The sequence below is a fragment of the Leptinotarsa decemlineata genome, unplaced genomic scaffold, assembly GCF_025532065.1.
Source record: "Leptinotarsa decemlineata unplaced genomic scaffold, Ldec_3_MD MMD2_tig00026328_RagTag_RagTag, whole genome shotgun sequence".
In the NCBI taxonomy this organism is placed as follows: domain Eukaryota; kingdom Metazoa; phylum Arthropoda; class Insecta; order Coleoptera; family Chrysomelidae; genus Leptinotarsa; species Leptinotarsa decemlineata.
In genome coordinates this window covers 33,757,591-33,878,999 of record NW_027412688.1, presented here as the reverse complement: position 1 = coordinate 33,878,999, position 121,409 = coordinate 33,757,591, and the positions used below count along the sequence as shown (strand labels likewise).

The 121,409-nt window shown below is 35.5% G+C and overlaps 2 protein-coding genes across 4 annotated transcripts; both read left to right on the top strand.

Annotated features, from left to right (window-relative positions):
- The first annotated feature begins 33,751 nt into the window (after positions 1–33,751).
- LOC111506702 (tubulin polymerization-promoting protein homolog) lies at positions 33,752–36,629 on the top strand. Its single transcript, XM_023161875.2, has 2 exons — positions 33,752–33,981; positions 36,087–36,629. The coding sequence occupies exons 1-2, from the start codon at positions 33,861–33,863 to the stop codon at positions 36,452–36,454; spliced, it is 489 nt and encodes a 162-aa protein (XP_023017643.1). The 5' UTR covers positions 33,752–33,860; the 3' UTR covers positions 36,455–36,629.
- On the top strand, positions 36,310–121,204 carry LOC111506701 (glutaredoxin domain-containing cysteine-rich protein CG12206). Of its 3 annotated transcripts, XM_023161870.2 has the most exons (7): positions 39,920–39,997; positions 42,134–42,580; positions 52,876–53,441; positions 57,120–57,613; positions 84,564–84,797; positions 106,257–106,322; positions 120,419–121,204. In XM_023161870.2, the coding sequence occupies exons 3-7, from the start codon at positions 52,889–52,891 to the stop codon at positions 120,593–120,595; spliced, it is 1,524 nt and encodes a 507-aa protein (XP_023017638.2). In that variant the 5' UTR covers positions 39,920–39,997; positions 42,134–42,580; positions 52,876–52,888; the 3' UTR covers positions 120,596–121,204. The 3 variants fall into 3 exon arrangements, with proteins under 3 accessions (XP_023017640.2, XP_023017641.2, XP_023017638.2); XM_023161872.2 differs by lacking the exons at positions 39,920–39,997; positions 42,134–42,580 and adding an exon at positions 36,310–36,450; XM_023161873.2 differs by lacking the exon at positions 42,134–42,580 and having other exon boundaries at positions 39,859–39,997.
- The last annotated feature ends 205 nt before the right edge of the window (positions 121,205–121,409 follow it).

The window sequence follows — 121,409 nt, the reverse complement described above, 5'->3', positions numbered from 1 at the left end:
AAATGTTCCGAGATTTTTCAACTGGGTTGCAAAATTTTAGTTGTGATGGTGTAAAATCATTGATTTCAAAAATAGTATCACTCGTATATTTTTTTCAAGAACAGAACACAAGCACTAACGGAAAATCATTCAAATTGGATTTGAATCGCTGGAGAATAAATCCATTTGGAGAAACGTTCTAAGGAGATTAATTCCACATAAATGCAGTCCTCAAAATGGAAAAGTTTTTAAACAGTGGAGTTCGACGTGTATTGAGTTGAACCACAAAACAATGAGCAGCCACAGTCCGTCGCGTATTTCTAATATATACCGCTCTTGATGGAATCAAATGTGCCAAGTTACTTGAACACTTCTCGTGAAAGTATCTATGGAAAAGAGACAAATCTCCAACATTTCTTTTGATGTTCCAGATCATCAAGGTTGCAAGTGATGTTGACGTCTCCAATCAGGCGGATGGTTCTTTTCTGGATGAAATCCAGCAACTTTAGGGTATGCTTAGGGGCGGAGCTCCGTAGATGAGAACAATACTCCAAAGAAGGTCTGATTTGAGCTTTGTGAAGCTGCTGAGGTGTGCACAGTTTTCTGGTTCGGAACAGTGTTCCCAGATTTTCAGAAGCAGCCTTTGCAGTTTCAGCGACATGATTGTGCCAATACATATTGCGTCCATTTTAACCCCCAACAAACTTATCGAAGGAGGAAGCGGAATTGTCTGTCCTGACATTATTATATCGGGTTCGGAGACATTTAATTTCTTGGAGAAAACCCATGCCTGGGTTTTTGTAGCATTGAATTGAACCTGGATAGTTTCGAAATCCCTACTAGATCCTCATTAAGATAAGCAACCTTGATGTCCTGGAATCCAAATCGTATGACGAGACAAGTGTGCTATCATCAGCAAAGCAATATATTCGATTATTGGTTTTTCCCAATAAGTCGTTGATATACAATAAAAAAAAGGTTGTTGACAATATGGATTCCTGGGAAACACCAGCGTTGATGGTAAAAGTATTCGAGGGATATCCATCGACGGCCACTTGCAGGGAACCTTCTTACAGGAAACTGCAGCAATTTTGTGTATGACCGACAAGCCATAGCATCGGAGTCTGGACAGCAAACCCTCATGCCACACACAGTAAACGGCCTTAGAAATATCAAGCGCAATAGCTCTAGAGTCTTAATGTTTCTCGATTGCTTTATTTCAAATATGGGTGACACACGATAGAAGGTCGCATGTTGATCTTAGTTTCTGAAAGCCATATTGATGACCACTCAAGATGTTGAAGCCTTCCAAATACTCAATAATATGGTGGATTACGGCTTTCTCCATGATTTTTGATATCACTGATAGCAAAGTGACTGGTATATTATAACTGATAAGTAAAAAATGATTTCCGCCCTCATCAAATATTCAGTAATGACTTTGCCTGTCACTTCAACCCGTAATCAAACATCATTCGTAAAATGTTAGGTCAATATAAACATTTTACTGGGTCAGATATAACTGATGGATAACGTGGATGAATATTACATGACAAATTCAGTCCTGCCTCGATGTAGGTATATACCTTTTTTGGCCTGGTTTCCTTCGAACGTATTATTTTTAAAACTAGGCAGTATCGCAATGGTAATTAATATTAAAACGATTTGATAATATACGTACACAACACCGCTAAATGAATTATATGCTGTGCAAGTTGTACACATTTGTAAATTACCATTTCCTGTTCTTGTTGAACGTCTGCTCCGTGAAAATTATTGCTGTTTCGACATACAATTGGATTTTCGTTTTTATGCGTTAACATGTGTTTAATTTGAACATTTGGACAATTACATGTAAAGCGCATATTCGTGTAGAAACATGGTTTTATTGCTTTTCAAGAAAGTGTCAGATTTTTATCAAGGAGAAAGTTTTTTGAATTAAATTTTCTTGTTTCCTTTCACGATGTTGAAATGAAGTAAAGAGAAGCCGCGCAAAGTGACAATGGGTTGGTTTGTTTAACCTCAATGAATGTCGAAGATTCTCATCAGGATCTATGAGTAAGAAAGAAACTCGTCTTCAAGAGTATTTAACCAAGTTTCAAAAAAAATATCCTGATCCAAAATATGTGTTGCTTATTCAGTATTACAATTGGTATGAAATCAATTATCAGAAAATGAAACATTGAAATCATAGTTGAATATTCGATGATAAAGAAACCGACAGAAAAAGATTATATATTGTATTCATGAAAAACGATTCCCAGTATTCTTTTTGAAAAACTTCCACACAAAAATTTAAAATTGAACATTCTGCTGTGAGATTAATATTTTCTACACGGCTTTATATTCCTTAAAAACTATGTATTATGAACCAGCAAATAAAAATAAAAGTTAGTGAACCTTTTGTCTTCCACAGATATACTGGGTGTTTGTTAATTTCGAATGTTCCGACCTTTCATATTTTTTTCCCAGGGAAGGTTACCAAAGTATTTCAAGATCTCAGTGTTGAAGCCCCCACAAGAGGTAGTTATTAACATCAAGAAGAAATAGGATTTATGGTTTTTCACTTGAATTCTGGTGATACCTTCTCAATTGTTTTTTAGCTGAAGTTTCACAGAGAACTTGCTTTTTCCAACTTTCTTGTAATTTTTTTTCCATGGGTCGAAAGCTCGGCTTCGTCTACATGCAACGTGCATTGGACGACCTCGAGTGCTGGTACCTTGAATGGAAGATCCGAGTGAACCCGGAAAAGAATCAGGCGATAACCATGGGAAGACTGCTATCGACTGGCAAGCGCGGGTAAAGTACCTCGGTCTTCTAATAGATCGTAGGCTCACCTGGAACTCGCACTTTATAAGCGTGAAGGCAAAGATCGAGGGTCGGGTGGCAAGCCTGTTCTCTCCGATAAATAAACGATCAAAGCTAAGCCTTAAAAACAAAATTACGATCTACAACACGCTTGTTCAATCCTGTCATCATGCATGCTTCAGGCGTCTGGGTCCGTCCAACATCTTCATCTTGAAGACTTTACAGAACAAATTACTACGGATGATCGTGAATGCGGAATGAAGCCATCCGCAGAGATTTGCAGTCGAGGAGTCGGCGAGTTTTCGATTGTGCGGAAACTCACGATACTCCATTAGTTAGGGAAGCTATAGATTACGCTGTAGACGATCCCTCCCGATACAGAAGGCACCGACACTCTGTCGGATGAGGCCCTCATGTCCTCCGTTAGAAGATGAATAATATCTTCATCCATCTCACCCCAGCCAGGTAGGGATACACCGCGAAGGGCGGTACTGATATCTGAGGACATTCATGTCGCCATCACTAATCAGTTATGACCCATTTGTCTCTCTGACAAAAGCCAGTCTGAAAGGGTAGGGGAGCTAGGTTCCAGCCTGAATGAAATCAAGATGACGAACATGCATCACCTGTGAAAGTTATGTCAAAAAATTGCTATTTTCCATATAGTGAATAAGTCAGCCAGTAACTGCACAATCGTGATTGTAATAATAATAAGCCGGAGACATATTTTTCTACTACGAATATTCATTACACTTTCTTCGTTCACGTGAGATTCACTTGCCTCATTATTCATTCAAATTACCTCGAACAACAAATTTACCAGCTGAAAGAGCGAAACTCCGACACTTTTAAGTACTTCTACGTGCTGTCAGATCTGCTGAGTGGTTTCAGGTTAATGGTTCCGTCGTTTTTCCTTCGATATGAGTTTTTTTCACTAATGGACGTTCAAATTATTTCAGTCACTGACACACTGACTCACAAAAAAGAGGATAGACCGCGAATTGTGCGCGGCTGTGAAGTGGAACATAACAGATGCTCGTCTACACGCAGTTCTAATCTGATGATGCATTTTTCATATTTGAATTTTACTTCTGGATATGGTTTTTTAGAAAATACAGCACGTCCATATATGAATATCTTTAGATACATGTAGATATTTGAAATCAAACATCGTGATTGAAATGGAAAGAAATATAGTAATACAGGATGCTCAGGAAAAATGGTTCAGATAAACTGTTTATGATCAACAAATAACTGAGTGATTTGTGTGAAATAATAACAATAAATATCGCAAACAATATATCACATACAAGAAAACAAATGAACAGAAAGATCACAGAAGCAGTTCAATCAATTATTCAAATATGCTTCAATGTCAGAAGAAACAATTCTTATCGACAAAGTCATTGTATAGGTTAGTTGAAATGTTAAAAACAGACTGAAACAGACTGAACAGACTGAAAAAGACTCAATAATAATGAAATATGTTTAAGTAAAATGTGCTAGCCAAGTACTAGCTAGTAAAATAAATGAATAGGTACAGCCACATGAAGAAAAAATATTAAAATAAGTCCTTATGAGGATGCAACAAAAAGGTTCACTACCAAAATATTCCTCCATACTGTAGAATGGATGAGTGACTAGCAGTTCCTTAACATGTTTTTTAAACAATCCTGATGATTCACTCTCCCTTAAGCTTAGTGGTGAGCAATTATAAATTTTCAATCCATTATGAATGGGAGACTTCTTAACAAGATTGTTTTTTGGTAGAAGTAGAGTTGATCTCAATTTTTGCGATGATCGCGTGTTATGTTAGGAGGGCACTGTAATATATTTGTTACGATTGTGTATTAGGCAAGTGGTTTCTGAAATGAAGATTTAAGTAACAGTCTTTCATTTTTGAGAAGGTCCCTGTAAGAATCACTAATATTTTCACTTGACTTAGAGCCTCCATAGCTCTTTTTTGTACAAATTGCACTACCAAGAGTTGCTTGTTGCACACTCCCCAGAAGGCTATGGCCATAGTCTAAACGGGCTTCAATAAGAGCAGAATAAGCTGTTTTATCAGCTGTAAAACCCAATTCATGTGATATTATCCTGATGGTGTAGCATCCAGATGAAAATGTGTGGCACAATTTCGTGACATGGTCTTTTAACTCCAGTCTGTTATCAATGTGGAGTCCTAGAAATCTGTAGGAGGAAACATTTTCAATGTCATTTGTGCCTAAGCTCAGGTCAGAAAGCTCACAGCGGAATGTTAATAGATTAGACAGGCAAGTTAGCGTCACACTGGGTTTTGATTTTTTCAATGTATTCTTGTGATCTAACAAGTGTTCATCATTTTCATGCCAAAATATGCTGGTATCATCGGCAAATAATGTATACTTTCCAGATATATTGAATTTTGTGAGATCATTTATATAAAGTAGGAACAGTGTGGGACCAAGCACTGAACTCTGTGACACACCGCATTGAGTTGCCTCCGTTCGAGAGAGATAATTAGTTTCCACCATTTGTGAGCGATTTTCTAGGTATGACTTGAACTACTTCTGGCTGATTCCTCTAAATGCATAGTATTCGAGTTTGCCCAGCAGAATTCCGTGACTTACACAGTCAAATGTGTTGGATAAGTCACTGAACATCACTTCTTCATCATTTCAATTGTAAAATTTTGTAAGAAAGAAAAATATTGCGTCATTGGTGCTCTTTTGCGTTTGGAATTCAAACTGGTTGTCGCTCAAGATTTTATTTTTGAATGGAAATTCCAATACTCTCTTCTGAACTGATTTTCCAATTAATTTAGCCAAAGTACGTATGACAGATATCGGACGAGAATTTGATGAGTCAGCAGGTTCGTCATCTTTATGTAGTGGTATTATAATTGAAGTTTTCAAAATTTCAGGAAAGACACCCTGGTTGATGAGATCTGATAATACTTCAAGAGCAGAATCTGAGATGTTTGCAAATATAGTGATTTCGAGTTCATCCAGCCCTGCTGCCTTTTTATTTTTTATATCACTGATGATTTCTCTCAATTCATATGAATGGGTTGGATCAAAACAGAAGTTTTTTTGGACATAGAGATTTGACTAATAATGATCTAAAGTTATTTATGGGGCTCAAGTGTGCAGGTGATGTAGTGACTAAATTGCAGTAATAGGTAGTCATTAGGGGTATTTGGGTTCAAAAGGATTTCAAGCGCAGTATTCTGTTTTCCTCTGAAGTCAGACTGTGCATGATATAATATACTAACACATTCGAAAGAACATATTTGGGCTTTTCATCAAGGTCACATATAGATGCATTGTCATCAGAATCACACGTGGGTTAAAGGTTAAGCCAGGTTGAAAAGTCTGGTGCGAGTTCATTTGCGCACTTTTTAAGTACGATGACGAGCATTTCATCAGGACCAGACGCCTTGTTGATATTGAACTGTTTCAAAATGGGCTCATTCATCAAATTTTTTTTTTTATTTCATTATTTGAAAGTTTATACTTCAAATAGTACATCTGCAAAAAATCTGAATTTTCACTCTTTATCTTCCCCTTCAAATTGATAGTTGAATGTGGCGTTCACCAGCAAATGAAACAAAATCCGATGATGGCAGCGATTCATAATCTCCAACTACAGGCCTGGTTGCCACCGCTCGAAGCTAATTGCTTGGTCGGCAGTTTATCCCTAATTCTTCGATTGTGAATTATTTTGTTTTCATTTAATCTAAGTTTGTAGCTGTTGCGAGCATTAACAAACCCAGTTTGATTTTTGGCACTGGGATTTTTGCGTCACTGCCGGAATAAAAAAAAGGTTTATTGTCTAACAGGAGTAATTCCGATTTCAAGACAAATATAATCAAGTTCACAGCTATGACTAAGTAAGAGTACAATGGAATTTAACGAATAGCATATAAAATCAGCAGAGTAATAGAGTAGTATAGATATTATACAAACAGTGATACATTCATATAATAATAATGAAAAAAAACATATACTGTAGAATTCTAATAGAATTGGCAGTGTACAGAGAGATGAAACACAGTATTTCACTTATGGGTTGAAATTAGATTCTAGTTCGACTTGCATAGAAAATAGCTTGTTACGAATTATATATTTGAAGCGTCCAAATGGAACAACAAAAATATCACATTCTGAATAGAAACTATTCTAAATTTTACAGATGTTATAAACTGGAGATTTTATTAACACGTTGATCCTAGGCAAAGGCAAATAGAAAAAAATTTCGTTTCTACAACTTCGTCTCATTACGTAAAAATATAGTTGAGATAAGAAATCAGGGCAGTCAACCAGATTATGAATCAATTTATATATGAAGATACAGGCATAATATGTTCTTCTGTTTTCTAAGGATAAGAGGGCAAATTTATTCAGCAACACTCTATTATCAATTCCTTGGGATGGGTAAGCTCCATCCAGTTTGTAAGCCATGTATTTCATAAAGATTCTTTGACAAGATTCGAGTTGCTGTATATGCACATTGTATATAGGTGACCAGATTAGGGAGCCATGTTCCAGACGAGATCGGACATATGCATTAAAAAGTGTTATGAAACGTTCTTGGTTTTGAAAGTCTCTACACGTCCTGAAGATAAGGCCAAGCATTTTTTTTACAGAAGATGTGATTTCATTAATTTGTGACGTGAAGCTAAGTTTCTTATCGAATATAATGCCCAGATCTTTAGTTTCAGTGCTTTGTTCTAAAGTGATATCATTTATTGCATAGTCAAACTGTATATTTTTGTGCTTGAGGGTGTTTTTCATAAATTTACCTTTTTGAATATTCAGTGAAAGCTTGTTTAGTATGCACCATTCATGTATCGAATGAACTTCCTTTTGCAGAATAAGACAGTGCTTGGTTGATTCAGTGGGTCTGAAAATCTTCAAGTCATCAGCAAAGAGTAATATGTTACTAGATATATATATGATGGAATATGATGGGTTGAAAGACACGCCAGATGAAGCCATTGTATGGCGAAACACGTGTTGCGTTTTTGTAAAACAATTTAGTGAAAATCTCACAATAAAGTGTTTTTGGAATACGTTACTAGATATATTTCAAACAATATCATTTGTAAACAAAGAAAATAGAAGAGGAGCTAGATTACTTCCTTGAGGAGTACCACTAGTTGAAGTGAATTCTTTAGATTTGTGTCCTTTGTATTCTACAAATAGCGTACGATTCTGAAGATAAGACTGTAGTAAATTCAACAGTTGTCTATCGAAACCAACAGAAAAAAGTTTATTCAGTATAATTTAATGATTCAATTTATCAAAGGCCTTTGAGAAGTCTGTATAGATTGTATCCATCTGTAGCTGTTTATCTAACGCAGTGCTGACCGTTTGTGTAAAACACATAAGATCAGTTGTTGTTGATGAAATCATGCTGATATAAAGTTATACTATTTCTCACTTTCGGAAAAATGTTGTTATACAGACACATCTCAAAGACCTTTGCAAAGTTGGACAAAATTGTTATGGGTCGATAGTTCAGAATGTTATTTGGAGCCGCTGATTTCAGTATTGGACATATTATAGACACTTTCCATCTATCGGGAAAACACGCAGTCCTTAAGGCCATTTTAAAAATTAATTGAAGCGGCAGTCTTTTACAAGAAAGCTCGGAATTTTGTCATCTCCCGCTGTGAACTTTGGTTTCAATTTTCTGAGAATTTGCAAAATCTCTTCTTCGGAGAATGCATTTATTGATATTGTGGAAAAATTTGTTGTTTTCCTGAAGGTTTATTATTATTACTACTATCAGAAGGAACATACACACTTCCGAATAATTCAGCAAATGCATTCACTATTGAAGTAGGGTTTATCAGTTCTCTATCATTTAAGAATAAAACATACGGAATTTTTTGAGTGCCTTTTTTTGCATAGTCTGTTTGTACTCCTTGTAGGCTTGTGATATCTGGGTTTTTATTGACCTACGGAGATTACTGAATTGATCTCGTGAAGTAAAGGGATATATGCATCCATGTATGATAAAATAACTTCCTCAACTCCAGAAGCACATGTTGGAGGATCATTAGAGCTGAAACAAACATCTAGCCACGAAAAACTTTGGAAATGGTCTTTAAATCCTCATTGACTGGACCATCATCTGATTGAGTAAGACCGTTACTGACTGATTTGCCATATTATTATTATTATGTAGTCGGCATATGTCTCCTACGATTAAAAAGTCCCGTAGTGCAAAATATATATGCATACAAGTGCATATCTCATGCACTAAGCGTTAGTTCGTTCGCTTTTTGCTTCTTAATATAGGTACTCGAAAGTTATTCAAGCCGAGGAATACGTACGGAATAATTGACGGCAAAAAAAATTGTTCTATACTAATATATTGTTCAACCAGGCATAAATGATTGCGTGAAATATTCAGCTGGAATTGTACAGGTTGACGTTTCGAAATTCGTAATTACCTGAATATTGTGGTTAATTGATAGATACAAAAAAATCCTAGTTGATTGTTGAATAACAGTTTATTATAATCAAAAATATGAAATGCTGGGTTTCAATTTCACACCTCTGAATCTAATTCAATTGAAAACTTGTTCTTTATTGAAGACCAGCAGCGATAGATTAGATATAAATTTGAACCAGTTTTTGAGTTTATCCATTAGAAACAACCCAATCTTTTCTTTCTATAGGGTCTTTCATTGAAAGCTTCCTATCTTCAAATTAAGTCATGACGCACAATTTGCCAAGTTGTAATCTGAGAAAGGCCGAGTTCTTGTGAGCGACGCAAAATCGACTGTCTCGGATTCTTCTGCACACTCTCACAGACAGCGGCGATGCTTTCGTCAGATCTTTTCGTCGACGTTCGGGTGTTGATCGATCGTTTTCTGAACCAGTGGACTCAAATTTATCCACCATTTAGCAAAACAGAGTTGATGAGAGAAAACTAATTTGACAGATATAGCTTCAACAAGATGGCCGTTATCAATTGTCAAAGTTCGGAAGTCTATATTGAAAGAACCTATAAAATATTGGTTCAAATGAGCTCACTTGCATTTCGTAAACAGGCATTTCATTCGAATCCAGACTGCCAGTTCAAGGATATAATTATATGTTTGAAAATACATTTTTCCGTTAACCAGCTGTCGCACTCCTACGAACGATAACCCTCAGAAATCAAAACTTGTGCGATAAAGAATAACGAGGTCTTACCTTCTAACGTGTGATTCCTAACACGGGTTGGACGAAAGCAAGTGGAATTCCAACATTCAGCCTGTGGCTTGAACCATCGACTAACACGGCGGTCGATTGAGTGAGTGAACAAAGCACCCACGTCGAACCTTATAAAGGCTACCGAATCTGAACTTTCGTTTGAGCTATCGATGATTACGAATTCTTAGAATTTTCAAAAATTCATGGAATACGGATAATACGATCGCTTGAATATGCATAATGGATTCCATTACTAAACTATACAGTGTGGTCCACTGAGTCTGCAACAAATGGGAAACTTTTTTATTATCGATTTCTCAGAAAATTTTATTCCTGACAAAAGTTGGTGCATGTTCCAAAACTAAACCAAGTGTATCTGAAATGACTTTATGACAAACACCATACAGGATAGGCCAAAAAATATAAAGTTTGTTCAAGAGTTAAGTACCCTTATTTCAAAAAATATAGAAATATGTTGAAAAAAATAGTTGCTTCGAATTGAAAGTAATGTTCAGATACGAAGTCATGGCCTGCTATTGGAATTTTTATTCTTTCGGAAAATTTTGAATTACCCCCGTATGATACATATTTTCACTATATTGATTTAATATGTATTTGAAGTAGCCACATTCAAATCAGTTTGGAGTACTTTTCATCAAATTAAGGTGTATTTGTAAAATTTACTTGGATTTGCATTTTTTCAGGTGACCGTCAACTTCATGTTTGTTGCAACGATTTTTTTAACGATTAACTGTCAATAAAAGTGTAAAATTTCTTTTATTCTGACAACAATGCCTCAACTAGAACAGATATTAAAAAACAATCCAAAATATATCGCGGATAGCCATGAACAAAAAACACATACCCCCTAAAACAATACTGTAGTTTGATAGTGTGGCTTCTTAAAACTTGCCATAATACGGAGCGTACGAAACCTGTATGCACAGAAGAAAACCAGCTTAACGTACTTCAAGCAGTAGAAGAAAATCGTAGAAGGTCGACCCAAGAAATCAGTGATTATACCGGCATAAAAAAACCTTTGTGAAGCGTATTCTCAAGAAACATGCTCACAAACCTACATTCATTTCTACATTTCAAGAAAGAGACTGATTTGAGATATGATTTTTCCATGTGGATTCAGAGTGAAATAGAAAAACAACGAGATTTTCATCGATGTATTCTGTTTGGAGATGAATTTATTTTTACAACACATGGGGTTCTATCATCACAAAATTACAGATGTCAACCCAAATTTTATTATTGACAACAAAAATCAATACTATCAGAAAACAAACGTTTGGTGTGGTATATTAAATGATAAATTACTAGGTCCGTTTTCTTTCGCGAGAATTTGAATGGTGACAAGTACTTGAACTTTTTGGAAACTGATATAGGAGAGTTTTTGGATGTTATGATATTAGAAGAACGGCATAAGTTGTGGTTCCAACATGACGGATGTAGACAAAAAGTACAGAGACTTTAATAATGTTGATGAGCTTGAAACTTCAATAGGAGTTCATTGTAGAAATATTCCCGCTAATGTGTTGCGATCTACATTAAACGAATTTTATGAGCGAACAATTAGATGCATCGAAAGAGAAGGTGGACATACAGAGACGCTTCGATAATTTTTATTGTTAGCACCTGTTAAGTTGTTAAGTTACCTACTGTATTTTTCTGTACTACCGCTTATTGGTTCTTTTTTGTTCATGACTATCCGCGATAGAGTTTGCCTCGTTTAAAAGGGTATTTGTTTTATTCTAGAGTTCTGTTAAATATCGTTGCAACAAACATGAAGTTGACGGTCAACTAAAAAAATACAAATCCAAGTAAATTTTACAAATACACTTTAATTTGATAAAAAATACTCCAAACTGATTTGATTGTGGCTACTTCAAATACATATTGAATCAAAAATAGTAAAAATATGTATCATACGGGGGTAATTTTCCAAAAGAAAAAAAAATCGAATAGCAGGCCATGACTTCGTATCTGAACATAACTTTTAATTCTGAACAACTTCTCTCTTTAACATATTTCTATATTTTTTGAACGAACTTTATATTTTTTGGCCTATCCTGTATGGTGTTTGTCATAAAGCCAATTCAGGTACATTTGGTATAGTTTTGGAACATGCACCAACTTTTGTCAGGAATAAAATTTTCTGAGAAATCGATAATAAAAAAGTAGTGAATCGTATAAGTAGTAGTGGGAATTCCCAAAACAAGTGTTATAAATTCATATCTATATATAAAATCTCGCTTTGGAATTTGTTTAAATATTTGTAAACTCGTCCTTCCTTGCCAAGAATTTCAAAACTTCGCCTGGGTGTTCTGGCAACGCCGTAGAGGGGCCGGCAGACTCAGACACAGGTAAGAGGCAGCAGCATGCGGGCCAGTGTTGTCAACCCAATAAAGTTGTGAAATATACATTCATAGAAAAATGGCCTTTTAAACCTGGAATTTTATGAAACACTATTGAACGAAAATACACACATATATCGAATGATCACGATGTATAGAGTCTCAGAGCCGGGAGCTAAGACTGTTTGCGAGCTAACTAGCCCTCGTTCAAAGGTTTGGGACACTTCGTCTGAAACTACGGCGAACATTATGAAAAACGACGCGAGCTTTATCAGTAAACCCAAAAGAAGCAAATAAGATGTTAGGTAGCTCCAACGTGATAGATCCACTGCAATTCGTGATAGTTTATTGTGACTCTCACCTATTCAAACTTGATCAAATATCAGCATCTCAACGAATACGATTACCTGAATTGTTGAGTGAATTTCCAGGACAACTGGTGAAGAATAATCTATCCCAAAGTTGACAGAGACCATTATACAATTTCCTTAATCTGGTGAGGTGGTGATTGGTGCTCAGTATACGACTATCTCCGTCATGTGATGCATTTCAAGAAGACGCCAGCTTATACCTGCAGGATACTGATTGCAACAACCAAAATACTGTCTCCTGATCCTCTCAGGTAACCTGTAGACATCCAGTTCGGATTGTACAGTTTTTGAAACGTGCCTGTGGATCAATTTATGGCAGTCATAATGGCACACTGATGAGATCACAGTCGATTTGCCAATATCGAAGTTGTCGGATGTTTCAGTAACCAGATTCTCACCTTGATAACCGCAATATCGTTCCCATATGAGAGCATCCTTGAGTCAGTTATATCTGACAATTCCTTAGATTCGTCTACGCTCGCCTCTGCTGCTCAAGATTTTTGTACAGGGCAGATTCATAAGATACAATGCTCTTGGTTTTTGGTCACCTCGTCGCCATAAAGGGACCCATGGGATACTAGGGAAAAGAGGTGCATCACAGCAAAGCCGCGCATTACCGTAACATGATTTTATATGACGAGAAAACTCCCTGTCTTTTCCCAAGAGATACATTAGTTTCCAAGTAACATCATGTACCGAATTACAACTACCCGTTTACACCAGCGGGGACGCCACACATTGTCCAATCGTGACACTTTAGGGTTGCATTTCCTTTCGTTGACCTACTGGGCTCTACATTCATTTACCCCCCTGTTCTACATCCACCCCTCTCCTACCCCTTTACCATACTCTCGCATGTGGAAGAAGATTTTATATATATATATATATATATATATATATATATATATATATATATATATATATATATATATATATTTATATATATATATATGTAATGTAAATAATGCCTTCTTCATGAATACCTACAAAATCGACTGAAGTTTCATAACTATGACACAGAACTATAACCTTGATCAAGTACGAACATGAACATTATTGTTTTATGAAGGGATTCGCCTTTTCAACGAGTTTCCGGAAGCTTTAAAAAAACCTAGCATATTTTTGTTCATATACGCGTTCAGCCTATTCCCAAGAAGGGCAAGAAAAATCTTCAAAATTACTGTAGACTCTGCTATCAGTGATATCAAAAATCATGGAGGAAGTCGTAAACTACCATATCCTCAAATATTTGGAAGGCATACTCTCGCATGTGGAAGAAGATTTTGTATATATGTAATGTATATAATGCCTTCCCTTCTCCATTATGAGAGCAATAGAAAATCGAAATTTTTATTTTTTATCACGAATATTCTGTTAGTGACACTGAGTGGGCTCAAAGTCAGATATTTTTTCAGTATTCGTCAAAGAGGCTAATCTCCTTTCGATATACAAAATTGAACATAACCAAATGCCAGAATATCTGAATACCTAAAAAAACGACTGAAATTTCATAACTATGACACAGGATCTAAACAGAACTATAACCTTGATCAAGTACGAACATGAGCATTTCTGTTTTATGAAGCCTTTTCAACGAGTTTCCGGAAGCTTCAAAAAAGCAATCAAAATTAATTATTTGTTTTTTAATGTAGTTTCCAGTAGCCGAGTGCTAAAAAAACTTTATCCTATTCTATTCCGTCAATATTCTTCTTCTTGTTGAATGATTGCTTGTGGTCAGCCTATTCCCAAATAGGCAAGGAAAATCTTCCAGATAAAAATAGACCAGTAGCTTTGCTATCAGTGATATCAAAAATCATGGATAAAGCCGTAAACCAACATATCATCAAATGTATCACCTCTGTTTGAAAAATTATGAAACAACAGAACATATACTTTGTGCCTGCCACGCGACGGACCGAATCAGGTTTTCAGAGTTTGGTAGACCACACTTGTACCATCTTACCTGAAAGATATAAACTAATGGGGTTCGTCAAGAAGCTGGGTTGATTTGGTCGAGTTTGAATATATGTGAGTCACAATAAACCCTTGCGGGTTGCGCTGCAGGGACGAATAGGCCCACTCACTTCTGACCTAACATAACCTAACTATCTCTCTTTTTGTAGTCGCTCCCGATGGATAGTCGTCTTGATGCTCTCGACAGAAGAAAAGTCTTCAACTTCTTGGGCGATCATCAATATGGCTTTCGGAAACAAAGATTAACAGGCGATCTTCTATCGTATGTCATATGCTATGGTTTCTTGGATCATTTTTGTGTATGACTCTTCAGTTTCCTGAAAAAACGTTCCATGCAAGTGGCCGTAGATGGATATCCTTTGAATACTTTCACCATTAACGCTAGTATTTCCCATTGAAACAGTTTTTTGTATGATTTTCACTAACATGGATCCGCAAATCCTTTGTTCTCAAGATACAGGGTGTTAAAATAAAAATAAAAAAAAGTTATTCGTTAATATCTTAAATATCCTTTACCTAATTTTGTTGTAATTTGGCAATGGTATTTATAACATTGAGGAGCTAATTTAGCCCGAACGTGATTCAATTTATTAAGTCCAGTGGCGTCTCGAGCGGGATTTGAACGAATATTTTTTACTCAAAAATGTACGCCACTAACTTTTGTACAATTTTCATCATATCTTTGGATTGAGCAATTGAAAATACAAGTTTTTTGTCTCCTGAATTTTTTTCGTATCTTGCTTAGTTTTGAAAAAAAAAGTCGACCTAATTGCATATCCCTGGACCTCACAAGGAATAATATGGGGAATTAAATGTTTCTTTTGGAAATTATAGTTTTTACAATTTTTCATTATTAATTATGTAACAATAACAACAAATATTAAATAACATTAACATCTAGACTAACGAATTGCACTAAATTAAGTGTTGGAAAGGGCCTCCTTCTGCTTCAATACAACCATCCAGCCGCTGCATCATTGAATTTCGCACTCGTCTGAACATACCCGGCGTATTTTCTATTGTGTCACATGAATTAATGATGTTATTCCGTAAATCTTCTTCACTTTGAATAGCAGTTTTGTATACCAACGCTTTAAGGTGTCCTCAGAGAAAATAATCTAAGGGATTTATTTCGGGCGAGCGAAGTGGCCATGAGTGTGGGCCTGCTCTCCCAATCCAGTGATTATGGTAATTTTCATACAAAAATTGCCGTGCCACTACACTAAAGTTTGGTAGAGCACCATCGAGCATGTACCACATACGGAATCTTTCCATGACTGGAATTTCTTCTAAAAGTCCAGGTAAAAAAAATTATTGTCTATCAAGGCGTGTGGATTGTTTTCGGCCCGAATGTGATTGATGTGGAAATTAATAATTGAATTTCGAGAAAAACAAGCTTCATCTGTAAACAATATTCGACTTAGGAAACCTGTATAGAACTTGCACACGTTGCATGTGATAGGAATATAGCTGCTGGGCTCTTAAAATCTGCCACACTGTGACATGGGTAATGATCAGTTCTTTAGCTATTTTCCGAGTACTGGTACAGTACAGCTTCTTCAATTTGAATTGTTCGTACTGTTGTAGGTCTCCCAATGACAACCGTCGATCTTTTAAAGCTGCCTGTTTCATAAAGTCGTGCATGGAGACGTACAAAAGTTCTTCTATTAGGCACTACACGCTGAGGAAATATTTCATGGTAAATGCGTCTTGCAGCATTCGAGTTTTCGTGAGCCATTCCATAACAGAAATGCATATCTGCCATTTCACTGTTAGTAAATTGAACCATGTTTTACAAAAATGGTTCGAAAAATAACCACTAAACACACTTTTCATAACAATTATGAATTGAAAGCTTATAAAGTTGACAAAAACTGTCAAGTTGTTCATCAAACGCTGCATTCGTTTTCCAAGGCAACCCTTGATTATTATTTATGGTATTTTCAGAAGAGTGCGAAATTCAATGATCCGGCGGCTAGACGGTTGTATTGAAGCCGAAGGATGCCATTTCCAACATTTATTATGTTATTTAATATTTGTTGTTATTGTTACATAATTAGTAATGAAAAATCGTAAAAATAATAATTTCCAAAAGAAACATTAAATTCCCCATATTATTCTTTGTGAGGTCCAGGGATATGCAATTAGGTAGACTTTTTTTTCTTAAAAATTGAGCAAGATATTAAAAAAATTCAGAATACAAAAAAGTTGTATTTCTAATTGCTCAGTCCAAAAAAATAATAAAAATTGCACAAAAGTCAGTGGCGTACATTTTTAAGTCAAAAATATTCGTTCAAATCCCGCTCGAGACGCCACTGAACTTAATTAATTGAATAACGTTGGGGCTAAATTAGCTCCTCAATGTTATAAATACCATTGCCGAATCACAACAAAATTTGGTGAAGGATATTTAAGATATTTAGGAATAATTTTTTTTAATTTTCATTTTAACACCCTGTATCTTGAGAACGAAGGATTTGTGGACCCATTTCTATATGAACATTTCGTCTTGAAATTACCTGAAGAATCGTCTGTTGAATTTATGGTACATACTCAATCAACACCCAGTACAATAATAGCTTTCTCGATATTGTTTAGCGAAACACATGTCGCGGTTTTTGTAGAATCCTTCATTGTAATAAATCGTATAGTGAACTCTAATAGTAAGTTTCAATATGGATTTTCATCAAGTATCGGCCAGTTTTATTCAATTTAAGAATCCAATATGTTGCTTTGCTGACGACAGCACACTTGTCTCGTAATGTCATTTGGATTCCAGGACATCGGCTGAGGATGCACATCTTCACCGTCAGTAGGAGGTTGCATATCTTAATTAGGATCTAGAGGTGATTTTGAAATAGGGTGAAAGTAACAAGTTCAACCCAGTGCCACGAAAACCTTGGCATCGGTTTTCTCCAAAAACAGTACACACTATTTTGAGATGGACACCAATATATCTTGGCACAATCATGTCGCTGGAATTACAAAGGTTACTTCTCAAAAGCCTGGAAAAGAAAATTGTACACATCTCAATAATTTTTGATGCTTCATAACGCTCAGATCAGACCTTCTTTGGAGTATTGTTCCCATGTACGGAGCTCCTCCCTTGAGCATACCCGGGAGCTGCTGGATTCCATCCAGAAATGAGTCATCCGCCTGATTGTAGACACGACCATCACTCGCAAACTTGATAGTCTGGAACAAAGTAAGGTTGGAGATTTTTTTTTATAAATACTTTACGGGAGGTGCTCAAGTGACTTGGCACATCTGATTCCACCAAGAGCGATACATCAAAAATACGCGACAGACTGTGGCTGCTCATCGTTTTGAGGTTCGACTCTGTACACCCCACTGTTCAAAACTCTTTCATTTGGAGAACTGCGTTTATGTGGAATGAAGTTTCTGAGAACGTTTTTCCTAATGACTTTTATCTCCAGCGATTCAAATCCAACGGTAGTGGCTTATTTCGCACAGGTACCGCTCTCAGAGCGCTTTGTGCACTACCTAAAAAAAATCTGATTTTGTAAATATCTTCAAATGCGGTTTTTTCGATTGGTTGGGAAAGGGATCAAAAATATTCGTAGATAAACAATTGAGTTTTATGCCAATGTTTCGGACTTTATTAAATCCATAATCAGGGCTCTACAATAAAATAATTTAATAAGTGAACAGTATATGCCAATACATAAAACTAAATTGTTTATCTAAGAATATTTTTGATCCCTTTCCCAACCACTCGAAAAAACCGCATTTGAAAATATTTTGGATCACCAAACCAGGCAAAGTTTGTAAATATCGTTTCACCAAAAACTTTACAACGAATTGTAATGGACCTGAGGCACTCTGAGGTGAAACTGACCTGCTGAGATAAAGTGGCAGGTTGTTAAATATGCAAAAATTTCTCAAAATGCGCGAAAATACAGAAAATACTCTAATTCTGCTAATTTTTCACATTGTTGGCAACACTGGTGCAGGCAGCCGGCGACAAGTGGTTGTTTATGGTCGTGGAATAAGGTAGTTCACCTTGCCGTCAAGGTGGGCGAGGGCCTGCGGCCCGAACGACTGCCTCACGTTTTGTGCCGGACGTTTTCCGCCAGATACAAGAATGTGAGACGATGGTGGGTTGGACACAGATGAACGTTAAGATGAGATGCATCACTGGCATTACTACAGTAAATCCGGGTTAAAAAAAAGCCAACCGAGTATAAACTGTCTGGTGCAATTTTTTATTTGTATAAAATGAATCACATAACCATGAACTCAAATTCCAGTTTGTAGGATCGGTGGAGGTATACCTCGGCTGCTATTTTGAAAATAAAAATATGATTATTTTTTAGTTTATGTCGTGAGTTATAAGGACTATAAATATCTTGTTGAGAACCATTATGAGATAACTACAATATTTACAACTTTTTCCAATAACTTTTTGTTGGAATATTTACAAATCAACAGTTAATTTCAAACTGAGGGTCATGTCTTTTCAGAGCGTGATCATTTTTCTTTTTAATTTTATCAAACATTTTAACTAAATTCTAATATGATATAAATTGATTTGAAATCCCTGAAAGAATCTGTGAAAAATTAAAAAAGAATTAGCTGAAAAATAAAAATTATCTCAAGCAAAAAAAATTTGAATAAAAAATACAAGCAACAAATAAAAATTGAACCATCAACAAGAAACTAAAATTAAAAAATTATTGAAAAGAAATGAAAATTTAAAATTCAAAGATTCCAAACCAAGTTACTTCACGACGTTTCCTTTGTTAGTATCCACAATCGTCTTTGGGTGATAACTGGTTACAGTTACACCCGAGAACAGGTTACAGTTGTCACAGGAAGACGATTGTGGATACTAACAATCGAAACGTCGTGAAGTAACTTGGTTTGGAATTTTGAATTTTTGATTTTCATTTCTTATTATTGATTTTTTAATTTTCAACTCGTGTTAATAGTTGAATTTTTTATTTTTTTCTGGTTACTGCTTGTATTTCATTTCATTGTGATTTCAAGTTTTTGTGGTTAATATAATTGTTATTTTTCAGCTAATCCTTTTTGAATTAGTTACAGATTCTTTCAGGGATTTCAAATCAATTCATATCATTTTAGATAATGAAAGTCCAAACTAATGAAATTTTCACTAAAGCTTTTCTATGAACCTATTAATGTTTGAAGTTTTCATTATTTCTTAACGTATTTCAAAACCTTAAAGCAAAGCAACGAATAAGTGAGAGGTACATAAATATATACAAATTATATTTATATTGGCTCTACTTTCTTGTTTTGAGTTATTTTTTCATACTAAATCAGTCATTCATATGTCCAATAATAATTTCCAATTCTCAACTTTTATTAATGAGTGAAATGCGTTTTTGTCGATTGAATCATGTTTCAAATCTCACATAGAACAAATTGGTAAAACATCGAAGGATATCTATAGAATGGAGAGATGCGAATTTAATATGCTTATTATATGCTTTTCACCTCCTTACAGAGGGAGATGAATTCAATCATGAATTCGAAGGTGAAACCTTTCTGAAAGTATGGAAATCAATAAATTTCAAAAAATCCAATATCTGGGAAAGGATGGTTTTGACCTTCTACTCTTACCTTTACACAGAAAAATGTGGGAATATTCCAAAGAAGAAAAAGGAGATTCCCAGTAGGAAACCAAAACCATTTTTCCCAAAATGTATGTCTCCTAAAAATATACCTTCTTCAATTCACCCATTATCTCATTTACGACCAAATCATTCTGGTCTGACTTTGATCATACTTGAGACCTCTTAGAATATTTATAATCAATAATTTATTGACCTATTTTTACTAGCACCCACTGAATAATGGTTATCTTCTCCACTACTTCAACTGGTCTGAATTCCTGGCCATACTGGTCTGGAAGACAATGAAGCTGCTGACTTTCTTGCAAGAGAGGGTTCTGTAAGCAGCTTCATCCGACCAGAACCTGTCATTGGCATCGATTTAGACTTTGTCAAACAAACATTGAAAACCTGGATGGCAAGGTTTATTGACCTCTGACAGAATCTTCCAGGATTAGCCCACTCCAAGGCGTTTATTCATCCTCCGAAGCTTGATACCAAACAGTTGTTGGACTATAGTAGAGATGAACTACGATGTCTAACAGGCCTTCTTACAGGTCACTGTCATTTGAATCATCATATGCAGAGACTTGGACTGTCAGAAGACAGTGTGTGTTGCCTCTGTTTGAAAAATGATGAAACAGCATAGCATATACTTTGTGCATGCCCCGCTACGGACCGAATCAGGTTCTTAGAGTTCGGCAGAGCGGTACTCTTACCATCTGACCTGTAAGACCAGTCACCAAACAAACGAATCGACTTCGTTAAGAATATTTGGCCGAGTGTGAATAGGTGTGAGCCACAATAAACCTTTGCGGGTTGCGGTGCAGGGTCTAGTAGACCCACTCACTTCTGACCTAACCTAACCTAACTTCAACTGGAAGTCACCCTCAACTATAGAAAATTATTCGATCAGAACATACCGATAACAATCAATTTTCTCTTTTTTTGCTAAAAGGCAAAGCAGCGGTGATTTGTAAATCATTCTCTGTAATTTGCGTTATGATATATCGATTTGTAATAATGAAAGTAATGGCCATTTTGCAATATATAACCATAAAGCGTTCATTAAACCGGTACAGGTGGTATTTGCTTTTAGGCATCAACAGTTATTACCCAGAAGTGTGAACGATAATTTTTTATACAGGGTATTGGAAATCGTCGAGATTTCATGAACTTTCGGAGTTTGGAGCACCCAGTATTGGCTGTTTTGATAAAAAAAATGAAATATGATTTGTCAGATTTTGAAATAAAAATTGTCAGATTTATAGTAAAAATACGTAAATAATTCATAATAATTCTACAGTATATGTTTTTTTATTATTATTATATGAATGTATCACTGTTTGTATAATAACTATACTACTCTATTACTCTGCTGATTTTATATGCTATTCATTATATTCCATTGTACTCATACTTAGTCATAGCTTAACTTAATTATATTTGTCTTGTAATGGGGAGTACTTCTGTTAGACAATAAACCTTTTTTTTTTAATATTATCATTTATAATACAAGATAAAGAGTATCTCTAGATACACAAAGAAGCATAACAGAATGCTCGGTATTTGAATCGAGTCGTTTCCTATTAAAAACAATTTCGTTTAGTATCAGGAATTACCACTCGAACACTATCTGGCCACGTTTCGTTTACCGATGGTGTGATGCCTATATTACATTGATAATTGAAGTAAATATGCATTCATTCGAATGCTCATAGCAGTAATTATTGAAAATCCGATCCGATTTCTGTAATTTGTTTACATTCTTTGTGGTCGATTATCCACTGGTCCAATAGTACCTGGAAATAAAATTTAAAAAATAAGTCAGAGATATATAACGATTTAATTTTATGTAGTAGTATTGCTTGTTACTTACCTAACGAATATTTATTGTGCAAAATCCAACATATATAATTAATTAGTGAATTGTAAACTTCATACGTGTCGTTTGTCAAATTCTTGTCAGCTGTTCAATAGGTCACTGATTGTGGATGACTGTGCTGGTCAGTTCAAGTTCCAGGCGGCACTATTTGAATTTAGTCATTTGAACGTATCACAAGTGACGTTAGGCAAGCGTTAACCGTCGCAACTGTTGTTATTGAATTTTCCACGAATTTTAGAACATATAGAACAGAGGAATAGATGTAGGTAACTCCAGTGTATATTGTGAGAGGCATAAAAAGGGACAGGAAGGAGAAAAGAGAGGAGAAGGGGGTGAGTGATGGTTGTGTATGAGAGCAACACGTCTTCTATGTATTTTATGGTGGAATTTGTGGTTTTTATCGATTACAAAGTGTGTTTCGAGTTTCAACCAGAGCAGACAATTCAAGGCGCAAGATTTAGTGTTTTCTTGCGACGTCATCAACAAATTGTCGGATCCAAGGTTCCAGGCCAACTTCATTCCGAAGTCATTCTTGCTTTCTACACTGCATGATGTATAGCAGTTTAGCAGCCCTCTATATTGCAGGAATAAGTTATAACAAGATAAGTGCTAGGTAACGCATGGGGTGAGTTATCATATCTTTCAATTCCTGCATGCTACAACCTTGCTTGTTGCTCACGCGACAGTCAACAGCTGAATAACAACCAGTAATAGCTATCATCGAAGAATTTCCAGTTAGCTTGATCACAGCGAACGCTTCATGCATACTATTCATAGACTATAGTGCACATAATAGTGACATTCGCTTTGCAGATAGCCATGTTTCATATTTATAACAATTTTATATACAACTGTGGTATCTGCCATTGTAGGTTGGTTGTGATCACACAAGCTCTTTTTTTTTTACTTAGATTCAGATGGCCTTTCCATTTCTAGAGTAATAAATCAGGTTAACTTCAAAATATCACCATAGACCACTATGGTGGATTTGGTGGTGGATTCATTTACCTTACCCACCCCCTATAAAACCGCTATGCTGGCCGAGTGGTCGTTCTTAACTAATCATCACAGTAACACATATTTTGTGTTAGAAGTGACCATATGAATGAATTTGTCACTCATCAAAAATGAAGGTGAAATATCATTAATCAGACCAAGATTATAGTTATAAGAAATATAACGTGATAGTTTAAACAAGGCTAAACACTGCTGAGAATCATCAAGACGTTTTTGGTCAACAGTGAGCTCGCGCGGCACTCACTTTGAACAGAACTTTCTCATAGTAGTCAAATGCTCATGTACGTTTTTTTGATATCCTCACAGTGCCAGCTTATTCACGCATCTTCACTTGTCGATCATCCAAAATGATTTTGTGAATTTTTTATGTTGTCTGGTGTTACTGACTCATGTGGACGTCCACTGCGTTCTGCTTCATCGGTGTCTCTACGACCACGTTTGAGGTCAGCAAACCCACGTTTAATGATTGTTTTTTATGGAGCGGAGTCCTTTCAAGACTTTTCAAGCCATTGCTTCGCTTGAACGGTATTTTTCCCATCAAAAAGCATTGTGAAATCAAAACACAAAATAATAAAAGTAGTGTCACTCTTAGCACAATAAATCACAAACTATTGAAGGTTAGTACAGACTGAAGAAGCGGTAAATGCAATAAGACTAGCGTCATCTATATGTTATGGCCGAGAGTTTCACCCCATGTAGTATGATTATTATCCAAGGAAGAGGTGATGATTTATCTAGAAAAGTAGAGAATGAATCATTTCCTATTTATATCAAAATTACTCAGACAGCCAGTCACTTCGTTTCACTTTTGCGTCTTCTTGTCGACTCCTCACCGTAAAGTCGAATCATAACCACTTAGAACCTAGATATGATCGAATTAACGCTTTGAAATTTGCGGTAAGATAATTTTCGGCTCCGTGGAGCAATAGATACTTTCACTTCGTCGATAATGTTTCTTTGTGCCGGTACAAGTCAAGGTAAATCAGATTCAGCAAAAACTTGTTAGGTTTACTTATGTTCGATATCATTTCAAAAATGTAAAACCGAATGACAAGCATATTCTGTAAGAGATTTGCCACTCGCTCGATGGACAGAATGGAGACCATTATGAAAGATGTAAAGTCGTCGACAAGGTTGTTTTAAATGAAACGCGCTTATGATTATTGTATATGTATATGTTTGATAAACTAGGCATAACAGAATGAAAGAAGTTTACTTGATTTTTAATTAACACGCTTTTATTAGCTTCATCTGCATGTATGTATGTTTGTTTGATTGTTTGTAATTCTCAAGCTCGGGATCAGTATTTGACAGAATTATCGACGTTATTGCTTGATATATTCACGGGCAGATGGCGCTGTACGTAACCTCTTTGATATATCGACATTATTGCTTGATCTATTCGCGGGCAGATGGCGCTTTACGTAACCTCCTTGATATAATTCGGACTCAATTTTCATGTATTTCTTCAATTGAAAAAAGTATTTTTTTTATTAACACGCGCTCCTGCTGCCTTGGTCTTGGTAGCTGATTTTCAGAATCCCTCTTCGGAATCGAAAAATATCAATGGTAATTTTTCTAAACAATATAACAATAAGATCACAATGCTATAATGAAAAAAATATTTCAATAATAAACAATGCGCACTATCAAAAAACCCCATTTTTTTCGTTGCCTGAACCATCAACAGCGTTGGTCATTGAATGTTTGGGGTGGAATAATCGGAAAAAGAGTTATCGGTCCGTATTTTTTGGATGGGCATTTCACTGGAACAAAATATGTAAGATTTCTTCGGCATTAGTTTTCGAATTTATTGGACGGGGTTCCATATTGAACAAGAAGTAGAATGTGGCTACAACAAGACGGTGCACCACCACATTTCAAAACTGAGGTATGGGAATACCTCAACGATCATGACCAAAATGAATTTTTTTTATGGGTGTATATCAAATGGATTGTCTACCAAACTCCTCCAACATCTATAGTAGACATGAAAATAAGACTTACTAGAGCTTTCTGGGGAATTTCAGAGGATATGCTGGAACGTGTAGAAAATTTGTTTAAAAAAACACTGACATTATGTGTTGCAGAAAATGGTCACCATTTTGAACATCTTTCGGACTCGTCTTTTCAATAAAAAATTTAGGTGTTCATATTGAAAAAATTTTTAGTAAGTGAAAGTAAATAAATGAACTTTTTGTGGTTACAACAATTAATAAAACTGGTTATAATTTGTAAAATATCTGTGTTTCGTATAGTATAACTCCGATAAAACATATTGTGAAATGTGTAAACATTTCATACAAATGAAAAATAACAGGGTGTTTCATTTGAAAGAGTTGAATTATGTCTGTTTCACCGAGCACCCTATATATTGTTTCCGAAAGTTGAGATTCCTGAAATTATCAGAGTGTTGTTGACTAACCATTCCTTAAAAAATTCAACAAATTTTTGTAGACATGCAAAATAGGTTTTTCTGGAATAACTTCACAATGCCGCAATGGATATTCGAAAACAAAAATTCCTTGGAGAGATTAAAAAATATGGAATCATATACTGGGTGTTTCATTCGAAAAAATATTACTTTGGTTGGCCACGCAATTCGAAAAATTGTTTTCCCAAATAGCAATGGACCGAGAGAATCTTGTTGACTCAACCTGCATTTCACATATTGTTATTTACAAGGCGTGTAAGGAAGTTTTCATGATATATGTGTGGCAGTCAACCTGTTTAATATCTGCGAGTTTTGGAAGCACCCAAAAGTCTAATGTCACGTACCAATTTCAGATATTTCAAGCACTTTCGTTCACTTTTATGTATCATATTATTCAAAATACTTCATAACACTACATAAAATCAAACGAAAATGTGTTAACTATTCTTTTTCAATATCTAATTCTGATTTTGTTGCAGAACTGAGGTAGCAAATTCTTATGTTTCATGAAATTCCCAAAGATTGTTTGTAAATAGAGATCAATATTTGGCCCAGATCCGTTGTGTACTTTTCATAACCGATTTGTTTTCATTCCATACAGCAGCAGATTGGAAAACACGGAGACCCAAATCCTTATTGATTTGAACTAACGCGTACGTACATACGTTAATGAAAAATATCAACACACAAATCAAACTTCGATGTTTTTACAGAGTTCAAAAAATCCAATAAAATAGATATGAGAAATCATCATTGTCCATTCCATCAGTTTTTGAAATTCGGTGAAACTTTTGTCATTAAGAAGATTGTCGTATTTTTCCTTGGGGGATGATAGATAGACTTACAGTGTTACGATCTTCATTCGGGTTTGAAGGCCGTATCTCAACGTTTCGCCAGCACGAGTGGCTGGCTTCTTCAGATGTTCATTCATCTTGATGAATTTGATGAATTTTCTAGCGGACCTGATCTACAGTTTCTCCGATGTTCATTCAGCCTTGTAGGTACCCATTGATCTTTTGGTCGTACCGATATAAACTTTTCCGCAGGTGCATGGTATACGATATACCCCCGCAAATGATAGTGGATCTCTTTTGTCTTTCGCAGATCTCAGGCTATGTTGTATTTTCCTGGTGGGCTTGAACACTGTTTTTATGTGTATGAACACTGTTTTATTCTTGATTATGGGGTCAAACTCGAAACCGGTTGTATAAATAAAATCTACCAGTGGTATTTAGACTGAAGGGTTTTTTATTCATTTCATTCAAGTGATCATCAATTACCATAAAGTAAACAAGTCATCAATCACACATATGTTATGCTTCCTTAAGATTTTTCTGTCTGTAACCCTAGGGATGTACGTTAGAAATGCACGTGCAACTGTTTCGAGTTTCCTTCTTATTTTGCCTTGTAGAAGTCTTCACTTTCATGACCTTCTTGATCTCGATTAAACTGTTTCTATTCGATCCTAAAGCCACTTGAAGATGCTCAAATTCTTCTTGTAGGTACTCCGGTTCATATATTCTAGGATCACGTTGACTTGATTGGTGGTTCGAAAGTGCATGCAGATATCTGTCCGTATGTGTTGGTGCCACGCCTTTCGACGAGTACATCTAGAAAAGCTATCCGGTGTTCCTGTTCAGTCTCCATAGTGAACTTGATGCTAGTAATCCGGTCAATCTAGACATTAAAAAGTACATAAATTTACACCAAGCTGCAAACGCGTGTGAATGTTCAAAACAGAGTTAAAAACAAGATTTTGAAATTCCGAATGATTACAATGCCTGGAAAAAAAATTATTCGAGGTCAAAGGTAAAAAATCTCAAAAAAAATTGTTTTTTCGCGATTTTCAAGAAAAGGTTTATCATAAAATCACTTCAGATGAAAATTGTAGACCATAAAATTCTCCACAAAAAATTTATTAATACTTTTTTTCTTAGAGCCACCTTTTCTGAGATACGACGAGTCAAAAAGTTGTAATCGTCATTATAAGCACACGTTTTCACGCCACCTATGAGGAAGTGTACTTAGCGCGTTTTTTTTTACGTGGTTTTCCCAGTCGACTCATTCCACATTTCTGTTGTGATTCTGTCAAATTGAAAACTTGCATAATAAAATATATTAGGAAGGATTGGAAAGTATAAAAGCGATTGAAATTGAAAAAATGTATTCATCTGAGTCATAACATTCAAATTCTTCTTCTTGTTGTTATTATTCTTGGTCTCCTTCTTCTTCTTGATTTTCTTCTTCTTGATGTTCATCCTGGGTGTAGGTAAACTGCGTCAAGAGTGATGTATCGCATGTTTCCTCGTTGGTATCAAAAGAATCCTCCACTATTGGTGATTCAGTATTAGAACATGACTGGCCTTGACAATGTGTACATGCCAGAGAACACAACCGTCCAACTTTTTACAACCACATTTAGCGTTGCAAAAAATTGTGTTCAGCAGTTTTTCCGGCGCAGGTGGGAGTAAAGTCTGAATAGGTTCTAATGCATTGTCGACCAACTTCCAACCCCAGTCTTTTGGGTCTAGCTGATAACCAAGCCACCCTTGAACTTGGTAATATGGTAATTGATGAGCAGCAACTGAGGTTGGAGGAAGACGAGCTAGTTGCACCTGTTTTTTACGAAACATGCATATCGATACTTATCTAAGTAGGTGGTTTTTTTCGGAGCTTTGTACATAGAAAGAAGAAACTGGATCCCGTTGGTGATAATTTCTGTTGAGTCGAATATTGGAATATTGAGTTGAATATTGGACATTCTGACACAAAGCAAGTATACGACCCTAGCCATGCACACAATTGAACAGGGAGACAGATGTTGGCTCAAGGTTACACTAGTGTACAAATTAAGGGACTGGATTTCATTCTACCTGATATTCTTATATTTGTACTTATGTATACCGATAGAAAAATATTTTTACTTGAATTACAACTTCAGAGATGTATATACGTGGCATACTTATAAATATAATGACGATTACAACTTTTACAACTTTTTGACTCGTCGTATCTCAGAAATGGTGGCTCTAAGAAAAAAAAAAGTATTGATACATTTTTCGTAGAGAATTTTATGATCTACTATTTTTATTTGAGGTTATTTCATGATAAAACTCACCGTTTTCCTGAAAATCGCGAAAAACCAATTTTTTTCTGACCTTTGACCTCGAATAAATTTTTTTCCAGGCATCGCAATCATTCGGAATTTTGAAATCTTATTTTTAACTATGTTTTGAACAATTACACGCATTTGCAGCTTGTTGTAAATTTATGTACCTTCACTCTTATTTTTTAGTCTAATTTGACCGGACATTTATGTGGTCTAGAAATAGAGCAAAAAGTACTGAAAATGATTCTTTCCCACAAATATTTTCTCCCAGTCTGATATTTAGTCCTGTTTGGGTATAAAAGCACTGTATAGGCACTGAAAATTTCTCTCTTGTCACTGATTTTGAATTTAGATGAAACTATCACTCTTGAAGAGCTTCTACACTACTCCTACTGAAAAATTTATGATTACAAATATTCCTTTTACTCGATAAGGGACAATTCCTGTATGACGTAGTGATGTAAGTGTTTTATATTATCAGCAATGAAAACTAGAAGTAGGGAAATATGTAACATCTGTCGGACTTTAACTTGAATCAGTAGCCACAGATCACAACAACTTGATCTGTGATCAGCAACAGTTGCAAATAAGTGAATATTGTCCTCCTTTACAGTGAGCATTAGCTGATTGGCTATAATCGATTAACAAGAGTGGCATTCACAACATGCATACCTCTAGAGGGAAACACGTGATCAATCCACGTTTTGGAATATATGGTGAATAATGCATGCAAATATTCTATGAATACCTTATCGAGTAAATTTAGGGGAGACTGCACATATATACTACCAGTAATGTAGCAATCAGGTATATGAGTTGGCAAATCTCCAGGAAGTACCCAATTTTTCTTCGGCCTGGTCCGGAAAATACGTACTTCCCGGACTAGACCGAAAAAAATCACATCGTTGTTTTATTTATTTATTCAACGGCAAAGCCAATTTACGAGAACATATTTAACAAAGTGTGAAGAACTACAAAGTATTTTTGAACGTTCATGTCTGATGCCTACATTACAATTTACGATTTTAGCGAAGTGTGAAATACAAAATATTAATGAGTCCTTATATGTCTGGTGACTACAATACTGAAAGATGAAACAATTCTGGTACTTACAAAGAAAATGGTAATGTAAAGAATGGCTTTGAAAACGCTATAGCCCTTTCAATTGATTTTTAAAGACCTGAAGTGATACATCAAACAGATCTAAGTTATTATGATATTGATTTCCCAGCTTCAGAATACAAGAAATCGGACTGTTCAAAGCATAATTGGTATGGTTTTTATTGTAAATGTGGAAATCTTGGTAAGTATAGTTTTGATTAACGCAGTTAATTACCGAAAGTTTGCATGGTTTTTGTTCGCAATGAATTATGAAAAACAACAGCGAAAGAGAATGTGACTTACAGAATTTCCAATGTAGCTGCTGCTCCTACGGCATAATTATAACCTGAAATATCAATGTTCGGGTACGAAAACGTTTATAATTTGTTTTCAAATTGGATGGATATGAAGGAATTCGAAACTATTACAGAGTGTGTAATTTTGAACTATTTGGCGCAAAAATCTGAGATCGTTAAATCCTCTACCTTGTGGAGAATGTACTCTATGTTGGAAAGTAACATTTCAGTGGAGGAAACTTAAAACAAAGCCACTTTTCCAAAGGTTACCATTTTTTTCTGAAGAAAGAATAATCTAGCACCAGATCATTCGATGTGGTACTAGACTAGCCCATAAAGTGTACCGAAAACCTACATACAAGGATAGGTACCTGCACCATCCTAGTCAAAAGAGAGGTGTCATCTCTACTCTACCTGAACGGACTCGAAGAATATGAAAACCAGAGTATCTCCAAGTGACTTTGAGATCGAATGGATACAGTGTAACAAAGATAAACAAGCCCATGAAACTGGAGGGATCCATGATTCAAAACGGTCAGGATGCTCAGATTGCTGCAGGTGCGTATTTATCAGACAGAATTGGAAAATTCTTGGGGAAACACAACATTAAAACGGTTTTCAAACCCTCCACGAAGACACAACAAAGTATCAGGTCGACTTGATACAAGAAGAACCCAGTTTCAGCAGCAGGGGTATATCGTATATCCTACACTTGTGGGAAGGTATACATCGAAACTACCAGAATATCTATGGGAACAAGACTGAAGGAGCATGAAGCATGAAGAAACTGCAGATTAGGCCAAACGGACAAGTCGGCTGTGGCGGAGCACGCACTTAGTGAAGGAAACTACAGGATTCTGTTTGAAAACACGAAACTTATTGCTCCCAACCAGGGATACCATAGCCGACTGGTATGAGATCCACAGACGCACGGACAGTTTCAACAGAAAAGAAGAAGCAGTGAACCTCAACCGAATATAAGATCCTATTCTAAGGAGTTCATGAATAGAAAACAGCATAAAAGCGGGTAAAAAAAGGTCGACGAATGTTATTGACAATTCACCTAAGTCAAATAAATATGCGTTACGCAACCGTTATATCCAGTCATCGGAGACAACGCAGGATGTATGAACCTTTGAAGAAGCTAGCCACAGCGCCAACAAAACGTCTGGAAAAAATTCCAAAAACCGACGGCATTCAGAGCCGAAAAATAGTGATACCTAACTTGTATTCGATTTTCAATATTAAAAACAAATTAGAATCAAAACTTTAGAAATTTCGTTCTACAAAGAAATATAATGAAGGAACGTGTCTCATAGATTTGTTATACTACATGGTTGCCAAAGAAATAGTATACGCGACACGTCCGAAAAGAGTTTCTTTGGGCTTCCAGACTTCTACACGTCCAAAAAACAGTAATTTCCCAACTTTTTGCCAACATATCCAAGAAGCATAGTTTTAGTAGTCGTTTGAATAAACCAGTATATCATTTTTAGTTCCATACCTTATTTATCTGAAGATTTTGTTTATATTTCCAAGAATATTTCTGAGAAATCCAACCTCTTTTATCTAGCCACTTATAAACGTTTTATGTTATAGGTACACAAGTATTCAATTTCCAAAAACAAAAATGTGAACTGCATCTTTCGGCCCCACTTGCCCCTACATCCCGCATATATCTGGTTTAAAAATCATTGGTTTGCTGTAATGAAGTCATGAATATTTATATCTGCAGCATGTCAGTAGTATGGAGACCATATACTGTACTTTCTTGATTATTATATTTAACTTTTTCAACGCTTTTGCTTTATTTAACAAGCTGCGACTAGCTGGGTGCCAATTATATCACGAAAGTGAGGAAAATAAGCCACTTTCAATAGTATTTTTATTCGTTTACATCATCAGCGTTAGTAGTTAGGTATCGCTATCGAGTTTTACTTTGTAATAGCGCCTTTATACATAATGGTGGTCAAATAAGACAATCGAATGTTTTGTAAATTGATGCAGTTTTCAATTGACAGACAGAATGCGACCATGCATGGTCGCTGTCACTGCAGCTTCGGTAAAAGCTACCGAGGAAGCTACGGTGTTAGCAAAATGCGTCTAGAAATTGAAATCTTTTTTGAAAATTGTGTGATTTTTATAATGGATAGTGTAATTAATTTTCACTAAGTAATGGTCAGTCCATTCACAGAATGTGACCAGAATAAAATAAGGTCTCGAAAGCACAAAAAATCAAAATTCGTTGCATTTTCCAAACATTTACATGAAAATTGGGAAAAACATAGACTTATGATTCACACTTGAATCTAATCAAGTTTTTTCAAAGGCCTGTAATATTCGCAAATTTAAAAAATCACTGTTATTGGTTGAAACTTAATATACATTACAAAAATATTCTGATGATGAGTTTTTGTGGATATTTCTGTGTGAATAATCTTATTCTTTCATTATTTAATTCTACACTTTTTACATTTTTATTTATATGTATTTTTTTATATTTTGTATCACGGTAATTACCGATTTGGAACCTACATGTATGTTTATTTGCATATGTAAATTCATAGTTCTTAATATTTTGATGTTTATATAATGTATATTTTTATGTTTGTATGTGGAAGTGTTCATTATTTTTCCTAGTTTTTTCCAATTTGCAGTCACAGTTCAAATTGGATACTAATTTTTTTTTTATTACATCCACTTTGGATAATATTCGTAATCTAATATATAAAAATGAAAGGTTTTAAAGGTGAGTAAATATGAAGAAAGAAAAGTAATAAAAATAATAAAATAACTCGAGAACGGCTGGACCATTTTTTATGATTTTTGTATTTTTGGATACGTCTTCATCGGAAATAGGATAATGAGTATTGAAATATGATGATTCATCATTGAAAATAATAATAATGATAATAATAATAATAAAAGAAATCAAGAACGGCTGTACCAATTTTCGTGATTTTTGTGTTTTTAGATTATTATTCTTTGGGAACACAATAAAAAGTATTGAAATATGATATTTCAACAATGAAAATGGTAATAATAATAAAAGAACTCAAAAACGCCTGAAACAATTTTTATGATTTTTGTGATTTTGGATTTGTCTTCGTCGGAAATAGAATAATAAGTATTGGAAAAAGATATTTCATCAATTAAAATAAAAATAATGATGATAAAGGAAATCAAGAACGGCTGGACCAACTTTCATAATTTTTGTGTTTTTGGATTTATCTTCTTCAGGGTTAGGTTAAAAAGTATTGAAATATGTTATTCCATCAATGAAAAAATGATAATAATAATAATGAGAGAACTCAAGAGCAGCTGAATAAATTTTTATGATTTTTATGTTTTTGAATTTGTCCTTGTCGCGAATGGGATAATAAGTATTAATGTATAATATTTTATGAATATAATTAATGATAATAATATTAATAAAAGAACTCAAAAACGACAGCACCAATTTTTATGAGTTTTGTGTTTTTGTATTTGTCTTCATCAGAAATAGAATAATAAGTAACAAAAGGGTTTTCATTCAAAACATATTCATTCAGTTACTTCTTATTAGATCTTAGAAGTTGAGTCTTGCTTGTCATAATCAGATGACAATTTCGTCATTTGCAGTACAAGTATCTGAAGTTTTCTTCAGTTCTGTCATATTGCAGTTTTCAAAACGTCAAATTTCAAAAAGAACTAAATTTTCAGTGATATCCAAAAAAACTCCAAGTTCACTTCTATAATGGCCCAAGGAGGCATGAAACTAGACCAGCAATTCATAAGTTTTGCGAAATTTGGAGATACAAAAGCAGATGGCAAAACAATAACTCTTACTCAAATAGACAAATGGTTCAAACAAGCAGGTTAGTCACTTTATATCACAAAATCTCTTCAGTTATATTAGATGCGTATTAAGAATAGGAATCACCACATGAAATAATGTCATTGGTTCAATTTTGACTTTATTTGTATAACTTCCGTCGATTTACATTACAAATTTTTGTTTACCTAGCTTTAATCATTTATTAAGAAACACATCTCGAAAAATAACAATCATGAATACGACGAGTTACATTTAAAAGAGAAAAGTTTGAAACGCAATCTTCTAGAATGTTTGGAAATCAACAGATACAAGAATTCGCGTAATTTACCTACTGAATGATCCATTAGAATTGAATAACTTCCTGTTACTGAATATTTTTTCAAATGTGGAAACTGGAAAATGAGCTCAGGTAGTTTATTTCATTACAAACTCAAGTAAAACTCAGATACTTGAAATGAAGGTACTTCAAATTGTAACATTAGGTATATAAAGCATTGAATATGTAGAATATAGTTATCAAAGACACATTTGAAGAAGCCAGTGTATGGCAAAACACGTGTTGCGTTTTTGTAAAACTGTTGAGTGAAAATCTCACAATAAAGTGTTTTTTGAATACGTTAAATAACAATAAAACTAAACAATGCACGAATTGGAAGTAATATCATTTCATTTCCAAACTGTACACTGTGTGTAAGTGTTCATACTCTTACAATGAACAATTCAATTCTTCAATAAAAAAAGACGTCCTTTCTGAAATATCGAGACTTCGATTTGACGATGTTTTGTGTGAGTGAAGTCTATTTACTTGTAATTGTAAAACTACTGTTTAGGATGAAATAAGTTATTGTTGCCGAGAATTTGGACAGTTTCATCTGAAAGAAAATAGAATATATTAGGATTCACCAAAAAAATTCTTTTGGAGATTATGACATGTCCAATTGAAGATCATCTTGAGCTTTCTAGCTTTTTATCTTTCCATCAGAGAAGAGAGAAACTATTCCATATTTTGTACACCGGAGTAAAAAGACAAAAACTGTCTTCCAAAAATTATCTTTCTCAAAAATATTTCCTTTTCGATCCTCATTTCATTGCTTAGTGAAAAATCAGTTTTCAGCCGAAGACATAACTCTTGAAAACTGGAAATTGAAACTTCCTTTTACCACTTTTGTTTGTAACTAATGTTACTGAAGTTTCGCCCTATAAGGACGACATTTCCAAACAAATACAATATTGTATTCGTTCGAAAATGTCCTTATAGGATGAAACTAGAATAACGTCATACGAAAATGGGAGTGGTAAAAAAATTCTCATTTTTTATGATGATATCCTAAAACGTAGTAACGGCTCCATCGGTAATCGATTTGAAAATAAGTAACTTCATACATGGATGTGTAGATCATGCAAAGAAGTAACTTTCAGACACTAACTGAAAGAAAGTCCTCCTGAAACAACTACTTTCATATAAACTTTGAATTACACGAAAGAAAAAACATTCTTTCGAAACAAATACTTCTACATGAACACTGAATTATACAGAAGATACTTTTCTCTACTCAGTTTGTATTTTAAACATTCATTGTGGGATAAAAATCAGATATCATTCCCCTGGGTTCTTCTTTAAATAAATAGTAACACAAAGAATGTTTGAAATACAAACTGAGTAGAGAAAAGTATCTTCTGTATAATTCAGTGTTCATGTAGAAGTGTTTGTTTCGAAAGAATTTCTTTTCTCTCGTGTAATTCAATGTTTATATAAAAGTAGCTGTTTCAGGGGGATTTTCTTTCAGTTTGTGTCTGAAAGTTACTTCTTTGCATGATCTACACATCCATGTATAAAGTTACTTATTTTCAAATTGATCACTTCCTTCCGTTCTTTGGAAGATTCACTCATTTTTTTTGTATCAAAATGGAGTAGAAGAAAGCCAAAAACTTTTTTTACTAGAGCTTATAACGAACTGCTTTGTTTTTTTATATTTTCTGACATTGAGGGTCTAATCTCCATTTCAAGTTGGAAGTACTCGGTCATCTGCTATTCTGATAATTGTGAGTGAAAATTACATGTACCAATGTTATCACTATTATCACTAGGATACTTTACTTTCCTAGAAAATTGTCCTATACCAATTGGAACACTGAATGTTACAGGTGTGATTGACAAAAAGCTGACAACGACGGACACAGGCATAACCTTCAACAAATTCAAATCGAAAACGATAGGCTACACAGATTTTTTGAACTTCATAGAAGATCTGGCACACCAGAAGAATATCCCCGTCGACAACATCAAAGAAAAGCTCCAAGAATGTGGTTTGCCGGGCACCAATAAGTCGACACAAGCGGTCCATGTTGGAGCAGTCGATAGGCTGACGGATACTTCGAAATATACAGGGAGTCACAAGGAGAGATTCGATGAGAGCGGCCATGGAAAAGGGAAAGAAGGACGGGAAGATCTCGCTGAAAATACTGGATATGTCGGGGGATATAAGGGACAGGGTACTTATGATAAAAAGTAGGTTTTGTGGCCAGTAGAATAATTCAATACATGGGAAACAGATGTTTGACAAATGAAAGCCTTTATGATGTATTTATTGAATCTCTCCAACTTTTTATTTCGTGAAAAATTTGTGAGAATTCTGCCTTCATAGATTTTATAATCTTATATATGCGAAATAAATAACAAAGAGTAAATATTCGCGATGGGAAATGATTGTATCAACATCAACGTACTCTCCATCAAGGCAGAAATTGAGACTATATTCCAGCTATATTAGAATCATTATTCATGAGTCACATCATTAGAAATATTTTTGAATGCAGATTGCCTCTTTTTGAGTATTCGTGACAGTTTTTATATCTTAAATAGAATATCGTATAACCCACCTCAAAATATTGCTAAGTTTTTAAAAAAGAAATGAACCCAATCTCAATTCTGAGCAATATATATCACTGTCAGAGTCCAACACAGAATTTCAATGTGGTCTCTAGACACTATTTTTTCTCCATTGAGCAAACGAATTCATCCCAAAAAACTTCCACATCAATTTTCTCTTGTCCTAGATGCATATCTTAAGATTTCAAAATAAAATTATTATTAACATAGGTGAATACACATAATAAAGTATATCATAAGCAATCAATAAATATATGTTTAACTAACGAAAGCGGGCTATCTGATGTTTCTTAACCAATGTAGCGAAGTCCGTGATTATTTCTTCACAATTCGATGTCAAGGTAAATCCCATTCGATTTGATATGTTGATTGTTCATCTTCTGGAAAATTGGCAAATCGTAAAGTTATCTTTTCTGAATGTTATATTTTCATTTGACGATCTTTGAAGGTAGATAGAAACTTATTGCATTTATTTTAATTCTTCTGGATCATTGATTCTCAGGGGCAAATTTGTTAACCGATGTAGTACATTTCCAAATAAAAACGGCAAAAAAGTAATGCTGAGTTTATTTGAATAAATTTCCATTGGTTTATGAATGATATTTTGACCACCTATTGCAAAACTGGCCGGATAGTTGATAAGACAACCTTAAATGAAATAAGGGCGAAGTTCCTAAGGAATAGAAAAGGATGTTTCGATGGAAATAGTTTTTTGTACTCTGTTGAATGTTCATAACATTTTTCTGAGCACAATTTTGATTGACCACAAATTGCCTTCCTATTATGATCCAGTGTCTAAAGTTCACATAAAGAAGAGAGTTGTCTATGTTTCTTTTTTGCATTTTCTGCTATTCAATTGTTCTCTTAATGGATCTCATCCAATGAGTTACACTAAATGACAAGTCTTCTGAGCCACAATCTATTCTTTTGGAATAGTTCTCAGTTTTTTCTTGGATAATCCCCATTCGAAGGTTTTGTCGTGCATGTTTCTAAGGATATTTTGCCAGTATTATTTTCATTTCTCATTTATTTATTCATTTATTCGTTGCGGAAATACACATAGAACAACAACATGCTTATATAACACCTTTCTCGATATGACACCAGATCAATGATTTTGGCACCCTTATAACTGGTTCAAAGTCTATCATTTACGTCTTTGAGTTCTCTTGCCGTCTCGTGGTTTATGAGTATTTTAGCAGGCATCTAGTTCCAGTCCGTCAGTTTCTTGAATTCTTCACTACATTTATAATTTAGTCTTGACGAATTTTGAACTGAGAATATTGACCTTCTCATTTCGGCTTAAAAAAACTATTGAATGCGTATTACAAAATTGGAAGAACGACGAATTTCTATCCGCACAATATATTTCAGGTTTCGTTTCAAAAGTGTACTTCGGTGTTTTGTCAATTGTTAATTTTCATTCCCTCTCTTGAAGACGCAAGAAGTAATTTTGTATTGGACACTAGGAAAATATAATTGATATGTCACCAACTGAAAACTTAGAAATATAAAGGTTGAAGCCATTTCAAAATTCCACTTTTGCACTCATAAAACTGTTAAAGACATTGATTGTGTTTCGAAGATTGATATTTTTACTGCAAATGAAATTTTATTGACGAATATATAGCCTATTATTAGCAAAATTTAAACGCGCCACTCATTTATAAATGTTTTCGGTTAAATTATTAATTATACAAAAATTCACTCTGTCGAGGTATCAATTTTCTAGTCACAAACTTAACTTACTTCATTCTGAATAATATCATGTTATAATATTTATGTATTTTTCACTATATGTGCAGGATTTCATATTTTCAACTCATCTAATTTCAGTATCCCAGATCCCTATCATTCAAAATGGCGTCGTTCTATAAAATAAATTGGTTTCAGTAGCAAGCATTTCAACGTATTTAAGCTACTATGTTACCCCTATAAAACTGTTAAGAAACACTTACTTCTAGGAGTGAGGGTATTGCGGCAGAGTCAGACTACTTTTAAATCTGTAGGTTTCTATAAAAGTGCTTGTATGAATGAAGGATTTCTCACCTATAGTATGGATAAATATTATCTGTCGGGATGTTTTGGCTAAAATGTTTTTTTCATCGATTATAAAGGCTAAACAATGGGATTTAACCATTATAATAACGTTTTCCTGTTTTTCGCAAAGAAAAATTGAAACACTAGGTTAGGTGGGATAGTTAAAAGTCTTTTTTCAGTATTTCCAATATACAGGGCGACTCAAAGCTTTCAGAAAGTTTTTTTATGGAACACCAAGTCATTTCTTCGTCTATTTGAAGCACCTCGAACTGAATCTAAAACTATTATATACCCCCCTGATAAATGTTCAAAATGACCGCCATTGAGTTATTATTTATTTTGTTTCTGAAGAACTAATTCCCACCACGATATCGATGGTGTCCCACTAGAATCACTAAACAAAAATATTCTTACTAAACATAACTAAAATTTTGAAGAATTTTTCAAAGCTGTGATTAGAAATCGATGTCAGCTGGTTGTTCTTAAATGCTGCATTTTATTCTTGGTGGCAGCAAATATATATTAGCAGAAGTAATTTGATTTTATAACAGTTATATTAGTGTTTTTGAATTGTAGTTAATATATCATACTATAAAATAGTTGGGAAATTATCATTGAAGTAATGGTAATGAATTATAAAACAACTTCGCTGGTTAGGATCAGTTTTCATCTATCTAAATGGAAAACAGGAGTTTTCACTTTGGCCCACTCTGTATAAGTGGAATATGTTGTTCCGGTGTGTAGGCTACCACGATCTTTGTCCAACAAAATATTTGCTGTTTTTGGGTTCTTTGAATTCTACAGACCAGGGTTAGGAAACACAAAAACAACCAGATTGGTCCAATACTTCAATCTCAGAAAACTGCTAAATATAACGGGAATTGCCAACAATGGATGTTTATGCCAATTATCAGCTATTAAAGTACGGAGATCACATCGAAAAATTTCCCATTCACGCATACACTGTATACGAAACACCTGATTCGAAAAGATAAGACGATGATATAAGTACAAACTCATCCGATTTCGAATCCAGGTTAAACCGAACACGTTCCGACGACCCATTAGAGAGTGTGAGACATTTGCAGCAACACAAATAGTTCAGTCAAAATAAGCCAAAAAAGTGGTAAGCTTACAATAGATCGCTCAGAGCTGAAAACTTCCATAGGTCTTGAATACACTATTATAAATGAAGTATCAAAAGTTCTCATCAAACCCATAAGTGGTAGAAACGGTAAAAGGTCAAAAATATCGGTTTTTTGAATTCTTCTCGTTAACGTTGAATACTGAAAAAATAAATCCAGTGGAGGTAGGTTGTGCTGTATCCTACAGAACTGTTCCCGTCTTTTGTTTCTACGAATTACTTTTCTGACCCATCGCCATTTCAAACATTTCTCCGAGGTTGATAAAATCAATGACCAGTGAAATCATTGATGATGATGAAATTATTAGTCATGACTTCTTGGAGTTCCTTTCCAATTGAAGCAACAAAACAAATATTCAATATATTGAATTGAGACAAATTACTCTCTCTTTCAACCATGTTGAGTAGCACCATTGAAGTTCATGATAGAACCCTTTATTATTAATCCAACATATATTAGTATTACTGCTGCTAACTAATAGCTTAAGTTACTACAAACTTTTTACAATTACACGAAGGTTTGTAGCGGAAACTGTGACTACAAAAATGTTGAATTATTTTGTTCACCAACATGTACTAATTGTCATAGCCGGTCTTGTTTCATCAAGGAATTCCTGGATAAATATTTTCATAATGTCAATGAGGAAAAGAATGATGAGCCTTTTTTTAACACTTTTCACATATCCAGCGTAAAAAGGAGAAGTGGAAGGGAGAAAACAGTAGCATTATGATGTAACATTTGAAGATTGACAATCAGTTTAAAATTTTCCCGGTAATTTATTCCAGCCTCATCATTATCAATGTTATCATTTTTATCAGTGTGAGTATGTGATTGAACCAAACACAACAGATCGTGGAGTGCACCTACAGGGTTATCGAAAAAAGACTCAAGTACATGTCAAGGTTGTACGAAATGTCTGCATATTATGTGATATATAATTTATTCAACTTTTGAAATAGAGATATTTCGGAAATAGTCACTCGTAGTATGTCAAACAGACATGGAAAAATTTAAAACTTCTGATTTGGAATGTGAATCAGGATTTTTGTCACGAAGTCGATTTTTGCGTGTTGAGATATTAGCGAAAAATGGCGAAATTTTGTAATTTTTGAACTATTTTTATTTCTCACTCATAGCGACAACTATTCATTACAAGATATCAGGAAATGTGGTCAGGTTCCATTCGAGCATCTTCAAGTTTATTCAGAGGACTCTGAAGAAGCTAGCCACGCACCTCAGCGAAACGTCAGGAAAATAATACAAAAACTGACGGCCTTCAATCCCGAAAAATAGCGACACTGAAAACCTCGGTATGTGGTATATTCGTTGACTGCAAGGACGAAGCCTCAACAACTACTGATGATTTTCAATTTTTCTCAAAAAACGGTTGAATTTCTATATTTCAAAGGAGGATAGCCATAAAAATTACCTTCTGATACCAAATTGTAGAAAATTGTATCTAATTTAGACACTAAATATGGTACATTGCATTTCAATGAAGAAAAGAAAATTGATATTTTCCATGTTTTTTTAAACTTTTATTTGTAACTAACGTTACTGCAGTTTTGTCCTATAAGGATATTTTCAAACTTATACATTAAACTAACAATGATTGATTACATTAGACCTTATATAACACCACTGTAGGTAATAATAGAGGTTATTTATCTTGGTTGAGTACCTGAATTTTGTTCACTAGTAACAATGTGTATATGTTAATTTGAAAACCGCTCAGTGAAGTAAATCAATTTGATCATTCAACAGGCTGCAACCGCAATGTTTATGCATGTGAAATTCCAAGGATTCCAAGTGATTGAGTGTGCTTAGTGCAAAATTTTCGTATCGTTTTGATTCGGAAACTTGTGGTAGCCAAGGAATGGTTTGAAAACGTCCTTGGCATGCAACCACAAGTTGAAAACGATACGAAAATTTTGCGCTATGCAAGGAAGGGTTGCAATCATTGTTAATGTATAAGTTTGAAAATGTCCTTATAGGACGAAACTGCAGTAATGTTGGTTACAAGTGGTAAAAAACCTGGAAAGTTTCCATTCTCTTTCCTTCATCATGATTTCCTACAACTTAGTAACGGCTACATCCATCAATTCATTGTATTTCAGGTATTATTTCAAAAATGTTCAACGTATTTCGATAACTTCACCCCTTCACAGATTCTAGATGTGACAGACAACTATGACCTGTACAAATTTTCAGCTCTATGCGATTCATTACAAATCGAAATGTTGATTTTGACCGGACTAAAAGTCGCCTCTAGAAAGCCTACCTTCTGGTGAGGTGGTCTCCAAGTGGGCCACCGACTGCACATACTTCCACCTCAACCAGTCAGCCTTCACGAGTCGATCTTTCAACGGTTCTTGTGGACTCTCCGTTAAGACCGCGAATATCGCCATCGGGTTGTTACAGTGTCTGACGCTAAAGAGGGCAGCTGCTATTTTTTTTTTGATTCTGTGCGCTCTGCAGATGGTCCGCGAATCGGAATAACCGCTCGTGACGCGATTGGATTCTGTGATCATGTGTTTTGTGGATTAAAACTTGATACTGGAAAGGTGAGCATATTGAAGATTATGAGTGTTTTTTCAACATATGTATGTATGAAGAGCTACTGGACAGAGTGGGTCTTGATATCTCACATTAGCCGGGTCAAATGTGTTACCATACTAACCTGTAGCCGATTCTCTTGACAATATGGAGGTGTAACAATAAAACAATTCTCTTGAAACATGCATACAACATACTGAAAAAATAATGTTTGTCACTTTTATAACAAACAATATTGTTATTGCTTGTTTTTTTTGGCAATCTTTAACAACGATCTATAACACACACTGTTCCCAATTCCTCTAAATATCCTATCCTATCCTATCCTATCCTATCTAAAAGTAGGATATTTAATGACTGAATCTATGAATTAATCAGATGGTAATTTGAGGTTGCAGTCAAGGTCTATGATGAAAACTCTTTGCTAGTTTGTCAAGCTTTCGGAAATGTTTCTTTCCTTCTTCAGGATAATCAACATGAGATTAATATAAAAAATTAGCAGCAAATCGAAACGAAAAATATTTTGAAAATTAATTTTGACATGATTCATGTCAAAATTAAACTAGCAAAGAGTTTTCATCATAGACCTTGACTGCATCTCATACAACAACCAGTTTTCTCAGTTTTTCAATTAGATTTTCGTCATAATTTCGTGATTCTTCCGATACTTTTGTTAAGAAAGTCCATGACGATATAAAATATTTTTAACTAAAAGTGTTTTTGCAGAGGAACGAAAAATGAAAATGTCTTATTCTTCATTGTAGTATTTTTCTTTTCATCTTCACCTTTGTATGATTGTATCTTCGAGATATTTCTCCTTCAACCGCTGTTGGTACGCTTTTAAATTGGAAAAAAGCATGAATTGAATATATTGCTCTGCTGACGCCAGACACTTATCTCGTCATTACATTTGGATCCCAGGAAATCGGATGCGGAAGAACATCTTCACCGGCAGCAGGAGGTTGAATATCTTAATGAAGATCTGAAAGTAATTTCGAATTGGGGTGCAAGTATCCAGGTTCAATTCAGTGCCACAAAAACTCAGCCATTGGTTTTATCCATGAAGATAAATGTCTCAAAACCGGATATAATAATCTCAGGTCAGACAATTCCACTTTCTGCTTCGATAAGTTTGTTGGGAGTTTAAATGAACATCAATATGCCTTGGCACAATCATGTCGCTGGAATTGCAAAGCTGCTTCTCAAAAGCTTGGAACACTGTTCCGAACCAGAAAACTGTACCATGCCAGCAACTTTTGATTCTTTTAAACGCTCACATCAGACATCCTTTGGAGTATAGTTCTCATGTATGGAGCTCCGCCCCCAAACTTACCCTGAAGATGCTGAATTCCATCCCGAAAAGAGCCATCTGCCTGATTGAAGACGCGAACATCACGTGGAACCTTGATAGCCTGGAACATCGAAGAAAAGTTGGAGATTTATCTCTCTTCTATAGATACTTTCACGACTAGTGTTCAAGTGACTTGGCACATTTGATTCCACCAAGAGCGGTGCATGTCAGAAATACGCGACGGACTGTGGCTGCTCATCGTTATGGGGTTCAACTCCGTACACCACAAACTTCACTGTTAAAAAACCCTTTCATTTGGAGAATGACGTTTATGCGGAATAAACTTTCTGAAACCGTTTTTTCAAATGGATTTCAGCGGTTCAAATCCAATGTGAATCACTACTTTCGCACAGGCACCGCTCTTAGAGCGCCTTAAGGATTTTCCTGTAGTGCTTGTATTTTATCCCTTATCCCCGCAGACCTTTTTGAGATGAGAGAAAATTTACAGAAATTTCCTCGTTTATTTGAATGTGGTTGATTGGATAAGCGGTATTGGGGCATACGCTAAAATTATTGTTTTTTATCAAATCATTCGTAGATTGATAAATTACAAATGATGAAACTTTTATCTTGTATTCAAGTGGTTGATAATGTTTGATGGTCCAAACTTCCATTGCCTGAAAACGTTTTTATTTGAAATCTATGAGAATCTGACTCAGTTGAAAATAATGAAATAAAATAAAATAATAAAAATTATCAGAGAAAACGATGAATTACTATGAAATCTAATTGTATAGGGATGCTGATTTGCAGAAAAAGTTATCTGATGTAACTGGCAGATATTGGATGAATATAACATTTTATTGAGATTCATGTTCCAGGCCTGTCAAATACAGTACTGAACAAACTCAAATAAGTTTTGGTATAGTGAAAGACGCATTTTTGCGGTTTTGTATAGCATTCTTATTTTTGTTACTAAAATATTTTGAGGATGTTATTGAAGCCTGAAATGAAAATGAATTGATGATTTCAATAGGGAAAGTATGTTGATAATGAACTCCCAATGAAATAAAAACAAATCGAACTCTTTCCTGAAGTTTCTATTATCAGTACCACAATTGTTTTTGGGCTAATCAGTGATATTTCCTTTTCCAGCTGAGATTATTAAGGCCAGAATGACGCTGTAAGTGATCACTTTCAAATTTGTATTGAAGATACATACTGACAAAAATGCAACTGTTGCAGTAAAAAAAATATGACTTTGAGTAAATGTATATGATCGTATAAACACAAATTACGTCTGCTCTGGTAACTTTTCAAAAACGAATCTTTTTTGGAAATACGCCTATAATATCTTTCTTCATTCTGTACCTGATGAAGAAGCGATTTTTCTGTATCTTCCTTGGGCCATTTATCTGAAAATTAAGTGAGTAGGACCTATCAGCTTTATGTTTCATGTAGATTATGTGGAATAACTAAGCAATTCTACTTCCTAGTCGAATTGTTAGTCAGAAAACACAACAGAAAGGTGTGCCACGCCGAAACTCGCGAATAAAATGCCCAGGGTCAAGACAAACTTTCTCTTTTATCCTTGATTGATCAACGATCGAGAGTGAGGATTTGTCAAAAATGATGCATCATTCGATTATCATTTGGAATTTCACATATTTTCAGGAGTCGATTGGGAGAAACCTGAAATCATTCTGTGATTTCTGTAGCCTGTTTCAGAATATCCTTTCAACTTTTGAACGGGGTTCGTTACCTCATGAATATTTGAATTGGCGCTGTTATTTATTCATCAATTTCTATTTTGCCTTCCCCAAAGTAGCCCCCTTCAGATATATTTCACTTGTGCAAGCGTTCATTCCAATCTTCGAAGCATTTCTCAGCAAATCGGTTTTTATCTCTTCAATCGTCGCAAAATGCCGTCCTTTCATGGGTCTCATCAGTCTTGGGAACAGGAAAAAGTCGCAGGAAGCCAAATGTGTTGGATGAGGCATAATTACGGTGTTGTTTTTGACCAAAAAATTAGGAACAAGTGCATTATCGTGATGTGAAAGCAGTGAACTATTTTTCCGCTATACTGGACGTTTTCTGCGTATTGCTTCTCGCAAGTGGCACATAACTTCCTTATTGACCGTGTACGACAATGTGGCAAGCACTCCTGAAGAACTACGCCACGGTAATTGACGAAAACAGTGAGCAAAACCTTGACATTCAATTCAATTTATTCATTGGTTTTACAGATTACACTGAAAGTAACATAAAACACGTCACAAATTATATATAGGTAGACATTTCACATTTGAAACTGACAATTTTAAAAATAGAGTGAGTAAATTAAAATATATTATTGAATTGAAGTATCCAATTAGCTGGAATAAAATTCTACAATATTTCCACAATATTTTCGACAACAGAAAAGTTTTGAGATGCTTTCTGAATTTGAAGTCAGTAGTTTCCTTTTGAATTGATTCCGGGATTCTTACACCATCGGAAATAGGTCCCCTGAGAGTTACATTCAAATTGTTTCGAGGTATTTTGAGATAGTAAGTAAATCTAGTTGAATAACTGTGATCATTACTATGAGTGCTAACGCTTTTTTTATTTTTTAAATTGTTATAAGATATTTCTAAAGTATACAAGCAAGGGAGGAAGTATTTCCAGATTGACAAATAATGGTCTGCATGATTCTCTCTGACTTTCATTCAATAAAGTTCTAAGGCATTTCTTCTGCAGTACAAATAATTTCTGAGCTGCTGATGATGAACCCCATAATGAGATTCCATATATGAGTCGTGACTGAATTTCAGCATAATAAAATTTTCATTTCAGTTTGCTGTTTAGTTTGGACATTGCTTCTCTGATATGGAATTTCCAATCTAATGTGTCATTCATAATACCTGAACATTTTATGTTCTGGCATTGTTTTAGTTTTACTTTTCCCATTTCAATATCTAATGTCTGTCACATCTTTTCAACTTTCTGTGAAAAGTTTATACCACTTGTAAACATTGCTTTACTACGAGTACAACCACCGTATGCCACTGTCAATATTTTGAGTGTTATCTAGCGTTGAACTCCATTTCTTACAGAAAACTTTGATCCCATTTCAGATAGCAGAAACATTCAACGCAGTCCTAACTTGTTTGCTTCTCACCAACAAAGTCAACATGCTAAACAGCTGAAACTGTAAAAATATGTTAGAGACGAGTGTGGCAACATAGAAAAATAAAAATCCTGCTAATCGAATGTACGTAACCCGTGAACATTCATGATTCACGTATGTTATGTATGTATGTTAAATTATACGATGTGAAAACTTGCCTGTGTAATACAACCGTAAATGTATTGTATCCATATATGGTTTTATCTATTATTATCATTAATTTGGCAGTGGCTGTCACGGAATGAAGATTTCTCCACATTAATTTTTGAATATCAAGGCAGGTCTGAAAAAACTGTAGGCTTCGTGCCGAATGCACGAGGGCCGGTCTTTTTGAAACCTAACTACACCATGTACCTTTTTGAGATGGTTTTCCTTCTAAGTTCTACTCCGGAATGAGGTAGGAGACTAATACTCAATGCTAAAGGCCTTTCAACTACCCTGAAACGGTACAGAACTTGCTCGAATAGTGAGCCTTCAAAAAACAACAAGCTTCAGATTAGGCTTATATTACAAAACCAATAAAAAGAATAAACGGAAATGTTTGTAGACCATAACAAATAACTGTGTAAACATATACCATGAGAGTGAAACAAAAGCAATTAGCAAAACTGTTCGAAAGGTTAAATCGAAATTTAACAAGAAAGCACATCTAAAATAGATGATTCTCAAGCAAAACTTATATCTTTATCAAATTGTGAAATGTTATATACTCTCTTATAAGGTAGAATTCCAACTTACACGAAAACCTAAATTACTCTACTCGAGTTTTGAGGAAATTCTGGAATGATTATTTGAAATTGCCTGGCCGCCGTACTATTTTTTAGTTTCAAACCCCTGTGTACTAATTAATATGATATTTACACATATGAAAGGGGTGTAGTGTAATTTATTGCCCTTCTTATATCGTTCCCAAGACGAAACAGCAATAAGACAATTATTTCAAAATCGAAATGTCATCTTCTCTCTCTATACCGACTTGGGGGTTAGTAAAAATCCTATACTGGGTTCTGGTTTCCCTCTCTGGTACGGTATCTGTGTGAAATACATCTCCCTTGTAAGTGCCACCAAACGCAACAAACACCACAATCAATTCACTGACCGAAATTTACCGTAATTCCACCATCGCAAAATCCCTTATCGGAAAATCCCTTATCGCAACTCTCCCAAATAACTCTCGATCGCAAAGGAATCTTTTCGCAACTGACTTTTCAACTGATTTTCGCAACTTTTCTATCGCAATTCACTTTCGCGACCGACTTCCCGCAACTGTCAAATCGCCACTGTCCCCCAATTAACTTTCGCAACTCTTTTTCGCCAAGGACTCTTTTCGCAACTCCTCTGTCGCAAAATCTCTTTTCGCAACCCTCTTCCGCAAGTGACTTTCGCGATCGTTTCGCAACCCTCTTCCGCAACTATCCGATCGCCACCCTGCCAATTAACCCGACTCCTCAGTATTCCTGAGTCCGAAAAACTGTCCGTAACACTCCTTCCTTGTACCGTCCCCTGATTGGTCTGATATCTGGTTAATATACCCGAATTTTTCCATACCCCTTCCTACTTCTTTTCATCGAAGTCATTGGTCAGTTATTATTTTAAATACATTTTCGGGCCCTCCTATTCAGATATGGCCGAACTTCCTATTCATGAAGCTGAAATGCAAACTCCTAGCTTGCATTTTCGCGTTCCCATTATTATAACTCATCAACAGGATACGTTTGTTTAGTCTAGCCGAACGAAACATAACCATTTATGATACGCCAAAGTTCAACAATCTTGAATTGAATTCAACGCTCACTCTGTTGCAAAAATATCGGTATCGAAAAACCGTGTGACCGACCCCGATCTTTATGAATAAAATGATATTTTTCGTTAGCTATCGCAATGGCAGTTATTACACCTGACTTCAGCTGAGAATGGTAATCAATGTCATTTTCAGTTTTTACTATTCATTTGTAGGAAAAGGAAATTATTTCACTGATTTACAATTCGGAAAAGTGAATTTCATTCAACGCAATATTTTCTCAGGTATTCAAAGTTTTCATTTGACAACCCAACTTTAGGGCATCCTACAAAGAACACATTCTACATCATTGATTAATAGAAAAATTATTTCAGATAGTGGCTCATTTAATTTAAAAGTTTCAAATATAATAGGCGCAAAATATCAAAATATATCTTAAATTTATAAATTCAACTGAAGGATTGAAACTAAAACATCTATGACCAACCCCTTTTATTCCAAATTCCTCCTACTTCGAAGTATTTTGCTCTTCAAAAGCTGAATAATTCTACAACCATCCAATCCTGAAAGTGTATGATTAAACCCGATCAAAATAAGACCGGCCTCGTTAATAAACCTCTCGGTTCAGTTCATTCGATATTTTCTTTCAAATCCACTTGAGTAACATATTTTCTCTCACATTCCATTGTAAAATTACTGATGCATATGACCTTTACATAAACCTTTCTAATATATTGTAAAAATTTGAATAACTGCTATCATTATATTCGAATTAAAAAACGCTTATTGTACGAGGTAAATGCTCACGTTTCTTGAAACGGGCGTTTCAGAGAGGTTAACTGGTAGGTTTTTCTCTGTTGTTAGAGGTTAGATTTCTCAATTCACGTCAGTGAATCAGAGTGTGCTCTCTTTATGACAATTTTGTCATGAAGTTGAATCTAAATAAGAATTTCTTTTCATATTTTGGACCATCGATTTATTACCTCCACAAAAACTATCCTGTTCTGATCGTGTGTGCAAGGATTGGTTCCTGCAGAATACTAAAAATCTTACGTAGAGCTTAACGTTACCGAAGCAGATGGTTTTCCATCTGAGAACACTATGACAAAATTTATATCGATTGGAAATGTTACTGATTTTGGCTTACACCTTCTGCATCAATAAAGAAGTGGAAAACTACCAAAGAAATTAAAAAAAAATTGTTAATGATAATGAACACCCTTCTCATAAAAAAGGGAAGTTCATTCCAGAAACGAAGAAAATCCTTTCGAAACAAGTACTCTCACTTGAACGTTGAATTACACGAAAATTATTCTTTTTATATTCAGTTTGTTCCACAAACATTCGTATTCATTTTCTTCCATTCTTTCTGTGGAAGTTCCGTTCAATGATGGAGACGTGTAAAACCAAAAAGCAAATTACCAAAAAACTGATATCTCCTGAAAATACTCCATTTTCAGTTTTTACTTTTGTTTTGAGATTTTCTTTGACACTATTTCTGACTATACTACGACCATATTATATCCACTGAGTGTCATGAAAAATGTTTTTTGAACCAAAAAGTTGGATACTAATAATGACACTGAAAGATGATTATTAATTTTCTCAAAGAAAATCGTATATCGGATTCATCAGATAGATTCAGCTCCCAAATTCAGCATAACGACCTTATTGTCCACCTGCCATTGATTGAAGTTAATTCCAAAGCCGCAGATGATGGCAATTCGACCTGTACTTCTTCTATTACTAGAAGAAGATAATATGTAAATTGAAAGAGTATATATACCCTTTTAATTCACATATTATATAGGATACGGATAACAATACATGATTCTTCAAAATTATTATGTTATAGTGAATGTATCCTTAGTATTTTATTCAAAATGGAACGTACGGATGGGTGTTGTCTTAGAACAGGATCGGACTTCTTCTGTTGACCAGTGCCGGCTGCTGAAGACAAAATTTTTGATTCATTGCATCGTTTTTTTTGCAGAAAGTTATAGTAAATTACACCAGCCGCTGACCACCATACAGTAATCATTGTCTTTTTGACGAGTTTTCGCCATTGTGAAGTGCCTGGGGGCTCATAAAAATCGAAGCACTGTCTTGAACGTTTCTTGTTCTCGTAGAGGATCCATTTCTCATCACACGTGATGATCTGATCCGAAAAGATATCATTTTACTTGCGCAAAAGCAAAGAAAAACAGAACTCGAAACGTAATAATTTCTGTCGACCGTTCAAATCATAGAGCAATTTCTTTCCGAAATTTTTGACCTTTTCAATACGTTTCGAACCACATGGGAGCCAACGCTCAGTTCTACCAGCGTCTCACACACCGTTTGTGATAGGTCAGTCTCCACCAGGGTCCTCAAATCCTCGTCCTGGATTATTGTAGGTCGATCACTTCAGGTGTTGTCTATGAGTCTAAAATTTCCTAAATGAAATTCCGCAAACCAACCTCAAGATTGAATGCCTGGTTGGATTTTTTGGTTGTTTCAGCAGCGCTTTGGTTCAATTCTGTTTAGAAAAATCTCTGTTTAAAATCTGTTTTTCCGTTAACCAGCTGTCGCACCCCTACGAACGACAACCCTCAGAAGTCGAAACTTGTGCGAGCTAAGGATTAACGAGGTCTTACATTTTAACGTGTGATTCCTAACACGGGTTGGACGGTAGCAAGTGAAGATCGATAGTTCAGACTAGGGCTTGGACCATCGACCAACACGGCAGTCAATTCGGGTGAGTGAACAAAGCATCCACACCGAACCGCTTGGCTACCGACTGACCAATTGAACCAATTGGTTCAATTGAACCAATTGAACCAATTGAATAAGCAAAAAGAATTAATTTGAAAAAGAAATGAACTGCATCAATTGTATAGAGTACAAAATCATCTATCGATGAGGATATAAAATATCACAATACAGTAATTTATTGTGATATGGAGCTAAAAAAACATAACATTGAAAAGGACAAAACGTTTAAAACATTCTAATAACTTTTTCCTCAGCAACATGGTATATTGTAAATACACTTTCCCAATCACAGTTTTGGGTTCAGTTTGTATCAAAAAGGATCTTAATGCTTTGGTAGTTCTGAAAGTTGCTCTTCATATATGTAACCGATTCGGCCCAATTTTTCACACGAACCAGGAACATAAGGTATGGCGTTAGTTGAGAGTTGAGGTGTATTATTGTTGGATTCGTGATAATTGTGGAATCTGTATATGTCGGTTATTATTTTACCCACATTCATTGACAGTTCTTTCTACAAAGTGTTACGGATACGCGGTTTCCTCCAAATACATATTAATCATAGTTATTTATTCTTCTGAAATTAGAACTGAATAGAAAACTGTCTCAGCCCTATCAAACATTAGCATGATGATCATATTTATAGTAAAGATATTCATTAGTGTCTATAGTTTTTTCTTCCAAACAAGAAATTGATTATAAACTTCTCCTGCTAACCTCAATTCAATCATGGGTTGTCCTCAAATCAAATAATAAAGTAATAGCTCATGGCCATTCCAAATCATTGTTGACGAAAATTCTCTTTGAACGGTAAGGGTTTTTCATCAGTACATTATTCCAAAAGCTCTAAGATCAATTCTGTTCTATATTTCAGATGAGTTTCATATTTTATTTCGTTTCCTTCATTTCTCAGGGTTTCATCAAACAGACCATTGATGAAAAAACTCACATTACTAATTCTTACCATATGCTTCTTTGTGGTTTCGTAACAAAAGTTGTACTACGATTCATTCCCACCAGGATAAGAAGTTGTATACGCCACTGGATTGAGTATATCGAGTAACTGGAAATCCTACAAAATTGACTATCAAATCAGATTGAAAACAAAGCAAATAAAATTCACTGGGCGTGAAAGTAACTGATTAGAACAGTTTAGATACTTTCCAATGAAATAATGCATCGGTTGTTTTGAACTATTCTAACACCGATCACGTAAACCGTTCAAGTTACTCGATGAATTCAAGCAACCAAAGACTTCCTCGCCAAAATGCTAATTCGCCAGTTGACCCAAAATCGAAACAACATTCACATATCCACCAATTAGAAAGGCCTAACTTCATTTGATTTTCAGATAAGCCACCAATATGGAAGAGACAGTCGCAGTTCCACCGCCGGTACCACCGAAGACTAAGACGCGAACCGCTACGCTGCAAGAATCCGCATATTCAACGGTACTACCAAACGGTACCACTGCAGTGCCTCTCAGCAACAGCCAGTGTGAATCGCGAGAGACCAAAAACCACGTCGTCAAAATTCTCATCAGTCCCCAAAACTGCCGGGGTACTACCAAAACCCTAGTGAACAGTGACAGTACTAGTGACAGTACCACTAGTACCAGCAAAACGATAGTGAATAGTGACGGTGACAGACAGAAAGATGTCATCTGTGATACAGCGCCGTGCATTCGGATAAGTCTGAACGGAGATCAGTCTGATATGGTTCTGAAGAATAATATGGATAGGGGGAATGAAGTTGGGAATAACTATTTCTACTATGGAGGGTTCAATTTCGGAGTCATGTCTAGCGGGCAGGTTTCGCCAAGTGATACTCTGGATTCTGGTACCTGCAGCGACATGGATGGAACTCCTCCACCAGCGAGTATGAAGAAGAAGAATGGGGTTTCTGTTACCCTTATAGGTTGGTACACTGCTTTCCTTCATTTCGAAAAATATATAAAGCTTGACTATATTTAAGAATATGCTTCAATTCTCTGGTAATTTTTATGTTACACTGATTTGTCTGAATTCCAAAAAGAGGGATAGTTGAATTATTTTCCAAGAATATTGGTTTGAACTTGAAAGCGCTTTTATTCTTTCTATATATAAGAATGGTAGTTCTTCGTTATCTTCAATTCCATACGTGAATTTTATACTTGCAAATTTGTTGTTGAGGCAAACTACAAAATCCTTCACCTTACTCATATTCATAAAAAAAATGGAAACTACATCATCTACGTATCGGATCCAGATTCGTGGAAAGTAATCCAACTCTTTCCTTGCTTCCCTTTCAAATCTGCTCATGAACAGATTAGCCATGAAAGGAGATAACAGGTTTCCCATGTGCCCTCATGTTGCTCATAAAAACAATTGGCGAACTGGGAGCAATTTTGTTCCATGCAAATTTGGTAAGCCGGATGTACCCTTCGACTACTTCACCACTCATGTCATTAACATCTAAAAGATCATTCGAATATTCAGTTGTTTTTGGTATGTCTACACTTGGAAATAACAAAGATACGTCAAAGGATACTGAAATCTCTTCTCCTCGCAACCTCACATCTTTTATCGTCTCGATGAATTCTTGCAAGTTCTTAACACTTAAGCTGGGTAGCGGAATCGATAGGGTGTCAAATTGTTTCTCTAACCATTTGGCAATATTATTCGTAGGGGAATCTATGGCTGATACAATTGGTCGCACCGACTTGCCTGGGTTGTAGATACTTGGCAGATACTTGGTTGTAGATATTTTGGACACTGTGGGATTGGATTCTTGCAAACCACTGCCTAAAGCCGGTCTGCTCAATGTTTTGCATTTCTTGAGTGAGGTTTTCACTTCTGAAACCATTTCAGGCAATGGATATTTTGGTATTTTCCTACAAGGACCATTCTCAATTAAATTATCTATTTTATCATGATAATCAGACTTATCCATGATCACAACCTCATTGCCTTTGTCTGCTTTCAGAGAGAAAACATATTCTCCCTTCAATCTCTTGAATAACTTGATTTCTTTCCTTTGGGAATTGTTATCAATTTGTTTCTTCGTGTGAGTAGCAATTTGTTCCTTGCAAGCTTCAAGACAAAAGGAGTATCTGAAAATTTCGTTCGAATATAAACTACCCCTTGGTATATAGTTCTTTGGTCATCCGAACTGTGAGTATGGAACATGATCCTGCCTTAATGTTTTCTAGGATATAAACCAAATCTTATGAAATTAAGTCTCTTGACACTTTATTGTTGATTTTAGCAAACTAGTAGTTGTGGTACAATTTCATCTTACATTGTATATTATGAATTCTGAAGAAAAAAAATTCACATTCACTTCCGACGCCACTGATGTTCTGGTAGGTAGATCAAAACGGCCGCTGAAAAATGGCTGCTAACTTCTCACTGGTTGGAAGTCAGATGAACATCCACGAATATTCGTGGAACTCTCTCCAGATTTTTGGATTTCATTAAGAATTTCTATTGAGATTTCTATGATTTTTGAATTTCCACCGAGATTTCAGGAGTTTTATTTAAACTTCAAAATTTTTATTTGGATTTGTGGATATGTTTGAAGATATCCAGAGTTCATTTCGATGAACATATAGATTATGTAATCAATAAGAGTACTAGAGCTCTAGAATATGTCATGAGAAAATGTTAATTCTTCAATCAAACAAAATCAATAGTATCCCCCTATATTGCAAGCAGCTTCATCGAACCTGAAACAAAAATTGAACACCTGGATAGCAGGAAGATTCATGGACTTCTGGCAGAATATTCCAGGATTGGCTCACTCCAAGGCTTTTATTCACTCTTCAAAGCATGATACCAAATAGTATTGAATAGTATAAAAATAGTTGTTGTATCGTCATATGCAGAGACTCGGACTGTTGGAAGACAGTGTGTGTCGCCTCTGTTTGGGAAATGATGAAACAGCAGAGCACATACTTTGTGCCTGCCCCGCTAGGGACCAATCAGGTTTTAAGAGTTCGGCAGAGCACCATATAAAATAATAATCAGCTACGTTAAGAAGCTAAGTTTATTTGGTCGAGTGTGAATAGGCGTGAGCCACAATAAACCCTTGCGGGTTGCGGTGGATGGTCGAATAGACCCACTCACGTTGGACCTAACCTAACATAACCCTATAATCCATTTGTTTCAAGTAACTTAATGTTTGCATCAACCATTTGGAGTTCAAAATATAATATATTCATCCATCGATGAAAACGTATTCAGAATCGATTTTTTGGACTCGTTGCTTTTAAACAAGGTATTCAAATCATTGAAAACGATGATATTTTCCGAATTAGACGAGACCTTCCATTTGTATCGTTGGAACATAGGCCTAACATATCCGATATTTTATTTCTACAAAAAATAATAACAAACGAAATGAATTGTCCACCGTTATTATCAATAATTTTCTCAAATGTTCCGAATAGAAGAATAAGAGCACATTAATTATTCATTTTACCCTTTAAGAGAACACACTGTTCGCAGAAATCTCCTCTATATCGATTCGTTAAATGGGATAATACTCTTGCAAAATACTTCGATATTTTAATATATCGTATTCCAAAAACACTTTATTGTGAGATTTTCAATAAATTGTTTTACAAAAACGCAACACGTGTTTCGCCATACAATGGCTTCATCTGGCGTATCTTTCAACTCAATTGAAAGACACGCCAGATGAAACCATTGTATGGCGAAACACGTGTTGCGTTTTTGTAAAACAATTTAGTGAAAATCTCACAATAAAGTGTTTTTGGAATACGTTAGTTATGGATTTTCATCAAGTATCGGCCGATTCCATCATATATTTTAATATATCGTTGCTCACGGCCAAAAAAATATTGAAAACTTATTTTTATGAAATATAATTCAATAATAAACTCAGTAAATAACAATAACTGTTTTTATTGTCATTGTATTCAATTCTAATTCATTCTTCATTTTAAACATTATATACATGTGTATTATAGGTTACTTTTAATTTAATATTGAATCAATTATGTGGACACTGTAGTGGATTTTTCTGTTTGTATCCCGAATATATAAATAAGTAAATAAAAATAGATAGTGCCCAGATCTCATAAACTTTCGATTTTCAAATCTGAATTGCACAAAGTATATATTATGTTTTGAAAAATTGATATATTGTTCTTCCAAATTTGTTTTCCAAGTGAAGGTAGAATTTAATCATATAACCTGGAGTATCTTCCAAAAATTGAACTGAGTATCCTGAAGAATATCTTGCTAAACAGTGATTCTGTACTTTTTATATCTATTTTTCTCAATATACTTATGATTAATTGGGGAGACCAGTATCAGGGCTGGTAGGTCGTGTTCGAATGAAACTTGCGTATCAAACGTTTCGTCTGTTACTGAGGCAGACATTATCAGTGGTGCGAAGACGAAGGTTATATCTCAAAGTCTCAGCAACGCTCGTCAATCGTTTATGCTACATGGCTTTCCACTCCGGATTTTATTCTCTCTAATTGTGATACCGGCCTTGAAAGCTCTTGTTTTTATATAAATTTGATCATTTCGAAGAAATCAATTTATAATAATCGCATATTTTCATCAGTTTCAATTTCTTTTCCAGGATCACACAAACGAGCCCCTAGTTCCAGTAGCGGCGCAGAGATCGACAGTGACGACAACGAAAGCAACATCAGCTGTGATTCCCTGAACAGCGGCAAAGTATCCCCCCTCACCACCCCAATCGTAGCCACGAAATCCTCCTTCCTTCCCCCCACCCTCCTCCAAGACATTCGCCAACGTACCCCAAAATCCACTTCACCTCCTAAAGTAGACGAAAAATCATATGAAGACAGGAAGAAAGAGACAGAAGAAAAACAAGGAGACGCCATTATAGACCCAGATATGTTTTACAACTTTCATATAAATGAACACGTGAACGATAGTGTTGTGTCTAACGTCGATTCGGTGGTGGAAAAAGAAACTTTCGCAGGCTATAGGGACATTCTTGGTGACGGTGCTGCTACAATAAAGAGTGCTAAGGGGACTGTGCGGGGGGTAAAAAACAGGGTGCGGGCAGGCATAGCGACATTCCTGCAGATCCAGACTACGGGAAAAGTGAGTAGAAAATTTTAATGATTCTTGGGTCAAAATATATGAGAAATACCAATTATAGTACATTACTCAACGAGCGAGCTGAAAAGCTGCTTCAAAGATTAACACTTCCAACAAAAATCTAAAAAAATGAGGAACTTCACACAAATGTCCCACTTCTTCAAAGAGGAAACCATTAATTGAAAGTAAAACACAGTGGTTCTGCCTATATGGCAACCATTCGAATTCCATGCTGCATTAGTCTTGTATTTCATGAGAATGTTAGCCATTGTAGTTCATCCCTACTGTAGTCCAACAACTGTTTGGTATCAAGCTTCAAAGGAAGAATAAACGCACGCCTTGGAGTAAGCCAATTCTGAAGGATTCTGCCAGAAATCCATACATTTTCTTGTCATCCAAGTGTTCAATCTTTGTTTGGCAAAGCCTAAAGCGATGCCAATGACAGGTTCTGGTCCGATGAAACTGCTTGTATCACCCTCCTTTGCAAGGGAGTCAGCAAGCTCATTGCCTTCCAGACCAGTATGGCCAAGAATCCAGCCCAGAGACAAGTTGTTGAGTCTTCTCATCGAGGAGGGTCGTTTTTGGCAATTTTACACCAATTTAGACGTTGCTCGGTAGCCTAGAGCTTCCAAAACTGTCGGAGAATATTTTATTGACTTGTGTATAGGGTTGGATTCTTCCATTCTCTCCTAGGCAGGTAGATATCTCTGCTGTGGGTCTGCGACTGAGAACACCTGTACCAGAACCTGAAGGTGTTTTTGATCTATCTGTGAACCAACAACTAACTGCTCTCAATATTTCCTTCTCTCAGAGGATCCAATTCTCTCTATTCCGGACAAGTACTGTATAAAGCACTTCGTGGTTGGAAGTTGGAGGCATAAAGTGGACTGTATTATTGTTGGTAATTAAATTTATTCGATATGTCTAATCTTAACCAAAACCCGACATTTTCAGTGATAGAGGAAAAGTTGAAAGGGCTGATTTCAAAATGAGCCCAAATACAAAGTAAATTTATGTATTGGCTGAATTTCCTGGGAAAAAGCCTGATCCAAAACATTTCAGAAAGCCAAAGTTTTGAGTATGAATGACGATGAAAACTTTCGAACTTAATGTCACTGACGTTAGTGTGATGAATCTTAGTGGAATAATAGAGTAGTTTGATTTTCCAAAAGTTACAATATCTGGTGATAAGCTCAAGCTCAACGGGAAATTCAACGTTGACGAGTGATGAGAAGGCCTCATTATTTTGTATCTTTTCGTTCGTTGATTGTTGAAAAAATGCCAAAGATGGTTTTTCTGTAATTTATGAAGTAAATGGTTTCATCATTCCGTAATAGTGATAATTCAGCTAGTGTCAATCATTGGAACTGGATACGACAATGATTGGTTCAGAAAAGTATGTGCAAATACTGAAATTTCACCAGCTTCCTTCATTTTGAGACCTAACTTGTTTTGAATCGAGAGATCATTAGTGAATAGGTATGTATGATAATGATACTTCCCACAATTTTTTTTGGGTCCTTCACAAAAAAATGTCACCCAAAGAATATGATGATGATGTAATCAAACTGAAATCATTGAGATGAATAATGGAAATTGATCACTTGTCATGGAGATAAGTGTCAGTCTTTGGAATTTCCCAATTCTGAAACTTTGGTGGAAAAGCAGAGACATACATTATTTTCCCCACACTCTCATTACTTAAAACCCTTCTCGTTGTTTCACCATAAGTTATTATTGAAAAAAAAATAATATATTGAGAAATGAGATCAGAAAAGTTGAAACTCTCCACTATTGTGTCATCCATTGGGTACTTCTGGAACTCTGAATTTCAGAAGAAGAAGCCACATAATTCTGAAGAGAATTCCGAAACTGAGAAACACAATTGCATTCATCAAAACTCAAAATGACAATGACTACTCTACTGCGGTCATCTTTTTCACCATCTCAAATCTGACGTTTTTACAAAAAATGAAATGTTTTATGTATCAAAGAAATCACATTTTGAAAGTTTCTATTTTTTTATTGAAAATGAGGACTTGAAAAAACGAATTTTGATTCAGAATGAGTATAGCTCATTGAAAGATAAATTTCTAACAAATCTAAAATGAATGGAATCATTTTTGTAGGAGAGAAAAATCAAAAATAAGAAATTGCTTATTCAAAAGTTTCAGTTGATTCCATTTTTTATAACTTCCGTGTGAAAGTCGTTAAAATACATAATTTCATCAAAAATCATGAAAAATATTTTTATTTGCTCCAAAAATCAAGTGATGATCTTCAAGTGGAGTCTATTTTTTCATGATTCCATATAATTTTTTTCACCCTTTCTGCCTTCTTTCATCTTGTAACTGATAGATTCTATGCACTTTGAAAAGTTGGGTCACCAAATTGAAAAGTAAGCCACCAAGGCAGATTTTACCATCAATCCGAGTCAAGGACATTTCCGATTCGACTCATTTTTACGACTTCAGTATCCTCTACAAGCCTAAAATCTGTGTCACATCCTCTTATTCTCCTCACGCGCGAATACAAAGTACCAAATAACAAATTCTTGTTCGGAACCTGCCGTTGAAATGAACAGTACATGTACTGTTATGAAAATAATATGGTTGTTCCGCTCTACATACGTTGCTGCAGAAATGTTCATGTAGCCACATTACCTTCCTTTTGCATAACGCAATAATGACCAGATAAACCTCAGGTAGCCGTGATAGTCTGGTTCTCAGGTGACATTTTTTTGACAATTATCCATTCCATTCGGAATGACACCTAAAAATTTCGTGCAACTTTGAAGAAAGGCCGGCGAAAATAAGAATAGACACTGCTCTCATGCAACAGAACTGCAATAGTCTTCCAAACGTGCATTTCACATAACAAGTTGTAATCCTCAAAGAGGTATATCTCTTGATGATGCTGCTAACTTGAAATGAGCCAAACATTATAGTTCATATCATGATGACGCCAACTTGGTTGGCTTCGGCAAGAAGTGCTTGTTTTGGAATAACTTGACGCCGAGTTTGACGCCAAAGCTTTCAGTTTCAACTTCCATCTCCAAAACTAATTTAGAGATCCAGAATTTGAGAAAAAATCATAGAGAACATTAGACTTCCTAAAAAAGTTCTACCGCCCTGAATTGGCATGCCATTTTTTTTTTATTCTTTATTCACAACGTATACAACGTATACAGATTACAAATAATATTACAAATAATAATTACAAATAATAATTACAATTTAATAATAATACAAAATTAATAATAATATATAAATATTTCTTATCCCCTTTCATATATTGGGACCTTTCACCTAAGCGCAAATGCGCTTGTGTTGTGATAGGTATCCCTTTTTTTAAAAGGAGATTTTTATTCTGTCAGACATTTTATATACATTTGATATTTCTGGAGAATGGAGCTTTCAAGTATATGTGTTCAATATAATTTTTCAATAATAAGTTGATTGTAGCGTAGAAATGATTTTATAGCAATTTTGTATTTCTTTATGTCTATAATATTCCTGGACTCGGGTGGTAGTAAATTGAAAAGTTTTGGGCCAAAGTAATATACAGATTTCTGTGGATGACTTTTTTTGAATAAAGGTAGATGGATAGACCTTTTTATAACAGATCTGGTCTCTTTTTCAATAGTTGAACTTTGGTAATTTACTTTGTTATGAAATATCCATATTAAACAAGAGTAAGAGTAGAGACTTCTGATGTTGAATAAGTTGATTTCTTCATACAGCTTTTTTGTGGAAAATAAACGGTTCTTCTTACAAATAATTTTCAGTAATGTGTTTTGCATTATTTGTAAGATTGATATTCGAGAACAAACAAAAATTCAAATAACAAATGCATTAGATTGATTATCAGATCACCAAAAATATTTTTTGATAGCTACAGATGTTGGAAAGTGACGAAAGCTATAAATACAGTGAGAAAATAATTGGACAATTGCTTAATTCACATTTTGAATTCTGTGAATTTCTCAATCAACAAGTTAGGGATCTTTCCTGAGGCCCAAATGTGAATAAATTCTCAGATTTTCAATTTGACAATCAGCGATTAACAAAAATTTACTGAATGACAAAAGCATGAATTTACTGAAAAATCGTCGAAAGATTTTTTTTGGCAAGTTATTGTTTGTACTGATTTTTCTTCTCAATATTCAAATTTGTTCAAATTTAATATTTATGTTCAAACAAGCAAAGGCGTCACTATCCGTTTCAAGCCCACTTTCCATTTCGAAATCAAAATAATAAATAATTTCAGATATCTCAAATAGTTTTCGCCCCGGAGCGCCAATTAATTTTTATTGTTGTATTTATTTTATTTTTAATGTCATAAATTAAAGTTTTCGAGATATTTCTAGAAAATCAAACAATTTTTTTTTCACTTAGTTGTTTGAAAATTTTAAAAATTTTTGCCAGCCACTCTTGAGAAGTTTTTAGATGTATTTCCAAATTGAGTGACACCTCAATTATAATTTTCGGTCTTGGAGTGATAGGTTTCCGATAAAATGGCATTTGTGAACTAGACTATGAGTGTGTTGTCCCACAGGTGATTATTTTATTTCTGGCCTCATTTTGTTACGTTCGTGGTCGTTGATGTCACCATATTGTCCGAGATTTGCTAATGGATGGAATTACTTGTGGATGAAAGGTTTCACAAAGTCACCGCAGGGAGAATGTAGAGCACGCAAGCTTCTTGTGGTCGATATTTTTATTTCTGTCTTCATAACCTCGAACTGAGATATTTTTCTGCAATTAAATTATGTGTTTATTACAAAACTTGTATTTGAAAGCGATATAATTGTTCCGGGCCATATTTTGATTCACAAAAAAAAACAAATATAATACTCTGGCCATTTATAGATTTTCAGTTTCACTTTGAAATCAAATAAAGTTGTTGAATTAATAATAATAATAATAATAATAATAATGTTTATTTCATAAGATTGAATACATTTACATATAAACAAAAAAAAATGCAGAAATAAACATGGCAAGCCACTGAAGCTCATAGAGCTTGTGTATGACAAAAAAATGAAGAAATTAAAATGAAACAATAAATTAAGTTGACAACAAAGATGAAAGGCAAATTGGAAAAATTGTACAAAAATTTCACTGTTCAACAAAATACTTTGCATTGAATGATTTCGCCGAATATATTTCATGACAAAAAGGTGAGTCGGCAGACGATTCCGCTTTCTGCTTCGATGAGTTTGTTGGGGATTGCAATGGACACCAATATGTCTTGGCATAATCATGTTGCTGAAATTGCAAAGGCTACTTCTCGAAATTTTGAAACCCTGTTCCAAACTGGAAAACTGTACACACTCAGCAACTGTAGATGCTTTATAAAGCTCTGATCAGACCTTCTTTGGAGTATTGTTCTCATGTATGAAGCTCCGCCCATTAACATACCCTGAAGCTGCTGGATTTCATCTAGAAAAGAGCCATCTGCCTGATTTGAGACACAAACATCACTTGTAACCTTGATAGTCTGTATCAGAAGTTGGAGATTTTCCTCTCTTTCACAGATATTTCCACAGGTAGTGTTCAAGTGACTTGGCACATTTGATTCCACCAAGATTGGTAAATATGAGAAATACGCGACGGACTGTTTTTAAAAAAAATATCTGTTTTTCCGTTAACCAGCTGTCGCACCCCTACGAATGACATCCTCAGGAGTCAAAACTTGGGCGAGCTAAGGATTAACGGGGTCTTACCTTTTAACGTTAACGTGTGATTCCTAACACGGACTGTAACTACTCATCGTTTCGAGGTACAACTCAATACACTTCGAACTTCATTTTTCGAAAACTCTCCCATTTGGAGAAACGCGTTAGTGTGGAATGAACTTCCTGAGAACGTTTTTCCAAATGGATCAATCTCCAGCGATTCAAATTCAATGTGAATTGCTACTTTCACACAGGCACCGCTTTTAAAGCGCTTTGAGGATTTTCCCGTAGTACTGTAGTACTCGAGATTTTCTTCGATCTGATAAAAATGCACATTTTTGTCTACGAAAAATCTGTATTTCTACTGATGACTTCAAATGGTTGGCAGATTATTTGATTTTGTATTTTCACAAGCAGATGATGAAAAAGTAGTTGGAAGTAAAAGTCATCAGTGATGCAATATATAGTCTTTTCCAAACCATATGGAAGAAAAATTCCAGAAAGACCTATCATTTTCACCTCTTGCAAAACAGCTTATACATGATGTATTTGTGACCGTCATCTGAAAGATGTTTTTTTGCAGTGTTATATTTACATCAGTTTGATGATTCAAATTTTTCGTAATCATATTGTACGGCAAATCTTACTTATATAATGATGATGAAATTGAACTAATACTTTATGATATGAAATATCACTATCCAAAAGTGTCAGGTAATCCCTCATTCCAAATCTTTTTGCTTTAGTCAACTTTCCAGAACTGTTTTATAGGATCCCCAGTGTGCTTTCCAGGGGTTTCAATGGAATGTGATCATGGTATGAGGCCATTTGTTTTAAAATTTTATGTCTTCATGATCCGAAAAATTTCAACATCAGACACGTTCTATTTGTGTAGTGCCTAATTTTATACCTATTAATAACTTGCGTGTCGTGTTTCCAAAGGTTTCAGTGTCCATTTTCCAAATTCTTTCATATTGCAAGTATTCACGTCTTCCATTGATATCAGACAAGCTGAATTCAGGTAATTTCAAGTTGTGATCTGTTTTTATCTACAAATTCTCCGAATAACTCTACTACATTTCTCTCTAATGGTGATTCCGAACTATGGTGACGAAATAATTCTGATCCATCGATGATTTCCCCAGGTTTTTCGTCACTAGTTTGGTTTGGCCACCGTTGAGTTTTTATTGCAGAAAGAGATCACAGCAATGATAAACAATCTTTTACGGATATTTACATTTGTTTATTGAAGACCTAGGGTTCCGGTATGAAAGCAATATTAAACATTCCGATGATCTTCGTAAAGGATGCTGAGGATTCCTTAGTAATTTTTGAGTGGTTAACTTGTAGTACCCTTATCGTGAGTTGAAAGAGACGTTCGTAGAGGCTTTTGCTTTTTTTCCATACTCATGATTCTACCAGATACCTTGAGTTTGTGGAGAAAGATCAGGATGCTTCTTGTATTGATGTAATGCTGAGTACTCTGGGAGGATATTTTTCACGTATAGTCAGTGGGCATACTTGAAATTTGCCCAATTCCTCGTAAAAGGAAAGAAATCTTTCAGTATAGTCAGTGGGCATACTTGAAGACTGGCTATAAATCAAATCATCTAAAAGAACAATTCGTTCAGGCCAGTGAAAGATTTCTTTCCTTTTACGAGGAATTGGGCAAATTTGGATATGCAGTTGGTTACCTCGTTCACAGGCAGATGGAGCGACGACAAACCTGTTGTTTGTTGTAGTCTTCAGCTTAGTTCGAGGAATGATACTCTGACGAAATTAGATTTTCTTTTATCGGAAATCATCGACTTTATGTTGATGATATACACTACCTTGCACTGACGAGTGGCCAAACAGCCCGAAACCGGTCTGCAAGTGTGTTCCAATAATTGAAAATCTATTGCGGCAGTTGTATCGCCAACAGCATATGCAGGAATAACTTCAGTGAAGAATCCTGCACTGACACCTGTCGGATATAATCCAACGCCCTTCGTGGTATTAGCCTGGGGAGTGGTTGTTTTCTGATAGGTGTCAGTCCATTAACCTACTGTGTAGGGTGTTGAGACTGGCCTGAACGAATTGTTCTTTTAGATGATCTGGGAGGATATCTGGTATTTTGGAATATTCATCGATGATATCTGATAAGGATCAGGTAGTATTCATCCTTCAGCATGGGTCTCATAACAGGAGTGCAATGAAACTCATTTTTTGTCAGCTTTCACAAGCTGAAACAAGAAATGAAACTCAGATATTACAAACCATTACCCTAAACAGCCATTGCTGTTTGCTCAATGAAATAACTCATTACTTCTCGAAATACTATTCATTACTTTTCATGACCAATTTTTCCTCTCTCGTTATGCAACTCCTTCAATTAACCTTCCAATGAATTGCACTTTTCTTCAACTCAAATCCCGATTCTCAAAATGAATACTTCCTCAGTCGTTCAGACGGAGCAAAACAATGTATCGAAATTACCGTCTGTTTATTCTATCTCAGGCAAGTATAATGTATCTGTGTCAGACCTTCAATCAACATTCTGTAATTGAAACCCGTGGACACTATCATCAATCAATGTTTTGAATAGACGCAGAAATACATTAGCAACGTTACAAACTTAGATGGATCGTTCAGGACTTGATTACTTCTTAGTGGTAATGATTCAATATGATGGTTTAAAAGACAAATGAGGTTATTACTATACAGGAAGTTCAGATCAACACTGATCAGTTTTGCAGTTAATTGATGCAGATAACTTGTTTCACTATATTTTCCCATTGAAATAGATTTTCATTGAAAGTTAGGTAGTGTATTTTGAGGGATCATACTGTATTCCATTCATTTCTATTTCATTGAAAGCGAAACAGCAATGAAATAATCCCGAATATCCACTCTTAAATAAATTAGCATGTGGAGAATAATCATTGATCAGTGCAAATAGCCATACTGGGTTGAGATGTTGAGTTGATTTACATAAAAGTGCAGGATGATCATTTTGTGCATGAGGAGGAATAACAAGAAAATAATGAAATTTTTTGAAGTACTAGTTATGGAACTGGCTGAATTGAACAGCCCAGTTAGTTGAGGAAATTTGCGTACGGACCTTACTTAAAGTTATCTAAAATTGCATTTTTGTCTGTTGCATTTAACTTCCCAAGACATTCGGGTCAGAAAATGAATTTTGATTTGCAGTCCATTTGGTGGCTCTTCTTCGACCTCCTTCCAGTGGAAAGAATACAAAGATTCAAGGAAATTCAAAATAGTATAATGAATATGGAGACAAATGAAAAAAGAATAATGTTTTTTCAGTATTACAGTTGTGCTGATTATGTGAATGGAAGGCAGTTATTTTCTTCTCTCTGCCAACTTGTCTTATTTGAGGTTTGAAAACATGATATGAACAACAAAAACCTGAACTGTAGTAAAATCAGCCCACTCAGTAGTAGGTTCGTATATGTTCGTATAGGTCTTTTTCAACTAATAACAGTAGATAAAGGACAATGAAAAGCCTCGGTAGAAAAATACGTAGTTTCTTTGATGTATTGTTCGACACCAGCCATACTCCGTTAGAAATTATAATTAAATTACCAATCACTAAAGAAATTGAATAGGCATTGCACGATCTGTGATCTGTGATCAGCTGTGATGGCGTCATGGCAACAGAATTCAGAGTGGGGATGGAGTGAGAGAGTAATAGATAGAGAAAAAGTGAATAGAGAATAGAGGAATAGAAACTCGCAGAGGGAAATATAGGTATCACACAGCTGCACGCATTAAACATTATCGACGAAGTTTTGTTATTTCGGCTTGCGGAAATCGTCAGATAATATATTTTTCGTTATTCTTGAATTATTTTCTTCAAAATAGAAAAATTTGCTACGCTCGAGAATGTCGAAATGACGTTATTTTTTTTGCTGCCCTCCTCTGTCTTTACGTCACCCTCAAATTGTCAGATTACTGGAATATACACATTTTAGCAAGTAATCAACTCATCCTACCTTAATCTGACGCGCTCGAGAATTTCTGATGATCAATTTTTTTTACAAATCTGATCCTTTATCCCTCACAGGCGGCCTTATATATAGAGCTCATATCTGGTGGAGGTACTTAACTAGGTACCAGGTATCCCCCTGTATATTAATCTGGCGCGCTTTAGTAAATCCCGAAATCCCCGCTTGGGCTCCCCTATTAATAGAAGGCCCAGAGAGCCGGTTAGGATTGGTCCTCATTTTGGACTTCTGTCAAATTTTCTAATTCCAAGACCCAGAATTTCTTGGTCTACTCCATCTATATGATGATGAACATACCCTCCTATAGAACTATGAATCTTTTGAATGTATGGATGATTACTTGAACTTAGGTATGTTCTATGTTGTATATGTGTTAGGCAAAATTGCATAAAATCATTACAGATGAATTATTTAACTCTCCTACTCCCTATTATGCTTTTGTTTCATAGTGTGAACTATAAAACAAAAGCGTGATGATAGAATAATTAAATTGACCATGAACTATTTTGTCTTACGACTAACTAATGATATTTATTTTGACTCTCACTATGAAAGGTGAGAACCGCAACACGGGAATTTTATCAACTATTTTTATATCGAGACAATTGATATATCAAAAACATTACTATGATCTACGGTCCAATCAGATGATTGAATCTAATTCAGTTTCAATTGCATTAATTTCACTATTTCGGACTTCCATCGTCTAATATGATACTATAATTTGAAATATCTGAAAGAATAGATAAAATCAAAATAAAACGTGAACTGAAAAAAGAAATAAATAAAAATAAGCAAAAAACTTTAAATTGAACAATTAAAAATATTTATAACCAAGTTATTTCACGGCATGTCTATCGTCATCCACAATCGTCTTCATGTGATGACTGGACTATTCCTTCGAAAAATGACTATTTATAGGTCATTCGAATGCTCTTAGTTATCCCCTCTTTCGTATCTCCGCTTCACTGATGTAACGAGAGTTAAATATATTATTGCGTATCTCTACGCTAGCTTGGCTGAATGGGTCGTTGGAGAACATATATGCAGCTTCTTTGAACTTTCTCTTGAACCAGTGTTTCTCCCTGGGAATGACCTCAGCTTGGGACCACTTGATGTTAGGTTTATGAGTAAACATGCTTCGCTTTTCCCGAATTGCTGGTTTCCCTTCCCTGTGTGTGTTTCTTGGGCTCAGCAATGTGAACTTTCAATGGCCTCTTAATTTCACCCACAATCTTAGGGTAGGTAAATGCAATTCTTAGAATTGCAGTCCACGTTTGGTGGCCTGGTTTTCGTAAGGCTGCTACGGATGGTGTTTCCGGATCTGAACTTAAGCATGCATATTTGAAATAACATTCGATGTCAGATAGATATATAAATTATGTCCCATGTTTCATATAGGTTAAACTGAATGGACATTTGGAACAAGCATAAAAGACCTTAAAGTTTTCATGAAGGATAAATAAATGCAATGTATGATTCACCTTGTTTCCAAGGAACATGAGTTCAACCATGTACTCCAAACTCTCCATTTCCAGATGAAAATTTGAAATTTTCGGAAAGTATGGTAACTAATGCTGGAATGATTCTGCAACCGTGTTAGGAATCACACGTTAAAAGGTAAGACCTCGTTAGTCCTTAGCTCGCACAAGTTCTCTACTTTTGAGAGTTGTCGTTCGTATGGGGGCGACAGCTGATTAACGGAAAAACAGATTTTAAACAGATTTTTTTTTTTTAATGAGTACAAAAATTACCAATAGCTAATAAACGATCAAATTCAGTTGAATACTTTCCCGTTACTTGATATATTCTCACCAGATAATCAAACTCTGCCCTAGAATTATTGATATGTAATATTGATTGAATTGTTGACTTGTTTTTCACAAAATAGTGTAGTAGTAGTGATAGTTCTCAGAATATAGTGTTAGTAATAGTTATGTTTCAACCAGAAGAAGGTTATTCAAATCTTGCTTGGGAAAGCTTTTGTATAGGAAATTACATGTCACGGTTCTGTGAACCTTCCATTGTGAAAATCAGAACAAATTTTATCTGTAGGTTTTGGTATGGCCTTTCATCATGTTTCACCCAGTTCCGTTCAACTATTTTGTCTAAGTTCAATCTGCAGGTAGCAGCAGCAGTAATGTATATAATCTTCCACATGTAATTGAATATGATCAGAAATCATATTTTTGGAGAATCGTATACAGTGAATAGCAAAAACATGTATTTTTTTGTTGATCCGCTCTGTTTTCCCATTAAACTAGCAGCTATATAATTTCAAACTAACGAAGTTGTAAAAACATGCTTGAAACTCACAATCATTATCAGATATGTAGTTTCAATGTACTAACAATATCTAATTACATAACAACCACAATTACCGTCGTGTTGCATGGTTTTATGAATGGAGAGGATCACATACAGTTAAGTTTAATAAATTAAGCAATTTCAAACTGTGTGAATTTCACACATGTTTGAACCACTGAACAGTTGAACACCTTCATAACATGATTATGAATCATGCCTCTATTTGCATGAAAGATTAGTTGAATCATGAAGAATTTGATTATGAGTTTGAATTTTCAATATCATTTGATATGATATGTGAACATCTGTGAACAAGGCTTATTTGTCATTCATCAATACACAATTTTTTATTGTTTTTCAGAATTAATTGGGTATGTTTATGCAACCCAAAAGGCGGGACAGGTATTACTTGAGATGGGAGAAAGCAGGTCAAAGTAATTTCGTTTGAAAATATTTCGCAGTGAACATTTTCATTCATAGAAGCATGTATCAAAGGCTGTCAGTTGCCCGAAATTTTGAATAATTGTATTTGCCTCGGAATACTTTTCAGAATTCTAACATCCAGTCACAAAATCACTTCCGTTTTAACATCTTCAGTTACCTGCATGTTCTTTTGAGTAAACAAATATTTGTTTAAAATCTATTTGGATTCTGTTTTTCCGTTAATCAGCTGTCGCCCCCCTACGAACGACAACTCTTAGAAGTTGAGAAACTTGTGCGAGCTAAGGACTAATGAGGTCTTACCTTTTAAAGTGTGATTCCTAACACGGATGTGAAACTCATTTTGTATTGGTTCAGATAGACACAACCAAGAATTCTCAAAATGAAATATATATTTCACGATAAAGTTTGTTAATACATCCGAGAACATAGCTGATTTTTTGTCGCGTTTACCGATTGAAAACAGAGAAAGAGGTTCGACTTCCGATTTCGAAGATGATCTTCAAGAATTAGAGGGTTCTCATATCAATTTGAGTTATTCTACGACACAACCGATCGATAACAAATGGAATGTGAAACACGTGCTGATCCTTTACTGAGCAAAATTTTAGATTATGTGAAAAATCGTTGGCCTGTTAATTCTAATGAGACAATAAAACCATACTTCAGACCTAGGTATGAAACTAAATTAGATGAAAATGTGTTACTTTGGGGTCCAGAGTAATTATACCTTCTTCTTTAGGTGAATTACACAACAGTCTTCTAGGAATTGTTGAAATGGAATCACTCGCAAGATCATACGTCTGGTGGCCCACTTTGAATCAAGAAGCGGAGGAAGTGCTTAGAAAATGTTTAGAGTGTCAGAAATTGCACAATACTCCAATCCCCAACTGGGTATGGCAACGCATTCACATAGATTTTTTTGGTCCATTAATACAAAAACTGTTTTAAGTAGTAACTGACGCGTTTTCGAAGTGGCTGGTAGTGTTTTCCATGAATTCAGTCACTACGACATTGACAACTGTAAAGTTGAGGGAATTATTTAGTCGATTTGGTTTATCTTCTATGTTAGTGTCCTATAATGGCCCTCAGCTGATTTCAGAAGAATTTCAACTGTTTATGAAAAGTAATCGAATACATTATGTTACTATCCCTGCGTATAATCCTGCTTCTGATAAAACTTAGTGAAGACAGTTAAGGAATTTTTACTCGAAGAAATTTCTGATAATCAGCTGAAAAATATCGATTTATTGTTGTGTACATTTCTGTTGACCTATCAAAACACTCCCCACTGTTTAACTGGTAAAACATCAGCAAAAATATTTTTGGGGAAGACCTTTGACCAGAACTCGTTTGGATCTTATCATGCCGCAACAACAAGACAAGCAAATTGTTAAGAGCAATATAGAGGTCAGAAACAATGTGATGAAAGGGCAAGATTCTAACAAACGATTTTTCAGGGGTAAGCGTAACGATAATTTTATAATTGGACAAATTGTCTATGCTAGGGATTACAGAACACCAAACCTTCTTGGTGCAAGGCCGTAATTAAAAAATGTTTAGGTAAAAACATTTGTTGGGTGACCGAACCCAAAACTGGTATACTCTGGAAAAGACATTTCAACCAAATAAGATACTGTAGTGATGATGACTTTACGTTAAATACTGAATATTTTTCTAATGAAAATTTAGAAAATACAGACTCAGACTTACATAGCACATAACCGAGGAATCCAATGAAATGGATACTATAATCCAAGGTCGAACAAATTCTCCAGTGAATCGCCTGAATAGAATTAGAAATGCACCAGATAGATTTAAGTATTAGGTATCTAATAAGATGGGGAGTGTGTACTGTATTAAAACCATTAATTACCTATTGAAAATTTTCTGTCTACGTCTATGTTGAATTTATGATTTTTTTATAGTTATTGAGGAATGTATATTTTATGTTTTACCTTACTACCAGAGATTTTCATTCCATGATGGGATACGATCTTATAATACTATAGTGTGTAATATAGGGTTGCAATTACAATTAGTGTTTCATTGTTAATTTTGAACACTACAATTTTCTTCTCCTTTTCGTAGGTCTTTCAATATTGAACAAGCGATACGTTATTTCTCAACTCTCCTTTGTACAGAATACAAAAATAAATATTTCATTTCTATCAAAAAATGTCAACAAAACGAAGTAATGAATCCATTTGAATTCAAAAAAATTGAGATTCAGTCTCATTTTTTCCTACATTATCTGTTTTTATGTAGGCAAATATTTTTTCTTTCTAGAACACATACTATAGGCATTTTATATTGTCGTCGTGAAATCGACTGAAATATTGTTGATCCCAGTTAAAAAATAATTATCTGCATTCAGTTTCGATGTCAATTTCAATCCTTCGTGCTTCTATATCATGAGATGAAGTAATGATCTCTATTGGAATTACGTTATCAAAAAAAAATCTCTTAAGATTTCAGGTAACTTTGTTATTTAGCAGTACCATGAGAAAAACCAGCATTCCATCTATTCCTGGTTGCTTCATTGGTATCGTTAAAGAAATAAGAACGAATTGAATCAATTTGACAAATAGTGACACGTATATGTTGACATATCTGTCAGTTTTATTGTTATTCGGAAGAGGCGTTTTATGGAAAGCAATGCTTTTGGTCAATGCGATTGAGGAATATATCTCAATCGCAATGACTCTTTTTTACACGCTTTATATTAGCTTCACCTGTATGTATGTATGTTTATTTGCTTGTTACTCCCAATCTCGGGATCTGTATTGACATACATACATTATTATTGCTTGATCTATTCGCGGGCAGATGGAGCTGTACGTAACCTCCTTGATAGGTTATTCAAAAGAAAATCAAAATGAAAAATGGATTTTAGGAATTATAAGTGTTAGCGAAATTTCGACCGAAGGACATCATATAGTTATGAGCTGAAGAGAGGCGAATATTTTGAATTTGGAAAAAATGTTCAGCATGAATATATAGAGTATGAAATTCTCCATCGATCACTACACACCACGATACAGTAGAATGAATATTTAATGAGATATGGAGCTACAAAAATACATGAAATTGAAATGGACAAACGGATATTAAAACGGATGTTTCTTATTGAAAATCTGATTCCATTGGTTCAATTTGTTTGGGTCAGTGACACTGACTGCAATTGTGAGAATAATGCATAACTAGACTTTGAAAGTCACTTATGATTGAAAAATAATAACAGATATTTGTTAATTTCATTCGTGACAGTTTCATCTCTGTTGTCATCTCCAGTGGCCTAGCCTTCAGTTTTTTTCATCATTTTCTCGGTTTCGAAGAAATAACCTCTGTTGTATTAATGTCATTGTCTTCAATTTTTCCATCATTTTATCGGTCCGCTGTGGCCTTCAATTTCTTGATCATTGTATCACTTTGAATGGAATAATCTCAATAATACCCATCGCATAAAAATGAGAAAAGTTACGTTACGTTACATATTTGGCTGAAAAATAAGGTGAACATACAAGTTTTGGTTTTATTCAAAATAATATTTTTGTAATCTCCAGTAATAATGATGATAGAAGGAAACAATACACGATTTTTCTTAAATAGTACTCATTCTCATCAGACTGATGAGTCATGATGATGGAAAATGAATTTTTTAATATAAGTTATGAAACATTTTGGACACTTAACTCATTTTTGGCATCCATTGCCAAATTACTTAGATTAGTCTGTAGCCACGTTCATGCCAACATCCTTCACCATTATACAATTTTGTCCGAAAATAGCAGGTCATTAAATAAAAATAATCGGATATTCTAACTTTCTCTGTTCCATAACTTGCTTTCAGTCTCCTATCTTGAAAAGTATTGCGCAATTACAATCTCCGGTATGCCCCCAGGTATGAACCTGCTAGATACATTACTATCTAATATTAATATAACGCTGTGATTTATTGCCTTGGAGGTGTAACTGATGTCATTCGGTAATATAATGTGGATTGCCAGACCTGAATAGACGCGAACAGATGAAATGAACAACAGGTCCGTGTTTAAGACCATTGTGCCCTTGAACGTAGTCCATATTTGGTTGGAAAGAAGAAAAGATATGAATTCATCTGAAACGATTAATTTTGCTCCTCACATGAAACCATTGGACAAACTGAGCTACTGCATGAGGTAAAAGTTATTTGGTTAACTGAACTGTCAGCTTCATCATAGTTTGAGGAATGATACTCTGGAATGAATACCATCAACTTCGTGTTGATGATAGACACTACCTTGCACTGATGAGTCGCCAAACAGCCCAAAACGGTCTGCAAGTGTGTTCCAATAATTGAAAATCGATTCCGGCAGTTGTATCGCCAACATAATATGCAGGAATATTTCATCAGTTCGGACTTCCATTGTCTAATATAATATAAATTGATTAACCGAAAATAACAATTTTATTTGAACGAAAAAAAAACGGAAATTACAAAGAAATAACATGAAACCAAACAACAACCAAAAAATAATTGATAATTGATAATAGATAATAATAATTAAATAAATTAGATAAATAATAATAATTAAACCATTGCAAGGTAAAACATCATCTTTTGTGGAAAATTCAAGGCATTTCGTTGAACTACTAGGGGAAATCGAAGTTAAAGAGCAGGATCAACTGATCAGTTTCGACATGGAAAACCTCTATACCAACGTTCCTGTTGATGAAGCACAAACAGAAGAAGCTATCCAAAGATGGGGACCTGAAAGATAGAACAAACTTACCGATACAAGTAATCATGGAATTACTAGGATGCTGTGTATGAAACTGCTACTTCCAACTGAAGGACGAATTCTTTACGCAAGATGAGGGACTGCCAATGGGATCGCCACTATCACCGGTTATAGCTAATATATATATTTGGAGTGGTTTGAAACTCTGGTCATTGAATAAGCCCACAAGAAGCCCCAAGTCTGGTTGGTAGATGACACCTTCATAATATGGAATCATGGAAATGCAGAACTAGACATTTTCCTGAAGCAAATCAACAACGTTAGTCTTTCCATCACTTTCACAATGGAAAAGGATGTCGACAACGAATTGCCTTTCTTGGACGTATTGGTGAAGAGAAACAACACTAAATGGGAAACATCTGTATACTGAAAACCCACTCACACAGGGACAGTATCTGACCCAGAAATCCAATCACCATCAATCGACTAAGAGAGGAATCATCAAGACTCTACTAGACCGTGAATTCGGGCTTTGTAATACAAAGGAAGGTTTCGAAAGGGAACTAGGCATCATCAAAAACGACCTTCAATGGAATGGTTACTCCAGAGTGATGTTAGAATAGGCTTCAGCTAGAAGATAGCAAAAGCTTCACAAGGAAGAGAAGCGTCCATAGCCAGTACTTTCCTACATCAGAGGATTTTCGGAAAGGATACGAAGGATTGGGTCCAAGTATAACATCAGGACCTGCTTCAGATCTGGGAACACTATCCGTAGCAGTCTCACGAAAACCAGGCCACCAAACGCGGACTGCGATTCCAAGAATTGCATTTACCGGATACCCTGCGGGTGCTGAGAATCATACAGCGGTGAAACTAAGAGGCCATTGAAAGTTCGCATTGCTGAGCACAAGAAACACACACAGCGAGGAGAAGCCAGCAAATCCGGAATAGCAGAGCATGTTTGAACTCATCAACATAATATCAAGCGGGCTCAAGCTGAAATCATCCACAAAGAGGGACACTGGTTTAGGAGAAAATTCAAAGAAGCCGCGTATATGCTGTCCAACAAGGCATTTAGTCAAGCTAGCGTAGAGATACGTAACATATGGAAACCTCTCATGAAACGAAAAACGACCCCAAACGGTCATCTCCCGCTAAAACCAATGAAGCGGAGAGAGAGAAGACGGGATAGGTAAAAGCACTCGAATGGCCTATAAATAGTCGTATTTCGGAGGAATAAGTCCAGTTATCACCCGAAGGCGATTGTGGATACTAACAATCGAAACGTCGTGACATAACTTGGTTTGGTTTGGAATCTTTTAATTTTTGTTTTTCAATTTTTGTTCATAATAATTTTTAATTTTCAACTTTTATTAATATTTCAATTTTTATTTTTTTGGTTGTTGTTCGGTTTAAGTTATTTCAGTTTTTTTTTGTTCAAATAAAATTGTTATTTTCGGTTAAACTTTCCAATATTTTTTCAGGAATTTCAAATCAAATTATATTACATTAGACAATGGAAGTCCGAACTGATGAAATACACCACGAAACATTGTCAACCACCTTCAAACATATGCAGGAATAACTTCAGTGAAAAATCCTGCACTGACAACTGTCGGATATAATCCAACGCCGTTCGTGGTATTATCCAGGGGAATAGTTATTCAATGATAGGTGTCACTCCATTATCCTACTGTGTAGGTGAGTTGAGACTGGCCTGAATATATTGTTCTTGTAGACAATTTTTATTAGACATTTTCTTATCCACCGTTAATGTGAACTTAACCTCAACTCAACATTGAAATACACAATGAAATTCAAAAAGATGCTTGTGATAGCAATCAGATATGTATGTCACATTGATAGAAACTGCGAAAATGGTCATTTGGACAAGACTCAAAGTTCATTGAAAATCAATATGATCATTTAATATTCCCACATTGAACTGAGAAGACTCTCAGTTTGTTTAATCTTAAAGTGTGAACTTTCACGGGTTTTCGACCTTGGACTGCAAGTTGGGCTTCATTCGTCTTTGAATGTGGTAGACATTATTAGAGGCGATGTTATGTAATAATTCATCTCTAAGCAACTACAAAGTAGGTTTGAGTTTTCGAATTTAAATCATTCAATTTATTTTTCTCTTTTCATTCCAGTTTTCTTTTTGAATTAGATTGACCCAGAGCTGGTTCAACTGAATATTTTTTTCGAACTTGATAACCTGCAAAAGAATATGATATCGCTTTTGATGAAATCACATCAACACAAGAAATCAGGTGAAGTTCTGAAGCACACCACTACATTCCTAATTATGAATAGAGAAAACACTATCTGTGAAACGTTTTCAATTGATTCACATAAATATAGATGTTCATATATAAAAAAATGTATTCATTCCGAACCAAACGCCACAGTTTCAATAACAACGCTGAGAAAATCGGCGATAGGGGTCAATAGAGGCTTAATATAAGGCTAACATCATGATGCAGTCTAATTCAAAAAAACGGTTTGTTCTGTGGGTTTTGCTAGCTTAACGTTAAGCTAGCGTTCAATGGCGAGCAAAACTTTTTGGAAAGAGTACAAAATTAGCCTATGAACACGGTCGGAAAATCAATATGAAAATTCAAAGTGGATCTGCTAGCTCAACAGACATTAACATCTGAATAGTTTTTGAAATACATTTCGAGATGTTTTTGGTAGATCTGTTAAGCTGTGTAGAAAGAATCCCATCGATTGAGCAAATATACAGATACATATTTTTTTTCTGTAATAATTTCATTTTGAGGGAAATGAGATTATAATCATTCAGTACTAGCTTTCACCCATATTTTTCTGGAAGGAGGCTAGATGGACTGTATATAGACTTGTGCACATTGCCAATTGCACAAATCAATTTAATGCAGATTGCAACAGACTGTTGGTTGACACTGGAAGTCACAGCATTCTGGAAATGACCTCTGACTTTATGCCTCTAACTGTCACCTAAGAACTGCCTTATAAAGTACTATTCCCGAGTAGAGAGAACTGGATTCTCTGGGAGAAGGAAATATTAAGAGCAGATAGTTGTTGGTTCACTGATGAATCAAAAACATCTTTCGGTTCTGGTGCAGGTGTTTTAAGCCGCAGACCTAGGACAGAGATATCAACCTACCAGGAACCGATGCGACTGTATTGCTAGAGGGAATTTACGCTATTGAATTGTGTGCGGAGAGATTAGAAGAATCCAACCTCATACATAAGTCAATAAAAATATTTTCGGACAGTCAAGTGGCGTTGGAAGCTCTTGGCTCCTACCGAGCAACGTATAAATTAGTAGCAAATTGTCAAAAATGACTCTTCTCGATAGGAAGACTTAACAGATTTTCTCTGGTCTGGATTCCTGGCCGTACTGCCCTGGAAGGCAATGAAGCTGCTGACTCCCTTGCAAAGGAGGGTGCCGCAAGCAGCTTCATCGGATTAGAACCTATCATTCACCCTTCGGAACTCGGTACCAAACAGTTTTGGACTACAGTAGAGGTGAACTACGATGTCTGACAGGCCTTCTTACAGGTCACTGTCATTTTAATCATCATATGCAGAGACTTGAACTGTCGGAAAATAGTGTGCGTCACCTCTATTTGAAAAATGAGGAAACAGTAGAGCACATATTTTGTGCCTGCCCTGCTGGAGACCGAATCAGGTTTTTGGAGTTCTGCAAAGCCGTACTCTTACCATCTGACCTGAAAGACCACTCACCATACAAACTAATCGACTTCGTTAAGAAGCTGGTTTTATCTGGTGAATAGATATGAGTCACAATAATCCCTTGCGGGTTACGGTGGAGGGACGAATAGACACACTCACTTTGGATCTAACCTACTATAACTAGCTTTAACGGAGGTCTCACAGATATCGTCATTTGACGATATTTTGAAATTACAATGGTTATCAGGATAGTACTTTATCTGACAAAAAAGAAAGATTTCAATCCGATATGAGCTTTCGTTCACAAAAAATATCTTACTCACACTTGAATAGGTGTGAACCACAATAAACCCTTGCGGGTTGCGGTGGAGGGTCGAATAGACCCACTCACTTGTGACCTAACCTAACCTAACTACTTACTCACATATACATACAATCGATCGCTTCAAAAACACTTCATTAACTTTCTTCAAAAGCTTCTGATGATTTCTCTTCCATATTCTTCGTTTCACTATCACTGTCGTCATTCAAATCAATAATGAATTCATTTCCACCATTGATATGGAAGTGTCCAATCTCCATATAGTCTTTTTCCACTAAAATTACTTTTTTAATCCTTCAATCCCTCGATGGGATTGAAAACACAAAAATAGGGGGAGAAATCTCAATATGGTGTGTCCATACTTTTCAGCAATACTCTCAAGGGCATACACTTTTTCAAATATTTTTGTCTGTAAAACTTAAAGTAGTTGGTTTTTGGTATAGCTATCTTCAAAATACAAATTGTTATCCATTAAAACACTTTGTATTTCATCTTTCCTCGAATTTTTATTCGGTACTTTGTTGAGCTGTCGTGAATGATAGGAAGCGTGGTCAAGAACTATTACACTATTCACATCCAAATTGGGGATCAATGTGTTTTCAAACCATTCCTCAAAAGTATTAGCTTCCATGTTCTTATGATAGTTAACATTACAGTCCTCAAGTTTTTTTTCCACATAATTTCAAAGAATTCGGAACCCATCCTTTACTTCCTCCGCAATGCACAATGATTAGTCGCAATCCTTTGTTTGCAGGTCTGTTGGGCGTACACATTCTAGAACCATCAGTCCACCCTTTCGTAACTGTGTCGTGAGTGTCATACCAAGTTTCGTCCAAATAGGAAATTTGCCATTGTTCTTGTCTATATTTAGTTATTTGTTCTAAGTATCTGTTACGCAATTCCACTATTCTTCTCCTTTCCATAACTGCTTGACGTTTGTTTATTATTTTATTTTATTTGTCACAGCAGCTCACGTTATCACTGGAAGTATTCAATTTCTTCCTTATGATTTCAATTGTAGGAATCTCATTGCTTTTGTAACAGTCGTATATTGTTTTTTCAAATGATTTTATTAGATGAACATCTAAAGGTTTTGGTAATCCCGCATCAAATCGCGTTCATAATGTTTGTTTTTGACTATTTTACGTACAGTTGAGAAAGGAGTTTCGGTCAAATCTGATGTTGCTTGTAATAGTTTTTTCACCCGAAATCAAACTTAAGATGAAGATTCTTATATACATTGAAACATACTCTCTGTGTTTCAATATTCAAATGCATCTGAATCTCATTCACTGGTATCTCTTTTTCGCATTGTTCACCAGCGCTATTGGAATTACTACACTGGAAAAAGTCTGCGTTGTTATCACACTCGTTATTACTATTAGTACTTGTCCAAGAACGCCACATTTTGAACAAATAACAGAAATTTTAAGTAATTATTTATAACTTCACCAATATCGAATTTCAACACTCAAATCGCGATCAGTTCCTGAACTGAACATTGACGACACGACGGCGGTACTCATCGCTATATTCTGTTGGTCACCGTAACATGACTTCAAATTCAATTTTATGACTCTTCAGCCAATTATAAAACTCGGTTTGTAAAAATTATCCAATAAAAACCGCCAATTCTTCAGTCCACGTGGACTAATTCGTTGCGGCATAATTCCTTTGTATTGGTTTTTTTGGCCCTTGACTTCGCCAATGCCTTTAAGATTACTACATCGGTTACTTCGACTATTACATAGCTATTCTACATAGTTGAAATCTGCTGATATGTGTTAAATATTAGTCAGCATCAGGGTAGCAGAAGCACGTATAAAGATATTCATAAATGCATGGATGCAGGTTGAATTGAAAGATTGGTGGAATGAGCTCCCATGAATGAGGCAGGCAAAAGAGTTCATGAAGAAACCATCGTCCAGATTCACGAAAGAATTGCTAAGGTTGTAAGGGTCGTGGTGGGTCTACTAACGGGGCATAGCCGACTCAGGAAACGTATGAGCAACATGGATCTGACAGAAGAAACCCAATACAGGTTCTGTCAAAAAGAGGAAGAAACCGCACTACACGTGCTCTGTAAATGCGAGGCGATAGCAAGGCTGAGACACGCAAGATGCGGGGAAGAGAAACCAGAGGCTGCCAGCTATATGAAGGGGTCAGTGTCAAGGCTATGGAGTCTCATCAAAGAGATCAAGAAAATCAATAAGCTCTAACAACCAAGGAGCATCACAATAGATCTAAAAAGATCGCAGTCAATCAGGCCATGGGAGAGCTCTCCGACAATCTAATCTGATCTAATAAGTAATTCAGGTGAGAAAAATGTTGAATATTCATTTGTATCCTTACAAAAAAAAACCGCCGTTCAAGTACAGCGACCCTGGATCGCCCATTTCTCTCACAATACAATGTCAATCAAAACCCGAATCAATATTTTCAATTAACTTCATGAATAGGAACCAGGCATACACATCTGTGGATAAAATGAAAAGACTTCAATTAAACAAAGAGTTTTGCTGGTATATTTTCAATTTCAATCTCCTGCAGATGAATAACTAACCGACCCGTGGTGTTTGATATGTGGGTTATAAATTCTAAATATAGGAAAATGAAGCTTTTGTTTAGTAGAAGTACACAAGATATTTCTTTCGAATGAAAACTTAAAAGGAAATGAAGTAAAGGAATGGCGTTGACATGCTTTTTCAACAACTCTAAACAAAGGTCTGTTTCAATACTGAAAGTTTCCCATTGCGGAAAGCATCACTGAATTCCTGAAGTTTATGAATTATTTATCAACATTGTCTATATACTAAAGAATCATTAAGAGATCAATTTGATAATTCTACTATGTGACAATACTACATTATGTTAATCTATCATTACAATTCACTTGGACCCATTTTGTTTTTCGACTAAAATTCATGAAATGGGTTTTTATCTGTAAAATAACCAATTTTTTCCTAGATAATTTTGGCTGCGTTTTGAATGACATGATGAACCTGACTAAACTATTTCAGAAATCACTTCTTTCAAAATCTGTGAGATATTTTTGACGCGCGTTTCACCTACCAAGTTTCATTATCAGGAGATTATCTGAATCAATTTCTTCACTTTGAGTTGACCTATGCATATGCAGGACAAACTTTCAGTTCCAGTCATGCATCCATAATTTCTTGAACACAGAGAAATGGAAAATGATTTGAGGAATATCTCGCTAGTTCATAAAATTTGAAATAGGTCTCTTGTCATTGAGGAAATGAAGTCTTCATTTCTTCAAATTGAAAAGATATCCACATGAAACGAAACTCTGGAGAACTATGATCTCATTCTATACAATGATTTCCTTAGAGTTTCGTGAAATGTATAAACCTATTCAATTTGAAGAAATGAAGCGAAATGTGGCATGTGGATTATTATTATTATTATTATTATGATCTCGTGCCATATTTTGATACTTCAAGAGTTTCGTGAGATTCATAAATCTCTTCAATTTGGAGAAATAAAGCAAAATGTGGCATGGATACTATGATCTCATGCCACATTTCGATACTTTCAGAGTTTCATGAGATGTACAGATCCATTCAGTTTGAAGTAAAGAAGCGGGATGTGTTTTCAGTACTGCCATCTCATGCCACACTTTGTTACTTCTGGAGTTTCGTGAAATGTACAAATATTTTCACTTCGAAGGATTACAGCGAAGTGTGGCATGAGTACTATGATCTCAAGCCACATTTCGATACTTCCAGAGTTTCGTGAGATGTATAAATCTCTTCAATGAAGCAAAATGTGGCAAGTTTACTATGATCTCATATTTTGATACTTTCAGAGTTTCATGTGATGTACAGATCCTTTCAATTTGAGGTAATGAATCGAAGTGTGGTATAAGTACTGTGATCTCGTGTCACAACTTGTTACTTTAAGAGTTCCGTGAAATGTACAGATCTTTTCAGTTCGAAGAAATATAGCAGAGTGTGGCATGAGTACAATGATCCCATGCCCCATTTTGATACTTCCAGAGTTTCGCAAGATGTATATATCTCTACAATTCAAAGAAATGAAGCAAAATGTAGCAAAATTACTATGATCTCAAGCCATATTTTGATAATTTCAGAGTTTCATGAGATGTACAGATGTGGTATGAGTACTGTGATCTCGTGTCACATTTCGTTACTTCTAGAGTTTAGATGTACAGATATTTTCAATTCAAAGAAATATAACAGAGTGTGGCATGAGTACTATGATCTCATGAGATGTATAGATATCTTCAATTTGAAGAAAGAAGCAAACTGTGGCATGCGTACTATGATCTCATGCCACATTTTGATACTTTCAGAGTTTTGTGGAGGTAATGTACCCTCTCGGTACCAATTTTTCAGATACAAATATCTCAGCCGATAATCTCTCAGTAGTAAGGTCAGGCTCAGGACAATTAACTATCGCGATAAAAACATCTCGCCAAATAAAATACCAAAAGAATGGTTGATAGCAAATTTGAAGAGTCATTATTGAATGGCAAAATTGGAAGTGTCTGCATGGAGTGCTTGAAAAATACAATATTCTATTTTTGATTAATGTTCCTAGCAGCAAAACCACGTGAGTTATGACAAAAATGATTGTTTGTCCCTGTATTTTTCAGTGACAAAAAATTGTTGTTCAGTTGAAAATAATTATTATCATTCCACAATTCACTTCACTATTGTAGGTACTTGTAATCTGTTCTTGAATATTTAATGGACTGTTGTGCTCAGTTGTGGAAAAATTCCAGATTGAAGTGAAAGATTATTTATCTGAATTTTGCAAAAATTGCCTTTCTTTCAAAATAACTCCAAGAATGATATTAAAATGCAAAATATTGCTACAAAGCTGCAAATGATAATTTTTGAGTAATTTTGGCGGAAAGGAAATTTTTTGGTAAATTACGACTACCCTTTTCATTTCAAATCAATTTTTTTTTCGAAACTAAGCATTTCTAACCGATCAAATAGCTAGAGAAAAAAACAAGTATTTACATGAAAAGGATTGCTTATAATTACTGCCAATGGGGATGATATTTGAGAGATGATTTTCATATTTTTTTGTCATAACTCGCTTAGTTTCCATGCTGGGGATTATCACAAAAAATGAAAATGAAGTTTTTGTTTCAAGCACTTAAAAATGTCATAAAACCACTTTTTTTCATAAACTACATCACTGAAAACAAATAATCTTCTTCTCGAGTCATACGCAAAATGTGGAAATGGTTGAAAAAAATTCGACTAGTATCGATCTTCACAAAAAAAATTATATAACAAAAGTTACTTGGAATAATTAATCTATCGATTCCCGGATTACCTTCAATTGACACATTTTTCACCCCCGATAAGGAGTGGCATCCACCCCCAGAGTAGAAGCAACCCCCAGTACAGTTCAACATTGAATTAGAGGGTTAGTGGAATTAGTATAAGCTGAATCGAAATTTTTGTGCAAATCCGTACTATTTGGCAAAATTACACAGTATCGTCGTATTTCACTTTCATTTATTGACTTTTAGATAGATAGATAATTTATTGGTGTTTTATACATCCCATCAGAATTTACAAAAGCCAGTATATACATATTAATAAAATCAGCATATGTCAAGCATCAAATAATATTTACATAAACAATTGATGCTTACAATTCTGAAAATATTGGTAGAATATTGTTTTCAATTCTTGATGTATCTGCTTTCTGCCTCTTTCATTCTTGTAAACACACAAACGAAAAAAACAATTCGGCACAAACTAACACTCTTTTTCTCTTACAGAACTACAAAGAAAAAGAAGCCGGCAAAGTGGTGGTCTACACGACAACGATGGGCATCCTGCGGGAAACGTATCAGGCGTGCATGAAAGTGAAGCAGATCCTGCGACTCCTGCTGGTCAAATTCGAGGAACGCGACGTGTTTATGAGCTCGGAATACCAGGCGGAAATCCAGGAGCGCATGCGTTGCGACCAGATCCTCGTGCCACAGGTCTTCGTCGACGGGGTGCACGTCGGTGTAAGTGATTTATTGAGATTTTTTCACGGGATATTACCAGTTCGAAAGGAAATTCCTGAATATAGACCATTGCACTATTCGAAAAAGTTTTTTAGGGAAATGATTCATTCATGAGGAAGTAAGACCCAATTTTTTTCATTTCCAAGAAGGATGTGAGTTTCAAAAATGACTGTGATGTCACCAATTTGAAAAAAAACGACTCCCCCCCTTCTTTCAAACCACGTTCAAATTTGTATATGATTTTTGTAAAGCAGAAAAAAATACATCAATGACCAAACGTCGTTACAATTCAATAAGTATCACTCAATCAAATATCTTTTTAACGAATTTCCAAATATAAATTCTTTGTTGATGTAATGCCTCTCAGTTTTGAAATTTACTGTCAAATCGACCTCAAAAACAAGCTGGCAATGTCGTATGAAGAGTCAGAACAATAAGAATACAGATAAAAGAAGAAAATTGAAGTATAGGTTGGGTTAGGTTAGGTAAGATCCAAAGTGAGTGGGTCTATTCGACCCTCCACCGCAACCCGCAAGCGTTTATTGTGGCTCACACCTAGTCAGACTCGACCGACTAAACGCAGCTTCTTAACGAATCCGCTTGGTTTGTATGGTGAGTGGTCTTTTAGTTCAGATGATAAGAGTACGGCTCTGCCGAATAAAGTATAAAATATATGCTCTGCTGTTTTATCGTTAATGTGGTAGTCGGATAATCAAGGTGCAAGATTGCCAACTTGATACCCACGAAAACCTTCCAATATGAGGGTTTTTGCACGTCAGCTACACCTGACGATGCCTTAGATTCAACCGTGTAGGGCTTTTTCGCCTCTGGTTTTGGTGAATCTTTATTTGAGCGCAAACGTTTGCTAACCTGTTCATGGGCAGTTTGTTCCTCCACCTGAAACAGATTCTGCCTACGCTGCTCAAGAATTTGGTGCAAGGCGGTTTCATAAGATACCCCACTCTTGAGGAGACGACTCAGTCGTTTCCTGACTGCACCACCAAACCTTTTTTTTAGTTCAGTTAATGGATCAGGAGTTGGAGAGTTGAGAAGCTCTCGCTCCTGATCTAAATTTACAGGGAGGTTAGTTGGCGCCGTAAACTCGACATCCATCTCCTCTGTAGACACGCTCCTGATCTAAGTTTACACGGAGGTCAGTTGGAGTCGTAAGCTCGACATACATCTCCTCTGTAGACTCAGCATCAGAAAAAGAAATTCAAGTTTACTCTGTCCATGAAAGTCCCACGAGTAGCTAGGGAAAGAAGGTCAATCACGGCAGAGCCCCGCATTACCGTGACAGGGCGATGCTACGACGAGATGGCGCCCAGTATCTCGAAGGTTCCGTAGAGACAGCTGATAGGCTCAGTGTCATTCATCATCTCGGCACGGATACATACACACACCTCAGGATTGAGCTATCGTTAGAATGCCATTCAGTTAGGGAATAACAGAACTACAAGTGATTCTGTCATTCCCGTATCCAGCGGGGCTACGAGGAAGAAGACATTCGATGGCCGGTTTGCTCAACCCCCACATCCCAAGTCGATGTACTCACGAAAATAGCAGGCACAGTGATTCAGGCAGTGAAAGATGGACAAAGTCAGCCAACCCGCCAAATTGAAGTATACTATATGAATAATATCCATGATGATGATTTAACAATTTCCACAAACATTTTATGTTTTTAAATGCGTTTCACTAACACTGTAGCTTCTTCAATAGCTTCCAACCTTCCTAGTTTCCTCGTAGCTTCCGAAGTTCCCTCGCAGCTTCTATCGTGCAATTTCTTTTATCTGCAGTGGATTGATTTCAATATTCCACAGTTTATGTGAAACAGCTTTGTGAAAAATTGATATTTTTACTCGCAGCACTGTGAATAACATAGCACTTGAGTCTACTCGTACTGCGCACGTTGTTTCCATCATAACATAACAAGTATTCATGGATGCACAATCACAAATACCATAACCTCTCTTGTATTTACATGCAACATAATAATTCTTATCACCTAATAAATCTATTCTTCCACACCTCTTTGAGTTATGAATAATTCAACACGATGTTTGAGACTTTGTTTTATACATTGTTATATACATTATACATTATACATGTCCCACATGTATAATGTATTCTGATAAATTGATCATAGTCGATCTCAAGGTAAAAAAATGATCACTGTTCACCACCACAACTATCAGAAATGCTCATTTTTCCTAAACTGTCAGTTAGTTTTTGTCCAGTCGAACATTCTTCAGCAAAGATCCTATCCTAATATTCCACATGCATTGTCAGACGAGGAATACAGATCTCAGAAAAGGAATAACATGAGAAAGGAAATAACATTCCTCAAGACGCACTACAAACCGATCCTTTTATATAAAAGCTCATTGAATTCGACAATATGTGGGATCCGTACGATTGGTTATCGATCATATTCTACCACATATCTTATTCCATTTGCTCCGAAGAGATCGTAGAAGTTATTGCCAAGAGATGTGTTGACCTTACTTGTTGAGTGGAAATTGAGGCAAGTTTCAATGCCAGGGATAAATGATTGAAGCTTGATAGGATTTTATAGGATTTTATACGAGAACAAGAGTGGATACAGAGAAAATTCTGTGTTTTACTGTGATGTCTTCACTTCGGTATTCATTTCAATGAATTCTTGTGAATTTTTTATAAAAAGTGTTTATGAGTGGTTTCCTAGATAGTTTTTAATGAAAAGTAGGATGTTTCACTGGTTTTTTCAACTTGAATATTCGACTGCATTGATCATAATATTTTGAAAAACAAGATTTACCATTAGGGTGTGAAAGATAATGCACTAACATGGATTACAAGTTTTCTACAAAATGGCAAACAATATGTATATCTGAGGACTGAACAATGCAATGAATTCTGCATTAGCTGATATCAACATAGGTGTTCCACAGGGTTCTATTTTGGACCCTGTGTTATTTCTGTCATGTATCTGTCTGGTAAACTATCCGGAAATGTTCATGTTACAATGTATGCAGATGATATCTCTGTTCCTATTTCAGATCATTCTGATGAAACGGTTAGAACACGGTGTAATGAACTAATCAGATCTTTGGCAACGTATACATTGGATGAGATACAATATCTGAGGCTTCACAACCATAAAAAATCTGTACAAAACCCGATCTCACTGTGAATGATATACCAGTTTCCAAGTCTGCCACCAATGTCAAAGTTTCAGTAATGTGCATTGCTGAATATGTAGATTAGAAAGTTCGCTGTTTGAGTTTGATATCAGCGCTTCATTCGTAGTGCTATCTTAGGAAAAATCGAGAACGGTACTTACATATTCTCAATTGCTGATGGTGTATTACATGCAAGAGAAGAGTCGTATGCGCTATTTTGCATCATGAATGTTCCTCGTACCGAGAGCTGTAAAAGTTTTTTCAGAAATATAAAATCATAACACTTCCAGCCTTATATATTTCTGAGTTATGCCTTCCTATTTTCAAGAATAGAGGTAGTATAGTGAATGATTTCAATATGAATTGGGTGAATACCGGTGCTCAAAATCACTTCCATTTATCAATATGTAAAAATAAAATACTTTTCTGCTCTCCTACTGATAATAACTGATGTGCATTCAATAGACTACCGAATTATTTAAAAAACATCCTCAGTTATTGACTTTCAAAATGCAACTCAAAAAATGGCTTGTTACGAGATAGTTTCATCAAACAGAAGAACCATTTTGAAAGATGTCTCATAAGAATATTGTTATCAATTTTATATTATTTTTTTGGGTTAATAACCTTCCAGAATCTGGAAAAAATAGAAGCTGAATCGATAGACAATCCGCTGAAGTGTTGCAAATGTCAAACTGACCTAACCTAATCCAATCTATTCTGATATCAGTGTAAAGGTCCAATGTAAAACAATGTATAAACTGATAGTTCAATGAGTATTCGCTCAGTTCGTAAAACTTTAATTTTTGACGAGTTTATAAACATACAATGACGGGTTGTCACTTCGCACAAATATTTATTATTCGACGAATGGATTTTTTAGTATTTCATACTATTTTCAAAGGAATCTACTATGAACAGTGATTTGACTACAATGTGCATTGTCAATGTGGATAGCCTTCAATTTTATTCAGTGCTTGTACATCTCAGTGAAAAAAGGTTGATGGTTCATCTTAGATCTATTAAGAAATGAAAAACTGTTCGACTCTGTTTTCTAGGATAAAGCAGTGTACGAAATATTTGGGAATGATCTACTTCCACCTCTTATCTTTTCTTCACTACAGCATAATTACCTGGGAAAATGATCAATAAACCACATTTTCATTTGAATTCGTTTGAGAAGTATTCTGTCACGTACTTCAAATTACCTCATTCTCAAAACTTTCACAACCAAAACTTCAAGTTTGGGATTTTATTCCAACTATAAAAACTTTATAAGCTATTTTTCAACAATGCATTCGATTTGTCTCTTCTATAATTTGTGACAGCCTCCTAAAATTGCCACCGTCATCGGAATTTTAATGAATTCCACTTAGAATGGTCAATAAATGTGAGTGAAAGATTTAATGGTCTGGGGGAAAACACGAAATTAGTTTTTCATCGTCAAAAATATCGTTTACGGGTGGGTTGACTTGCCACAAAACGCCTACTCTTTTCATTGTTCGAATTTATTTCTTGAAGTTCATAAAAAAAATAGGATCATATTCGAAAGCGTTGAATTCATAACCTGTAACAGGATAATTCTATTTCTATCTTTCATGAATCTCATCGGTAAATCTAGACCGGATCATAAATGCCACGTCCACGACGTATACATTTCATAATGTAACATATAACTGAAACTCTACTTTTCTAAGATGAACAATGAAGGCATATCAGATATCAGTCTAGCTTTTTTTAATTCCAGAATATTCATGTCACAGTTTCACACCCAAAGCCCATGGCTACCTACATACATCATTTTTCTATATATAGACGTGATAAACGAATAAACAAAAATGATTCAAAGTATGTGAATTCTCTTGGCCGGAGATAACTGTGTGAAAGCTATTTTGATCGTTTTTCGACGGTGGTCTGCAAGTGATCTGCCCGACGTTTCGTCTACGTGGTAACGGTCGCAGTGACCAAGTTGGTGCTTGAGTTGTTGTTTCCGTTGTTCTCAACGCAGGAACTACGATGCTGGTATTTTATCCAGTTATATATTATCATTGGAGAGCGTGAATTGTTTTTTTTCTAATAGGATTATCTGATCTTGTTTGTGTCCAATTAAGGACAGATGGCCAGATTTTATTAATGTCCATTGCTTTTTTTTCTATTGAATTAATCCTTGTGTTTTTGAATTTCTATTGCCTCTCTAGGTTAGATACTTATGCAAAGCTTGAACGTGTGAACTCCCTGTAAACCATTATTTATCAGCAAGTGCATTTTAACCCTCACCTGCATTTTTATTCTATCTATCATCAAGGCTCTGCTCAAACTTGATAATGATAGCACGACCAGCTGTCGAAAGCTCTCGCATATAATTAAATAGGAGTTATAAAGCTTCAAATTCAATTTGTAACGTATAATCATCTTAAAATACTGAAAATAAAGAAAAATTAGTTGCATCATTCAAATATATGTGTTCGGATAGGTTTCCTAGTTCTATCTTTGCAGTGTTCCACTCTTAGTTCGTACTGGTCAATCTGTTGTTCAGGGCCCATATTTATGTTGTTGTAGCAGGTATCTGGTTTGCCTCACCGGGTACCTGAGTTAGTTTCAGATATCTTGCGTGACATCAATGTCGTCCATGTGTACTATGAAAAATTCTAAATAATTCCATTATTTAGTTGTTACATGCCTGTTCCTGAAATCCGAACTATTTTCGGAAAAACATTATATTCTAATGGTTTGTATTGGAGAGCATCAGTTTTAAGTGTAATTTGTTATTAAAAATTCATGTACCCTAACAAGAATCATGCGTCATAAATGTCATATCGATAATTCTCAGTCAAAAGTTTCCACCCTTGATGAATTAATATTATAATTCTTATTGAGTCATTAGAAATTCCCAGTTAAATTTGGAGGACATACTTGCAGGTTGCTTCAGTAGAACTGGATTTTATCGATCGGTTTATTCTCTTGTTTCGCCTCCAGATGTTCAGTTGAATACACATTGATACATGTAATGAATATTCGTATCTTCGTGGTGATATTTGAACAGAAATGCTTACTCTATTAATCAGGTTGAAATGAATAGGGGAATATTGAAACAGAATAGTTGCGAAGTTATTGACAAGCGATGGTGTATTGACATTGAACTGGTGTCATTTACTTGCTTTGCCCGTAGCTTTGCCAATGTTTTTTTTATTTCCAGAATTTGGACAAAACTATACCTCAACTGTTATTTTGTCGAAGATATTCATCAAGAGGAACTCTAGTTCGCGATAAATAAAACAAAAACATTTTGAAGACTAAAACAAGAAGATTCCATCTGTTTGTTGAGTTATATCCAGTGTCCACATGTTGTTAGATATTCAAGAAATTGCCTTCACAATATTCACCATCTGATTCAGTTTTCGGATTAGAATTATCGATTTGGATCCACTTTGCTTATTTTTCATTTCATATCACATAAGAACAATAATCCAATACATTATGAAACACGAAATGTTGTAATGTTTTCTTTTTGAAAGAAAATGGAATAAATGGAGTTATTCGAATTTATTTCATAATTTTTATATTCCATTCATTAAGAAAAATATCAGAAGAGTCAGCTGTTACCATATTCATTGTTCCTCTTTTGTACTTTTCTGATCAATTGTGATTAGTCTGTATTTACTTCATTCTCGAATGGAAAATATTTATTTATTTCATACACTACTAGTACTATGTTGCGGTATCGCTGCGGTTCCAATGTTTTGACATAATCAGAATCAACGAATGTAGGCGTGCGCAGCGTTATAGAACAGTGCCTTCAAAAAATTGTTCTACAGCGCGATCTAGTGGCGAGTTACAGAAAAATTGATAGCCTAAAAACCTTCTCTATGAAAAATTACCTATACATGTCAAGTTTCATCACGATCGGTTGAGCGATGTAGAAGTTCATCACTTACCAACCAACCAACCAACCAACCAACAAACATCCATTTTTATATATTAGATTCTACAGGATGAACCAAATGACAAAATAGGGAGTAACAGTGGCATTTACAAATATATACTTACATAATATAATTTGTGAATCAATATGAAAAAAAAATTAAAAACGGAACTGTCAGTTAGCTAAGCAATGTCTTTTGATTCGTATAATCTGGCAGTTGAATATATCTAGGACATGACTAACAGTATTAGAGGTATCGCACATAGTATGAATTGGAGTTTTTTTCATTAAATTTGTACGCGGAATGTTGAGATAAAATGTGACACTATTCCTGGATGACCGTCTAGGAACCCAAAAATTCAGCATATGTAACAGTTGGGAGCAGATAATGATATTGTTTATGACCTTGAATAAAGAAAGAAATTAATAATATTTACGCCTTACGTCGAGACTACAAAAATTGTGAGTAACAATCAATTCATAATAGGGTATTCCTACAGTAGGATACGTGCCTTCATGTTTAAAAGACATATATTTCAGGAAGCGACTTTGTATGGCTTCTGGTTGATTTATATGAACCTGATAGAAGAGACTCCACACGACAGATGCATATTCCAGCCTAGATCGAAGTGAATTTTTTTCAATGTTGAAGCTTTTTCGAAGTCTTTTGTATTTCTAACTAAGAATCCGTACATGCGATGAGCTGCTGTTAGAATAGTGTCAATATGTTTATTGCCGTTGTCAAAAGTAACACCTAGATCAGTGACTGTGTCAGGACACTCCAGAACTTGATTGTTTATGACTTAGTTGTGTGAATTCGAGTTTGTTTTCAGTGAGTGAGACATTACATTACATTTGAATGTATTGAGAGATAGATTATTTTTCCGACACCATGTAGCAATGCGATTTAAAGTAAGGGTAAGACGTTCGCAATCATTAGAACATGTTATATTGTGATATAGTTTCAAGTCATCTGCGTATAAAAGGAAATTGACATCAATCTCAGCTCCGTTATCATTAATGAACATAATTAACAGTAAGGGTCCTAGATTTGATCCTAATGGTACACCAGATGTGGCTATATAGACTTGAGGCCATTCAGTTGGACGTACTGCTTACGGTTGTAAAAATACGATTTGAAGAGGGTATGCAATGCATTGGATAACCCAAAAGGGGTTAACCCCTCTGCAATGCATTAAGTGATTGTTACAAGATTGGTGTTGGTTGAACGTCCTTTCATGAAACCGTGTTCATTAGGGCTAATAATGTTGCTGACATGACAATAGATTGTCTTCTCAAGAAGCATCTAAAACACTTTACAAAAATTGCATATGATAGAAATTGGTCTGTAATTTTTTATCTCACTGTTGGAAATACATCGGTTGCATAACTATTTGCTCTGAGTACCGCTACTGATTGCTTTTCAGTGTCAACATCTGCGAACTGATGTTCTTGGAAGAGGCAATTTCATCGTGTCATCAATAAATATTCAATGTTCAGTGAAGAGTTGATTTCTAAGTAACCAATCGAGCTGTTCTACATGTTGAATTCGAAAGTCTCATACATATGAAATATATTCTAGGAACGGATTCAATATTTGATACATTCATGGATTGGATTTTTTTTTGTTCAGGAATTCACCAGTAGAATCATGCAGTGATATACAAGGTGATACAAACAAACGTTAATGATCAATTCAATAAAACCCATTCCGTTGTCTTGAAAATACCTTTGGAGTGCATTCTCCAATCTGTGAGAAGCAACTTCCAGTTTTATGTTTTCACTGAAAAAATCGAATGAAAATGAATCAATAAAAAAAAAAGTGTGATGACATTTGGAATATGACCTTCATCGCTGTCGCTTCTCATACAAAATTTTGGAATATCCTTTTTCTGATTCATATATTTTCTGGCATAAACCAACACTTGTTTAGAGTCACTCTCATAATTGATAAAAGATGGCAATAACAAGTCAATAATCAACAAGAAATCAGTAATTTTCCACTCTCGACTGTCCGATGAGACAAAAAATGAGATATAGCGTGACCTGAATTTTATAGTGCAGGCTTTATCTCGGTTATTTCGAGAGGTAAAAAGGTGATTCGAATAAATGCGGCAATGGCAACATTCGGCTCGAAAAATTATAACAAAAGTATTCCTTTAGTAATACTCACCAGCAGCAACCAATTATTTTTTTCAACCCCCGTTTCACTAATAAAAGGACATACTAATGATTATAATATGTATGACGATGCCCTCTGTAGTGACTCAAAAATCAAATCACAATGAAACATAAGAAGACCTCGTGAAGAATGAATTCATAAAATCACCAACATAATTCCAATTTTACTCTTTAGCTCTTTGGTAACAATCCTTGCACTAAATGGAGCTTAATGGGTTGATATTTGTATTCATCGAAGATTTGTTGTATCCCAAGTTCTGTTTCTAGCTGATCTACTGTGACATGTGGTATTAGTTGAACATACATCAACACGTTAACAATACCTTCTTCCGTTGTTAACATAGTTCTCGGTTGAGAATGTTTGAAACTTGTAGAAGAACTTGTGCACAGCTTATTCTACACTGTAGAATGTTTGGAATAATGGTGTTCAACTATTAGGAAACTCTGATGATGCAATAAAGCCGCTGTGCATGCATTTTCTTTAGATACCCCAAATGGGAGAAGCATGTCCACATAATCGTTTGAGGTGAAAAACATCTTTGGCATTTCTCTATTACTCGCAGTTACTTACCTGATGAAATGATTCCATCAGTTACACGTTTGGTGAATCACTAAGGCCGGTGACATACTTCGCGATTTCCGAGCGACTTTTTCCAGCGCGGTTTCCGAGCGGTTTTTATTTTCATGCCAACTCCTGCATTTAAACGGAACATGACAGAATTTGCAATTTTTAATGGCGGCGATTTCTTACGGCCGATCGATCGTCGGATTCCGAGCGACATTCGGAGAGCAAGGACGACCAAGTAGAGGGAGAACTCAGGTAAACGAATGGGACCCGACAGCGTTGGTTATTTTCTAGTAGTTTTCCAGTTGCGATTTGAGAATGGATTTGGAAACTTCAATTCATAGCGTGAAAAATCACCTTCATTTTTGGGACAAAAGCGACGCCGATTTTGCCACCAATCTGAAAAGAGGTAAAGCATGGAGGGTGGTACGGGCACTCGTATAACAGAAATCCTTTCTCACTGGTTCCTCCTCGAGTGGCTTCTTCCAGCATGGGTGCTTTCTGCTTCCAAAGCGCAAAGGTTACCACTATTTGATGGTGAAATATAGAAGCAACAGCAGACTTCATCGTGTTTGCTTTGAAGGCGTGAACGATACTGAAGGACGACAAGGGGATGTACCGCATCAAGTCAGAATTCCGGATTGCCAATATATCACGGACACTGTCAGGTACTCACTGTAGCGATTTTTACTCAACAATTTCCGCTCGAAAACCGTGCTGGAAAACCGCTCGGAAATCGCGAGGTATGTCACCGGCCTAACAGTTCAAACTCTCGTGGAGGTCATTGAGTGAATGATGCGTTTTTCTCGTCAGTAGCGATAGCGTACGTAGGAAAGGGCAGGGATTCAATTCATTTGTTCAGAAGTAGACCGTGCTATTCAAGAAAAAATTAATGAGGGTTGTTGCTAAGCTAGAATAGTCATTGTTATTTGTTTCATTTTGGTATTCACATTTGTTTTTTGTGAAAATCCTCAAAAGTTCACAGTTCACATAATTATTATTATTTATACAAACACGTAAGTTCAAAATTCGAAATTAATTTGATTCAAACTGTTCACGTCAAATTTCCGTTTTTTGAGAGGGGAAGAATATTTGTTTCGAACGTGATGATTATATTTTCGGTTTAATTTACTATTATGCAAAACACTTTGTTTATTTCCCCTCAGTTGAATATAACGCACATACCTCCATGAAACATTTGAACAATATTTGTTTTTCAAATTCTTATGACATGTTGTAACATTTAGACATGCTTAAGTACGGTGATAATGATATAAAAATCCATAGGTGTAATGTCAGGAGAATGGGGAGGTCAACAAACTGGTCCTCTGGTGCACCATATTTTTTGCTGAAATGTACCTGTGAATTGCAGGAAATATTTCGCAAAAGGTTATCATGCTAAACTTAGATACGTCGCTCAATAAAATCAGTCTAGGAAATCATCTGAATGAGTCGAAACCATTTTAGTAATTGGAATGAACTGTTACGAAAATCAACAACTCCGGAGAGAGATTCCATGATGATTAAATTGACAAGTTTCATTAAATTGATAATTTTACACTACCTTCCAAGATGAGTTACAAAACGAATTCGTTGAACAGGAACTTTTATGATAAGTTTCAAAGCCAAGATTCTAACCGATATTTATTATTTTAATTCAATTTTCATTGAAAACTTGACGAAAAGTGAAAATGGCGCATAATTCCATTATTTTTGGTCTCAGGATGAAATTCATATTGACCTTTCAAGTTCAGAAAGTTGCCAATCTATTGAGATAGAAGTATGTATGAAGTATGTTCAGCAGAAAAAACATTACTAGTTACCTGGTTTAACTAAACTCATATCTTCAATGTTAGACATAATGCCGACTTAAGTTTGAACACACTGTCTATTGATGTTTCATATTCATAAAGAGGAATTATTACTTTTCATAGACATTTCCGGAAGTTTCGTTGAAAAATCGAATATTTCTCCCCACTTTTCCCCACTTTGTGTTTCAAGAATGTGAATAAACAAACTCAGATTTCTAACCTCGCATTCTCGGAACTGGATGAATTATTATTTGTCGATGACGGATGCTGCTTCCTTTCAAGTTTTCTCCACACTTCTGTGAGCCTCTGCTTATTTGAGTGATTCATCGGTATAGTTAGTATGAGCAATTCGTCCTTTCTTCTTGAAGTGACGGCATTCATTTTTCGGATGGAAAATGAGAATCATTATCATCAATGTGGTGGATCTTGAATATATATTGCAGACTCATTTTGTATTATTCTGGATGGATTGTCAGAAAAATTCAATCAAAACAAACCTTCATGGGAAATGGGTTCTCAAGCTCATCTGTCAATCGATAGAGTTTTGTTAAATCCTTCGTGATGTTCATTAAGATAATATTACTGCGAAAAGCTTATTGATCTACATGAAACCTGTTCAATGCAGAAAAATTTATTTTGATGATTCAACGGCACATAGAGAATTGTTATTAACAAATCAGAATGATAGGAAGAGGCACTGAATGTTTGCCTTTGTCAATATTTCAAAAACTATTTGAAATAAAAATTTCCTTCACTTTTCCAGTCTCTTACATTAATTCCTTAGATATTGTTAGTTTTCAAATTATTTATAAAAATATGAATCCCTTTCATCTTAGCTCAATTTCATGATAAAAATTACAATTTCAGGGTGCTCCAAAATCATTACAATACTTTTACTACACGTCCTTCAGAATCCAAGAAGTTAACGCTCATATCTTCAAGATTTTCATGGCTATCAAACTTGATTTTCAACTTGTGACTAGACTTGAATATCTCCAACTCGACAGAGTGGTTATTCAAGAGATTGTAGATGAATTAATCTGATGTCTTTGTAATATACGTCTCTGATCTATGTTTGAGTATTTCAGAAAAATGAATCCTTTCGACTCTTCTGTACTTTCAATCCCAGTGTTCAGACTTTGATTCCTTAAATTTTTTGAATCTTGTGCGGATTTGATTTAGATATTTCCTCTTGAAGCTCTGGGTCTCCAGATAATTGCTCCAAATGTGATCTTTGGTCTTGGTTTGTTTGACCAAGAATTCCCATACAGATAGTCTGGCTTCGTGGAAAACCTTCTTCAAGTTAGCATTCCAGTTAAATATTTTATGAAAGACAATATCTAAGTGTTTTACTTTCGCTACAAATTTTCTGCAAACCATTGCAGAAAAGTGAAATTGAATTCTCCAGGTTTCCCTTTCTACTGAACAGAAGTATCACAATTTTGCTGAGGTTCATAGATTTTGTTTATTTTTGGTATCAACTATGAACATAGTTTAACTTTCTTTGGAAGATGTGTGATACTTTCCAAGATGACAATATCGTCTTCACAGGCTTGCAGATCTACTTCTCTTCTGTCACGATATCAAGTAAATTATCTATCAGCTACGAGAACAGAAAGAGAAATACCATCGCGATCCTTGATTTAATCGAAGCCAGTTTCTTCATTTCAGTCGAGAAAACTTTGGACAGTAAAACATTTAGACTATTTCTCATGATAGTAGGAACAATTCATAATTTCCTGGAAGTGGTTTTTCTTCATAGCACTAGTTGGGGTTTAGCACCAACAAAAGTATTTTTCAAAGTAAAATTTGTGTTTTTGAATATAACTTGCGAATGCTGACAAATTTATAGTTATCATAACCTATATTCTGTGTCTATCTATCAACTGCTAGGATATTTATTACATCCAATCTAGATGATTTGCAGAAAATTCCAGACAACCATAGCAAAATGGAAACCGCCTTCGTCCACGCAAGGAAACCATTGTAACTACAAAGTTACGCTAATTGCCCGTAAAAATAGGTTTCAATCACAGAAGCATACCGACCGCACTGAAGCTTTATCGATCATCCTTTGTTTGTACGCTAACAAGTGGTTCATAAAACAGTCGAAAGCGTTGTGGAAAGCGGGTATAAATGCGTTGTAAATGTGGTGGAATAACCGTGAAAATCATGCACCGAGAAAAAAGGGAAGATCGCACGGTCTGGACCGTGCGAGAGTTCGTTGGCTTTGGTCCCGAGGCTGCGAAATTCAATAGAGACACCAAATCAACATTACAAAGTGGATGAAACTTTATACGTAGGTACTTGTTGACTGTTTTGCTTTAGACTGATAACTTTTCAGGCGAAGTTTTTTATCATCCAGATTTAATTCAGCATATTAATATGATTTTCAAAGGAAGTTTTGGGTTTTGAACTCAAACATAACTTCATCTTTGAAAGAACCGATATTGATACAGACAGGCGTCTGGATCAATAGAAGTATGAAAAAATGATACGAATAAAAAAGTGTAGAATGTTTTTCTGTAAGAAACGATTTTTCGAGATGAACTTCCAAAACAATATTCCATTTATGCGCAGTAGGTTCTAGTATGCCTGCCAGAAAACGACTACTTTCCCTGCTACTATCACGCAGACATTTATGCAAGAGTAATTTTAATGAATCATGAAAATCTGCCTTGCAGATGTTCCTCCTTCATCCAGCAACAGGACCATGCTGAAATATATCGAGTAGATAAGCTACATACCGATTTCAAAGTATTACCCATACATCAGAAAAACAAATAACAGTTTGCCTTGGACTCCTCGCGTTTTGACTGCTTATATGAAACCTTCTTCTAAGAGATACGTTTTGAACTAGTAAGCGCTAAATCTCGTGAACAAAGACCCAAATGCGGGAAATAAACAACTTATGTACCAATAGTCTGTATCGAGGAAAGATACATACGTATAAAACTCACAAAGTAGATTCTGGTATATGAACTAGTAAGCGCCAAATCTCGTGAACAAGGACCCAAATGCGGGCAATAAACAACCTATGTACCAATAGTCTGTATCGAGGAAAGATACATACGTATAAAACTCACAAAGTAGATTCTGGTATAAGCCTGCCCGAAAACTACTTCCCTGGCTAAGATCACGATGGTGGTGATGGAATCGAGTTTATGACTCCAACTGACCTCCCTGTAAATTTATTTCAGGAGAGAGTCTACAGAGAAGATGGGTGTCGAGTTTTCGACTACAACTGACCTCCCTGTAAATTTAGTTCAGGAGCGAGTCTAATCAGGAGATGAATGTCGAGTTCACGACTCCAACAGACCTTCCTGTAAATTCAGTTCAGGAGCCAGTTTACAGAGTAGATGGATGTCGTGTTAACGACTCCAACTGACCTCCCTGTAAAGTTAGTTCAGGAGCAAGTCTACAGAGGAGATGGATGTCGAGTTTACGACTCCAACTGACCTCCCTGGAAATTCAGTTCAGGAGCGAATCTATAGAGGAGATGGATGTCGTGTTTACGACTCCAACTGACCTCCTGGTGAATTCAGTTCAGGAGCGAGTCTACAGAGGGGATGGATGTCGAATTTACGATTCCAACTGATCTCCCTGGAAATTCAGTTCAGGAGCGAGTCTACAGAGGAGATGGATGTCGTGTTTACGACTTCAACTGACCTCCCTGTAAATTCAGTTCAGGAGCGATTCTACAGAGGAGATGGATATCGAGTTTACGACTCCAACGAACCTCCCTGTAGAGTTAGTTCAGGAGCGAGCCTACAGAGGAGATGGATGTCGAGTTTATGACTCCAACTGACCTCCCTGGAAATTCAGTTCAGGAGCGAGTTTACAGAGGAGATGGATGTCGTGTTTACGACTCCAACTAACCTCCCTGTAAATTTAGTTCAGGAGCGAGTCTACAGAGGAGATGGATGTCGTGTTTACGACTCCAACTGACCTACCTGTGAATTTAATTCAGGAGCGAGTCTACAGCAAAGATGGATGTCGATTTTACGACTCCAACGGACCTCCCTGTATATTTAGTTCAGGAGCGAGTCTACAGAGGAGATGGATGTCGAGTTTACGATTCCAACTGACCTCCCTGAAATTGTTAAACATCATGTTTATAAATATTTTTTGTCGCAATATAGTATAAGTACTTTCAATATTTAATTAATTTAATATAATACTTTGTTTAACGGCAAACGCAAGCTTGAGAAAGCTATTGTATAACGATTTTTGCAAAACCCTTTAGAGTGAATATCATACAATAAACAGCATTAATAAGTTACAATATGGATTTTCATCAAGTATCGGCTAGTTATATTCAATGAAGTTCAACTATCCTTCAAAGATAGTTATCACCTTTATTCGGTACAACACCACTGATGACACCTATAACGGGTCGAAACAGCGCTATCTGGTGTTGGATCATGAATGCTTTATCTTTGGGCAAACTAGTTAGAGCTGTAGTGGAAGACAGAGGACGAATGTCCTTCGACGATCGAATCGATATCAAAGCGTGGCTTTGCAACGGACCATTTTGGTGACCTTTATTTATCTTTGATATTCATGATTTTAGTCTTCGATTGATCTCATAGATGACATCTTCTCAAGAGAACATGACATCGCCTCTACTCATTCAGGCTTGTCCTTTAAAGACAGTTGAGTCTAATAATGCTGTCGTGATTCAGCCTAGTATCACTAATAAGATCTGTGGTTGATCGAAACAGCGCTAATAGTTTATTGAAGAACTACTGTTGAGAAATCAGGACAGGACAGGAGTCAATTTTAGCAACATAGGTGATAAGTTATCATCGATATTGTGATGTAACGGGGTCTCGAAAAACAACTTGTTGAAGGAGAGAATTGGTTTTTCTTTTCTTTTATATCTGAATTTTTTTGAGTATGTTTTAAAGGTGAAAACTCGTTTCAACTGGAGTACAACTGCGACGTAAAACTGCAAATTCACTCAGTATACCACCTACAGAAGAGGCAGAAAAAATAAATTTCCAAATGGTAAACTGAAATTTACAAATTTATCAGTTTCTCTGGAGTGTGGAAAGTGTTCAAGAGCCTAATGAATCCCTCTGAACTCAAAAAATTTGGATTGAAGTTGTGCTGAAGATGAATATAACAGACTTTATGTATCATTTTACAATGATGCTGGGGTCGTGAGGATCTATATATAATTCATTATTATTTGTCAAATTTCGAAATAACCCTATTGTAAACGTGATGTTGAAACTGTCTATCAACTTTGAAACGAAAAACCGACATTTCTTTTACGCATGCAGAAAAAATAATTACCAGGTATTCAAGAAATATATAAAGTGATTGAAAGTACAGTACATGTATCTCTAATTAAATGAAACATTTAATCATCATGTCGCCCTGGATAACTAATTGTGATGAGGGCAATTAGTTCGGGTCAACTTCAACAACAAACTCTCAGAGGAATATATTAGTCTGTGAATTTCCGTACTTCCACTCTGGCAATGAATTTCAACTTATTCTGTCACCTCAATTTGTGGGCACAAGAACGAACACGACAACGAAATTTCCTCGTATCAGTTGACTCGGAAAGTATAATATTGCTAGAGTCTACGTCTACCCTTTCTAAGAAGGAATTAAAAGGGGTAAATGTACTAAAGGGTACAAGAAAGGGAGTCTAATCCAGAGGAAGGTTATCCGGAAAATAAATTCCTCCCTTTCTTTGTGAAACACGGCATTGACATAGCGGTTAGTTAATATTGCGTATATGGTAGGAACTTTATACCAGCTTGGATATGAGCTCTGTGGCTGAATAATTCTGTATGAAAATAATGAAGAAATAAAGGTGATTCACTACGAAATTACTATATGAGAGAATAACTTATTCATACCAGTTTTTGTAGCTCTCCAGAGCATCCAATGTGATACTATCAGCAGCAGGGAATTATCACATTACGTGCACTTGTGAGAAGGTGTATAACGGAACCACCAAAAGATCCATGAGAAGAAGTCTGGAGCATGAAAGGAACTGCAGATTAGGCCAAACGCACGAGTCGGCTTAGTGAAGACAACCATTAGATTATGCTTGAAAACGCGAAGCTCATTGCCCCTAACCAGGGGTACCATAGACGACTGGTACGGGAGGTAATAGAGATCCATAAACATACAGAAATTTCCAACAGAAAAGAGGACGCGGTGAACCTCAATCGAATATGAAATCCCTTAAGAAGTTATTACCTTCTCAAATGCCCTACCAGCTTTTCAACAGTGGAGACGGGAGTGGGTATAAAGAAAGAAAAAAGAAGTGAATTAATTTGCGAATCTTTCATTGATGAAAGTTATGGGAAGGAGAGCGTCCGCCAAATACAGTTATTTTTTTAACAATCATAGGAGGCGTAAAAAAATTGTAACGTGGATTGTCAGTTTTAACTTCCATGACGAATCTACAGAAGTTGATTTATTCACAAGGAAAAATAGATGATATTGAAATGAAGGAATTTGTCACAATGATAACATTCAACTGATGAATTATCTACCCTCTAATATGATTACCATCGGTTTACAGTTGTTCAAAGGTAGCTGGGAAAAGGTTTTGGAATTTTAAAACAACACACTAAATTAATATAATCGAAACTCAGTAAAAGAACTTTATAGCTAGGTGAAGTGGGTAACGCTGTAGCACTGACAGTTTTGGTACTGTTACCCCTGTGATGTCAATGCGTGATGTCAATGTTAGGACCCAAATTAACGATGAAAAGGAACGACATCACCTTCTTTGAGAAATGAGGCTTACGAGCCGCTCTCATTTTGCTACCAACAGAGGTGAGTCATCTAGGTGTCCAAGAAGTGGAGACTCACCAACCGCTATTCTCAAAGTTAGGAAGATTTCAAAGGCGTTATCAGTCAGCAACAAACAGGTAAATGCAAAATGAAGGCCTTTGAGATGTCTGAGTTATTTGACAAGATGAACTTCAATTAGAAAGTTCAGAGTATCTGTATCTGTATCTCTAGAGTAGGGAAGGTGAGTGTAGGCCCACAGCACTTAGGCCACATGTGACCCATTGTACATTCTGCCGAGGAGTTGTACTCGTAGGTCATCATCCATTATGTCCTTTCCAGGAAGGTGGACAGGTCACTAGGAGACATCTCTTTTATATCGGCAGGTGTAGGCCAAGACTCGCTGAACCCACAGTCTCTTATTGACAGTAACTCCGAGCACTCGCATAAGTCATGCCTGACACTTTCATCTTCCTGTTCACAGATCCTGCATATAGGTGTGTCCACTAGCCCCATAATATGACGTTGTTTCCTTAGTTGACAGTGGCCAGTCAGAAGTTTCACTGTTAAGCGTTAGTTTTTCCTGGTAATTGCCAGATATTTCTTTGGCGACAGCTTCCCAGGGTCGCCCATAGTGATTCTGGCAAGACTGAATCCTTTGATTTCATCCCAGCTCTTTGGGCATTGAGCATGGGTGTTACGTTTGGCTAGTTCCGCAATTGTCGAAGTCATCATGTCGTAGATGTCCAGCTGCCTTCTCGGCTAAAGAGTCAGCAATGCGATTCCTTTCACTCTTGCAGTGCCCTTTCATCCACCTCAGAATAATGTTATTACCTATTGAGGTTTTAGATGAATTTTGGTGGCACTAGCCCTGAGGTAACACGTCTGTTCAAGACTGATAGGGCTTGTCTGCTAGCAGTGCAGATTGTTATGTTTTTGCCAGAAATTCCTTTCCTGGTTATTTCTTTTGTGGCGATTGAGATACCAGCCAGTTCTGTTAGAACCACGCTGAGTAGATGTATTTTTTCCCATTCTCCACTTAATCCTTAGGCTCAGTGATCATCCAGAGTGAACTCCACATTCAGGAGTTTACTCCAGGGCTTCTCCGCCCTTGGCTAGTCCGTGGCTGGTCCGAAACCAAAAAAGAAGGCAGAGACGTTTTCCTTCTGAAATCTCGAAAATTGGAATGACATAAACTGTCATAAAAAACAGATGAATTATTTGGAAAAAAAGATTCCTTATAAATAAATTTTGTGAATATGCCAAATCCAGCCAAGGTAAGAAGACTCGTTTCATATTCCTAGCATATATAGGATCATAATAAATCCTATAAACTATGTGGAATTTTATAAACGTTTCCTGTCTTCATCATAAAGTCTACCGGGCGTTCACTAAAAATTGAGGTAGTGATTTTGAAACCGTAACAAAGGTCAAGGATAGCAAACAGCATGACGGCAGGTAGAAAAGGGTCAGTGAATGTTAGTGACAAATTACCTGATTTCGGTACAGATGTTCGCACTCCAAACTACCTGACACAGCATGAATACGCGTTACGAAACTGTAATTTTCAGTAAACAGATATCAACCCAGGATGTATAAACCTCTGAAGAAGCTAGTCACTTGCCAGCGAAACGTCAGAAAGAAATTCCAAAAATCCACGGCCTCAGAACCTGAAAGCCTTGGCCGCGATAGCCTCAACCATTTTGTCAAACCATTAATTATTGTGACCTGGATGTCTTGTCAAAATATGATGGAGAGCCTCTCCAAAGATGAAATTTGATTTTGTCCAGTGAACTGTCATAGCCATCTAATAATACTATGATCATTCGAGAGCTACTATGAAAACATTATCAAAGATAGTAAAATATGTCCATCTGTATTATTGTCACAGGTGAAAAAAAATTTCCTCGAATATTTTCATCAACTGATACTTTCCTCTTGTTTTTGTGCTATGAGAAATTGGAAAAATGGGTGGTGAATATACAGAAATAGCAAATACGAAACAAGGACTATAATTGAGATTTACGTCAATTCTTGGGATATATTTATTTCAATCAGGAAAGACCTTGTTACGGTTTGAATCGATTCGTATATATTGCCGTGAAGAGTTTTGATAAAACCCCTAACGATTTTTTTCCTTGAAAATACGTTACCAGTTCATTTTCAGATCATTAGAGGAAAAATACAATATTGTTATGTTATTGGAGTGCCTTCCAGGTTTTCAAGTATGAATCCGCAAAATGTCTATGAGTACAACTCAATACAATAGTTGGTAAAGCCTTTGAATTTCTTGAAAGTCAAAGAATATGCCTTATGATGCATCGAAAAAATCTCGAATCCTTATGAAAGGAAAATCTTTCCGGCATATTTTCAAACTCTTATCACTCCCAGCCCCTAAGTAGGATACAATTGAATTTTTAGGTCTTGAATAGCATCATGGGTCCACTTATTTGAAAGGTCATCGGTTCCTTTTCCAGAAACTCTGTTCATTGGTGCAAGAGATTTTAGGAAAAAAAGTTGCAACTGAAACTAACGTCATACTTAATTGTTCTTCATTGCTTCACATCTAGAGTAGAATGCGATACAATTATTAAAAATTAACGCATTTGATTCGTGCATTCGTTAGAATACATACAGTTTTGAAAACATGTACTCCGGAAAAACGCCTGAATTTGTTTTCAAAATGGCGGATGGCATTATGATGACATTTTCATAATGAATTTCTTCTGAGCGATAAGTTAAAATTTTTGGCATTCTTAAATTTGATGAAGAAGAAAAAATGTGTTGAAATGTATTACCACATATATGGTATTGAACAACAACGGACCTTCATATCAGACATAGAAAAAAAATTTTGCCTTCTGAAAAATTCTTTACCAAGATGTATAGATCATGCAAGATGTTACTTTCAGACACAAACTAGTAGAAAAAGCCCTCCCGAAATAGTTACGTTTATATAAACATTGAATAACACGAAGTTGAGAATACTTTCGAAACATTTTTTTTCATATAAACACGAAAATGACATTACCAACCAAATACTTTTTTTTTCAGGATGCCGATACTATTGAGAGACTAAACGAAACAGGGGAGTTGAGACGAATTTTAAAACCATTCAAGGTGAGTGATCAACTTTTTTTTAAGGACAAAACGCAAGTACTATAGAAAAATCCTTTAGATGCTCTTAGAGCGGTGCCTGTGCGAAAGTTGTGATTCACATTGGATTTGAATCACTGGAGATTAAATCCATTTGGAAAACCGTTCCCAGAAAGTTTGTTCCACATAAACGCCGTTGTCCAAATGAAAAGTTCTTGAACAGTGAAGTTCGAGGTATACTGAGATGAACTTCAAAACGATGAGCAGCCTCAGTCCGTCGCGTATTTCTAATAGATAGATGGATTTATTAGTCTTTTGTGCTACATTATGTAGATGGGGCAGGTCATATTCCTGAGGTATAATTTAAATGTGTAATATTATAAGATTTCATTTGAAAAAAAAAAATAACGTGACACACATTGTAAAACAAACACCTACATATTAAAATATAAGTAAAAAATAGAAATAGACAAATAAACATGTTACGATATGTGCGTCACAATGACAATGATCTGACATCACCAACTTCAAGTATAAACTCATCTATTGTGTAGAAACCTTTTTCTGATAGAAACACTTTGACCTGATGAAAAGAGAAATGAAAATTTCTATGTTTTTTACCAGTTTTATTTGTAACTAACGTTACTGCAGTTCCGTCCTATATGGACATTTTCAAACTTAAACAATAAACTAAGAATGACTCATTACATTCGCTAATATATACCATTCAGGTACTTGATTGAGTACCTGAATTTACAGTTCACAATACGCATGTGCCAATTCAAAAACCGGAGAGAAAATTAAATCGATCAGGTCATTTAACAGGTTGCACCCGCAATGTTTATGCTTGTGAATTTCCAAGGATTTTAAATCATTGAGTTTGCAACCCTTCCTTGCATAGTGCAGAATTTCCGTATCGTTCAGATTCGGAAACTTGTGGTTGCATGCCAAGAAATGGTTTGAAAAGGTCGAATACCGGTTTTGGAAATTTCGTCCGCATTGTCACACATAAACACTACTACACTCCGAACACTTAAGCTTATAAACTCCAGATTTTTCCAACTTGTCGACCTTATCTTTGGCATTGAAAAGAAAATGAGATAACCTGGCATGTGGTCTGAATGCTACTTCCACATTGTTTTTTCTGAATAAACCTGCACACTTTGAACTGTTTTTTAAAACCTTGAGGTGGCAGTGTCTTGATACCGCATGGCAGTATATTGAAGAGATGGATACCAGCAAACATAGGAGACTTTTTATACTTTGCGTTATGGTGTTTTTGGGTGATGAGCATATGGTTATTCCTAATATTATTATTATGGACTTCCGATCTCGACTCTAGTTGTCTTCTATTTTCATGGATATACGTCAGTATTTTTAGAATGAACAAACAAGCAACAGTTAGTATTTTGTTTTGACGAAAAATCTCCTTACATGACGTTCTGTAATTAAGATTGAAAATTAGCCTCAGTAATGCTTTCTGTTTCATAAAAATTCTGTCCACCTCAGTTGCTAAACCCCAGGCAGCAATGTTGTTGTGAATAATGGACTGACACTTGGCGAAATTAACTGATATCAGTGCTAATCTATTCTTTAGGGATTCAATGAGATAATAGGATTGATTCAATTTCTTGGATGTAATCTCCATATGTTATTGCCAAGTGAATTGTGAGTCCACTATCGTTCCTAAAAATTTTGTTGAGCTTGTTAATACCAAGGATTCATTTCGGAAAATGAAATTGAAATCATGTAGGCTTCGAGATGAATTTGCAAATTCCATGCAGACAGTTTTTCTCAGGTTGACTATAAGTTTATATTCTTGTAACACCAATCATCAAATTCGTGTGGGACTGAGTTCACAAGGTGAGATATTTCGTCCGTTGTTTTACTGGAAAGAATAATGGAAGTGTGGTCTGCGTAAAGATATATCGCACCATTACTTATATTATGTACCGCTCTTGGTGTAACAAGTCACTTGAACACTTCCCTTGAAAGTATCTGTAGAAGGGAGACAAATCTCCGACCTTTCTTCGATGTTCCAGGCTATCAAGGTTGCACGTGATGTTCGCGTCTTCAATCAGGCAGATGGCTCTTTTCTGGATAGAATCCAGGGTATGTTTGGGGGCAGAGCTCCATACATGAGAACAAAAATTCAAAGAAAGTCTGATCTGAGCTTTATAAATCATCAAAAGTTGGTGTGTACAGTTTTCTAGTTTGGAATGGTGTTCCATGCTTTTGAGAAGCAGCCTTTGTAATTCCAGCGACATGATTGTGCCAAGACAATTTGGTGTCCATTCCAACCCCCAACAAACTCATCGAAGCAGAAATGGGAATTGTCTATCCTGATATTTTTATATCCGGTTCGGAGACCCCAATGTAATTGGTCAGGATTTTTCTCAACCAACCACACGCTTATTTCTTAGAATACTATATTTCATATACTCAAAATAATTTTCATGCATTGAACAGATAAGTGAACGTGTAATCCAAGATTCATATCTTGGATTACACATAGTTCGCATAACCACAAAATGAGTTTCCTAACCAGAAACCATGAACTAATTATTTGTAGTGAAAAATGCTTCGAAAAACAAAGGAGAAATCTCGTTTGGTAGTCGATATCAAAGATCAGATTCGCAACAGACCGCTTTGGGGACCCACGTTTTTCTTTGATGTTCAAGGATTGAGTTATCTGCCGATCCCATAGGTGGCATCTTCGTACAGGCAGATGTCATCACTGTTTCCTAAAAATAAGTTTCGTTCAATATCCTATGGCACGATAATATCAACGTCACTTCTTTTTCCAAAGTATACTATTCTCAGAACAATGACTGTCACTTTCATACTGTTTGTTGAAAAATAATGTTTCTAATAAAAGCATCCGTTTATATTTGCTTTCAGCGAATAACGTGCGTTTATGATTTTTGCTTTGTTGAACCCGAAGGTAATTATGAAATTTCTGTCACTTCCATTTAATGCCCCGTTAGATTTCCAACCTAGCAGTTTTGTTGTTTTTGGCATAATCCACTTCTACAGCAGCATACTCGATTCAATGTCATGTCAGTTTTTGTGTGTGTATGTGAAATTGTGGAAAATTGCCTTCGAAATTAGTCTTCTCAATTATCTACTCAGCATTTGATGTGAGTTTCATCATTCCACATTAACTCGTTTGAATGATATTGAACAAAATGAGGGGGTTGAGTGCGGTTTCGTCGAGATTGCTACTACCCACGATAGAGGGTGGTTGCTGAATGACGTCATTAAAATTCGTGCGATTGATGAGGATTTTTGGAGATTTATTAGACACTTGAGAGTGCTATCTGCAGAGATTTTCAGTCAAAATATATTTTCCGTTCTCTTGAACGAAAATCATCGCCAAATCCATCTATAGTCTACAATAATATCCCAAAAAATTTGGCATTCAAATCACGAATAACAGTATGACACACTCAAGATGAAGACACTCTTGTATTTTAGTCATTTTTGAAAGCAGATATTTGATTTTTGGTATAGATCTTCATGAGCCGTACTTTTCTCAATACTTTTCCCGACTGATAGCCAATACCCAAACGACTGCGATCTCAGGAAAGGGGGAAATTTTCGATATTTTGCTTCGCGTTGAAGATAGCGAAAAAAGTTATTTAAAAAAGTTGTTCATCTGCAATTTTGACCCGAAATTCATATTTTCAATTAATTGTTCGGAATAAGAATATACAAAAATTCTAGTCAAAATCAATTTAATTAATGTATTGAAATAATAAAAAATGGAAATGAAATTTTCTATGTTCCGTACCACATTTATTTTCAATTATCATTACTGCAGTTTTGTCGTATAGGGACATTTTCAAACTGATATTATATAAATATTGTATTAGTTTGAAAATGTCCATACAGAAAGAAACTACAGTAACGATAGTAACAAATAAAAGTGGTGTAGACAGAAAGTTTTATTTCTCATTTTCCATTATGCTCTCCTACCATATAGTAACTAACGGCATATATCGAAATAACTATTTTAATAATTTTAAAATAGAAATCATGAAATTATAAAACAACAACAAAAATTAATTGGCGCTCCGTGGCGACTTCATTGATTCCAGTGGCGCATTTGCTTTTTCAGCTGCAGGAAAACCCGGAAAAACCTGCAGCACCACATCGTCTGAAGATCTTGATCTGACAATGTCCTCTCTCTCATAAAACAAAATGTAAGGTGTCTCCAGAGCCTCCACTAAATGCAATGCATCGCCAGAACACTTATTGACACGACTATCGTCAAACTTAAACCAGTCAGATTCAACGCCAGAACCACAGTGAACAATGACAATGACTTCATGAACATTATAATAGTGGTCTGCTAGATTGAAGTGTTCATCTATTTCAAACCTTCGTAAAAGTTTGGTGCTTCCGCCAGAGGTTAACTCATGATTGAAGATCGTCAGTGTTACTATTAGATTGACTGGTGCCTCAGCTATACTTGTTTTCTTATAACAGTCAGTTAGTTTGGCGCATATTTGGCAATACAGTCGATCATCACCTCTTAGGTGTGTGGAATTGGCCGCGGTGGTAGTGCGCCCGACTCACGATCGGAAGGCCGTGGGTTCGATTCCCGCCTCGACCAGATATTTTTCTCGAGAGAATTTATCTGGTTGAAGCTGGGATGATTCTGCAACCGTGTTAGGAATCACTCATTAAAAGTTAAGACCTTGTTAGTCCTTAGCTCGCACAAGTTTCTCAACTTATGAGAGTTGGGGCGACAGCTGATTGAGGGAAAAACAGACAGACAGATTTTTAAGAGTTCTATTTTCAGATGATTTAACACGGACTGGTTATTAGTCGTATTAGGAAACGCTAGTTGAGGTTCCAGAATTCACATAAGTTTTTGCTACCTCTTGAACATTTACTACAAAGTAAACAAGTGAGTTTTTTTCTAGCAAAAGATGCACAAACACAAGACAAGATAGACTGTACGGATTCATTCAATCCAGAGAGGTCAGGAATATTAAGTCCGAAGAATTTGGAACAATCCTCTTGTTGTCCTAACGAGTATCTAGTAGACTTTGTTGGAGGAAAAGATGATACATTCTTATGAAACTGCAACTGCATGAACAGGTGTTTGAGTTTGGTGAATAGATAGGAAACATCCTCGTTCTCGTTCATCATTGAAACCTCATTCTTGAAATTCGTCGTCATGAACAACACCTGTAAAATGCTGTAAAGTAGCAACCGTAAAATAGCAAGTGTTTTCTAAATTATCTAATCCAATTTTCTTCTCTATACTAATTTTATCACATGTAAGTTATTCAAATTGAATCTCCTTTACAAGCCTGTCTCTAATTTCGAAAAAAATTTCAATTTTCTGTTGAATATGATTGGTTGCGAGTTTGGATGAACAATCGTCATTTTCAATGATTTGAAGCAGTCTTATATTTTGTGTTTCGAAAGTTTTCAATTCGGGCTAGAGTGTCATGAAACAAATGAACTATTAATAGGTAAATGCGTCAAAAACAGTAACGAAACGTCTCAATTTACGAGGAAAAATTGGAATAATAAGGTTATTTGGTGATTGTGTCCAAGTAGCAGACAAGTTTCTAAAGACTTCAACAAGAAACATCCGCAACAAAATCGTATTTGACATGGAACGGCAGCCTCCGTGAATAAACTTTTTACTCAAACCGGAAGTGTATTATAAAGAATCAGCCAGCTATTAACAAACCACATAGAAAGAAGGTACCTACTATGATGACGATGATGAGTGCTTCATCGAAATTGGTGCTAAAGAGGCGATAAGCCAAGTGTTTCATGCCAAAACATCGAATGTACATAAGTGAGGATGACAGTGTTCCATGTAATAAAAAATTTCTCCTATCATTTACTATATTATGTAGCAATCCTGTGAATGATACCTGATTCGATTTCATAACGAAAGTTTGGAATACAAACTGAATAGAGAAGAATGTTTTTGTATAATTCAGTGTTGATATGAAAGTAGTTGTTTTGGGAGTATTTTGTATTTTTCTTTCGTGTAATCCGAACTTTATATGAATGTAGCTGTTTTGAGAGGGCAATTTCTTCCAGTTTTTGTCTGAAACTTACTTCTTTGCATGATCTACACATCTTTGTGAATAGTTTATTTCGAAATTATTTGCTTTCTTGTTTCCTTTGGATGATTCTCACATTTTTTTGTATAGAAAACCTTTCTTTCTTCAAAATTAGTATCCTCTAAAAATATATCCCTTTCAAATTATTACCGTTCAATATTTTTGATATGATATGATCAAATCATATACTCTTGAAGGCTTTTGACAATGAGAAGTTGAACAAAATTTTCAACAATCTATATTTCATGTGTCATGAAGTTATAACGTTAATTTCTGATCCAACATCTCAAAAAATTCGGTGACATCCATCAAAGTCGCTACAGTACATTATTGTTGACCTATTCCTTTATCTTTCTGTACTCAATACAGAATAGAAATAATTTTTTGGAACTGATTGCTTTTTCTCTTCCTTTGAAATCTTCCCACATTTTTCTGGTATGAAGATGAAGAAATAGAAAGCCATAACCTCTCTTTTCCGTGAAATTGTTGTTGGTTGACTTGTGAAACATTCAATGCAGTCCAAATTTTTCTCCCATATCATTCTACTGCTACTATTCATTGGTAGCCAAGTATGATCCATTTGTGAGGAGCTGTTGATTATCCATTCATGTATTCTTGATATTCTCTTTCACACACTTTTGATGGTGTTGAAGTTTCACTAACGATTATCCCCACAAAAATAACTTCTTCAATCACTAATAGACTCTAATGCAATATTGAAAATCATCGTCAGAAACTAAGAGAGTCCAAAGCAATTTTATATCTCGATGTATTTTCAATTGGTGGAGGGTATTCAACACAAATTTGTGAAGGAAAACATCAACATACTGAGCGGTTATTGCAGAAAGCAATTCGAGGTAATTTCAAATCTCACTGTGCAGCTGTAATATATCGAAATTTCCTCAGTTGTTTGTTTTAATGTAATTCCTATGAGAAAAACATTGGGAACGTGATCTGGATGCCTCCGGGTGAACACGTGATATAAACAGTAAATCCAATTCAGTGTGATTTATTTTACCAATTTCTTGCAATGTCAAATTCAAGGCTTTATTTGTGTTCTTGAGCGAAATAGGTGTTTTCACGTGATCGTATTTTGAAAATGGAGACTGTGTTTATCGGGTCTACAGAAGACATTTGTTTTGTAATATTATACGCATGCAAATCACAAAATATTGTCTCAAATAAATCCAAATATTCCTCAGGAACGAAAACAAAATTCAGTATTGATTTTTTTCGACTTCTTCAACTTCCTTTCATATCAATGAATATAAAATAAGCTGAATATTATAGAGGAAAAGACATTGGTTGCGATGTCATAATCATATAGGTAACTATACCGGGTGATTCTCTAAGGTGGCTCAACCCTATAACTTTTTTATTATTGGAGGTAAAAAACGAATTATGAAGGTTATGTATTATAGTTCAATTTACATTTTTTGACATATTCACTTCCTTTGCCGTACTTTCAGTTTGATCAAAAATTACCCCATCTTTCGATTTTTTAATGTGACATCCTATATAGTTTTACTAATTTCGATCGAGAATTACATTCTGAATTCATCAATACTTCACCTGTTGATATTTGGCACATAAGAACATTTTTATTACAATTTTTATTTTTTAATCTAGAATGCCATGGATCGTGTAAATCGCTTCATTCTTGATCAAGTAACATGGGAAAACTACGACTTTGAGGCTTATGACTTTGCAGTCGTTTTAAAAATTATTTCACAGTCTCGAATATGAATTTCTCCAGTAAACTTAATTTTTTCAAATGTAAAGGGGTTGGCTTGTCAGCTTTTAGTAAAAGATCATTTTCTTACGAATAATTTGATGCCACACCCTTTCACTTCATTTTCTCTATTTTTCTGAATAATTGTAAGGAATGATCATACCTAATAACAAATAATAAGTATGCACTAAGTCCTGTTTTTCTAGTTATCCCTGAAAACAATTGAAGCTGTTGCTAGGACTACCTGAACAAATAGGCTAATGAATATGCATTCACTTTTAATAACTTATTTGTTGTGTAGTTTATAATTAGATATGGCAAATTATACTAGAAACGAGAAAATTTGGCATGTTGCCAATTTATAGAGAAACAAAAAAGAATGCAACTGGTACAGCTCTAATTTATGCTTAGAGGTTCCCTAATCGTTGCCATACTACTCGGCATTATTTTCCAAAACTGGAAAGAGAAATGCGAAATGAACCAGAAAAAAAAGTTAATAACTTCATCGCCAGTAAAGAAAAAGCAGTAAACGTGTTGGCCTATGTTGAAGTGAATTGAACGAGGTCAATTCGCCAAATTGTTTCTGAGTATGATATAAGTTATTCGTCCGTTTGAAAAATTCTTCATAAATATAATTATCGATCATTCAAGTACCAACTGCACTAACATCTTAACGATAACAACCAAAAAGTGACTTATTGCAACTGGTTTTTGACCAAATACAGAGAAGATGTACGTTTTTCATTCAAAATTATTTATTCAGATGAAACCCGATTCACCAACTTGGGAATGTTCAATAGGAATAATAAAAGGTACTTGTCTCAAACAAATTTACATCTGATGCAAGAATGAAATTTTCAAGAGTGATTTGGTTTCAATTGCTGGATGGGTGTTATCGGAAGAAAACTTCAGGTGCCAATATTTTTTGACGGACAACTGACTGCGGAAAAAATCTACAGTTCCTTAGAAATCAAATTAATGATTCCATTGAAGATTTGCCACTGACTAACCAAGTTGATATCAATTTTCAACTGAAAAAATTCATATTTACGACTGTGAAATAATTCTTAAAACGACTGTGAAATCATAAGCCTCAAAGTCGTAGTTTTCCCATGTTACTTCATCAAGAACGAAGCGATTTACACGATCCATGGCAGTCTAGATCAAAAAATAATAATTGGAATAAAAATGAATTTATTTGTCAAATATTGACAAGTAAAGTACTATTGAATTTAGAGTGTCATTCTTCATCGAAATAAGTAAAAATAAATTAGATGTCCCATTCAAAAATCGAAAGTTGGGGTCATTTCCGGTCAAACCAGAGGTACGGCAAAGCAAGTAAATATGTCAAAAAATGTAAATTGAATTATAATACACAACCTTCAAATTTGGTGTTTCTATCTCCAATAATAAAAAATGTATAGGGGTGAGCCACCTTGAAGAATCACCCGGTATAGGCCAAAACTTGAATGACTTGTGCCAACCGATATGCCGACATCCTCACACTCTTCGCTAATAGTGATTCGATGACACTTTCCTTCACTTTCTCAATTTTCCGCGGTTGTTGATGTGCTGGGGTATCCATGGCGGACGTCGTCATTCATATCTTCTTTACCGTCTGTGAAAAGTTTGTACTTGTTAACATTTTTTTGACTGAGAGTACAATCACCGTATGACACTGTCAACATGTGAAGAATCGTTTATTGATTATTTTGTGTATGTACATATATTATACCTACTATAGGCCAATTATTACTTTTGTAGGTTCAAATAATGATACTAATAATGTACAAACACAAAATTAGTATCATCATTTTTGAGCCACGTCAGAAGCTGCGGTGGTAGACTAGTTGAATGCTTGTTAATGATGAATCGTATTATATTATATTATCAAACCTACCTTCAGTTAGGATATTCTGTAATCTCCCGAAGATCATCTACTGCTTGCTTCATCAAATTTTTCATAATCACTTTCAGAAGCAGTGATAATTTCACGTTATATGCTCACTGTCAACAATATATGTCGACCGCACACTGAACACTGAGTCATGCGAAAAGAGGCGAGGAAATCGTTTATCCGAGATACGGCTAGCATGAAAAAAAAGGGAAACCTGATAGAATGGTGCCGTTATGCGTTACGTTACCAAGTGGTTTACCCTCTCATAAGAAGTTATCACTTCAAAAGTCGCTAATCGTATGTACGTAGCCCGCAAAATTTGAACAGTTTCACCTTTTTTTTAACAGACCTCGTACGTTATACAAAATATCATTTCAAATAATTTCCTTTCTGTTTCCCGATCCACCTTGAATTCACCATAAATCACTCCGATATATTTATAGAATCCATAACAAAAACAAACCGACAGGTATATCATATTTATTTTCCGCTTCATCCTTGACTCAATTCCCCGCAATGCCTTTCCACGGCAAATGCTCAAATATCGATTTAAGTCCGACGTTCCCGTTTTATGAATTCAGCCCGTGTAACCTGGTTAGTATCTTATAAATTGACATTGGCATTGTTCGATTGGTTTCCTCTGTTCGGCACTTGTGCAGCTTTTTTTCGCCGAAGTGTTATCTTCTGAAAAGACCCCTGAATTTGAACAGGCTTTTCGTTAAGTGTGTGCATACCTGGATAATGTTTTTTTGCGTTAAAAGTGCTTTGGATTTCTATCTTGGAAAAAATATGATTTTTATTGACAAAAAATAGTTTCCATGTGTATAATTCCCGAATATTCTATGATTTTCTTCCAGGAAATAGTACTCAATACCAAGAAAACACATTATGAGAAGATTTCAGTCACTTTGTCACAAAAGTACCTATAATACAATTTTTTTCATCAGAGAATTCTGGAAAAATTTCGAAGTCGAACGAAAGTAGAACAGTCATTGCTGTGGCAAAGAGAAAATACGTGGGGAAAGTCTAGATTATCCAAATTTAGAAAGTTATGATTTTCTGACATATAATTTGACAGCCCTATATCAAAGGAAAGTGTAGGAAATTGTAATGTAACTAAAAAGGGCTGATAATAAATGGAAATTATTCCATTCAGAATTCCATGAGATATCATGAGTTATCCAGGCACTCTCCAAATCTGGATAGCTCTCCTTTGTCCAATCACTTTCCTGAACGTCTGCTTTTGTCGTGAAGGATTTACTTTTCATCACATGTGACGATGCGATACAAAATAGTATCGTTTTTGTTGCGCAAAAGAAAAGAAGAAAAAAACTTTGAAACGTGACTTCTCCTGTCGATCGTTCAAATCGTGTGGCAACCACTTTTCGAGATTTTTTATCTTTCTATTACGTTTTAAATCATCAAACACCAAATGGGAGCTGACGCCCAGTTCTTTCACTATCCCACGCACCGATTGTTATGGGTCTGTTTCCACCAGGGTCCTCAAATCCTCGTTCTAGTTACTATAGGTCGACCACTCCAGGGTTCATCTTCAAGGCTGGAATATCCGAAACTGATTTTCGCAAACCAACACTTTAATTGTCGCACATAAACAATATTACACTCCGGACACTTGAGCTTATAAACTCCAGATTGAAAAGGAGATCAGATAACCTGACATGTGGTCTGAATGCCACTGTTTTTTCTGAAGAAACCCGCAATTACCTCTATTCTTTTACCAAAATATGTGAGAGTTACCCATTTCTTGATCTGGAATGTGACTGCGTTGAAACCATTATTATGGCCCATCTATGTAATTATATCAATTTACCTAGCTAGATTGTTGCCATTCTTAAACATATTGATGAGGATGACCGACACTAAATAGGACACATCTGTATATAATGAACCCACTTACACAGGACAGTATCTGAACCAAGAATCCAACCACCATCAATCGACTAGGAGAGGAATCATCAAGACTCTACTAGACCATGCTTTTGGGTCCTGTAATATAAAGGAAGGTATCGAAAAGAAACTAAGCATCATCAAAAATGATTTTTAACGAAATGATTATTCCAAAGTGATGGTGGAAAAGGCTTCAGCTAGAAGACAGCAGAAGCTCCACAAGAAAGAGAAGCCGCCACAACCACTACTTGTATTTCCCCACATCAGAGGATTGTCGAAAAGAATAAGAAGGATTAGGTCCAAGTATAACATCAGAACCTGCTTCAGATCTGGGAACACTATCCATAGCAACGTCACGAAAACCATGCCACCAAACGTGGACTGCGATTTCAAGAATTGCACTCACCGGATACCTTGCGAGTGTGGAGAATCATATATCGGTGAAACTAAGACGCCATTGAAAGTTCGCATTGCCGAATATGAGAAACACACACAGCGAGGAGAAACCAGCAAATCAGGAATAGCAGAGCACGTTTGGACTCATCAACATAACATCAAGTGGGCTCAAGCTGAAATCATCCACAAGAAAGAACACTGGTTTAGGAGAAAATTCAAAGAAGCCGCATATTCGTTGTTCAACAAAGCATTTAGCGAAGCTAGCGTAGAGACGCAACATATGGAAATCTGTAATCAAGCGGAACACGACCAACTCCCGCCACACGGTCAGCTTCCGCTAAAACTGATGAAGCGGAGGGAGGGAAGAAGAAATAGGTGAAAGATCTCTGAGAAATAAGTCCAGTTATCACCCGAATAAGACGATTGTAGATACTAACAATCGAAACGTTGTGAAGTAACTCTATAATTTTCATCTCGTGTTATCAGTTCGATTTTTGGTTGTTGCTTGTAATTTATTTCATTGATTTCATTGTAATTCAGATGAAGATCTTCAGGTGATGTAGTGCTGCAGGTTTTTTCGGGTTTTCCTGCAGCTGAAAAAGCAAATGCGCCACTGGAATCAGTGAAGTCCAATTAATTTTCATTAATTTTTATTGTTGTTTTTTTGCTTAATATAGTTGTTATTCTTCAGCTGACCTTTTTAATTTTTTACATATTATTTCAGGGATTTCAAATCAATTTATATTATATCAGACAATGGAAGCCCGAACTAGTGAAATGCACCTTGAAACATTGTCAGTCACCTTCAAACAAACATTGAGAAACATATTTTTTCATCCAGTTACTTTTATATCATCCCATCTTACTACACCATGCATCATTGAACTAAACAGCTCAGATGAAGAAAAGAGTAAATTTCAAACAGATTAAGCGACACACACCTTGAGAATAATTCTAGCCGTAGCCAAATCCTTCTTAATCTCATTACAGTTATTGAACGCCATACTCAGGTCAGGACTCAGATTCATAACGTTTTTTTCTGGGATATTTCCATGGACATGTTAAAATTCGTTATTCAACAGTGAATTTTTGGTGTATTTTGCAATTTTTGAATCATTAGATGGGAAACTTTATACAGATGAAAAAAAGGAAACTTCTAGTTCACCCCGATAAGTTACTGCTTGAACCAAATGTATTTTTCACAATGGAAAACTGGCTTTCAATCACGAAAAACTGTCTGAAGAGGATTGCCGCACAGGACTTCATAGGAAAGTCATCAACATTCATCGAAATTCATTTCAACAAGAAAGATGTACAAAGTCACAGAACGTAGTATCCGGTACCTGAGGAGGCCAGAAATGGACTAGAATATAACTCCGATCCTCATTCCGGCAGCAGCACTCCTATCAACAACGTTGGCCAATCAGAATAACCTAGCACAAGTGCCGACCAATCAGGAAATGGCATTCTCATGGACACCTCATGCCCACCAAGCCCTACTAGTATGAATAGGAGTGAACGCGGAGCTTCTCAGTCAGTTGTTGCTGATGCTTCGAGATACCACATTCATCCTCGCATACATGCATACATCTCTGACGCAACAGCAACCGCAGTTGCTGGCGAAACCTTTGGAAGTACAAATTTCTATTGACCATCAGTATGGGTTTTGTTCTCTCCAATCGTGACTGCGGCTGTGAAAGCTTATGTTATGTTGAGTATTATTATATTATTGAATGTCTAGCGTTTAAAATAGTTCAAACCTGAATATGATGATCGTCTGAAATAATTATTATTACAACCTTTCATACATTCATCCCCTTGCAGCGAGATGTGCGAACACATTCATTTCAGAAATAATCTTATAATTTTGTGAACACAATTTTTCTGAGCAACTTCATTGCTTTAAGTTGATCACATTCAGCCATGATTTAGTAATTTTTTGTGACTCACTTCTATGAGCTAGTCAATATAAGTAATTCATGAGATACCTATTGAAAGCTTTTGTCTTTGAATATCTCTCTACTCTGAATACTCCTTCAAATCCGACCCTGCAAAAACCCATCTAATAAATCTTTTCATTCTGTTTCAGAGCCTAGACGTTTGTACGACCTGCAAAGTTTGTGGAGGATTCAGACTCTTGCCCTGTCAAATCTGCAAGGGAAGCAAGAAATCCGTACACAGAAACCACTTCACCGCTGAATTCGTCGCTCTCAAATGCATGAACTGCGACGAAGTTGGCCTTGTGCGATGTCACTCCTGCTCGTAGTTTGCTGTTTGCTACGTTTTATTCCGTATTGACAGAACTCAACTGTTCATGATGTACGAGGTGTATCAAAAGTGAATTATAGAGACTAAAAAGCCAGAAGCATCTAGATTCTCCTGAAGCTTTTTTCATCACTCTGAATTGTTGTGTCATGTGGTTTGAATTATCATAATGAAAATGAAAAGTGAATTAGTTCTGTTACATTTTTGAAACAACTGTCCTGTACTCATGTACGTTGCTTTTGGTGCTTTCGTTTCCTGTTCCATAACAATTAGAAAACTCAATTGATCCATAAATTAGTGAATGTTCTTTGTAAAACACCAAGTATTTCTTAAAAGTAGTCATGTTAGTAGTTGAACAAGCGAATTGTAAATATACAGATCAACAGAATAATTTAATTGAAATTTTAGGAAGTACTCATATAAGAACTTGAAAATAAGGACAATATCTTTTTGGTTGTCTCCTTGATGTGCCTGACAAAATGTACGAAAAGTGAACTATTCATGCCTCAACTGGGGTTCACTGGGTTCATCTACAAAAAATAATTCGATCTGTAATATACGTATGCAATATTATTTTGTAAGTCAGAAATACAATAAAGTTTTATATATTCGTGATCTTCATTTTTTTCAAACTTGACTGACATTTGACGAAATGTTTATCGAATATAGATTCGAAGGTTATACTACAGCTACCGGACTGAGTCATGTCCTGTGGGAGAAATCGTTTTTGCATAAAATTTGGGTTGGTGTATGACGAAGGAAGTTTTAGGAAATGAGAAATAGAAACTTTTGTTTGCCATTTTACCTTTACGGCT

Coding starts and splice junctions, on each gene's coding strand:
- LOC111506702 (XM_023161875.2), top strand. CDS start 33,861: ATGGCCCAAGGAGGCATGAAACTAGACCAGCAATTCATAAGTTTTGCG. Junction 33,982..36,086: donor CAAATGGTTCAAACAAGCAG/GTTAGTCACTTT, acceptor TGAATGTTACAG/GTGTGATTGACAAAAAGCTG.
- LOC111506701 (XM_023161872.2), top strand. CDS start 52,889: ATGGAAGAGACAGTCGCAGTTCCACCGCCGGTACCACCGAAGACTAAG. Junction 84,798..106,256: donor TCGACGGGGTGCACGTCGGT/GTAAGTGATTTA, acceptor TTTTTTTTTCAG/GATGCCGATACTATTGAGAG. Junction 106,323..120,418: donor GAATTTTAAAACCATTCAAG/GTGAGTGATCAA, acceptor ATTCTGTTTCAG/AGCCTAGACGTTTGTACGAC.